The sequence below is a fragment of the Mustela erminea genome, chromosome 1 (assembly GCF_009829155.1).
Source record: "Mustela erminea isolate mMusErm1 chromosome 1, mMusErm1.Pri, whole genome shotgun sequence".
In the NCBI taxonomy this organism is placed as follows: domain Eukaryota; kingdom Metazoa; phylum Chordata; class Mammalia; order Carnivora; family Mustelidae; genus Mustela; species Mustela erminea.
Window position 1 is genome coordinate 211,692,419 of NC_045614.1, and position 124,634 is coordinate 211,817,052.

Sequence of the window (124,634 nt, forward strand, 5' to 3'; positions counted from 1 at the left end):
GGAGTGGGTGGGAAAAATGGGTTAACTCGGTTTTGGGTTTTTTTTTTTTCTTTAGTTAAAAACATTCAATGAATGAAAAACAAGTGTTGGAGACCCGACATGTGCTTATACCTCCCCAAAATCAGGACAAAGAGATAAAAGGAAAAACTAAAAGCGAAAAACCTAAATGGTTTAAAGAACCCTGTCCACCCTTTGTTTACCTACAGCGTGTTAGAGCCCTAGCCTCCCTCGTTTCTAGATCCTACTCCCGCAGCCCAAGCCCCGGCGCAAAGTCGACAGCGCGTCAGTGTGCACGAGCGAAAGGCTCTCTTCACCAGGCCGAGGGCTGGGAACCTCCAGGGCAAACCCCAAGCGCACCACGTCTCCGTCTCGTTAACACGGCTTCAAATCACACGGACCCAGGCGGGGCCCGGACGGCTTCTTTCAGCGCAGTGCACGTGCAGCCGCGTCAGGCGCCTCGAGCTCGCCTCGCCCGGCCCCAGCGCACAAGGTCACCTACCCCTCTGGGCCCCAGCGGTCGGCGTGACAGACCCCAAACTCCGGACCCTCAACTTCCCAGGCCCAGTTAGGCCGTCCGCGTCCCTTTCGCGCCCGCCACTCTCACGCATGCGCCCTTTCCCTAGCGGGGCCCAGCGCTTCGAGCCCAGTTCCCCACGGCTTCAACCAACCTGGCGGTTCACTTGCCCCACACTCTTACAACTGCGCCTGAGGCGGAAGTGGGCGGGCGGGGCAGCCGCGCGCCCCGCCCCGGAAGTGGGCGGGCCTCAGCGGGCTCCACAGTCGTCCCGGCCGCCTCCCAGTCGGGTTGCGGCCGAGGCCGGTCCTGGCTTTGTAGCTCGCTCAAGATGGCGGCGCAGCCACCCAGCGGGATCCGCCTCAGCGCGGTGAGCAGCCGCGAGGGGTGGAGCGGGCCGTGTCCCAGGAGGGCGGGCAGGCGGGCAAGCGAGGGGGGGCCGGCAGTGGGCGGTGGCGACTCGTCGGCGCGGCGGCTGGGGCCGCGGCGGGGCCGGGGGAGGGGGCGGCCATCTCGCTCCCGTCGGCGGAGCGACTCGGCGGCGGACAGGGCCGGGCGGTGCGGGCCCGGCTGCGTTCCGTTTCCTCGGCGCTGGGTTTCTGTTTTGCCCCCCGCGGCTTTGGGGCGGGCCGGGGCCGCGGCCCCTCCTCCCGGCTCTCTCCTGGCAGCCTAGCAGCTGTCGTTCGAGGGCGAGGCCTCAGTGGCCGCACCACCCGTCTCTCGGACCGCGGGGGCCCCTGACCCTTCCCAGCCCGCGGGCCGGCGGGGCGCCCCGGGGCGGGAGGGGGAGGGAACGGGAGCGGCAGTCCGCGACCAGAAATGCCAGGCGGCCTTGACCTCTAGGCGATGGGACGGGGTGAAGCGAGCCGGGACGGGTCTTCCTGATTCGTTCACATTCCTGCCGCTTCCTTCCAGTTAAGCCTTCGGGCCCAGATCACCAAGTCACTGGGTTCTCCCGTTTTCTCTGGCCTCTCCGTCGTGTCTGTTTCGGGGCGTTCTTGGAAACCCTCCAGCGTTTCTTGTATCTGTGAGTCCTGAGTCGTAGGGAGCGGTCACACACAAGAATGAAATTTCACCTCCTAAAATGTGGGCGTGGCTTTCCTGATGATCCTCCGAAAGTTGGTGTTGTGCAGAAGTGTACCTCCTCTTTTGAGGTTGGTGACTCTTGCCAGAGAATGGCTACCGTAGTCTCGTTAAATTTAACGATCGAGTGGTAATACTATTGCTTTAAAATTGGTGCATTGCCCTCTGACTTCTTCGTTTAATCATTCTTACCCACACCTGGTATCCTTGGACTTGAACAGTTTTTCGGTATGATGAATGTAAAGTGTGTTTGGGTTTATTTTGCATTTCCTTAAAAGTTATTCACATTTAGCTTATTAAAAAAAACACCTATTGTATCCTTTGCCCATTTTTGTATTTTCTCTTAAAGAGATTTTTATTGATCGTTAAGTGTTCTTTACCTATACTGAATAAAGGTCCTTTGGTTACATAACTGGCCTGTTGAATGAGATAATATTTAGTAGTTTGAATATAGAGAGCAACTTTATTCTTTCTTAGCACTGGGTTTAAGTATTGTTTGCCTGTCTTCGACGCTTGGGTGAATCTGGGCATATGTAAGTAAGGCTTTCCAGTTAGCCTCAGGTATTGTAAAGTCTGTCCTCATGTGATTTAAAATATCTTATTCAGTTTAATGCCCAGACCTTCCCCCTCTCAGATTGGGCCACGTTCTGTACCAGAATCCTGTCGTGGGGAAAAGGAGTGAAGTGGTTTTGTCCTCTTTCTGCAAGAGGATTTTCTTCTCATTTCCCTGGCTTCTCCAGTGTTGCTGTCTTAAGTTCTCAAGACTGAGGTGATAAAGGGAGCAAACGCAAGAGTCAAAACAGTGTTAAGAGACCGGTATTGTTAGCTGGCTTTCTGGGTGAAGCAGCTGTCCATGTGCTAAATATTCCTTTTGTGGGTAATATGGGCTGTTTGGAACCTCACTGACGGAATCTCCCATCTGCAGCTTCTGGACTGTATCTCCACCCATCTTTTTGCTTTAGGGCAGGAATTGGCAAACTACGGCTTATGGGCCAAATCCAGCCTGCCACCTGTTTTTGTATGGCCCATAAACTAAGAAGGTTTTTTTGTTTTTTTTTTTAAGATTTTATTTATTTGACAGAGATCACAAGTAGGCAGAGAGGTAGGCAGAGAGAGAGAGAGGAGGCTCCCCATGGAGCAGAGAGCCTGATGTGGGGCCCCGATCCCAGAACCCTGGGATCATGACCTGGGCTGAAGGCAGCGGCTTTCACCCACTGAACCACCCAAGCATCCCAAGTGTGATTCTTAAACATGACTCTTAAGCAGTTGGAAAAAATCAAAAGAGTATTTTGCAACATAGGAAAATTATGTGACATACACATTTCAGTTTCCATAAATTTCATTTGACTACAGCTATGCTCACTGTTTGGGTGTAGCTGTCAGATGCTTTCATTAGGAGTCTAGGAATTAATGAGTCTATGCATTTGTCAAAAGTCATAGATCCTAAGACATAAGGGGTGAACCATAATCATGTATGCATATTTTAATTTAGGAGGGCAGGAGATCCAAGGACAGAATGCAGAATGACAGAAACATTTAAATTTTTGCTTTTTGCTTTCCTATCTCTAAGTTAAAATGCTGCTACCGTTTTGTTGTTTTCTGGTAGTTCTGCTGTGGATTTAACTGACCTGTGCGTACTCTTTTCACATCCTCCCATCCTTCCAATGCATTTATCTTTTTTGTGGAATTGCTGTATGATTTATCACTCTTATCATTATTCACAAGTGAGCCAACCAGAACTATGATTGCATTTTCTTTGTTGTACAGCGTTTTGTCTTTCTGAGGTTAATAATTGTATTTTGTTTGCTTAGATTTGCTCTTTTATCCAAACTTTCACAGAACTGGAAAATCTTTTCCAGATGTGCTCAAGCACACCCAATGTTTTGTCAGTTCTGTTGGCTTACTTGTGTTTTGGGGACTTCCCTTTATCATCTTTCTGGAAATTTCCTTCCCCTTTCGTTGTGCCTCCATCCCACATATTCCTCTTTTGGAGCTTACTCCCTTGGCAGGTGCAGTAGACAAGTGACAGAGCATGGGCTCTGGAGCCCACCTGCCTGGGTTCAAATCCTGACTGACGAATGGATAAGTAACCTTGGCAAATTATTTACTTTCTTTGTGCCTGAGTTTCTAATCTGAAGGATGGGCGGGCACCTCAAAGGGTGGTTTTAAACATTAAAGGAGCAAATACATATAACAGGTTTGTGCATGCAGTAAGTGCCCAGGAAATATTTGCTGTTTTTGTTCCTGGTAGTGGTGGAGCGCATCCATCCTTCCAAAAACAGGTATAGCTTCTGAGAGCAGAGTACATGGGAAGAAAAAAATTTTGTGTCATTTCTTGGAGATATATTGTTTCTTGCCCTTTATATATCATTTAGCTGGATTTGTCATTCTAAATTAAGAATGATATATCTTAGAAATTTAAAAGTATGCTTTATTGTAGTAGAGTCCTATGTATTGTATTGGACACTTAGGCTGGAAATTCAAGTTCTTAATAATCTGGAAAATTTTCTCATTTATTTGACATATTTCTTCCCTCTGTTTCTCAGTTTTCTTTTGTCTCCTGTTTTCCTACTTGTTTCTTTTCTGTGAGATTTCCTCCATTTGTTCTCCTTTCTCTTATTATTTATTTAACCATTATTATTAATAACCATCATTATTAATATTAACCATATTATTAATAATTATATTAATAAATAACAATAATATCTTTTTTAAAAGATCTATTTATTTATTTGAGAGAGAGCGAGCGTGTGCACACAGCAGGGAGAAGGGGGAGAGGGAGAGAGAGAGTCTGAAACAGACTCAGAAATTAGGACTTGACTGGAATCCAAGAGTCAGACACTTAACCATCTGCACCAGCCGGGTGCCCCCTGAATGTCTTTTTAAAATCTTCCTTGGACAGGGGTGTCTGGCTGACCGAGTCAATGGAGTGTGTGACTATTGATCTCAGGATCGTGAGTTAAAGCCCCACACTGGGTATGGAGCCTACTTATTATATATATATATATACATACACACACACACACTCTCTCTCTCTCTCTCTCGATCAAGCAGTCATCTCCCCTAGACAAAATATTTGTTATCACTGAGCATATTGATCACAGCATTTTTGAAGTTTTCTTTTGCTTGCTGCATGCCGGTGCTTTCTTTGTTCCTTTTTCTTTGTGCTTCTGTCTTACAATTTTGTAGTCTCAAATGTCTGGAGATGGTTAACCTGCTTACATTTCCAAGTAAGATGCACAGCTGACTGGACATATATGAGTAGAGCTCTTTTGGAGGGCTTCAGTGTTGGGTGATGAGAAAGATAGTAATCAGTTATGTTTTGTTGGGGGCACTCTATGTCAGTATTTGTAAGAGCCTAAAGAATGGAAGCATGGAAGTATTTGAAAATAAAATAGGCTTGTTTAAAGTTAGGTAAAAATTTGTGATGAGCACTGGATGTTGTGTGGAAGTGTTGAATCACTGTATTGTGCACCTGAAAATAATATTACCCAGTATGCTTACTAATTGGAATTTAAAAGCTTCAAAAAATAACTTTAAAAAATTTTTTTTTTTTAAAGATTTTATTTATTTATCAGAGAGAGAGGGGAGAGAGCGAGCACAGGCAGACAGAATGGCAGGCAGAGGCAGAGGGAGAAGCAGGCTCCCCGCCGAGCAAGGAGCCCGATGTGGGACTCGATCCCAGGACGCTGGGATCACGACCTGAGCCGAAGGCAGCTGCTTAACCAACTGAGCCACCCAGGCGTCCCACTTTAAAATTTTTTAAAGTAATTCTTAAAAAGTGGGATCAACAAAAATAAGATGCTATCCAGAAAGGCCTGGCATAACTGTAAAAGGAGCAGATGGAACTTTTGGAAATCATTCGGTTTTCCAGAGAGGAATTCTACATCTAGTCTCTTGCCATGGCATATATAATTCTGGCTGCTAGCTCTCCTGAAAGCTCAGCTGGGAAAAGGAAATGGGAGTATCACGTTGTTCAGTTTGCTGACTTGGTATTTATCTCTTTGTTATTGTAGTAAAATACACTTAACATAAAATTTACCATCTTGACCATTTTTAAGTATTTAACTCAGTACTATTAGATACATTCACTTTGTTGTACAGTCTGCAGAACTCTTTTCATCTTGCAAAACTAAAACTCTGTATCTATTAACAAATAATTCTCCATTCTCCCTTCACATAGCCCCTAGCAGCCACCATTCTACTCTCTGTGAATTTGACCACTGTAGGTATGTCATGTAAGTGTAATCATGAATTATTTGTCATTTTGTGACTGGCTTATTTCACTTAGCATAATGTTCTCAGGTGGTTCATCCAGTTGTAGCATATGTCAAGGGATCTTTTCCTTCCAAGGCGGAATACTATTCCCTTGTATGAATATACCACATTTTGTTTTCCCATTCATTGATGGGTATTTATGTGGCTTCCACCTTTTGGGTATTGTGCATAATGGTCCTATGAACAGGGGTGTACAAATAATCTCTTCAAGATCCTGCTTCCATTTCTTCTAAGTATGTACCCAGCAGTGGAATTGCTGGATCATATGACAGTTCTATGTTTAATTTTATAGTACCATGCTAGTAAGTATGAGGTGGTATCTCATTGTGGTTTTGTTTGTATATCCCTAGTGATTAATGATGTTGATCATCTTGTGTTAGTGGCCATTTGTATAGAGTCCTTGGAGAAATAGCCAAGTCCTTTGCCTACTATTTAATTAGGTTTTTAGTCTTTTTGTTGATGTGTGTAGGAGTTCTTCATGTGTTCTGGATATTAACCTCTTATCTGATACTTGATTTGCAGATTTTTTTTTTTCCATTCTGTAGATTGCTTTTTTTTTTTTTTTAATTTTATTTATTTATTTGACAGAGAGAGATCACAAGCAGGCAGAGAGGCAGGCAGAGAGAGAGAAGGAAGCAGGCTCCCCGCTGAGTGGAGAGCCCGATGCGGGGCTCGATCCTAGGACCCCGAGATCATGACCCGAGCCGAAGACAGAGGCTTTAACCCACTGAGCCACCCAGGCGCCCCTGTAGATTGCTTTTTCATTCTGTTGATTGTATCCTTATTTTTTAAAAAGATTGTATTTGTTTATTCATTTATTTATTCGAGAGAGAGTGAGGAGTAGGGTGGGGGTGGGCAGAGAGGAGGAGAAACAGACTCTGCACTGAGCAGGGAATCTCGTTCTGACTCATGACATGATCCAGGGATCCTGGGATCATGACCTGAGCCAAAAGCAGATGACCAACTGACTGAGCCACCCAGGCATCCCAGTTGTATCCTTTAATGTGTAGAAGTTTTAAATTTTGATGCAGTACAATTGATCTTGTTTTGTTTCCTGTACTTTTGGTGTCATATCCAAGAAATAATTGCCAAATCCAGTGTATGAAACTTTCCCCCTATGCTTTCTTCTAAGAGTTTTAAAAATTTTAATTTTTGATGTTAGATCTTTGATCCATTTTAAGGTGTCCTTTTTTTTTTCCCCCCCCTCTATATGGTGTGGGGCAAGAGTACAACTTGAGTCTTTTACATATGGATATCATGGATATCTAGCTTTCCCAGCACTATTTATTGAAGAGACTGTCTTTTTCTTATTGAATGGTCTTGACACCCTTGTGGAAAATCATTTGGCCATATATGTGAGGGTTTATTTCCGGACTGTTTGCTGACTTGCTTTTAACCCATCTGTTTTCGTCGTTCCTGAGCCTGCCACCATCACTTTCTCCCAAGAACAGACCCTCCAGTTTTCTGCCTGCTTGCTTAGAGTAGTTGCAGGGTGAAAGAAAAAACTGGGGAGGAGGGGGGAATCTTTCTTGCTTCTTTAAGGACTTTGAAGCTATCTTGTTTTCATACAACCTCTAGAACCTTTGACTTTGGAGGCACAAAAATCTAATTCCTAAGGTTTTGTGGAGTTCTGCCAAGGTTCCTGGTCTGCTGCTTGTTGTTTCTCATCTCTTCATAGTTTTCAGACTCAGCTCTTTACAGGCTGTTGAATGAGTTTGAAATGCCCGAATTCCGAACCCCCCCCCCCCCCCCCACCAAAGACGACCACCAGAGTCCACAGTCAAAGCCAAACAGCAAGGTTCGTTTATTAGGAGTTCGAACCCGGACCTCCGCGCACTCGTTATCGGTGACGCTAAGAGGTCCCGAGCTCGGGATCACAACACCTTTTATACACTATTTTTGGGGAGGCAGGGACTTAGCATACATCATAGTATCTTGTAATAGATCGCCACATACCGCCAGAAAATCATAAAGCAACTCTATAATATGACTGGCGCGCTACAGAGCTGGAAAAGGCTGGGACCAGATTATTGGTTAGATCAAAGGGCTGTCATTCTTCATACTGCTTAGTTGGCGCTGCTAGGGTATGTGTCACCTCAGGATTGGCCGGGGTCTCCCTGTCAAGCTGCGGGGTGCCAGATGGTTATTATCTCTTGCACCAGAGCTGGGTAGGGGGTCTGGGAGCAGTCATTCTGTCACGTCCAATTCTGGGTGGGGGTTTCTCTGCCACCAAATGACTGTTATCTCTTGGCCCAGACCTGGGTGGGGGGTCCGGAGCGGCCATTCTGTCAGGTTCAATTCTGGGCGGGGGATGTGTGGTTACAGAGTGTCCATGGAAAGTCTGCTGGTATTTTTCCATCTCCTCATGGGTTAGCAAGCGAAGGTACAGAAGCAGAAATGGCGGTAATGGTCATAATTTTATTCCCTAAGCTTCTCAAGTTGTCATATCTGTGCTTTCCAGTTTCCAAACTACTGACTACCTTATCTACTATTATCCATCACTTCTCTGATTGCTTTTGTTCTGATTTATTCTCCCCCAGCCCTGCCCCCCCCCCCCCCGCCCCCATTAAAAAGCAGTTTCAGGCGGGAGCACAGGTAAACACTCCCATATGTTCAGGCTTCCGAAAAAGTTTTATATTTATCTGGTTTTTTAAATGTGTGACTATTGATTCTAAAAGTTATATTCTTTTTAAAAAATATATTATTTATTTATTTGGCAGACAGAGATTACAAGTAGGCAGAGAGGCAGGCGGGGGGGGGGGGGGTAGTGGGAAGCAGGCTCCCCGCTGGGCAGAGAGCTCAATGTGGGGCTCCATCCCTGGACCCTGGGATCATGACCTGAGCCTAAGGCAGAAGCTCAACCCACTGAGCCACCCAAGTGCCCCTAAAAGTTGTATTAATTCTTTAAAAAATCTGTGTGTAGTCTTCAGAGCATCTCATTTTTGTGTGTGTTTCCTAAATTTTGGCGGTGGGAAGTGACGCCTAATACTACTGAATCTTGTTTGCTAACATTTTCTCCTGGTGGATTGTTCCCTTAAATGATTTTTCCCTTAGTTTAGATTTTGTGCTCAAATCGCCCAAATAATGACTTAAGGGAATCCTCTGCGGTCTGGTTGAGGCTGTGATCTCCATAGTGTTTCTGCAAGTAATATAAATTGATACAACTTCACCCAAGTGAAGGCATGCCCTTTTTTACAGAGCTGCTTGTTACACCTTTTTTTTTTAAAGCATCTAGACCAAAACAGACTAACTTCCCGTTAGACAGGTTCCTGGTGCCCCCAGCTTCTTATTGAGGGTGAGGCGGGGTAGTTACTTCCAAATCTCCTATCCCTGAGTCACCATTAAAACCAAAACCTTTTAAAAACAAAACAAAACAACAGCAGCAAAACAAACCTTTGTACTCCATTTAAGCACCTCACCCATTGTCCTTTATCTTCAAATCTAGTTTTTGTAGTTAATTCTTTCTTTACTCAAAGCCCTTAAAGATTTTCCTTTTTAAAAAAATTTTTTTTAAGATTACTTTTTTATTTGGCGGGGGGAAAGAAAGCACACAGGACTGGGGTGAGGGGCAGAGAGGGAGAAGCAGACTCCCTGCTGAGCAGGGAGACTGTTGCTGCTCCTTTCTGGAACTCTGGGTTCATAATCTGAGCTGAAGGCAGATGCCCAACTGACTGAGCCACCCAGGCCTCCCCTTCCTTAATTTTTATTTTTTTTATGAGCTCAGTTGTGCCTTTAAGGAATACTAAAAAGCACACACACACAGTGCTTATTATGTTCTGGTTGGTCTTCTAAGCATTTACAAATATTAACTCTTTTAATATTCTTAATACCCTGGTAAGCTGATAGGCTTATCATCCTCATTTTTATAGATGACAGAACTTGAGGCACTGAGATTAAGCTTCTTGCTCAAGGTCACACACTTGGTTAAACATACTGTGCTTCGCATGTATGTGTTTGTGTGTCTATCTGTCTGTGTTATGTGTATATGTGTCTATGTATTACTGCTTTGACCAGTCAAGGGTGTTTCCCTCCACAGCTAGTGGTGTGTTCTAAAGATGAGAATTCAGAATAGTCGAAAAAGCCACGGTTTACCATTCAGTTATTTCTTACTGATGCCTTCTTTGCTTTGCTCTCCCTGGGTTCTTACTCAAGAACAGTGTGTACCATGTCAATTTGGAATTGATATACAGGATGAAGACATTAAATGAAAATTGATATTCCCATTACCACATTCTGCCAATACATCTAAAATTCAAAATACCCCATTCCAGTTCCAGATTTCACAGCTAACAGAAATGCATAAAATAGAGCAAAGACAGATATTCTAAGAGTGTCTTCTTTGGTAGCCAGAAGTTTCACACTCCAAAGCCATGCCTCCATTGTAAAATTTGTAACAGGTGAGGAGTATGCCATTCTATAAATGGTAGCGTGATAATTATGCAGAGGCAGGCAGCTGGGACATAAAGAACCTCCCGATGGCTGACCCCTGGCACCGTCACAGGTAGATTAATTTTGAGAAAAGCCTCTTGTGCAAGATGAAGATCTGGAAATTGGTTTTTATTTAAAAACTTTGTAACATATGCTGTAGAAAGGCTGAATTACTTCCTATTTATTACACGAACGTGTGCCATACTCCAGTTTGAAGACTGCTTTTCTATGAATTTCATTTCTCACATGTGCCTTTCAGTCTAATGGTGAATGAATGCTTGGGAATTGTCTAAAACCAAATGTGTACAGAGAAAAAAACAGACCTCTTTCTGACACCTTGTGGCAGCAACAGAGCACTACAAACACAGTTGGTTTCATTTGTGATCTCATCACATACCAGGGCTTGTCACATTAAATACTTAAAAGTGCCTCCTTTCTTTTTTTCCTTAAATATAAGATAATCTGTTAAAAATGAACACAAAATCCCCATTGCATGGAAATTGTCTTTAATGGAAATTTTCAAGCCTCAGCCTTTGAAGGCCACTTGGACGTTTTTATGCATTTGATATCTATACTCAGAAATTTAGGGAGTTCCCTATAGAATGAAGTTGATTGGCATAGTCATTCATACTGTATAACTGTGAATAAAATCAGACCTAAAATCCTTGGGTTTAAACTTTTATTTGACATTGTGTAATGGGTTGATAGACATCTATTACTCTATTGCGAAGGTTTAATTATAATGCACTGGGAGTAAATAATATAAAAAATATCAAATACTGACGTTCCATGAGACCACTAGAAAAGCCTTTTGATTAATAAGTGAAGCTACGTTTATTAAGCCTAATGCACTCAGGAAAAAACACCCCCTTGGCAAAAATCTTAGTTGTGTCTCACAGTAATTTTGAGGTAGGCCTTGCAGGCTGGGTAACTTTCTGACTGGGTAGTTTGTAATATGGCTTTGGATTGGTGGACCCAAGGAGGCAAGGTTTTGAAGCAGGTGTTGATGAGTAAACTATTTAGTTGATTAGCACAGCCTTCTAAGAACCTTACCTTCGAGGTTGTTTCTTCCCGGTATATCCTGAAGCAAGCAGCTATTATTTTTGCTTGGTCTCAGTGTTGTTTATTTTATTTTTTACTATTTTTATTTCTTTTAAAGATTTTAAAATAATGTCCACACCCAACGTGGGGCTTAAACTCACAACCCCGAGATCAAGAGTCACAGGCTCTACCGACTGAGCCAGCCAGCCAGGTGCCCTGGTGTTGTTTATTTAATACAGGAACAGAAAATTATACTGGTTTCAGTTCTTAAAAGTAAGACTTGAATTAATTTATGTGAATCATTGGTTTGTTTCAGCTTTGCCCGAAGTTTTTACATACAAATTCTACTAGTCACACTTGGCCATTCAGTGCAGTTGCTGAATTAATAGGTATGTAAAATTGACATTTCATGTATAATCTGTTGCTTGCAGTTGAAGTTTTAAAAAACTTTTCATTGAAAAATAATATGCATATGAGCTGTTTAATAAAACATGTATTTTGAATGATACCATCGGTAAGGTTTATCTAGCATAACAGCTATTCAAGTAGATGTCAAATTAATTATGCTCAACCTTCTCTCTACTATTATTTTGCCAAATTCATAAAACATTTATATTGAAAAGTTTTATTCTGATTATAAAAGAAACTGATCTATTGTAAAAATAGGAGTTGTGTTTTGTTTTGTTTTGTTTTTAAAGATTTTATTTATTTGACAGACAGAGATCACAAATAGGCAGAGAGGCAGGCGGGGGCGGGGGGGTGGGTGGGGGGGTGGGGTAGGAGGGGTAGCAGGCTCCCTGCCAAGCAGAGAGCCCAGTGCAGGGCTCCGTCCCAGGACCCTGAGATCATGACCCAAGCTGAAGGCAGAGGCTATAACCCACTGAGCCACTCAGGCGCCCAGGAATTGTTTTTTTTAATAGTTGAAAAGTACATATAACAGACTTTTTTTTCCCCTGAGGTTAGCAAGTAAGGAGGTTAATGTTACATTAGATTTGTGATAATACATTTTTGTTTCCTCTGATAAAATGATTAGATATAGAATTGTGTTTTAATAGTGTTTCAGTGAACATGAGAAGAGGCAGAGTTGTGATCAGATTTGCATAATGGGCCATGATTTTTTCCCCTCTGGCATGTGATTTTTTTTTTAATAAAGATTTAGCTTATTTGAGAGAGAGCTGGGGGAGGGGCAGAGTGAGAGGAAGTGTACTCCCCACTGAGGGTCAAGCCAGAGGTGGATTTGAAGGCCAGGACTCAAGATCTTGACCCGAGCCAAGAGTCAGTCTCTTAACTGACTGAGGCGCCCAAGCACCCCTGATTTTTTTTTTTAAGCGTGTGTTTGAGAAACACGTAATAAAGGAAAGTATATTCTTGGGAATTCTTAGAAATACTTTAGATTCTTTGTCAAGAAAGGGTTCTCTATCTTAGAACCCTTAGAAGAGAAAAAAAAGAAAAAACTTTTGAGCACCCTTCTTTTCTTTGGCATAGTTAGATTTTCCAAAGTCTCCCAGCTAATACGTGCTGTTCAGCTGGTTTTTTAAAAACCCATAAGTGGATATAACACTGCAGCTCTTCAGAGCCCTTCTTTTTTTATGACAACCCAGAGGACCCACCCAAGCTGGGACTATTCATTCAGGTCTAGTGATTGTCTGGCTTTGGGGTAGAGCAGCTGAAAGTCATGGTGCTCTTTGTGCTTTATCAAATATAAGTGAAACATCACTTTTCCAGATGATTTTAATTCTAGACTGCTTTATGGAAGATGATTTTAATTCTAAAAAGATTTAGTTTCTAAACTAAAAGATTCTAAAAAGATGATTTTAATTCTAGACTGCCTTATGGAAGGATAGTTTGAGAACCGTTGTTTATGTTTAATCATAAAGACTTCAAAATATACCTCAGCAAGTATTTTTAGTCAATTAAGGATATTCAAGTAGAACTTAATTCACAAGCTGATGTTATTTGCTGCTTCTGTTGACATTTTTTTCATTTTTTGTAGTTTTTTTTAATGTGTTCCTTCCTACTTACCTATTCTGAGACAAACAAGGAAGCTAAGCAAGAGTGTTACATGGGGATCTGTACAGAGATCATAGAAATGTAAAAGCCACCAGAAACTTTGGTTAGATTGGAAAGGGCCACAATTTGAAGAACTGTGTAGAAGGTAAACCTTCATGTGTGTATCCAGCTTAGCAGAGAACAGGACTGCTTTCTCATTTATTCAGTGACTGCATTGCATGCCCTCAGTGTCAGCTTGTGCGTAGTGCTAGTTGACGCTCAGTTCCCAGTTTCTCTCTCTCCATAGCCAGGCCGGTTCTTTGGGCAGAAGAAAACCTCCCTGTCTTGATCTTCTCCTTGGTACAGTCACTCTTCTTGTTTGTAGTTTTTCAGTGTAGTGGGCACCAGTGTAACAAATGGAGCTTTGGAAAGGGCTAATTCTGTAACGATCAGTGAATGATGTATATAGCAAGATACAGTTTAGTTTCAGGTTTTCAAGTCTTAGGGTTTCCTAAACATGTCATTTTTTAAAAAATATGTTGCTTGTTAAAGGATTGTACTGAACTAATTAACTCTTTAAAATGCAAAATCAAAATTTCTCAAAACTTTTGTTTCCCAGATAATGCTTATGATCCTGATGTGAATGCTAAACAGATATGGATTGACAAAACAGTGATAAATGACCATATATGCTTGACATTCACTGATAATGGGAATGGTATGACTTCAGATAAGTTACATAAAATGCTAAGGTATGTAGAAGTGTCACATTTCTTTCTTTTTCTTTTTCTTTTTTCTTTTCTTTTTTTAATTTTATTTGAGAGAGAGAGAGCCTGAGCAGGGTGAAGGACAGAGGGAGAGGGAGAGGCAGGCTTCCCACTGAGCAGGGAGCCCTACATAGGGCTCAGACCTGAGTCAAAGGCAGCTGCTTAACTGACTGAGCCTCCTAGGTGCCCCTGAAGTGTCACATTTTTTTTTCTTTTCTTTCTTTCTTAATTTTTTTTTTTTAAGGTTTTGTTTATTATTTGACAGAGAGAAATAGTGAGAGAGGAAACACAAGCAGGGGGAGTGGGAGAGGGAGAAGCAGGCTTCCTGCTGAGCAGGGAGCCGGATGCAGGACTGGATCCCAGGACTCTGGGATCATGACCTGAGCCAAAGGCAGAGGCTTAATGACTGAGCCACCCAGGTGCCCAAAAGTGTCACATTTCTTAAAAACATTGCTTTTACCCAGTTCAGGGGTTTCATGTGTCATACTTATTGCCCATACTTTCTGTGTTTTCAACATGATATGCCATACCCAAAACCCACTCTGTTCCCTTCCTTAAGTCTTCCCCATTTCCTACTGCTATGTGATTATTAGACAATCCCTGCCATTCTCACCCCCTCCTGTGTGACTTACCTAAAATTCCACCATTCCTTTAGAGTCTTAGTGCACTGGTAGTGGTTATTTATACCGTAGTGTTAATTGGTTCTAACCAGTATCTCCAGTAAAATGCCACTTTTGGTGGGGAGTCATTTTAGAGGGATTCAGAGGTTAAGGAAGGAAGCAAGATAAAACAGTCATAAAGCCTCTAATGTCACAGAATAGGATGTCAGTATGAAGCCAAATGTGCCTGAAAAGGAAACCAAGGTACCTAGTGTAGATATAGGGTAGAGAAAATGTGGCAGCAGAGTCCTTTGTACTTTCCCTTAAATACTTGTTATTCTGCCAGAAACTTGATGCCGTTAATAATCATACTATAATAGGCTTGCTGAGATCGAGGGAGTTGTTCACATGTAGAAGAAATTTCATGGGTGAAATCTCAAGAGTCCCAGGATCCCAAATGAGAACTTAGTCGTTTGGCAGTGCGTGCCAGACAATGAGCTCCTGTTCTAGTGTGTCATTCTCATACCCTACAATGCAGATTTAGTTTTCATTTCAGAAATGGAGAAACACGTCAAAATAGGTTAAAAGTGATATGCCTAAGATTATGTAACTAGAGAAGATGAAGCTAACATTTATACCCAGGCTTTTTACTTGATATTATAATTTTGGAATTTAAAAAAAATGAAGAATATATATATTTTAAAAATCTCTCTCTCTCTTTTTTTTTTTCCTTTTTAGCTTTGGCTTCAGTGACAAAGTCACCATGAATGGTCATGTCCCAGTTGGATTGTATGGGAATGGCTTCAAGTCAGGTTCTATGCGTTTGGGTAGAGATGCAATCGTGTTTACCAAAAATGGAGAAAGCATGAGTGTGGGCTTCTTGTCTCAGACCTACTTGGAAGTCATAAAAGCAGAACATGTTGTTGTCCCAATAGTGGCGTTCAACAAACACCATATCCTTTTGATTTGCAAATAGAAACTGGGGAGAAACTCTGAAGAAATACTCTGAACCATTCCTTCCTTTTGTGCTCCTCCAGATTCTCGTTTTTTAATCAGTTTCCGTGATAGCTCTTGTTCCTACCCATTGTCTCTTACATTTCTGGCTAAGCCTTTTTCCCTTTCTTCTGTTGGAATTGTGCCATGGAAACCCTTAAGGTAAGGTAGTTGCTTTTTGTGTTCAGCTCCCTGTAGCTCTCCCCTTTATTTCAGTCATACTATGTCTAAAAACGTGTGGTCTGCTTCGAAATTTTTCCTAAGCCTGTGAAAAGCAAGGTATCTTTAGGAAAACAGTTTCTGTGTTTTTTTATAAACACATTCAGATATAAGGAACCATTAAATTAGGAATCATAATAAACTTACTTATACTTCATCTTCCTTGGTGTTTATCTGAAATCAAACTGCAGTTTTAAGATTTTTTATTTATTTATTTGACAGACAGAGACCACAAGTAGGCAGAGAGAGAGGAGGAAGCAGGCTCCCTGCTTGAGCAGAGAGCCCGATGCGGGGCTCAATCCCAGGACCCTGGGATCATGACCTGAGCCGAAGGCAGAGGCTTTAACCCACTGAGCCACCCAGACGCCCCAAACTGCAGTTTTAAAACTAAAATTAATTTAGGAAAAAGTTATCTGTTACTGTTTAAGTTTCCATATTGCAATCATAAGAAGTATGTTGTTGGTCTAAGTCTTTAACTTAAGATATACGACAGATGATAAATTTAGCAGAATCAAAAGCAAGCCTTGCAGCAATTCTGGAACATTCTCTGTTTTCTACGGAACAGAAATTACTGGCGGAACTTGATGCTATTATGGGTAAGAAGGGGACGAGGATCATCATTTGGAACCTTAGAAGGTAAATGTGGAACTCAGCGAGTGGTTTCTCATTTGGGAAGGAAATTGCTTGTGCAGGAATGGTCTTATTACATTTATCCATTGTCACAAGGAGTAGAAATACACTGGAAGGTACTCAATTTTTGGCATAGGTAACAATTTGTCTTTTCCAAGAGTGTTTTATCGATGCCACTTTGGCTTCAGTTCGAGATAATTTCATATTATTAAAACTAAATTTCCTAGCTCTGCCATTCAGTATCTGTAGAGCTTAATTCTCACTTTCTGTTATTCTACCCCTCCTCAAAAAGAAAAGGGAAGAAAATATCCCAGCTAATAAGCCCTAACTTGTGTAAGTTAGGAAGAGAAATCTTTATTGGTTACTTAAAGCTAAGCATAATTTAACAACTAGTGAGAAAAGTAAAGTAGATGAGACCTCTGTATTGCATAAGATTGCAGTCCTTTATCCTTGTGAAGATAAAATCATTTGCAAATAAGGTTTTTTAAAAACTTAGGATAAATGTATAATACTGAGATATTTAGACACAAAGAATGATAGGAATACAGCACAAGTTGAGTGGTAAGCCTTAAATACTAAAAATCTTTTCTGATCTATTTTCCCTTTTTTCCCTTGCTTTGCTGCCATGCCCCTCCCATCCTCACTCCCCTCTTTTTTAAATTTACATATTTTATTTTGAGATATCTGTAGATTTATAGGCACAAATCTCATGCATTGTTTATCCAATTTCCCCCAGTGGCAGCATCTTGCGAAACTGTAGTACAGTGGTGTTGATACCGACATTGACAGAGTCAAGAGACAGGACATTTTCATCACCCGTGATCCCTCATGTTGGCCTTTTATATCCATACCTCCTCCTTCCTAATCCCGACCACCTCTAACATCATCTCCATTTCTATAACTTCAGCATTTTAAGAATGTTATATGAATAGAATCCTACAGTGTGAAAGCTTTTGGGATTGGCTTTTTTCATTCATCGTATTTCTCTGGAGATTCATCTGGGTTCCTCTGTGTGTCAGCAGTTTGCTTCCTTGTCCTTGCTGAGGACTGTAAGGATGGGTGCACCATCGTGTGTTTAACCGTTCACCAGTTAAAGCGCATCTTTATGCTTTTTTTTTTTTATCATTTTGGATTTTTATCATTTTGAGTTACTGCAAATGAAGCTGTAAATATTTGTGTACAGGTTTTTCTGGAAATAAAATCTTCTCTTTTTCTAAGATAAATGCCCAAGAGTGTAATTGCTGGGTCATATGGTAGTTGCCTGTTTGGTTTTTTAAGAATGTTTTTCACAGTGGCTCTACCATTTGACTTCCCGCCAGCAGTGTGTGAATGTATACAGTTTTTCTGCATCTTCCTGGGTTTTTCTTTTGTTTTTCCCTTCCTTGCTTTTGTCTCTCCCATCCCCCAACCAGAATGGGTAAGTGTTTAGTTTTGTTAATGATTTGCTTATCTTCTGTGAAGTTATAATTTCGCTCTTTCAAAAAATTGTTTTTATAGCTACAAAAATGCAACAGAATTTGATTTTGATAAGGATAAATATGACATCAGAATTCCTGAAGATTTAGATGAGACAACAGGGAAGAAAGGGTACAAGAAGCAAGAGAGGATGGACCAGATTGCTCCTGAGAGTGACTATTCCCTAAGGGTATGTGTCAGCTCTCTTTCTGGACACAAGAATATCATCAAACAATGGAAATTTTGTTACCCATTTGTGTTATAAATGCTGTAAGTGATCTCTGAGTAAAAGTATCGCAGACAGGAACCAATTTATTTAACTTTACATGAGCACACTGATGGTTTTATTTGCTCAGAAAACAGTTTTTTTAATTGTAAATTCATCAGGTCTAACAGCACTTGTAGTTTTTCACTGTGTGGTTAGATTATTTGCATTAGGAATACTAGAATCAGTATGTCTTACAGTAGCCATATTGATTAATTCAGGAAGAAACACCAAAATCAGTGTTTCTCTTCTTTTTTTAATTTAAATATTTTAGAACACAACATCTTAATTTACATCCTAAAGCAAATAAATTATAGACTAGAAATCACATTAATACAGTTTTGTGATAAATATCTCTGACATTTAACCTTAGAAATAAATGTTTTCAAGAGCAAGGAAATGAATACTGTTTAAAATGTTGATAGGATAATAAGAATATTGTTTCTTAGTCACTATGATAAGACATATAATACTAACTTCCCTTTATTTTTTGTGCTGAGATGATTCCATAACCCCAGGCTGAGGATACTTTTGACATTTACACATTTACAACTTTCTAAGACCCTAGCAGTTATATACCCCAAAACATTATTGAAGTATGTTCCTAGTTGTTAAGAAAAATCTTGCTCAATTATGAAACAGTCCAGGTGTGGTCAGAGCAGGTGGTGTGGATTTCATATACTGTGAAATAAAATGTTTTAGGGGCACCTGGATGGCTCAGTGGGTTAAAGCCTCTGCTTTCGGCTCAGGTCATGATCCCAGGGTCCTGGGATCAAGCCAGCATCGGGCTCCCTGCTCAGCAGGGGGCCTGCTTCCCTTCCTCTCTCTCCACCTGCCTCTTTGCCTACTTGTGATCTCTGTCTTTCAAATAAATAAATAAAATCTTAAAAAAAAAAAAAAGAAAATGTTTTAAAATATCGTTAACAAATTTTATAAGTGATGAAACACCACTAATTTTGAAATCAGGAATCAGGAAATAAAGAGAAATGGTTCAGTTTCAGTTTTGTGTTGAACCTTTCATCTGTCCTTGTGTTACTCAATTCATTTCTTTATAGGATGGCTTGGAGGCAGGCATAGAACTACATTTTTTTTTTTTTAAGATTTTATTTATTTATTTATTTGACAGAGCGAGAGATCACAAGTAGGCAGAGAGTCAGGCATAGAGAGAGAGGGAAGCAGGCTCCCTGCCAAGCAGAGAGCCTGATGGGAGACTCCATCCCAGGACTGAGACCATGACCTGAGCCGAAGACAGAGGCTTAACCCACTGAGCCACCCAGGCGCCCCAAACTGCATATTTTTTTTTTTATTTAAAGATTTTATTTATTTATTTGACAGAGAGAGATCACAAGTAGGCAGAGAGGCAGGCAGAGAGAGGGGGAAACAGGCTCCCTGCTGAGCAGAGAGCCCGATGCGGGACTCGATCCCAGAACCCTGAGATCATGACCTGAGCCGAAGGCAGCGGCTTAACCCACTGAGCCACCCAGGCGCCCAATTAACATGTTCTAGGATACAGACTTTGGTCAAGATTGTAAAGTATCTAAACTTTCTTTTTTCTTTTTTTAAAGATTTATTTATTTTAGGGGGCACATCTGTGAGCAGGGGGAAAGGCAGAGGGAGAGAGGGAAGAGGAAAAGAGGAGGGTGGAAATCTCAAGCAGACTCCCTTTGAGAACAGAGATGATATAGGCCTCAGTTCCAGGACCGTGAGATTATGATAAGCCGAAATCAAGACAGCTGCTTAATTGACTAAGCTACCCAGGCATTCCTGTATTTAAACGTTCATACTAAGAATTGAAAACACAGGGATGTCTGGGTGGCTCAGTGGGTTAAGCTTCTGCCTTTGATTCAGGTCATGATCTCAGGGTCCTGGGATCGAGCCCTGCGTTGGGCTCTCTGCTCAGCGGGGAGCCTGCTTCTCCCTCTCTCTCTGTCAAATAAATAAATAAAATGTTAAAAAGAAAAAAAGAATTGAAAACACATTTAGATTAGTGCTGACTATTACAGTTCGATTTTTCAAAAATTCTAAGTTGATATACTTGGCTTAAGTGTTGGTGTATTATGTATGATATTTTCCTTTTCAGGTGTACAGTAGACCTTTTTGTCTATTTTTTATTTTGCTTGTTATTTTTACCTAAATAAAATTTATCATTACTTTTAAACTGTGAGAGTAATATATTTACTTGACAGAAGAGTTAGAAAATACGGTCTTGTTTTGTACATATGTACATTTTTAAAAAATTAAAATGAGAGTGCTCGCTTTGGCAGCATATATACTAAAAAATGGTAAAATGAGATATCACATATGCTGTTCTGTAAATTTTTTAAAAAGTTTTATTTGTAATATATTTATATAGGTCAATAGATTGTTTTCTGCAAACCATTTTTCTAGCTGTAGTATATTGAGTTTATTTTTAAAGAAAGCAAATGTTAACTAATTACAGCTTTTTTTTTTTTTTTTAAGATTTTATTTATTTATTTGTCAGACAGAGAGCGAGCGAAAGCGAGCACAGGCAGACAGAGTGGAAGGCAGAGTCAGAGGGAGAAGCAGGCTCCCTGCGGAGCAAGGAGCCCGATGTGGGACTCGATCCCAGGATGCTGGGATCATGACCTGAGCCGAAGGCAGCTGCTTAACCAACTGAGCCACCCAGGCGTCCCCAATTACAGCTTTTTAATAGTCTATATTTTTGAAGAGTTCATGGGTCCTTTATCAAAGCAAAGTGGCAGGTTTCTTTTTAAATACAGTTATCAGTAATATTGAACAAATACGTAGGTAATTATTTGAAAAGGACAGATATCATTTTGTGTCTTTACAGGCTTACTGCAGTATATTATACCTAAAGCCAAGAATGCAGATCATCTTACGTGGACAGAAAGTGAAGACACAGCTGGTCTCAAAGAGTCTTGCCTACATTGAACGTGATGTTTATCGACCCAAATTTTTAGTATCCTTTCTTTTTTTAAAGATTTATTTATTTATTTATTTATTTAGTATCCTTTCTTTTCTTTTTTTAAAGATTAATTAATTAATTAATTAATTAGTCTGGTACAGGGTGGGAGGGGGGGTAGACATGAACAGGAGGAGAAGCAGGCAGAGGGATAGGCTCCCTGCTGAGCAAGCTGCCCAATGCAGGACTTGATCCCAGGACCCTGGGATCATGACCTAAGCTGAAGGCCGATGCTTAACCAACTGAGCCACCCAGGTGTCCTTTATTTTCCTTTTTATGATGCTGTATGAAGATATTCTCTTCCCCCGTTCTCCTTCTATCCTGATATGGAGTCTAGTCCTCTCCAGCATTGTCCTTTTTGTACACTTTTAGATTCATTAAAAAATGACTTGGAAAGGATGATTTGAGGGGAGTGAGGTAGTGTGTTCAGAATTTTCCTTAATATTTAAGACTAAAACAGTGAGAATTACTTTTGGATTCAACTGCAGAAATAAAGACCATTATGGGATAATGATGTATCACAGAAATAGACTCATCAAAGCTTATGAAAAAGTTGGATGTCAGTTAAGGGTAAGCTTTATATCTGAAGTGTCTCTTTTACAAAAGTTAAAATATCATGTTGTTGGCTCAAACGTGAAATGCCAGTGTGTTTAATAATGTTGGTATGGTACTTGAACTTAAAGAACTTTTATATTAATTTCCCATTTGGTCCAGATAATCTTATGAGGGGGACAGAATATTTTATCTCTGTTATACAGAGGAAGGAGATGGAGGATAAGAAGTTAAGTAACTTACTCTAGACCTAAAATGAGTATGGTTCTTAGATCCAGATGCAGACCATTTGACTGCATTTGGATATGGATCCGTTGTTATTTCTGGGATGAAACTGGTTAGTTTTATTTAGTCCTGGCTCAATAGCCAGAAAAACAGGATCATATAGGTGATTTACTGCTTTGGAGTTAATTCCTAAATAAATTAGAGCCTTCCTCGTCAACCGCTTCCATTGTCATAGAATTCAGTTTAGGATGATGAACATTGCCCACTATGCTAGTCTTTATCCTTTACGCGTTTTCACAGAAAGAATTTTTTTGGAGTATATGTGTTAAGAATTAAGTGATAAATTCTGAAAATTAAGTTTGTTAAACGTAGTAAGCCTAATCATATCTTGTTTTCCAAAGTTACGGTTTTCATTTTCTATTAATCTTATTTCATTCTAAGTTCTTTCTAGAATGATGTGAGCTCTACACAGTATGCTAGTGTGGGTTTATCTTGAACATTACTCAATAGGGGTTGTAACTCTTAGAATTTAACATGACATGAGCCCAGAATATAGCATTTTCGCAAAAGTAAGCAAACTTTGTTGGGCTTTTTTAGTAACCACAAATTTCAGTAAACAGCTAAAATACAGAAATTTGGCAACCATGATATGAGGTGTCAATAACTTTTATTTAAAAATGCTAATTTTCATTTATAATTGGACTAATAATTTTCATCAGAAATACTCTTATTAAAGTTATGGGGAATTTCATCAGTAACTGGAAATGCATTTTTGATAATAAGGCTTACTTCTCAAGTGATTTGGGATTCAAAAGAAACAATGTATCTGCAACAGAATGTAAAATATTTTTTTTCTTTTATCCTTTATGATTCTGACTTAAGATACACAGCCATTTTTCCAACCCAGTTAAATTTGCATTGTATATACTTTATGGTTAAGGTTGACCTTGTAAAAAATAGGCTTTTACAGCCAACTGTTACATTGTTTTTCTTTACCAGGTGACGGATTGGGCATAGTATTTGCGTTCTGTAGATTCAAAATCTTTTTTTTTTTTCTTAAAGATTTTATTTATTTATTTGACAGAGATCACAAGTAAGCAGAGAGGCAGGCAGAGAGAGGGGGGAGGAAGCAGGCTCCCTGCCCAGCAGAGAGCCCGATGCAGGACTCGATCCCAGGATCCTGAGATCATGACCTGAGCCGAAGGCAGAGGCTTAACCCACTGAGCCACCCAGGCGCCCTGCAGTCTGTAGATTCAATAAGCAGTTACTAAATAAGTCTCAGGTATCTGGTGTGATTTGCTCAGAATAAGAAGATGATAAGATACAGAGCATGCTGTCAGAGCTCTGGTGAGGGGAAAATGTGGTACAAGTTGAAAGCATCAGAAAAAGCTTCTTGGAGGCAGTGGTGATGGCGATGAGTCTTAGTTGATGTTACTGTGTTGAAAAGTCTGGCAAGGGTTTTCCAGGCAGAGGAAATATCTCTGCAAAGGAAGGGAAAGAGGCTTCAGAGATTGTGACATCATTAAGGCAGTAGCTAACTTTGCTGGGGCATATGCATAGAGAGACAAGATGAGGTTTGAAAGAAGGTGAGGCAGAACTACGAATTGGGAGGGTATCGTGGTTTATTAATGGTATGAGATGAGGAACACTGATGGTTTTTAATAGTGGGATTAGATCTGCATGGTTTCAGCTGTATTTCTGAAAAATTTCACTTTAGTATTCTTTTACTTCTTCCTTTTGTAGTCTCAGCTATAATTGTGAACAAAATATTTTTGAACTTAATACTTGTTAATCATATATAGATAATCGAATATATGACTCATATACTTTGAGTTCAGTATTTTAGCTAGCAGCGGTTTTTTTTTGTTTGTTTGTTGGTTTTTAAGATGTTATTTATTTATGAGAGAGAGAAAGGCAGAGGCAGACTCCCTGTGGAGCAGGGATCCCAATGTGGGACTCGATCCCAGGATCCCAGGGTCCTGGGAAAAAGGAAAGGAAAAAGAAAAGGAAAATGAAAAGGATCATGACCTGAGCTGAAAGCAGATGCTTAACCGACTGAGCCACCCAGGTGCTCGCTAGGAGCATTTTTAAAAAAATAACTTGAATTGAACTGTCCTAGGTTTTTACTTCATCTCTGATATCAACCGGATGTATAACTTTGGACAAATGATTTTAATTTTAATCTGGCACACTTTGTTGCTACGGTCTTTGTTAAATACTGTGGATATAGAAAGGAGTTAGTTGTAGTTTCCACTGTCTAAGAAAGGCATCCCAATAGAGGTGGTCTTTTTTGTATTAAATTAGGGATGCTAATACTTGTCTAAATGGATATTTGACAACAGTGGAAGTAGTTTTGGAGGAAGGCTCTAATATATTTAGGAATTAACTTCTAGAAAAATAAAATAAACCTACCAGACACTATTTTTCAATTTAAATTTCTTAAGAATAGGGATATAAAATGTAAGAAATGTTTCATACAAATTATAAGTCTTTGTGGAAGGTAATTATTTTGAGCATTGTGTCTTATGCTTAAAACACTGATTTCATTTTCTTTTTCAGGCGAACAATATGGGTGTTGGAGTAGTAGGAATTATAGAGTGTAACTTCCTAAAGCCAACTCATAATAAACAAGATTTTGACTATACTAATGAGTACAGGTATGTTACCTGTTAAAGTCACTGACTTTTTACAGTTTATTTTGGGAATACTTTCATCTCTTTTCCTAAGCTGAATTTTTTTTTTTCTGTCTTGTGGATGTTTTTATCTTACAGAACTTTAAGAAAATTGGTAGGTGAGAGGCTTGCTTAGAAAACACCTTTAGCCTTCTTCTCCCAACCTAGGAATTAATCTAGCCCATCACCAGTAGAAATATGTTCTTCCCATCTTTTTTTTTTTTTTTTTTTTTTAAGATTTTATTTATTTATCAGAGAGAGAGGGAGAGAGAGCGAGCACAGGCAGACAGAATGGCAGGCAGAGGCAGAGGGAGAAGCAGGCTCCCTGCTGAGCAAGGAGCCGGATGTGGGACTCGATCCCAGGATGCTGGGATCATGACCTGAGCCGAAGGCAGCTGCCTAACCAACTGAGCCACCCAGGTGTCCCTGTTCTCCCCATCTTTATTGATGAAGTATTTCTGAGATTTATAGTAGAAATAGAGGATGTTCCTGCTCTATTGGTGTCAACATTTATTGTGTAATATCATGAAACTTTGTGCTTATAGATGGGAATTTGAAGGTGATTTAGTCCTGTGTACTTTAGACAGAAATACTATGATCTTTTAAGAGTGGTTAGAAGTCACAGAATGAATATGACCATTAGTTTTACTTGTAGATTTAGGCAGCAGACTTTCCCTAATGAGCACATATGATGAAGTAGAATGCAAATGTCATGTGAACATTGCTGATAAAGATAAAGATAATGTCACAGGCCCTTTTTTCAAATAAAGAAAAAATACAAAGAAAATAATAAAGAGCAAAACTGATGAATTAGGAAACACATATAATACAGAAAATTAGTATACACTCAAGAGTTGACTCCTGGGGCAGAGGCTACTCCTGTTAGTTGAACAGGGATAATTTCTCTCTCTCTTTTTTTTTTTTTTAATATTTTATTTAATTATTTGACAGACAGATCACAAGTAGGGAGAGAGAGGAGGAAGCAGGCTCCCCACTGAGCAGAGAGCCCGATGCGGGGCTCAATCCCAGGACCCTGAGATCATGACCTGAGCTGAAGGCAGAGGCTTTAACCCACTGAGCCACCCGGGTGCCCCGAACAGGGTTAATTTAATACAAGGAATTATTTACTAGAATAGTAGAGGGTGATTACTAGAAGGGGTAAAAGAAGACAGTAGGTTCCCAGAACCAACAGATACAGAAGACTGACTATTCCCTCAAGGTTGAGAAAAAAGACTAGGAACTAGGAGAGGGCCCCCTGCCCCTCAAGTCAAGAGATTCAGATCTTCTTGTAGCAGTCATGACAACATAGGAACAAACTGCCTGCAAGTTTCTTGCCAGAAAAAGAAGGCCTGGCCAGTGCTGGACTGTAGATGTGACCTGCTATTGCCAGAGGCTGTGGGTGAGCTGGAGCTATTCTATAGAGGAGATCGGTCTTTGCCCGAGGATATGGACACACGGGGACTGGTCTCTTGATGGAGGTAGTGGGCTGCCGGAGGACAGAGCATTGCTAGAGAGCACAGCTGGCGCTCCTCTATTATTTGGCTCCAGCCAGATAATAATACATACATACATACATACATACATACATACCAGGACCTGAAAGACACTTGCGTTGCTGTCCCCATTCATCTGTTAATCCAGTTCAGCATTCCTCGGACTGCCAAATGATAAATGTTTATATGACCAAGTGTCAAAAAAAATCACAAAACTGAGCAAAGAAGATTGAATTTGGAGCCGAGAGACAATAAATTCATAACTGACAAAATCAAAAAGCCTGAAGTTTGTTCTTTGATAAGATTAGTAAAAGGACAATGTTGGGGGTGGGGTAGAAAGCAGAAATCCTCAATATCAAAAACGAAAAGGAGACATACCCAAGAACATCAAAGGAATAGCATGAACAATTTTTACCATCTTAGATGATATGTGCATGTTCCTTTAAAATTGAATCAATTTTTAGAAGACGTCCCACATATTAAATTCAAATATTTTGAGAAGGAAGTAGCACCAGTCTTACACTATCTTTAATTAAAGGTTTTATGAGGGCATGTAACTCTGGTAGTGAACTTGTGAATACTTCTTACAAGAGGGAATTTATGTTTCTCATGATCAAGATCCAAAAAATTTTAAAATATAGCAAATGCCATCTAGTAATATGTAAAAAGGATAATTAATACATTAAAACCAATTAGATTATATTCCAAGGTGACGTGGTTTTAATATTCAAAAATCAATGTAGTTCATCACATTGATGTTAGAAAGGAAAAATCTTACAGTTATTTTCATACAGAGGTACAGAAAAAGCACTTGATAAATCACAACACCCACTTGTAATTGTTTTTATTTGAGAGAAAGCACATGTACAAGTGAGTGGGGCAGGGGTGGGATTAGGTAGGTTGGGTCAGAGGGACAGGGAGAGAATATTAAGCAGGCTCCGAGAGGCTTGATCCCAGGACCCTGAGATGGTGACCTGAGCCAAAGTCTGAGCAAATTCGGCACCTGACCCATTTGTAATTTAGAAGAAAAAAAAAGGAACGCTTACAAAATCATGAATAGAAGGGCATATTAGCAATGCAGAGCATTTACAAAAACAACGAAGTGGATTCCTTACGGATGAAAATGAGATAAGGATTTCCACTATACACCGTTGTTCCTGAGGAAATAACCATATAATAAAGAAAAAGAAGTAAAAGTTATAAGGGTTAGAAAGGAAGAAATAAAACATTTCTGTATAAGATAGTATTAAGTATAGGGTAAGTCCAAAATAATATGCAAATTTAGAATTAATAAGGAACAAGTTAAGTGGTATGTATTCTAGGATTGTTGGATGAGAAGTATTCAGAAATCAATAGTATTTCTGTTTACCAACAACAAGAAACTAGAACATGAAATTTTTAAAAAGTCATGAAGTGTCAAAAAAAATCAGGTACTTTGGAGTAAATAAAATATGCAGCATGTACACTAAAAACTATGAAATATTGTGGAGTGAAATTTAAGCCCCAAGTAGTAGGCATACCAGGTTCAAGAATTGGGAGGCTGAATATTACAAAATGTCAGTTTTTCTCTAAAATAATTAAATACAATTCCAATTTAAGAAAAAAATCCCTCCCAGCTTTTGTGGGTATTGATACTATTAATAGGCTTACTCTAAACTTTATGTTGAAAGTCAGAAGACCCAAGGTAATTAAGATAATTAAGAACAACAAAGCAAGAAAACTTAACCTACTTATACCAGTACTTACAAAGCTACAGTCCCTAAGTGTGGTATTAAAGGATAAGCTATCTAGTGAAATAGAGAAGCCAGAAATAACCCCCCACTTTATATATTTGATGACCTGATTTATGACAAAGATTACATCATAGAATAGTGGGAAAATGATCATCTTTCTAAAAATGTTGGGTCAATTGGCCATTTGTATAGATAATATGACTGACTCTTGCTTCAAATGAAGCAAATTGATACAGGATGGATTTTAGGCCTATGTAAGATAAAAACAAAGTAGGAACAAGAATATTTTCAAAACCTTAGTTAAGCATATTTTGAAACAAGATGCAAAAAATACTGATCATTAATGGGCAAAATGAAAAATTATTTAAAATGAGTAAGAGAATGTTGGCAAGATAGAGCATTTGGAGCCCTGGCACATGGCTGGTGGGTATAAAATCAATAAAAATCAACTGTTAGTTTATTGAGTAAAACCACCCCTGTAACCCTGCAGTTTCACTCTTCGGTATATTCCCAGAATAAATGGGTGCAGTCTTTTGGACTGAGGAATAGTGGTGATGAGAGGCGATGAAGAGAACTTGGAAAAGGGAGGATGCGTTTGGAAGGGAAGATTGGTTCTGATTTGGACACTTAAATGTTATGTGATAGTGACGAAAAAATTAGTTGGAGGTAATAGGTGGGGATAGAAATGTCTGATTAATCTGCCAGTGTAGGATTTGAAGTCTTGATGATTGAAAGCTTTATTTTAAATTGAGACTGTTACACTGACTATACCTTGTATGTGCATAGTTCTGTCACAGTAGGTGCTTAACTCGAATAATTGCTTAAGTGTGGCCTTAGATCCCACTGATCAGCTTTTTATTAATATCTTATTGAGGAAGGAGTGATAGTCTTAATTGTGGGACAGAAGCTATTTTAAAATACACTTGCCGGTGTTGATTGCATTCTTTTATTTATTTATTTATTTATTTATTTATTTATTTTTAAAGATTTATTTATTTATTTGACAGACAGAAATCACAAGGAGGCAGAGAGACAGGCAGAGAGAGAGGAGGAAGCAGGCTCCCGGCTGAGCAGAGAGCCCGATGCTGGGCTTGATCCCAGGACCCTGGGATCATGACCCGAGCCGAAGGCAGAGGGTTTAACCCACTGAGCCACCCAGGCGCCCCGATTGCATTCTTTTATAAACTAAAAGTCTGATTTCTAATTTGAATTGAAGCTTATAGGTTTGTCAGTTGGAGTTGGAATTTAGAATGCCTATGGTTCTTCCACTAATTGGTCTGCAACATACTTTCTCAACAGAGGACACAAAATATTACTGTTTATATCTTCAAAGACAATCTTGGCTCTGCTCTGAGAACTTAAAAGTGTCCTTGTAGAAAATTGCCATTAGAGCATTCTTTACTAACTATACCTTTGGGAGTCATCAATCTCCTTTACCCTGTAGTGTCTACATGATCCTTAATAAGTTATTTGTGCTTTCTCTGTGTTTGACAAAGGTTTGAACTTTTATCTTTTTTTTTTCTTAAATTGATTTTAATTTACTTTTTTAGGCTGACAATAGCAGCATTAGGAGAAAAGCTGAATGATTACTGGAATGAAATGAAAGTGAAAAAAAATGCAGAATATCCTCTAAATTTGCCAGTTGAAGATATTCAGTAAGTACATTAAAAAATATCAACCCACTCTAATATCAAGACATGATATTGGAGGGTATAGTGATGGAACACAAACTTTGAACTAAGCCAGAATAAGAATTGTATAACTCAGCACACCATGAAATGACCCAGTGAATGTACACATTAATACACACACACAAAAGATTCACGAAGCAGTATTTATCCATACGTTGCATGCTGATACTTATTTCATTTAAAAAATGCAAGTCTTGACCCATTAAATTGATTTCGTGATCCACTAATGGATTGTATCTCATAGTTTGAAAAACTCTGGTCTTAGGGTCATGACTTTATTTATTTATTTATTTTTTAAAGATTTTATTTATTTATTTGACAGAGAGAGATCACAGTAGGAGAGAGGAAGGGAAGAGATCACAGAGAGAGAGGAAGGGAAGCAGGCCCCCTGCCGAGCAGAGAGCCCGATGTGGGACTCGATCCCAGGACCCTGAGATCATGACCCGAGCCGAAGGCAGCGGCTTAACCCACTGAGCCACCCACGTGCCCAGGGTCATGACTTTAAATCCAGAACTGAATTTAGATTCTAATTTTGCTTTAATAATGATGTGACACTGAACATGTTACTTGGCCTTTTATAAACTTCCCTTTTTTTTTTTTAACTTGTAAAATGGGAACATTAGGAGCACTCACTTCCTCGAGTTAGAAGACAAAGAATATGCCTTACGAGCAGTCAATAACTTGATAGCACACAGTGCCAGTTCTGTGAATGAATGAATAATAACTGTGTACTGATGGAAAGATGACCAAGATGTATAATTAGGAACAAAAAAGATGCAATTCAGTGTATTAATTTCCTGTGCAATTCAGTGTATTAATTTCCTATTTTTTTAAGTGTCCATGTACACATGCATTAATTCTGCAAGCATAGGAAATTCTACCAGGGTTTTAAAACATGAACAGTGGTAAGCTCCTAAAACAGGGATTTGTATTTACTTTATAAATTTCTGGAGCACATGGGTGGCTCAGTGGACTGACCATCTGACTCTTGATTTCGGCCCAGGTCATGATCTCAGGGTTGTGAGATTGAGCCCTGTGTCTTACTCTGCACTGCGTGTGGAGCTTGCTTGGGGTTCTTTCTTTTCCTCTCCTTCTGCCCCTACCCCCTCTCTAAAAATGAATAAATAAACAAATTTCTGGATTGTTTAAAATTTATGTAACCATGTAAATGCATTTTTAAAAATTTATATTTAAAAAATTTATATTAAAATTTATATTTAAAATTTGTTTTTAAAAGTTTATATTTAAAACATTTATATTTAAAATAAAAAATTATATTTGTTCATTAAGATGAAGTCTTATAGTCAATGAAATGTTAAATGAATACCCAAGTTCTTCATAGGATCATTGTGATTTTCAAATGATAAAACCAAAAAGCACTAAAAGAATATATAAATAATTTTAAGGGCACCTGGGTGGCTTAGTGGGTTAAGCCTCTGCCTTCGGCTCAGGTCATGATCTCAGGGTCCTGGGATCGAGCCCCGCATCGGGCTCTCTCCTCAGGGAGAGAGTAGAGGCTCTCCTCTAGTAGAGGCTAAAAATGTAATAGAATTATTAAAAATGCTTAAATTATAGTAATAACAGCTTGCCTGTTTTCTGTATGTGAGTGTTTTATTGTGCTAATATACTAGATTGGACATTGCAAATGCTAACTTAATATAAATTTCAAAGCAAAGCTTTTGGAATCTTAAGTTGCGCTTTTTTTTTTTGTAATTCTATTTTATTATTTATTTATTTTTTTCTTTAAGTTGCTTTTCTTATTACCAGAAAACAAAATTGAATAGTATGCTGTTAAAACATTTAAGTCTCTTTGTTTAAATTGGCCTGTTGGCTTTAACCTTTTGAAGGTAACCAGAACTGTTGTTTTTAAAAAATTTAACTTGCTGCACAACAATAATTATGTTGCAGGCATTTCAGGAACAGAATTAAATAATAAAGGCATTTTGCGGTAAAAATGATATAGAAGATCTAATGACGTGTACTTTGCATCCATGTTTTCATACTAATATTACATCATTTTGTTCCAGGAAACGTCCTGATCAGACATGGGTTCAATGTGATTCCTGTCTAAAGTGGCGAAAATTACCAGATGGAATAGATCAACTTCCAGAAAAATGGTATTGCTCCAATAACCCTGACCCACAGTTCAGGTACCATATAGTTGGTAGTACCCTTTTTGGAAAGGCAGAAAGTACTGTTCAAGATGTATGAACAGGCGCTGGTGACGTGTTATTCCCATATGATTTTTCTGACTAGAAATTGTGATGTTCCAGAAGAACCTGAAGATGAGGATTTGGTGCATCCAACTTACGAAAAAACCTACAAAAAGAAGTGAGTGTTGTATTAATGTTTGGTGGGGAAATAATGCCTGTATTGTTAATGCTGGTGGGTGTACAGCGTTAGTTCATGCTTCTCCAAGATCAAGCTAGTACAACCCAGAAAAGATTATGACCCCAAAGAAGATTTTGATGTGGATACATAATACTGGGAGTTTTTTGTTTTTTGGTTTTTTTACTTTATACCGTGGATACCTGCTCTTTTTCCACCTGCCATTTACGCTGTCCTGTCTACACAGGATAGTTTGCATACAGAATAGTTTGTCTTTTGGGCCACACACAGATGAATCATAAATGAGTACTGCCTCATACGAGCTTATAGTCTTAACAGGGAAGGTAAGACATGTGCATTAAGTTGACAGATACCATCGAAGGCAGGATCCATTCTGTTGGGAAGCCCATAAGGAGAGATGACTTCTCTCTGGGGATGGGAAGAGAAATCTGGATCAGGAAAACTCATGAGGCATATTTGTGTAATAGGCTTTAGAGGATGGGTTAGATGCAAATGTACAGGAAACAGATTCGTTCTGCTTTAGAGCAAATACATGAATGGGCATAATGGAGAATAGAGGAGGGAGGGGGAAGTTGGCTAATGAAGGGTAGTCAGCCCTGGTGAACTGTAGGTTAGTGTCCGCTCACAGAAGCCGGGTGCATGGGGAACTTTTGGGTGGTTTTGATTTAGAGTGCCTGGTTTTTGAAGATAAATCCAGCAACAGGACCGTGAGTAAAGAGACCAGTTAGAAGCCTGTGTGATGTTCTTGCTCAGAGGTCTGAGAATAATGCTGGTCAGGGTAGAAAGCTTAAGGCAAATGTTGGGCATTACTGAGGTAAGAGGTAGAAAGTATTTCCCTGCCTGTGGGCTTAACACCGATGATAATGAAATTGAAGCAAAGTTCAGTATACATATTAGTGAAATGGCAAGTTTATCATTGGAAAACATTGAAAAATAATAATCAAATTTAAGTATGTTCACTTTTCATCTTTTTCTTTTTCTTTTTTCTTTTAGAGATAAGGAGAAATTCAGGATCAGACAACCGGAAATGATCCCTCGGGTAACTGATGAAACCTTGCGTTTTATAGCTGTGTATTATATTGGGTGGTGGCTAGCTTAACAAATAGCTTTAAAGCTTAGGAGTTACATAACAAATAGAGTGATTTTGTTCATTCAGTCCACATACTCCTTTTCTTATACCCCTTCTTGCCTTCCTTCCTAGCCCGGCAACTTCACTCACTGTTCAGTTTACTATTTAGTCGGGCATCATCTGAGAAAAGCCAGGCATTAAGAATCTTAACACCCAGGCACCTGGGTGGCCCATTCAGTTAAGCGTCTAACTCTTGATTTTGGCTCAGGTGATGATTGCAGTGTTCTGAGATGGAGCCCCATGTCAGGCTCTCTGCTAGGCATGGAGCCTGCTTGGAATTCTCTTTCCCCATCTCTCTCTCCCTCTGCCCCACCCTCCCTTATAAAAAAAAAAAAAAGAGAGAGAGAGAAAGAAAATGAATCTTATTGTCACATAGGCAGTTAAGGAAAAATTCACAGAGGAGAGCCATGGGGAGTTACATGGGACCAAAGCTACCGTGTTTTTCTTTCTCTTTGTTGAGCACTTTCTTAGTGCTTAATGGTGTTAAGGCACTTTTTCTGGGTATCTGGGTAGACAGTTGTACTTCTTGTATAAGGAAGTTGTGGTCTGCTGCAGATGTGTGTGTTTGCTTTTAGTTAACACTGAAATGTTTTCTTAACGGCAAAGACTGAGGGTTTGGAGGTGAGAACAGAACTGGGTGAGAAAGAAAAGTGGGCTTACTCTAAAACAGTATTGTTGACTTTATTTTCTGTTTCTTTTAGAAAAACAAGTTTTTAATTGTATTTCAGTAAGTCCTGTACAGTATAGGGTCAGTAAATTTTGCCATAAAAGACCAGATAGTTTGTATTTTAGACTTTGTGGGCCACATGCAGTCTCTGTTGTGTATTCTTGGTTTTGTTGTTTTGTTTACATCTTTAAAAATGCAAAAACATCCTTCCACTTACTTGCAGGTTGGAGTTGGCTTACTGGCCTGTTAGTGGCTCTCCTCTGGTATAGCCTAAAGAATTTACATGGTTAGAATCGCTCTCATTGTTTTCTGGGATATGGGGCAAAGGGAAAATAATACCTTGTGTTTTGGGGCATGGCACATTAAAAAAAGTCCTTTAAGCTTGATTTTCTTTTCTTCCAACAGATTAATGCTGAACTTTTGTTTCGGACACCCCCCGGATCAGGTCAAAGCTTTTCTCCTGTGAAGGAAAGCGTTCCAAGAGGACATCTTTCAGAAGTGGCAAATACTTATGCAACAAGACTCATAAATAATCATCGAGGTTCACCCCAGTCTGAACCTGAGAGCAACAAGTCAGTGGCTAAAATGTGTTTTTCCAGTGGGGAATGAATATTAAGCTCAGCCTTTACTTGACACTTCTATGGCAGTATTATACTTCTAAGTTTATATGCATGTAAAAAGTCTGAAGGATAAGTTAATTTACTTTTATTATCTAAACTTACCCAGCCCACTCATGCCACCCATTTAAGTCAGTTTTTAAGATATCAGTTGTATTCATTGTGGAATTTTTACCCTTTGAAATTCTGTATAGTATGAAAATTCTATAATTCTAAATTTAAATTCTATAATTTTAAAATTACCACTATCTTAAGAAAAACATAAAGCAACTAATAATACAACACCGTAATGTCAGGTGTGACCCATGAGTTCTTAGCTTGTTGTAGGCTGTGTTTTGGATGAGTGGATGGAGAAGGAGGGGAGCAAGAAAGGGATGAGTAATTGAACAGTTCGGTCTTTTGACTGGAATGGTCAGGGAAGGTTTGGGATGACGTAGTACTTGCTTTGGTTCCTGAAACTCTGAAAGCAATGCTCTGTGCAGGTGGCTCCTTCAGAGGGAATAGAATGAATACAGGTGAAGACGAAAGCATGATGGGGCGCCTGGGTGGCTCAGTTGGTTAAGCTGCTGCCTTCAGCTCAGGTCGTGATCCTAGGGTTCTGGGATCGAGTCCCACATCGGGCTCCTTGCTCAGCAGAGAGCCTGCTTCTCTCTCTGTCTCTGCCTGCTGCTCTGCCTGCTTGTGTTCTCCCTCTCTCTTTCTCTCTGACAAATAAATAAGTAAAATCTTCAAAAAAAAAAAAAAAAAAAAAAAGAAAGCATGATGTCAGTAACTAGGGGATCAGATTGACTACACTTGGTCTTTTTTGTTGAAAGACAAACATTGAAAACTGTTTGCTGAGATAGTAAGATGAGATTTTCTGAGAGGTTTTGTAGGCTTCATTAAATTCTCAGAGGAATTTTTGACTTCCAAAAGGATTAGAAATAACTGCATTTATGCATATATATATATATATATATATATATATATATATATATATATATATATCAAGAGGACATGTTCTAAAATATTTTGCTGTTTGTAGCCTACATTTTAGGGGCATGTTTTGGGGCTGGATTGCTACTTAACTAAGAACTGTGAATTTTTTTTTTTTAATAGTCTCCTTAATTCTCTTGGCTTTTCTTCTTAAAGATGGATCCAAACAAAGTAAGAAAAAGTAAAACCGGGCGCCTGGGTGGCTCAGTGGGTTAAGCCGCTGCCTTCGGCTCAGGTCATGATCTCAGGGTCCTGGGATCGAGTCCCGCATTGGGTTCTCTGCTCCGCGGGGAGCCTGCTTCCTCCTCTCTCTCTCTCTGCCTGCCTCTCTGCCTACTTGTGATCTCTCTGTGTCAAATGAATAAATAAAATCTTTTAAAAAAAAAAGAAAAGAAAAAGTAAAACCTGTAAAGTTTACAGATAGAAAATAATGGAATTTCTTCTTTTTTTTTTTTTAAAGGGGGGTACAGAGTGAGAGGGGGAGAGAGAGAAAATGTGAAATAGGCTCCACACCGAGCATGAGCCCAGCAGCGGGGCTCAGTCTCACAACCCTGAGATTATGACCTGATCTGAAATCCAGAGTCCTGCATTTCACCAGCTGAGCCACCTAAGGTGCCCCTGGAATTTATTCTTTAAAGTGATTTATTCCATCCAAGTGAAATAAGAAAATAGAAAAATTTTTCATTAATTTTTAAAGCCTAAAGATTTTGAAATTTGAATTTGAGAAAAATACAAGTTTTTTTTTGTAATAATATATATGTTTTAAAAATAAATAAATAAATAAATAAATAAAAATAAAACCAAACACTGTGGAAAGGTAGTACCTAAACTAAGTCTTGAGAAAGACATATAGGAATTAGCCTCATAAGAAAAATAACAGGGCGGTTCCCAGTTAAGTGATTAACTCCATGGAACCCTTGCATGCACCAAACTCACAATCATTGGGTACTTCTTTTTTTTTTTTTTTTAAAGGTTTTATTTATTAATTTGACAGAGAGAAATCACAAGTAGATGGAGAGGCAGCCAGAGAGAGAGAGATAGGGAAGCAGGCTCCCTGCTGAGCTGAAAGCCCGATACGGGACTCGATCCCAGGACCCTGAGATCATGACCTGAGCCGAAGGCAGCGGCTTAACTTACTGAGCCACCCAGGCACCCCACAATCATTGGGTACTTATTTTTTTTTTGGAGGATTTTATTTATTTATTTGACAGAGAGATCACAAGCAGGCGGAGAGTCAGGCAGAGAGAGAGAGAAGCAAGCTCCCCGCTGAGCAAAGAGCCCCATGCGGGGCTCGATCCCAGGACACTGAGATCATGACCCGAGCCGAAGGCAGTGGCTTAATCCACTGAGCCACCCAGGTGCTCATTGGGTACTTCTTTTTTTTTTAAATTTTATTTATTTGACAGAGAGAAATCACAAGTAGATGGAGAGGCAGGCAGAGAGAGAGAGAGAGGGAAGCATGCTCCCTGCTGAGCAGAGAGCCCGATGCGGGACTCGATCCCAGGACCCTGAGATCATGACCTGAGCCGAAGGCAGCGGCTTAACCCACTGAGCCGCCCAGGTGTCCCTCATTGGGTACTTCTTAAGGCGGAAAACAGGAGGCTTGTTTGAGAGTTTAAGGAAGAGTAGTTCTCTAGACCTCTTCATAACCTGCCAAATCTGGTGACGTGGCTTCTCCTCTGTCAAGAATGTAGGATGTTTTCCTTCTGGAGCAGTTTCACATTTCACATGCTGAAGATGTGGGTGAGCCACTGTTTTGAAAGAGGAGGTGTAAGGGAAAGTGAGTACGAAATGATGAGGAATCCCCCCTCCACTTTCCCTCATTGGGCCCCCAGGGGAAAAGCCTTGGGTGGTGCTGATGGTTTGAGCACCACATGGCCAGCCCTCACTGCTTCTAGTCGGTCTCACCCTGAAACATAAAGACAGACAGAGATCACTAGGTGTACAAACTGAAACAAAGGCAGTAGAGGAAACCCTGTGGAATTTACTGGGAGGCGGGCAGGTGTGGAACAAACACATTTCTTAGAAGAGATAAGCAGGTAGAGGGTAGAAAAAGGAAAAGACAAGGTACAGGAGGGTCAACATCTGAAGAAGGGAGTTTCAGAATGGGAGATCAGAGAAAACAAAGGGGAGGGAATAGTATGACTTAAAATACACAGCAAAAATATGTGGGAAAAGATCCATTCTAAGAAACATGAAATTTTCGTACACCAGGGAAAATTTTTTCAGGGAGGGAAAACACAAGTTAGCCTTCAAAAAGGTCAGGAATTAGAATGGCAGGAACAGCGAATGGTACATACCAGTGGAATGATGCTTCTAAAGTTTGGAGAAAGTAATTTTCAACCTTGAAGTCTATAAAACCAAGCCAACAATAAAACTGAGATGTGAATAAAGATCTTTCATCATGTAACCTTGCACATTTTTTACATTCTGTGTACTGTTTCTCAAGATTCTGTTGGAGATTGCACCCCCTTGGTAATGAGGGAGTAAAGCCAAGAAACAGAAGAACTGATGGAAGAAATGGGGAGGGCTCTCACCTAGGCCCAAACAACAAACCAGTACAGATAACCCACTGCCGGGGGGCAGAAAGTACCAATTGGTGGTAAATTCACAGAAAACTCAGTCGATGATGACAATGAGGCGGTTTTTAATGCCAGGAAAATGGAAGGATAGGGCATGCTGATTTAGTCTGTGGCTCACCTCTGATCACTGAGCATTGATAAAAATGATGATGAGCAAATGGAAATGGCAGAGCCCTTCACTGGGCGCTGGAACACAAGGAGCAGACCTGGGCTGGGGTCGGGGGGTCATTCTCATTTGGCCATGTGTACCTTGAGGTGCCCAGAGGCCATCTAGTGAAAGGGAGTTCGGCAGTATGTAGAGCTGCTGCTTTACAGCAAGCTAAGTAGTCTAATTGTTTCCTCAGCTGTACAGGAGAAAATCCTCTCTACTTCATTAAATCATTGAGCAGTACTGTGTAATCATTTTTTAAAATGAGCGTGGACATTTCTTAAAATTTCAAAATTGATTACTTCGGGGTCATCTATTTTGTTCATTTCTATATTTTATGGTCTTATATTTTGTATATCAAATTTTTTCCAGCCTGAAACGGAGACTTTCTACTCGTTCATCCATTTTGAATGCAAAGACACGGAGACTGAGTAATCAAGCATTTGAAAATTCAACTTACAAAGATGATGATGATGAAGACGTCATCATTTTAGAAGAGAACAGTACTCCCAAACCTGCCGTAGATCATGACATTGAAGTGAAATCAGAGCAGGGTCACATCGAGCAAAGTGGTCATCAGGTCGAGCCTGTGGCTGATAAGGAACCTTGTGCCCAGACTGGTTCATCGGGCATCTCATCATCCAGGTGTGATCAGGGAACTACTGCAGCCACCCAGACAGAAGCCCCGAGTGTAGTTGTTAAAAAGGAAGAAGCACTCGAAGATGAGATAGACGCACGAAATGACGCGGCTATGCCGCCAGCCTGTGTGGAGACTGAAGGGAAGACACAAGAAACCCAGGAAACCTTTGATAAATCTGCAGGTGATGCTAGTTGCCAGTTAAATGAACTGAGAAATGAACTGCTTCTAGTTACCCAAGAAAAAGAAAATTATAGAAGACAGTGTAATGTGTTTACTGACCAAATCAAAGTGTTACAACAGAGGATACTGGAAATGAATGACAAATACGTGAAGAAGGAAACTTGTCATCAATCTACCGAAACCGATGCTGTATTTTTGCTTGAAAGTATTAATGGCAAATCTGAAAGTCCGGACCATGTGGTATCTCAGTATCGGCAAGCTTTGGAGGAAATAGAAAGGCTGAAAAAACAGTGTAGTGCTTTGCAACACGTGAAGGCTGAATGCAGTCAGTGTGCCAGTAGTGAGAGCAGAAGTGAAGTGGATGAAATGGTGGTGCAGCTTGATGACGTGTTTAGACAGCTGGACAAGTGCACTGTGGAGAGGGACCAGTACAAAAGTGAGGTATGTATCATTCCACATAATGGAAGTCCTGGGAGTCCCAGGGAGTCTTTAAACCACAAAGAATAGTCAGTTGCTAGATTGGAATAAATTACTTAATATTTCCATGTACTGACTGTTGCCCAGTGGCTTCTTGGCTAGGGAGTGGTCCTCCTGGGGGCGCATGGAAATGTGTATTGAGGAGAGGCATTGCTAGAACTTACTGGGTGATGACCAGGTATGGTCATTTCCTGTAGCGTACTGGAAATTGCTGTGTAATGAAGGATTGTCCTGCTCAAAATACTGTTCTCATTCCCATTGAGCCAGTCGGTTGCTAAATATAGGGAATGTCGCATCCATTATTAATAGGCCTTGCAATAATCATACAAGATAGGGGATGATGTCCTCATTTTATAGTTTAGTTTACAGTTCAGTTACGATTCAGTTATGATTAGGACTGTTGACAGATGACCGAAAACATCATAGGACTGTGGCAATTCCACAGGTAACTCAGACAACAAGCATCTACTTTGTTGCTTCGCTTCTCAGCATGCCGTTACGATCAGAGGTGGCCTCCGGGTCCAGTCCTCATATATCTGTGTTCTGAGCAGCAGGAAAGAGGAGGGGTGCGTTTCCTAGAAGTTGCTGACATTCTGCCTGTCAGAACTTAGTCACCTGGCTGACGGGCGCTTTGGAAGTACGGTCTTTATTCAGGGGTTCTTCTGAGGAAGGAGGAGAAAAATGGTAGATGTCAGGAGCCTCTGCATGTACCCTCCATTCAGATCTGGAGAGTTCCTTTAAGAAGCATATATTTTATGTATCGTATGAATGTCGTGTTTGAAAGAAGGATTTTCTGCTAAAGAATTTGAAAATGATAGGCTGGTGCTGTACTGCCCCTTCTTCCTGGAAGCTCATTCAAACATCTTGGTGTATTGGCTTAGAGTTAGATGACCAAATATGCAAAAATCGATAGGCGCTTTCAGTTCTAACTTAGAGCTGGTGAGTGTGCAAGAAATGAAAGTCACTTTGATGTTGACATAATTCAGGCATTTTTATCTTGGTTTTCCAGTTTTTAGGTACCATTTGTTTTCAGTCAAGTGGTAATTAACATTTTGTATTCTCTAAATGTGACAAGAGGTGGAGATGAAACTCAAATGAAGCTTTGTTTATAGAAAGCTATTGTGGGTGGGTTTTTTGCCCTTTTTTGATGGTGATTTTCATCTAGCTACATTTCCTAGCTTAAATTTGTACTTCGGCATTAGTATTTTTAAGTTTAATTTTAGCATTGGTATTTTTAAGTTTTACTTTTATTAGTATTTTTAAGTTTCAAGTTTAATTTTACAGTTACGAATTTTTTTTGTCAGGTTGAATTATTGGAAATGGAAAAATCACAAATCCGTTCACAATGTGAAGAACTGAAAACTGAAATTGAACAATTAAAATCTACAAATCAACAGTTAGGAGCAGATGTTTCAACTTCAAGTAACATTGAGGAGTCTGTAAATTACACTGATGGGGAAAGGTAATATTACATGAGGCACGACCCTGGGGCTACCTTCTGGTTAGCGTGATGCTTACTAGCACACCTCAGACAGTTACCGTTCTATCAAAAGAACACGATCCTTCTCTTCAAGGAATGAACAGTGTAGGTTCAACTTAAGTGAAGTAGGAATTTGGAAAGAATGAAGCATTTGATCAGTTAGAGCGGTTTGGAATGCTGTTTGGGAAAAGTGGAAATTGAGTTAGATATCAAAGAAGGTGTTGAATTTGGCCATGACTAGAAGATAAGGGACTATTTCATGAAACTTACATTTTCACTTGGATTTCTTTTACTTGTGTACTTGCCATTTCTTCATGGGTTTCTGTTCTCATTTTACTACATGCCATCCCCAATGTTAACTTTTAGGTAATCAGAAAATTACTAGAAATTGCCATTGTACAGGTGATTACTAGGAAGAAGTTCTTCTGTGAAAGTAAGAAAATTATTTCCCTATCTCAGGAAGATAGAAAATGGGCTTGGGGTGTTGCTTCAGTTTGAAGTGTCAAGAGAGGCAGACGTTCAGGTGGGAGGCCATGATGGTGCTCGTGGTGTGTTGATGACTTAGCATCGGAAAGCAGTCATTAAAGGCCAAACCTGGACAACTCTTCCTGCTCATACAGTATGACTTCCGACCTAAAAGGCACTGTTGTTGAGGAAATAATCTCCTACCATCCTCACTTGACATCAATTATATTATTATCTTGTTTTTTAAGTGAAGTTTTTGAAGGATTTCAATGAATTTCTTCATGGAAATGGGGTAGATCAGTATGTAAAAGCCTAGAGGGCAAATGTCAGAAGAAAATCCCAAATGGTTTTTCTCAAAATGGGAACCACAAGCATCTGTGTTGCTTGTAGAAACGCAAATCCTTGGCCTACACTGCAGCTTATTAAATCGGAAATTTAAACAGTCTCAGATAATTCTCTTGCCACACCGACCTTTGGGTAACCGATGATTATTTATTTATTTATTTACTTACTTTAACTAATCTTTCAAACTTGTGCTTTCCAAAATAGTACAGGAATATGTGGCTTAGTGACCCTTGAAATCTAGCTAGTCTGAATTGAGATGTGCTTTAAATATAAAAAATAATAATTTTGAAGCCTAAGGAAGAAAAAGAATGTGTAGAATACCTCACATTAATAATGTATTTTGAGGGACGCCTGGGTGGCTCAGTTGGTTAAGCAGCTGCCTTCGGCTCAGGTCATGATCCCAGCGTCCTGGGATCGAGTCCCACATCGGGCTCCTTGCTCCGCAGGGAGCCTGCTTCTCCCTCTGCCTCTGCCTTCCACTCTGTCTGCCTGTGAATGCTCTCACTCTCTCTCTGACAAATAAATAAATAAAATCTTTAAAAAAAAATGTATTTTGATTTTGCGATAAAATATTTTAGTTACATTGGGTTAAATATATAACTGCAATTAAATTTATAGCTGTATTTTGCTTTTTACTCTAGCTCTGTGAACATTTTAAATTGCGTATGGAACTCCCAGTATTTTTTTTAAAGGTTTTATTTATTTATTTGACACACAGAGCAAGATCACAAGTAGGCAGAGAGGCAGGCAGAGAGAGAGGGGGAAGCAGGCTCCCCACTGAGCAGAGAGCCTGATGCAGGGCTTGATCCCAGGACCCTGAGATCTGACCTGAGCTGAAGGCAGAGGCTTTAACCCACAGAGCCACCCAGGCACCCACTCGCAGTATTTCTCTTGGACAGTGCTGTTCTGTACATTAAAAAGAATCTGTGGTAGGTTCAGTAGATAGGAGAAATTAGCCAGGGACAATCAGAAGACTTAAAGGAAAGGATATGTAAGAGGATTATTGGGTCATACTAGTCTTTTGTGTACTTTTAATATAGATAGCAGGTTGTGGTTACAACAAAAGGGGTGTTCTTGGTAAGGATATAGGATGGGTAACAACTTCTGGAAAGCAAAGCAGAGAAATGTTTGAACCATGGGCCTCTGGTCAAAGATGAATGAGGAAGCTTGGACAAAAAATGGCTGGAGTGGGAATGATGTAAAACTTGATCCAGAGGCCAGTGCAGTCTTAACCATCCAGGCTCACGGAACATATCACGTTACTGTGCATTGTCGACTTAGGGATGAGCATCTTGCTTCTTCAGACATTTTTGCCTTAAATCAGTACTAAGCTAAATGTGGGCTGCTTATATTTGGGAGAGGGGCAGAATAAGAGCAACTAACATGCAGTTTCCATGTTTCACTCAATCTTTGAGGCAAAGGCTACTGAATAATTGTAGGCCTTCAAAAAGTCTAGGGTGTTTGGGGTGCCTGGGTGGTTCAGTTGGTTGAACATCCAACTTTTGATCTCAGCTCTGGTCTTGATCTCAGGGTTGAGAGTTTGGGTCCCAACTAGCTTAGCGTGGAGCCCATTTAAAAAAAAAAAAAATAAAGTCTAGGATGTTGATCTATTCAGTACATGTATATAAATTTGGAAGGAATGATAATGATCACATCTAATCCAGGGATTCCCAGTGTTTTCAGTAAAGCATCATTCCCTATAAATGCATAGTAAAATGGATCATCAGTGAACTTTAGCATATGAAAGGTTCAGAGAAGACTTTTTTTTTAAAGGTTTTTATTTATTTGACCGAAAGAGCACAAGTAGGCAGAGCGACAGGCAGAGGGAGAAGCAAGCTTTCTGCTGAGCAGGGAGCCCCATATGGGGCCTGATGCCGGGACCCTGGGATCATGACCTGAGCTGAAGGCACTCACTTAACTGACTGGGCAACCCAGGTGTCCCAGAAGGATCAGAGAAGTCTTGATTTTAAAAAACTGTTTAATGTTATTTAGCCCAAAATTTTGTAAGTTTAGTTGATCACAGAACCATTTCTCTTTTACACAAGGGTGGCTATCTCATAGAACATGTTTTAGAGAACGATTCAGTTTTTATTTTCCTAAAAAGCTGAAATATGGGGAGATGCATTCTTGTTCTGAGACCAGTGATCTCACTACTATATCACTGCTGTTTTCCAGGTGACAATATTTTGTATTACAAATAACACCTTGTAATTATATGTATTTTACCGTCCATGGTTTCTCTAATAGCAAGTTAAAATTGTATTAGTTAGAACCAAACAGAGCCACTAGTTTTATCTACTTACCAAGGTATTAATGGATTATTAAAGTAAGTGAATTCATGTTTCACTTAAAATTTAGGCCCCACCTGAATTGTTAAACTGTGTTATAATGTTCATCTAATAGACGTAATATTTGTATTTGCAGCCTCAAACTTCGATCTCTTCGAGTTAACGTAGGACAGCTGTTGGCCATGATTGTACCTGATCTCGATCTTCAGCAAGTGAATTATGACGTTGATGTGGTTGATGAAATTTTAGGACAAGTTGTCGAACAAATGAGTGAAATCAGTAGTACTTAAAGTCTACTTGATGTGAGACAATAAATATATTTGCTCAATCCTGTGGTTGTATAGCTTTCAGAGTGGAAACACTTTTGTTTTATAGATACGACAGGTGACAGACGGAAGAACCATGATCTTTACTGTATCCTATGCATTCAGGTGTGCTCACAAGTACTGTGGGCACACTTACCACACCTTTTGAAATGCCTGAGAATCATTCTTACAGAACGGCTGAACAGCTCACTCATGATTCTGTTTTGAAGTGTAAATACTTGTAATTAAGTCTGCACATATTTTTTTATTACCCTAGAGGACTTAAGTGTTTTCCACCGAGAGCTTTTCAGGTTGCCCCTAACCTTTGTGCAATTTTTTCTGGTTCCCAAAGTGTATTTTTCTCTGAAGTGAGGGCCGTGCCATAATACAAATGGAAATGTTACCTTTGATTTTCCTACAGAAAAGTTTAAACAGGATTTTTAAAAAATGGAATTACGCTCCTGATAAGGTGTAAGTGAATTGAACATTAATGTTTCTTTTCTATAAATTCTTATCTCCTGAAATATTTTATTCATGGAAATAAGGTAAGCAGAAACTGTCCATCCATTTTGTCAGGATTTTCCTTGTGCTGAGATTGCCAATCATGGTCAAATGCAGTGTTTTTATAGAACAAAAACAATCTTTAGTATAAAAAAGCATCAAAAATATTAAATGTCCCACCACATTTACTTTGAGGCCCATTTTTGGCTGCTTAGTCAGCATGGAGTGGGCACAGTAATTGTTTAATATTTCTTTTTGTGAAATTTCCTGTACAGCCTTTTGTAGGATTACTACAGGTTAATGAGAGTTGAGGAAGACAGTCTTTCTCACACAGTACAGCATACCTTTCATTGTATTACAGAGCTAAGTGTTTTATGTCCTGGAGGTAAGCAGCAAACTGCCCTAGGATTATAGTATTACATGCCATAAAAATTATGCTTTATTGGTCCCTTGTTTGTGCAATTTTAAAGAGATGGCTTTCTATTAAGTATAACTATGTATATATAACTAAGAATCGTATTTTCCACAACTGAAATGTGCATTATTTTTTTTTCAAAGTTTTATCATTGCTTATTTATTTTTACTTTTGTTTCTGAACATTCAGTACATGTTTCTTTTATATGTATGCTTAATTACATGTCTTTCATATACAATATTAAATTTTTACTGTATATTAACTTCTAGAAAAGGCAAATAAATGAAGGTTGTTTTTATTTGCTTGATAAAATAATTGAAAGTGTATTTTTGGTATGAAGCTGGTTTTCTGTCCTGATTGTATCTGCTCAAATTTTAAAATATCTTGTAATAAAATAAAAATATATATAATGGCTAATTCTTCAGATACTACTTTTAAAGAATTCTATATTCAGATTATATTTTGGAAACAAACTGTCCTTTGAAGACCCTCAAGTTGAGCTCATTTTAAAATCTATATTAATTACATGTTCTATTAGGAGACCAAGAGTGTTACCATTAACACTCTAAAAACTGAGCTCATCTTGAGAGAGTGCGTGCGTGTGTACATGTATTTTACGTTCAAGAAGAGACTCTTTCTGTAAATCGTTTAGCCTAAAGAAACCTTGCTTAAATGATAGCAGCAATGTAGAGCATGTCTAAGTTTGTGAATATTTATGTAGCAGTTCTTTCTGGAATTTGCTATTTTCCCCTTCTTTGGGTCAGCTATATTCTTGCAAAAATCTATATTTTATATGGCTATTATCTTGCTTTTAATGGGAAAGTCATAGGATTAGTAAGTTTGCTTGCTAAATTGATTCTTTGAAAGTACTTACATATTTTTCACCCTTTAAGAAAATATTGCCAAGATGTAATTCTTTGAAAATGTAACTAACAAAATTTAACAGAACAACAACATGAGCTTTCATGTATATATCATATTTAGGTAGCGATATCTATATTTTGTTGTTAAGTTAAATTTGTAAAACACTAGTGGGAGGACAGTGGTGTTTAAAGTCAGTATGAGGAAGTAAACCAGCATCATCCACAATCCCTGCAAACAGAACGCAGGAGTGGTGTGTGGCATATTATTGTGTCTTTTTGGAGGGGCCTCAAATTCCTAATGTGGGCAGGTACTGCTGGGGATTCTGCCCATGGTCTCAGACACTTAATTCTTGTGATCAACAGCCCATTAGTTCATTATTTGTCATCGAAGGATAATTAAAGTGATAATCTGGTGGTTTTCACCCCTGGCTGCCTATTAGAATCACCTGGGGGAGTTTTTAGGCTTCCCATGCAAGGATGCATCCCATACTAATTAAGTTAATTAAGTTAAGAGTTGGGCCTAGATACTAAGTATTTTTTTAAAAGCCTCCCAGTGAGCCATCAGAGCTGAGAACCATTGATCTTTACCTTCCTGGGATGAGTGTTTACAACTGTTGAACTAGGTTCCTGAAACAAACTCGGGATTTGCACAGCCGATTTCTCACTGAGGTGAGCAAGGAGAGGAAAAAGGAAACATAGTTGGTGTCCAAGTTAGAAGTGTAAATGGGTCAGAATGGTATACAGTGAAGAGTTACCCAATGCTTCCCTAAGGTTAACCACTATTGCTTTTCGTATGTCCTTCCAGAAAATATTAGCTGCATACGTATGCACACGTTCGTATATATGCATTCAGTTTATATTCGATTTTATATCTTTATATTTGATTATATATTTGTATCTCAAGTTTTCACAAAGATGGTACACCATATAATTGGTTATCTTGACATTTCCATGTTACTTCTTTGAACAGGTTTAGCAACATTCTATGATCTGCATATACTCCTAACACTCAGTGATTTCTCATGTTTTTGACATTACAAAATACGCTACCATGAAAATTAATACATACCACACACACTTTTACAAGTATACCCAGAGTGTAAATTCTTTGCAGTGAATATTGCTAGTTCAAAGAGTGTATGCTATGTAACTTCTAATAAATGTTACCATGCAAAAATGAATTTAAACTCCTATGAAAAATAAAATACGTATGAGTGTTTTTTTCCTCTATCTCTCCATCAAATTTACTAATCTGACATACAAAAAAAAAATGACAGCCTGCATTCTTTGTCTCGGCTGAACATGCTTGCTTTCATGTTTTATTGACCATTGTAATTTCTCTTTTCTGTGTACTGTATCATACTGTTTGTCTGTTCTTTTCTATTGGGTTCTTTGTTTTAACTGCTTTAAAGGAACTAAAAGCCTGTGCCAACATAGCTACAAACACCATCCACACAACTAGCTTTCAGAGAATTCACAGTATGTTAAATCTTACTGTGTACACTGTCTTCATAAATACTGGAGAGGAGTGAGACCCACTGGGTTCATGTTTTTCCATACATTTGTCTTTCAGATTGGACACTGACCACACTAAAGAACAGGAATGCTAGTATATCTATATATATGATACTTAGAATTAAGTTTTGTGATCACAGAGTTAATTTCCGTCTGGCCTATAGGGAGGAAGTCAAGACCAGAGGAGAGTCTTGGTAAATCAAGCCACTGGGACACAGGTGGTTATTACATGAGTGAAGTCCCAGAGAATGAATTAGCTCTTCTAAAACTGAAGTAGAAGTCGCAACTCCAGTAAGTTTTGTACACATTCTAATAATGAGTTGTGAGTAAATGTAATTTCCTAGTTCACACATGTACAAGTTGAACCCCAGGCTTCCTTGTTAATTTTGTGCAAAGTGATCAGGACTCAGTATCCTGGTAATAATACATAGAACAGGTTTAAATTTGACTCAAAATAACTTTTATCCCAACCTAATATTTAGGTTATGAATATCTTTGCTACGCAGCTATCCAGAATTTGGCTGTAATCCTCCTAACAAAATGCTTTATATTCATAAAGTCTGTGAGTCAACAGCCTTCCTAATCTCCCATGGGTTTCCTGGTAAATGCTGTTAACAGTTGTGGCCAGTGTTTTGAAAGTCAGTACTGTGATCTAAACCAAGGTGGACTTAAAGCAGTTTGTGTGTATAACGTGGAGCTCACGGAGGCAGTGAGCTACTGCAGCTCAGTTCGCTCAGTACAGTCAGTTCGCTGTACGGCAGCTCATTCCCAGGGAGAGGTGCTCGTAGACTTGCAGTAGGACCCGGAGTTCCAGGGCTGTGAACTGACTGAGCAGCCAACAGCAAGAGAAGTGACACAGTCACGTAGACACCTGTTATCTCTTTTCCTGGTAGGGAAATACAGGGGTCTAGCACAATAACTTATTATATATTATTTAGTAGTAGTAATAGTAGTTAAATAATTATATAAAATATGTAATCCTAGTAGTATATACTGTTCAGTATAATCACTCTTAACCAGTAGTTTCTCACTACTCACTAATTTACTGTGTTCTTAAATTGATTTTTTTCTGTCTCATATTTTAAACTCTGTTATGGGAATTTCCAAATGTATACAGCAATAGAGAAACTCAGGTGCCTGGGTGGCTCAGTCGGTTAAGACTCTGCCTTTGGCTCAGGTCATGATCTCAGCGGCCTGGGAACAAGCCCCATGTCAGCCCCATGCTCAGCGGGACTCTGCTTCTCCCAGTCATGCTTACCCTGCTCATGCTCATGCTCTCTCTCTCTCTCAAATCTTGAACGAAAGAAAGAGAGAGAGAGAGAAAGAAAGAAGAGAAAAGAAAAGAAAAAGAAAAGAAACTATTTTAATGAACTCCCATATACCCATACATGGTCAGTCTTGTAATTACCTATACTCCCATTTACTTAAACCCCTTTCATGATATTTCTCGTGTGTGTTACAAATATTAACTCATTAATTTTTTTTATTGCAGAAAAAGAAAAAATTTCCTAGTTAACTGTTGAGGATGAGTTGCATTAAGTACATTCACATTGTTATGCACCATCGCCACTATCCATTTCCAGAACTTTTTTTTTTTTAATTTTATTTATTTATTTGACAGAGATCACAAGTAGGCCGAGAGGCCGGCAGAGAGGGAGGAAGGGAAGCAGGCTTCCTGCTGAGCAGAGAGCCCGATGCAGGGCTCGATCCCAGGACCCCAGGATCATGACCTGAGCCGAAGGCAGAGGCTTAACCCACTGAGCTACCCAGGCGCCCCCAGAACTTTCTCATCCTAATCAAACTGTATCCAGGAAACAATAACTCTCCATTCCTCCCTGTCCCTGGTAACCTCTCTTTTTGGTGCATGAATTTGCTTATTCTAGGTACTTCATAACAGTGGAATCAAGGATATTTGTCTTTTTGTGTCCAGCTTATTTCACTTTCCATAACATTTTTAAGGTTCATCCATTTTGCATGTATCAATTTCATTCCTTTTTAAGGCTGAATATTTCATTGTATGTGTGTACCACGTTTTGATACTCATTTTTTTGTCCATGAATATTTGGGGTGCTTTCACCTACTTACTATTAAGGATAATGCTGCTATGAACATTGTTGCTTAAGTATCTGAGTCTTTGTTTTTAATCCTTTGGGTAACATCCCTAGGAGTGGAATCGCTGAATTATGTGATAACTCTTTATGTAAGTGTTTGAAGAATAACCACACTATTTTCCACAAAGATACACCATTTTACATGCCCACCAGCAATGCAGAAAGTGTTTCAGTTTTTCCACATCCTCTCCAACTCTGATTTTTCTGGGTTTTCTGTTTGTTTCTGTTTTTAACATTAGCCATGTAATGAGTGTGAAGGGTTACCATTATGGCTTTGATTTGCATTTCTCTAATGGCTAGTGATGTTACACTTCTTTTTGTGTGTCTGCTGGCCATTTGTATATGTTTGTAGAAATGACTGCAGGTTCTTTGCCCATTTTTGGCTTGCTTGTTTATTTTTTGCTGTTGATTTGCAGGATATGATTTTGTAAAAATATATATTCTGGATATTAGTCCCTTATGAGATAAATGATTTGCAAATATTTTCTTCCATTCTGTGGCTTGTCTTTCCATGCTTGAGTTTTAATTTTGGTGAATTTGAACTTAATTATTTTGTTACCTGTGCTTTTGGCATCAGATCCAAGAGAAATCCTTGATCAATCCAATGTCATAAAGATTTTTTTCCGTTTTCATCTGAAAATTTCATAGTTTTAGCTTTTATATATAGGTCCTAACCCATTTTGAATTAGTTTTTGCATATGGTGTAAGATTTCAACTTCATTTTTGTGTACATGGAATCCAGTTTTCCCAGCAACATCTTTTGAAAAAAACTCTTCCCCCATTGAAAAATAATCTCATCCTTCTAAAAAATTGACCACATAAGTGAGGGTTTATTTCTGGGCTCTGTATCCCACTGGTCTGTATGTTCTTAGACTAGTACCACACCATTGTGATTACTGTATCTTTCTGGTTAAGTTTTGTCATGAAGTGTGAGTCCTCCAAATTTGTCCTTCTTGAAGATTGTTTTGGACATTAAGGGTCCCTTAAAATTTCATATGAATTTTAGGACAAGTTTTTGTATTTCTACAAAACATGCCATTGGGATTCTGATAGGGGTTATACTGAATCTATAGATTATTTGGGGTACCACTGACATCTTAACAATATTAAGTCTTCCAATCCATGAACATGGGATGTCTTTCCATTTATTTATGTCTTCTTTAATTTCAGCAATTTTTTAAAAAGATTTTATTTATTTATTTGAGAGACAGAGATCACCAGTAGGCAGAGAGAGAGGAGGAAGCAGGCTCCCTGTGGAGCAGAGAGCCGGATGTGGGGCTCGATCCCAGACCCTGGGATCACGACCTGAGCCGAAGGCAGAGGCTTTAACCCACTGAGCCACCCAGGCGCCCCAATTTCAGCAATTTTTAAAAAAGGTTTTATTATTTGACAGAGCATAAACAGTTAGAGTAGAAGGCAGAGGGAGAGGGAGAAGAGGGCTCCCCACTGACAGCCAAACGCAGGGTTTGGTCCCAGGATCATGACCTGAGTCAAAGGCAGATGCTTAACCGAGGAGACACCCAGGTGCCCCTCAGCAATGTTTTGCTGTTTTTATTATACAAGTCTCTCATTTCCTTGATTAAGTTTATTTCCAAACATTTTATTCCTTCTGATGCTTTTATAAATGGAATTGTTTTCTCAATTTCCTCTTTCTGAATGATCATTGTTACAGTTTAGAAAAGCACCTGATTTTTGTGATTTTTTTTTATCCCACAACTTTGCTAAATTTATTTGTTAATCCAAACGTGTGTGTGTGTGTGTGTGTGTGTGTGTGTGTGTGTGTGTGTGTGGTATACTCCAGGATTTTCTACATATAAGATCATGTTATCTGCACAAAGGTAATTCGACTTCTGCCTTTCCAACTTAGCTTTTATTTCTTTTTCTTGCTTAGTTGCTCTGGCTGAAACTGTTAATACCATCTCAACTAGAAGTGGTAAAATTGAACATTCTTGTCTTATTCCTGATCTCAGGGAAAGCTTTCTTTCCATCACCACTGAGATTGGCATTAGCTATGACTTTTCTTTTTTTTTTTTTTTAAAGATTTTATTTATTTACTTGAGAGAGAGACAGTGAGAGAGAGCATTAACGAGGAGAAGGTCAGAGAGAGAAGCAGACTCCCCATGGAGCTGGGAGCCTGATGCGGGACTCGATCCCAGGACTCCAGGATCATGACCTGAGCCGAAGGCAGTCGTCCAACCAACTGAGCCACCCAGGCGTCCCTAGCTATGACTTTTCATATATTACATGTCTCACATTGAGGAAGTTTCCTTCTATTCCCCAGTTTATTGCTGTTTATTATTTTTAATCATGAAAGTATTTGAATTTTGTCAAATGCATTTTCTGCAGCAAGCGAAATGATCATGTGGTTTTGTTCCTTTTCATTCTCTAATGTGGATTACATTGATTTTTGCATGTGGAGCCATTCCAGCATTCCAGGAATAAATCTCATTTGGTCATGATGTATAATCCTTTCAGTATGTTGCTGAATTTGTTGTTGGTAGCATTTTGTTTAGATTGTTTTGCATCAATATTCGTCTTGGTCTATTTTTTTCTTTTCTTGTAGTGTTTGGCTTTGGTATCAGGGTATTTATGGCCTTATAGGATGAGTTAGTAAGTGTTTCCTTCTCAATTTTTTGGGAAAGTTTGAGAAGGATTAATGTTAATTTTTCTGTAAATCGGTAGAATCCACTAGTGAACCCATCTGTCCATGGCTTTTCTTTGTTGGAGGTTTTTGATTACTGATTCAGTTTTCTTACTAATTTTTAGTATTCAGATTTTCTACTTCTTCATGATTCAGTTTTGGTAAACTGTGTGTTTCTAGGAATTTGACCATTCATATAGGTTAGCCAGTTTGCTGGAAAACAGTTGTTCATAGTATTCTGTTTTTGTTCCACAAAATAATCCTTTTTAATTTTCATAACATCAGTAATAATGTCCCTTTTCTGATTTTAGTAATTTGAATATTCTTTATTTTCTTGTCAGTCTAGCTAAAGGTTTGTCACTTTTGTTGATTTGGTTTTAAGGCTTGTTTGTTTGAGAGAGAGTGTGAGAGAACGCGCGTGCGTGTGCACATATGTGAGCAGGGAGGGGGCAGAGGGAGAGCGAGATTCTCAAGCAGACTCAAGCATGACTCAAGCATGGAGCCCAACACGGGGCTCCATCTCATGACTCTCAGATCATTACCTGAGCCGAAATCAATAGTTAGTTGGATGTTTAAACCACTGAGCCGGGGCACCTGGGTGGCTCAGTGGGTTGAGCCTCTGCCTTCGGCTCAGGTCATGATCTTAGGGTCCTGGGATCGAGTCCCGCATCGGGCTCTCTGCTCAGTAGGAAGCCTGCTTCCTCCTCTCTCTCTCTCTCTCTGCCTACTTGTGATCTCTCTCTGTGTCAAATAAAAAAAAAAAAAAAAAAACAAAATAAAACCACTGAGCCACGCAGGTGCCCCAGTTTTGTTGATCTTTGTAAAGGACTGACTTTTAATTTTGATTTTCTCTATTGTTTTTCTTTTCTTTATTGACCCAAATTTAAAACAAATTCTTAACATATCATCTATAAATAATTCAGTATTATTTTTAAAATATGAAATTTAAAATTTTCAATTTTAGATTTTAAATATGAGAATTTTAAACCACAAAGTAACACTATTATTATGCCTTAAATTTTAATATATTTTTAAATTTTATTTATTTGACAGGGTGAGAGAGCACAAGCAGGGGGAGCCTCAGGAGAGGGAGGGGAGGGCAGGGAGTCTGATGTGGGGCCTGATCCTATGACTCTGGGATCATGAGCAGAAACCAACTGAGCCACCCAGGCACCCCTTAGTAACTTTAATATCAAATCTAGTCTGCATTCAAAGGTCTTTGGTCATTTCATAGTTATTTTTCCAAGTGGTTTGTTTAAGTTGGAATCCAAACAATCCACAAGTTGCTTTTGGTTGGTATGTCTCTGAGACTTCTTTCTTTATTTTTTATTTTTTAAGATTTTACTTATTTGACACAGAGAGAGGATCACAAGTCGGCAGAGAACCTGATGTGGGGCTTGATCCCAGGACCCTGAGATATGACCTGAGCTGGAGACAGAGGCTTAACCCACTGAGCCACCCAGGCACCAATCTGAGGTTTCTTTAAATCTGTAGGTTCTTCTTCCTCTGTTTTACTACTTTTTAGTTGTTGGAGAAATCAGAACAGTTTTGAGAATTTTCCTGTTTTTGATACCATTGAATTTTTAGGAAAATCTTTCTTGTATTCCTATAAGCTGGTGGATGTACAGGGTTAATCAGATTCAAGTTCTTTTGTTTTACTTTGCTTTGTTCAGGAGAATCCTTCTTAGGTGGTACTATTCTTTGTGTTGCATCACACGAAGAGGTACATTTTAGATAGATACCCCATTTTGTTATAGTAAGATTAATTATTTCAGTTCAGGTGTTGTCATCTTGAATGATCCTTTATGAAGTTCCCTATCAGTCTTCACTGAATGATTTTAGTTTAGCATCCATTAATAATTGCTTCTGAATCTATTATTTTTTTTTTAAAGATTTATTTATTTATTTGACAGAGAGAAATAACAAGTAGATGGAGAGGCAAGCAGAGAAACAGAGAGGGAAGCAGGCTCCCTGCTGAGCAGAGAGCCCGATGCGGGCCTCGATCCCAGGACCCTGAGATCATGACCTGAGCCGAAGGCAGCGGCTTAACCCACTGAGCCACCCAGGCGCCCCATGAATCTATTATTTTATTAGGAGTTATGAAATGGTAGTAGTTATAGTTTATCATTCCTTCTGAATTGTGGGACGTCTAAAAAGAAAACCTATTTAGTTATCCCAAGGCATATAGTTCATATAGAACCGGCAGGATAAATGTTTGGCTCATGCCTTGTTTCCCAAAGGTAACCAATGAGGCTTTTTGGTGCTGTTAATATCATTATGTATGAATAAATTTTAACATCTAATGTGTTTCAATCCACTGTGGCAATTTTTCAATGTTAAATTGTCTCACTGGCTACAGGTCTTCAAATTGGTTCCTATGTCCTTATTCTATAATCCTCATAGTCTTTGATAATTTTCTTGCTTTCTGGTATAATAAAGTATTTCAGGCTGGTCTAATACATTTCCTGTCTAGACCTGGAAACAGCCATTCATTCCTCCACGGAGCTGTGGTTCTTTTCAGGGGAAATGCTATTTAGAGACCATAACTGAGGCACAGACTTATTACGTCTGTTTTTAACAAGTGTTTATGACCACATCTGCTTATTGCAGTATAATGTATAACGTAAGCAATCCAGGTATAGAATGACCCCATAGTTTTGTACTCTCCAAAATGTTCTAAAAGCCAATATATATGTAAAAAAACAAAACAAAACCCAAAATTCTAAATTTTTGTTTGCAAAAGGAAGAAACCTGGTTAGGTTCAAGTGCAATGATATCCTGGGAGGGATGCAGAGGGAGAGGGAGAAAGAAGAGGAGAAAGTTGGGGAGTGGGAGAGCCACCTGGAGGGGGCCGGCAGGCTCTCTTCTGCAAGGTTGCACAGGGCAGCACTCATTTTTCAAAGTCCCTTGGTCTTGAAGACCCAAAAACCTGCTGTTAGTCAGCACAAGGAGATGTCCGTCTGTCCTCTCATCTCAGCCGAGCTCCCAGACTAATATATGCGAGATTCCGGTTAATAAAGAATGAGAAAACTGCCTTTGAGACACACATGTCCATATGACCTCATTCACGTCTAAATACTTCTGGGTTTTTGCCCCATCCAGCTTTTCCCATCACCAGTCCCACTGTTGCCTCTTTGTGCCCCTGTTGTAAACTGTGAGTGGCTTAAATGCCCAATTCCCAGAGACACTCATCCAAAACTCTATCACCTGAAGGCCATTTTATTATTTTATTTTTAAAATTATTTTTATTGACATATAATGTGTTATTTCCCCCAGGAGTACAGGTCTGTGAATCGTCAGGTTTACACACTTCACAGCACTCATCATATCACATACCCTCCCCAATGTCCATAACCCAACCACCCTCTCCCTACCCCCGTCGACCCCCAACCCTGTTTGTTTTGTGAGATTAAGTCTTTTTTTTTTTTTAAGATTTTATTTATTTATTTGACAGAGAGAAATCACAGGTAAGCAGAGAGGCAGGCAGAGAGAGGAGGAAGCAGGCTTCTCGCGGAGCAGAGAGCCCGATGCGGGGCTCGATCCCAGGACCCTGGGATCATGACCTGAGCCGAAGGCAGAGGCTTAACCCACTGAGCCGCCCAGGCGCCCCGAGATTAAGTCTCTTATCATTTGTCTCCCTCCCGATCCCATCTTGTTTCCTTATATCCTTCTCTACCCCCAACCCTCCCACCCTGTCTCAAATTCCTCATATCAGAGAAATCATACGATAATTGTCTTTCTCTGACGTACTTCTCTCAGCATAATACCCTCTAGTTCCATCCACATTGTGGCAAATGGCAAGATTTCATTTCATCTGAAGCCCATGTTAAATGCCCTCTTCTCTTCAATCTTCCTTTGAGCCTTCAAATCCCAAAATAATCACGGCCTCAGAACTGTAAGAGCACATTGTTCCTTACACATTTTTTCCACAGTCCTTTTTAAAATAATTGTTTGCATACATGACTACAGATGGTTGGAGAAGAGTTTTTGTTTCACTGATGCTTGAAGCTCCAGAGACGGAGAGGAGGCCAGATGCAGGTTACAGCTCTCAAACACTCGCTGTGAAAAAGACCAGTGACAGACGGGGTGCTTTCGGGTGGCCCTCGGAGTTACAGCCTCCCCACCTGTCAACCAGACCCCTCTTTTCCTCTTCCTGGACGGTCAACTCCCTGAGGGCCAGTCAGTGGGAGTTTCTCTCTCCACTGCTCGTCCAGCGCCAGCATAGGGTCCAGCACCTAGCAGATGCTCAGGCAATGTTTGCTACAAGAGTTAAGAAGGGAAGAAAGAATTGAATGAGACGATGAACTCATCTGTTCTTCCACCGAGGCGTGGGTTGCGCACGTCATTAGTGAACTGGCGGGAACAGCCGGGGATTTCGAGGACTCAGCACCTCTGGACCCCTCCCCCCGGAGGAGGGGCGGAGCGCCACGCAAATCCCGCCCACACGAAGGCGGGACGAACAGAGAGTTCCACCCGCAATGAGGCGGGGCGTCGCGGGCAGTCCCGCCCCTCGGGAGGCGGGGCCTGCGGCGCGCGGGAAGAAGCGCAAGCGGTGGCGGGAGCTGGCGGAGCGGTGGACTGACCGTGTTCCTGCAGGTACTGCTTCCCCGGCGCTGGCTCCCGCGTCCCCACTGTCTCCCTGCAGGGCGGGACGGGGGCGCAAGGATCTCGCTGAGGGCGGGCCGCGGGGTCCCGGCATAGCCCCGGAATGGCGTGCATTCGGGCGGCCGGTCCCCGCGCCGACCCCGTGCGGCCTCCTCCCGGCCGGGCCCGGTTTCGGCTTCCCGGCCGAGCGCCCCGTCCCTTGCGGCCTGGGAACGGGGGCGGGTCCCCTCTGGCCCCCTGGCCTTGGTTCCCTCCTTCGGGCGACCCCGTCCTCCTGGTGGCCCCGCCTCTGGGAGGTGGTTATCCCCCCTCCCGCGCGGCCCCCTTTCCCCAATAGGTCCCCTCCCCCAGGCGGCCTCCCCCGGGCGGCCCCTTGCCCCGGACAGCCCCTCGCCCGAGCTACCCCGGCCCCCGGCTCTCCGGGAGCGCCCCCCAACCCCCACTAAGCGGGGGCGGTCGCGCAGCGGGGCCCGGCCCCTTGATTTCCTCTGCCCGGGTGTTCCATTTTGCTTTTCCGGACACAGCGGTGAAAGAAGCCTAGCGGCCTCGGCTCAGGGAAGCATTTTAGGGGCCCTTGCAGGGTGTTTCGAGAGAGGTCAGCATGGACATCCTTTCCCGGTACAGCGTGCATCTTTCAGGAGCAGGACTCCTGGCTCCTGATGAGCGTTCAGGACACCTTGCCTGCTCTGATACTCAGTTCATTACCAACGATTTTCAGCTTTCCTCTGTCTTTGGGAAAAGAGCGGCGCCGGAGGAATTTGTTTTGCTCCTTCAAGACTCAGGAGGATGAAAGTCATTACTTGCGAAATAGCCTGGCACAACAAGGAGCCGGTGTACAGCCTGGACTTCCAGCCCGGCGCGGCGGGCAGGATCCACAGACTGGCGTCGGCGGGCGTGGACACCGCGGTCAGGGTAAACGGGGCGGGGGCGCAGAGACGGGCTGCGGGGGCCGCCTTCTCCAGTCTTTCCTGGAAGACCAGTGTCCGCACACTCAGACTGTTGGGTCATCTCGCCCCGAGACAGAGCTTCTCAGGGCCTTGACTGAACCATAAAAGTAAAAGAAAGCTTTGCTCCTGGGGTGTGTTTCCTACTTTGATTGGCTCCATGCTCCTTATTTTATTTTATTTATTTATTTATTTATTTATTTTAAAGATTATATTTGTTTAGGGGCGCCTAGGTGGCTCAGTGGGTTAAAGCCTCTGCCTTCGGCTCAGGTCATGATCCCAGGGTCCTGGGATCGAGCCCCGCATCGGGCTCTCTGCTCAGCAGGGAGCCTGCTTCCTCCTCTCTCTCTGCCTGCCTCTCTGCCTACTTGTGATCTCTGTCTGTCAAATAAATAAATAAAAAAAATAAAGATTATATTTGTTTATTTGACAGACAGAGATCACAAGTAGGCAGAGAGGCAGGCAGAGAGAGAGGAGGAAGCAGGCTCCCTGCTGAGCAGAGAGCCCGATGTGGGACTCGATCCGAGGACCCTGAGATCATGACCTGAGCCGAAGGCAGCGGCTTAACCCACTGAGCCACCCAGGGGCCCCGATGCTCCTTATTTTAAAACTGCCAGTCTGTTGGGGAACAGTTTGCCCTAGAAAGAGGTAGGAGGGAGGGCCGCAGGCAATGGGACTGTTAGTTTGTTTCAGAAAGAAGTTCATTTGATGTATCAAGAGAAAAACCATTTTCTTCCTGATAATTAGCCTAGTCTTGTGTTTAGGAAGCACAGTATGGTAGGTGCTCGTTTGTATGTTTCCCTGAACAAATGTGTTGGTTACCGTCAGATCTGGAAGGTGGCGAAAGGACCCGATGGAAAGGCCATTGTTGAATTTTTGTCCAACCTCACTCGCCATACCAAAGCGGTCAATGTTGTGCGGTTTTCTCCAAATGGGGAAATTTTAGCATCAGGAGGAGACGGTGAGTATGAGTATTATCCTTCAAAATTCCTTAGAAACCAGATACCTTTGTGTCTCATGTTCGTGAGCTCTGAGCTAGGGATGCTTTTCTATTTTAGAGGTCACTTGACCTCTCAATCCGTCATTTAGATAGTTTATATAAAACCTTCTGAGGAGCATGAGGGGATGGGGGATAGCAAGCTTAAACTGAGAAGAATTGGTTGTAAATGCACCCCTTTCCCCAGCGACACCCCCTCACCCTTTTCCATTGGTAGAGACGAGTAGGAAGGCGCTTACCTTTTTACCGCGTTCCAGTGTAGCTGTCCCGGCCTTGTTTGATTGCTGGTTTAGTATCCGAGTGATCACATTCTCTCCCACGTCGCTTATAATTAATTAATTCACTTGGGGGAGTAGTGTCTGAATGGCCCTCTAAATTATGTTTGCTTGGTGAAAGCAGATTGATTCCTATTTTCTGCTTGTACTTAAATAGCGTAAAACTGCTACAAAAAAAGTAAATCTCTTTACCATGCTTTGACACCAGAAGAGTCTAGGAATTACTAGGAAATATAAAACACATTGCAGGTTTTATTTGCCGAAGGAGCAAAGAGATCGGGTGAAGTTCAGTGCCGTGATGTCCAGGGCGTGTGTGCGCAGAGGGAAAGGTGGAAAGTAGGGAGCGCCCCCGGGGAGGCCGGCAGGCCGTCTGCTGGGAGGTTGCACAGGGCAGCCCTTGTTTTGCCCAGTCCTTTCACCTTGGAGGCCCAGAAGCCTGCTGTTGGCAGTAGAGAGTGTCCACCTGCCAGTGTCAAGGCCGATCTCGCCCTCCGGCTCCCAGAATTCCTCACTTGTGCCCATACTGCCGGCTCAGTGACTGGCACTCAGAGGGAAGGCGAGTGGTGCTCAGATTTGTGCGGTGAGTTGGGGGCAGAGCTCAGGGAGTCAGAGCACCCAGACAATGGATGACCTCGCGCTGAGGTATCTGATGCCCGTATGAGTAGCTCATGTGTCCACTTGTCCCCGCGGGCTAGGCATTGTGTTCTAAGTGTTTTTCTGCGTATTAACTCATTTAATCCCCGAGACAGCCCTAGGAGGTAGGTATGCTGTTACCCCATTTTGCAGGTGAGGTAACTGAGGAGTCAGGACGCTAAGTCCGCTGAAGCTTACGCAGCTGGGAGCAATTTGCCGATCCTCGCTTGGTGGTTCTTTGTTTTTCCTTATTCGGCCATTCCTAGGCAGTGCCTTAGGATTTGTTAACCTAGTCGGCTGCTTTGCAGTGTTTTCCTGGCCTGGGGACCCTTCTGTTGCACATGACGTTGGATAGCTCTGACCTGGTAGGAGTTTGATTTTGGAGCTTTAGATCAGAAGGCAAACCTGTTTTTCCTATCCAGAGTCTTAGAAGGCGCTCGCGGTGACCGTAGTAGCTATTGAACAACGTAAATAGGGTTTAATGTCCTGAAAGCCCCGCACTGAAGGAGCACGCCTGAAGCGCGGCTTGTCTCACCCGGACCGCTCGCCGCACAGGTGCTGTCATTCTGCTGTGGAAGGTGAGCGACAACAAGGAGCCGGAGCAGCTCGCCTTTCAGGACGAGGACGAGGCTCAGCTGAATAAGGAGAACTGGACTGTCGTGAAAACCCTCCGGTAACCGGGCTGCGGGGGCGCCCCCCGGAGTGGTTTACCCAACTGCTCCGAATGCATTTACCTCACATGCATTTTTTTTTTTTTTAATTAAAAATTTTTTTTTTCTTAAGTGGGCTCTGTGCCCATCATGGGGCTTGAACTCCCAACTCTGAGATCAAGAGTTGCATGCTTGACTGAGCCGTCAGGGGCCCAGCATTTTGACTTAGAAACATGATTAAAATGGATCTTTCTTTCTTTCTTTCTTACGAGAGGGTTGGCAGGGAGAGGGCAGAGGAAGAGAGAATTTCAAGCAGGCTCCACAACGGCCGTGGAGCCAGCGCGGAGCCCCATCTCACAACCCTGAGGTCGTGACCTGAGCCCAAACCAAGAGTTGGACGCTTCACTGACTGGGTCACTCAGGCCCCCCCCACATGGGCTTTATTTCTGCTCTAAAATATTCATTAGTCATACTGAACCAGTTACAAAGCTGTAACTACCCCTGAAGATAGCAGACCCTAGCTGCAGCTGATCTAGTTCCAGTGGAAATTTCTAAAATCCTAATGCATGGTCTGTGAGTGTGCCTGTAAATTTTTGATGGTCTTTCTCTCATTGAGATTTGCCTTTTCCCTTCCTTTTCCTCTTTGGACTCCAGGGGCCACTTAGAAGATGTGTACGATATCTGCTGGGCAGCCGACGGGAATTTGATGGCTTCTGCCTCTGTGGATAACACGGCCATCATATGGGACGTCGGTAAAGGTAGTGGACGCGTTTCTGTTATTGTCAGGGGAAGGAATCTTGTAAGTGGCTAAAAGGTCTAATCTGCTTTATCTGTTTTTATTATTATTATTTTTTAAAGATTTTATTTGTTTGAGAGAAAGAAGGCATGGGGGCAGAGGCAGACAGAGAAGCAGACTCCCTGCTGAGCTGTGAGTCCAGTGTAGGGTTCGATCCCAGGACCCCAGGATCGAGATCTGAGCCCAAGGCAGACGCTTAACCGACTGAGCCACCCTGGCGCCCATAACCTGCTTGATCTTAAAGGCAAGAGTTGAGTTTCTGAGTGAACTAAAATGGGTGGCTGGCTCAGCAGGATGGGCACCTGTGTCATGAACCCAACTTAGTTTCAGGGTCCCCGTCCAAGTGTAGGAGGCCTGGCCGTGGTGCCAGAGCGAGGTCTGTCCCACATGCGTGGGGTTATGGACGTGTTGGGGGCAGGGCTCACCTTCGTGGAACTCAGGGTCTTGGGCAGTGTAGCCCGTCGTCGCCATCGATGGGCACTGAAGCTGCCATGTTGGGAAGGGTAGGACCAAGTGTCTGTCTGAGAGCGAGGACAGCCGAGGACACCTCGCTCATTTATGGAACCTGTTCTCTAGTTGGGGAGATGGTAGACGTGTGAGAAGTTACAAAATTGGCCAAAAGTGAGTTGCCAGAAGCCAGTTAGTGCCTAACACATGACCGTTTTTGCCTTCTGCAGACGGTTACTCAAACTTGATGTTTCCTTGCTGCCTCGTACTGTGCTCCCGGCTGGTGCTCCCGCAGCTGCGAGCACTGGGAGGGAGTCAGGCTGGAGAAGGCGCCCCCTGGGCCTCTGGATTATCCACTCTGTGACAGTCTGTCTGTTGGAGGCCTGCCGGCCAGCCAGACCCCTCTGTCTTGCCCCACCTCTGTCATGTTCCTACTCAGTCCCCGACCTCGGCAACATGGACGGCCAGTGTCCCCGTCGTCTTCTCTTCCCCACACCAGGCCACTGATGCGGATAATTTCAGCGTCTGTGCGGACAGTCCATCCAGCAACCCCCTGAAGCCGCTTGTAATGACCTTGGACGTGTTTTTGTTTTTGCTTTGAATGGCCAGGGTTTGTGCCTTCCTCCTCCTTTTATCCGGGTAGCCCCTGCGCACTGCTGGTTTAATCTCTTTCCACAGAGTCCCTTTCCCATCCCTGCTTTTTGCTCAGGCCCTCGCCTCCGGCCTGCTGTCACCTCCTAACTAGGGTACAGCCAGTGTTCTCTGTGAACCTCGGTTTCGTCTTTATCGTGCACGTTACTTCCCAGCTGAGTGTTCTCTCGGCCGCATCTTGAATTTGCAGAACCTTTTCTTTCCTTGCCCGTAAGGGTTGCAGTCACATACCTCCTGTCCTCCCTGTGTTGCCATCTTGGCCATGGACATGACCCTCTAGCATTCTCCCTTACTTATTAATAGCTCCATGTGCCTAAGCGGCCCTCCCCTCCCGCCGTGGTTCTGCTCACAGTAGCTGCTCCTTCAGGAACCGCCCCCTTGTCGTGCCCGACCTGGACAGCTGAACTTGGCTTGTCCCCTTCTTGACCCTTGCTGCTGCCCCAGCTGCTGTCCCTCTGTGTCCCATGCGGCCCATCAATGGGTGTGTCTCTCCCCCAAAGCTGCGGGCTCCTTGGGAGTGTGGGCTGTGTGAGGTCCTCTTTGTCTCCCCAGAGGTGACACAGCGCGGGGGCTGAGGTCGTCCGGAACCACCCGTGGGATGATGGAGTGAGAGGAAGGGCGTCGTGCTTAAACTGTAGCTGACTCCGCTTGTGCGCGAGTACGTTTCCGTAATGCTGTTGTGTGCCTTTATGCAGGACAAAAGATCTCCATCTTTAATGAACATAAAAGTTACGTCCAAGGGGTAACCTGGGACCCCTTGGGTCAGTATGTTGCTACCCTGAGCTGTGACAGGTACGTTCATGTGTGGCAAGTTGTCTTCTTTGTTGACTTAAATTTTCCGCAGTGTTTTCATCCCCACTTACTCAATAATAAGGCAGAGTCAAGGTTTGGTTCATCCATCCATGTTCTTGATTTCTTATAAAGCATTTGGTTTTAATGTTATTCTTAAACCATAACAAGACATTGGAAACTAATTAGGGTCAGTGCCTTATACATAGTGCTTAGTAACTCTTTATCGAATGGGTGAATGAATGCATAGAGAGCTTTGAATTACATATGAATTTCATGAGCAACTTTTAAAGAAAAAGTGTTTTATGTAAATATGATATGCAAGAAGGGGTACCTAATGATGGGGTTCAACGTTTCTTCTTTTCTTTTTTTAAGATTTTATCTTTAAGTAATCTCTACACCCCCCACAGGTCTCAAACTCACAGTCCCCAAGATCAAGTCATGTGCTCCACCGACTGAGCCAGCCAGACACCCCTGTTTCATTTTCTGATTATAGTTTACTGCAGTGATTTTATTTTATTTATTTATTTTTTTAAAAGATTTTATTTATTTGTTTGACAGAGAGATCACAAGTAGGCAGAGAGGCAGGCAGAGAGAGAGAGAGAGAGAGAGAGAAAGGAGGAAGCAGGCTCCCTGCTGAGCAGAGAGCCCGACATGGGACTTGATCCCAGGACCTTGAGATCATGACCTGAGCCGAAGGCAGCAGCTTAACCCACTGAGCCACCCAGGCGCCCCTACTGCAGTGATTTTAATGACTCCACTTAAATTAATGGAAACATAGAATATTTTGTCTTTTTTGAAAGGAGGTTTTGTTGCTATGTTTACTGGTGTCCTGCATTTAGTTGTGTTCTTGGAACAAAGAACATCCGAGGTGCTGGATATATTACTCCTTGGTCAAGATAGCCCTTTTGAGTTTTTATCCAACTACTTTTATTTGTTTTATTTATTTTCTATTTTTTAATTAACATATAGTGTATTATTAGTGCCAGGGGTATAGGTACCCAACTACTTTTAATCATAACACCTTTGATTCCAGATGGCCCAGCAATGTGGAAGAGTTAGGAGAGGCTAGGAAAAGGAAACACTTTGATATTATATGTGCATTTATTTTCTGATCTTGGTGTTTTATTCATTATGGGAATAATATGGATTAGCAACAACCAAATTTATATGCTGGTGTTTCCCTCACTCGTGCAAATCCCTGAGGGCAAGACTGTTTGAAACAAATGTCACTGTAGTCCCACAAATCGTTACTGGGCCGAGTGTCCGAAGCCTGAAGGGGCCAGGCCTAAAATACATCTTACTTGACCAAGTTGAAACATTCGATAAAAAAAGTTATGACCTAGTTCCTTACCGCATTCGTGACCAGCCTCAGGGGGTTCGCTTCCGCCACAGTGAGTTAATGTGTGACAGTGTGACGACTGGTGCTGTAGGTGGTCTTGCAGACTGACGTTTAACTGGCCTTCAGTTTTGACACTGGATTGCTTCTATGCCAAACACGTCCTTCGCTAGAAGAGATCAGTCAGAATCTTCTTCTTTCTTCAGGATCCTGAGGGTATACAGCACCCAGAAGAAACGTGTGGCTTTTAATGTCTCAAAAATGCTGTCTGGAATAGGGGCAGAAGGCGAGGTACAATCTGTTCGTCCTACCTGAGCGGGGCTTCAGTTGGGGTTGGGGTTCCCGAGTTCCTCCGCGTCTTACGGCTAAACCACTGGTCTCGGGCCCCCGACGCTTGAACTGCCTTGTACTTTCTCGGATCTGGTCAAGGCTCAGTTAGGCCACTGGGCTGGACTGCATGGAACTGGGGACATCCGGGGACCGGGGGAGAGCTGCCGATGATCGACAGAGGTGTTCAACCCTGGCTCAGTGTGGAGTCACCTGGAAGCATTAAGAAATAATGGGTGCCCGTCCCCCTCCCCCAGATGTGATTCGCTTGGCTTGAGGTTGGCAGGGCCCCTATGGGATCCTGAGGTGTAGTGAGGGTCAAGAACTCTTGACCTAGGGGGACCCTGCACTATGCACTATGCAACAGGAAGGCAGGGGTGTCAAGTGTCTGTCTGGTAGGGGGGGCCATATGCCGTCCTGGCCAGTATGGAGAGAGTATTGCTGGGGGACAGTGGTCCTGTGAGCCAGTGGTCCTGGAGGAATAAGACTACAGACGCAGGCACTTCAGGCAAAAGGGAGCAGGTGGGTCACTGGAACAAAACAGGGACGTGGTATGAATCCTGTCCTCAGGCAGCCGACTAAGGCCGGATGAGCCATGACTGGTGACACAGGAGAGCTCCCCTACAGTGAGGAGGGACATACTGGGTCTTTGGGTCCTAGAGACCCAAATGCTTAGTGTTTATCAAGTGTCAGTGAGTCCGAGCAAAAACCGACCCACAGGTGTTCGAGACACATTTGGAAAGATAGGTTACCAGTGTAGCGGCTGGCGATTTTCTCCATACGAAGTGTTCATTAAGTTGGAAATTCTGAGTGGGCACACACAGAGAACAGAGGGCCCCTGGTTGTCGTCTTGCATTCCTCCCTCCCCCTTCTCATTCTCCAAACCACTGCTGACCGTGTGCTGTGTTCTCAGAGAGGCTTTTAAAACAACAACTGTGGAGCTGCACGCACGCGCGCGCACACGCACGCACGCTCATCCACGCACATGTAGACCCATGTACACACAGATTTCCTTTTTTTTTTAAGATTTTATTTATTTGAGGGGGGAGGGGCAGACAGAGGGGGGAAGCAGGCTCCCTGCTGAACAGAGAGCCCCACGCAGGATTCGATCCCAGGACTCTGAGATCGTGACCTGAGCTGAAGGCAGATACTTAACTGGCTGAGCCATCCAGGCGCCCTGACACACACAGCTCTCCCTGATGCAAATGCGTGGTTAGTGTTCACAAGACCCTTGCAGTTTGTTTTTTTATTTTTTTAAGATTTATTTATTTTAGAGAGAGAGAGTGGGGGTGGGGGCAGAGGGAGAGAATCTCAAACAGACTTGCTGCTCACTGCGGAGCCTGATGATGGGGCTCGATCCCCGACCCCTGAGATCATGATTTGAGCCAAAATCAAAAGTTGGACACTTAACTGACTGAGCCACCCAGGGGCCCCTACTGCTGTAGTCTTGAGTGGTTATTTGATTTGTAATACATTTCATCTTTTATTATGTGACTAATAAATGATACTATATAAAATTAAGAAGAAAAAAAACACCTGATAAGCCTTTTTTGTGAATGTAAGACTTGGATTAGTGTTTCAACTTGTGTGCCACAGGCGAGAAGTTACCGGATGTTTCATGATGACAGCATGAAGTCATTCTTTCGTCGACTGAGTTTTACTCCTGATGGATCTTTGCTCCTCACGCCAGGTGGGTTTCACAAGCTTTTTTTTGGTTTGTTTTTAAAGATTTTATTTAGCTATTTAGAGAGAGCATGAGTGGGGGAAAGGGCAGAGGGAGAGAGAGAGTCCCAAGCAGACTCTGCCTTGAGTACGGAGCCTGTCACAGGCTCAATGTCGTGATCCTGAGATCATTACCTGAACCAAAGTCGAGTCGGACACTTAACTGACTGAGCCACAGTTTTAGAAGTATGAAAAATAATAGTACTTGAGCAGGTGTTTGCCTGACTGAAGTCCCGCATCGGGCTCCCTGCTCAGCGGGAAGCCTGCTTCTCCCTCTCCCACTCCCCCTGCTTGTGTTCCCACTCGCTGTGTCTCTCTCTGTCAATTAAATAAAATCTTAAAAAAAATAAAATAAAAGGTGAACTTGTAGGAGAACATTCTAGGAATTGGGACGGTTTTGATGGCACTTGGACTGGGCAACCTTTGTACAGCAAAGACCCTGTAAGCAAATCAGTCGACAAATAACAGAACTGGAAGATTCTGTTTGCAGTCAGGAAAGAGCTTATGTACATCACATACAATGGCTCTTTCAAATTGAGAAAAAAGAAAAACCCAAAAGAAAGAAAATGAGTGAAAGATACAAAAAGGCCGATTTATGCATTCAGCACACACAAGATCATGTTCAGACGCTCAGTGACAGAAAAACAGAAATTAAAGTGACACACAGCTAGGTATCTCTTTATTATTTTCAGACTAGAAAAAAGTGAAAATACCTGCTGCTAATGGGCAAGCAGAACGTGGGTATTGCTGGTGGGACTGTGAATGGTCACAGCCCTTTCAGGAAACAGTCTGGTCGCCGTCACATGCGTGTCCTCGTCAGCCCGTCTGCCCCTCGTCTTAGCCTCAGTCTGTAAGAAATGAAACCTAGTATGACAGAGTCTATTTTCGACCGTGTCTATTGTTTCTATCTCTGGACCAACTGTACTGATTAACGAGACGGGTGAATGAGCTACGGTGTTCTCACCGCCGTGAATGTCAGGCAGCTAGTAAAAAGGTGCCTGACCCCGGGTTAGTGCTGGCGAGTGGTCGGCGGAGCAGAGCAGCGGCAGGTTAGGAGGAGACAAGACCCCGATTCTGTGAGCTGCACTGAAAACCCCAGCGGGGGAAGAGAAAGACAGTTGAGTCGTAACTGGTGGTCGTGGTTGCGCGAGCGTGGAGGGAAGGCGGAAAAGCTCCACGGCTGGTTCAGATGGGCTGGGCGGGGAGGGCGGGACCAGGGCTGGCAGGGCCTCTGCCCGCACCGTGGGGATGGAGTGGTCGCAGGTGAGATGTCTTGTGTGGGGTATCAAGAAGGAGGTGTCCAAGGGCAGCTGTGGTCAGTGGTCCTCGCTGCCTGGGGCTGGCCTTGTCTTAAGGACATCCTGGGGTGCGTGTGGAAGAGCTCCAGCGTGGGCTGTCCCCAGAGCAAGGTCAGCTGCTACAGGGGGCCGAGGCTGTAGCAGAGGCCTGGATCCCCCGGCAGCCTCCTGGCCCCCCCAGGCAGGTGGGAAGGAGCAGAGCAGAAACAGGCCGCCAGGCTCAAACCCGGGGACAGAGCTGGGGGGATCTCGAGAGAGCGCTTCTCCGGGAGGAAGTGGCCGGTCTCCCTGCGGGACATCTTCATAGCCAGGGGCCCCTGCTCTGCCCTTCCTGCCCAGGACTGAAGCCGGTCCTCGCTGCCTGGGGCTGGCCTTGTCTTAAGGACATCCTGGGGTGCGTGTGGAAGAGCTCCAGCGTGGGCTGTCCCCAGAGCAAGGTCAGCTGCTACAGGGGGCCGAGGCTGTAGCAGAGGCCTGGATCCCCCGGCAGCCTCCTGGCCCCCCCAGGCAGGTGGGAAGGAGCAGAGCAGAAACAGGCCGCCAGGCTCAAACCCGGGGACAGAGCTGGGGGGATCTCGAGAGAGCGCTTCTCCGGGAGGAAGTGGCCGGTCTCCCTGCGGGACATCTTCATAGCCAGGGGCCCCGGCTCTGCCCTTCCTGCCCAGGACTGAAGCCGCCCTGGCTGGGTGGGCCGCTCACGGAAGGGGACAGGCGGGTAGAGCCTGGAGTAAGCGCCGAGCCCAGACTGGGACTGTTCGTATTTGTCCTCAGTCACAGAAGCATTGTCCAGGGCAGACAGCTTTAGCTGGGGCAAATATTTCACAAGCCAGGGATGGATGCTCCCGAGTTTCTGTGCTTCGGTCTAATAAAACCTCGCCTCTTCTACCTCCCTGCTTCCCCAGCTGGATGTGTGGAGTCTGGCGAGAACGTAACAAATACGACTTATGTTTTCTCCAGGAAAAATCTTAAAAGGTACGCAGTTGAAGATATTGTTGACATGTTGACCCTTTCTTTTTGCTCTTGGTGAGTAACGGTGCCCTTTCTAAAAAGGTCATGACCCACTTTCCAGGCCTATCGCGCATCTTCCGTGTCCTGGCAAAGCGACGCTTGCTGTCCGCTGCTGTCCCGTCTACTTTGAGCTGAGGCCCGTGGCGGAACAAGGTATGCTAGAGGCACAGCGGTAGTGTTATGGGTCGTGATTTTTTTCTTTTCTTAAAGATTTTATTTATTTATTTGACAGCGAGAGACACAGCGAGGAGGGAACACAAGTGGCGGGAGTGGGAGAGGGAGAAGCAGGCTTCCCGTTGAGCAGGGAGCCCGATGCGGGACTCGATCCCAGGACCCTGGGATCATGACCTGAGGTGAAGGCAGAGGCTTAACGACTGAGCCACGCAGGCGCCCTGTGATTTGGCTTTATCTTGTGGGGAAACGTACGTGGGTTTGATTCAGTCTGGTGACTCGGGGGGACTGGAGCAAAGCCCAGTGTTCTCAGAACGTGTGTCCGTTTTTTGCATCGTCCCGAATACGCTCTCTTCACTTAAACATGAAGGGAAGAAGCGTACTCGTATTTTTCTGCTGAAGCAGTCGAATGTCGTTCCTCCGTTTCCTATGCAGTGAGATTATGTTTGAACTGGAGTTTTGTGGCTTTTTTTAAGTTTTTTTTTCCCCTCCGTGTACACATAGAAATCTTGTCCATGGCTGTAACCAGTCAGATCACAATGGGCCTCGGTGTGGTTATCCGCAGGTTTCTCGTGCTGGGGGTTCCTTGAGCTCTTAGATCTGTGGGTTTGTAGTTTTCACCAAGTTTGAGGAATTTCAACCACGTTTTTCTGTCCTGCCCTGCCCTGTCCTCTCCACTGGGCTCCATCTACACGTGCGTTAGGTCAGACTGCCTGGGGGTCAGGCTGCCTCTTTTTCTCCCTCTCGGCGTCACCATTTTCTGTGTCACACACCCCACGTCTCTACTTAGCGGGCTCCATCTTTCCTCCTCTTCTCGAACACGCAGAATACGGTGTCCGTAGTGACTCTAGTGACTCTCAGTGTCTTTGCGTACAGAGGATCGGCTTTGATTTCCCCCTTCGTTATGGGTCATACTTTCTTCTTTGTGGGCCTGGTAATTCTGTATTAGACGTCAGACATTGTGAACTGTACCTTCGTGGATGCCGGATGTATTTTTACAAATATTCTTGAGCTTTATCCTGGGATGCGGTGAAGTTACTTGGAAACATTGAGCTGCTTCTCTTCGTTAGACCAGACCCCAGTGGCCTTTGGTCTACAGCTAATTGCCCCACGACTGGCCTGACATGTGCTCACCAGAGCCCCATGAGCTAGGTTTTCCACCCTGGCTGGAGGGGGCTCTGGGAATGGCTTTCCTGTGGTTCTTGCTCGGTCCTGGGGTGGTTTCCTCAGATGCTCACGCCCATCCGTGCTTGGCTGGAGACAGAGAAGGCCCCTGCGAGCTCCGGCCGCCCAGGTCTCCCACTCCCAGCTCCCACCTGTCAGCTCAGGCTGGCTGCTGTGGGCTGCTTCTCTCTACCTTTTCTGGGACCAGAAGCTCCAGGTGGTAAACTGAGGCAGATGGCGGCCTTCCTCTTCACTTCCCGTCCCTCTGGGATCAGTGTCCTTCAGTGCCTGGCGGTTGGGGTCTGGAAGGCGGTCATGTGGTATAATCCGCCTGGTGTTGGTTGCTCCAGGTTGGGGGGTAAATCAGGTCCCTGTTGCCCCCGGCCAGAAGCGGCTGTTTTTAACTCCTCAATCTTGATGTGAATGCATGTAACGAACTGAAGGACCATTCACAGGATGTTTCTCGGTGACCCTTATTTTTCCTTCTCCAAAAGCAGGCCCTCAGCCTGCCCTGTTTCATTCCCACATCTGGTCCTGGCCTTTCGAACCTCCTTTGGGGCCCCCGACTCTCGGGTCAGGACATGGTGTCCTTGCCGGTTCCTGTGTGGTTCTCTTCAGACCTGGGCTTCAGTGAAATGGCGCTGTTAATGTCCCTGGAGAGAGGGCTTTGGAGGAATGCGTTTGCATTTGCTCCTTGTTTCCTGTCCTTTGTCCCCCACCCCCACCCTCGGCAGACGGACCCTCGCAGGAGCCGGGCGTGGAGCTGGTGCGCCTGCCTTACCGCTTGGTGTTCGCTGTGGCTTCGGAGGACTCAGTGCTCTTGTACGACACCCAGCAGCCCTTCCCATTCGGCTACGTGTCTAACATACATTATCACACCCTGAGCGACGTATCCTGGTGAGTGGCCGGTGGGGAGGAGGTGTGCAGTGTGGTGCCCTGGAGTGGACCCTGGGGTCGGGAGCATTTCAGCACTTAGCTGGCTTTTTGGGCCCGTATTTACCAATTTCTTCTTTTTAAGATTTTATTTATTTGAAGGCCGCCTGGGGTGGCTCAGATAGTTGAGCATCAGCCTTTGGCTCAGGTCATGATCTCGGGGTCCTGGGATTGAGTCCCAATTCCTGGCTCAGTGGGGAGTCTGCTTCTCCCTCTCCCTCTGCTGCTCCCCCTGCTTGCTCTGTCTCTCTCTCTCAAATAGCATCTTTAAAAATAAAAATTTAAAATTAAGATTTGAGGGAGAGATTGTGTGCATGCACAAGCAGATGGGAAAGAGAGAGAGAATCTCCAGCAGGTTCCCAGCTGAGCACAGAGCCCAATAGGGGGCGCGATCCCAGGATCCCGATATCATGCCCTGAGCTGGAACCAAGAGTTAACTGACTCTTAGTTAGCTTGTTAACTTAGTTAACTGACTAAGCCACCCAGGCACCCCTACCAATACCTTTTAAAAGGAATCAACATTAAAAGGAAAGCCATTTCTACTTTGCTATAATACCATTTCCTAGTGTAACAGTAACATCTGAATGAAGCCATTCCGATGCGTTGGGGATTCCTCTAATTCTCAAACTGAGGGGAGGCCCCGTGGGGTCCCTGGTTGTTGGGGACTTGCCAGGCCCCCCTGGCAGGAAGCCTGCACCTGTGAGCTCCTGTCCCCCAGAACCGTGGTTATCCGTGCTGTCACTCTGCCTTCCGCTGAGGTCCTCTGCACCCCCAGGTTCCCTGGTTTACCCCCAACACCTGCTCATGCCGGCTCTGCCGGGCCTGCCCTCCACCATCTCCTTCTTGCTCTTTATAACCTTTTTCCTTCTTTTCCTTCTTGGGTGGGGGTGGAGAAAGTTCCCTGCACCTTCCTTTGGGTGATTCTGGTGACAGTCCCGAGGTGTCGCAGTGCCTGAGAAAGTTGAGCTGGGCGGGAGGGCAGGGTGGGCGTGAGGCGCACACAAACCCTCTCCGCTCACACGAAGCCTGTGAGTCCGTGAACTTGCATTTTCTAGTGATTAAAGAGAGCCTTGAGAGGGGCGCCTGGACTTTGGTACAGTTTCTAACCTTTTCTCCTGCTCGGGCAACCAAGGTCCAGCGACGGGGCCTTCCTGGCCATCTCCTCCACGGACGGCTACTGCTCCTTCGTGACGTTTGAGAAGGATGAACTGGGAATACCTTTGAAAGAGAAGCCGGTTCTAAGCGTGAGAACTCCCGACACAGCAAAGAAATCGAAAAGCCAGGGGTCTTCGCCAGGACCCAGGCTGGCCGAGGGGACCCCCACGGGCAGAATCCAAGACCCCAGCAGTCCCGGCACACCCCCGCCTCAGGCGAGACCATCTCCAGCCCCGGCGGCGCCTTCGGAGGAGAAGAAGGGCCTGCAGCCCAGCACTCAAAACCCGAGAGCGCCCCCGTCCCGGAGGATCACTGTGAACACGCTGCAGGCCTGGAGTAAGACGACACCCCGGTAAGAGCTTCTGGCGGGGGACCAACTTGTCATGGCGGCCGAAAAACAAAATAGAAACCAGAAATGGGGACATCCCGTAAGGGCTTCCGATGCGGCCAGAGAGACTTCAGAACCGACCTGAGTGCCGCCCCCCTGCTTCCAGACCTCTGTCGTGTCCCCATTCCCACCTGTGAGGGGCTGCCCAGAGCTGGGTGCGCGACACACGGGCCGACTTGGCCGCAGCCCACCGCCCAGTTTTGGAACTTTCCCTAGTAGAAACCATGTCCGCTGGCCTTCCATACGCTGTGTGCATGGGTGTTCGTCATACCACTGGAGTGGGACAAAATCACAGGTTCTGAGACTTTTATTTTTTAAAAAAGATTTTGGGCGCCTGGGTGGCTCAGTGGGTTAAGCCACTGCCTTCGGCTCAGGTCATGATCTCAGTCAGGGTCCTGGGATCGAGTCCCGCATCGGGTTCTCTGCTCCGCGGGGAGCCTGCTTCCTCCTCTCTCTCTCTCTGCCTGCCTCTCTGCCTACTTGTGATCTCTCTGTGTCAAATGAATAAATAAAATCTTTAAAAAAAAAAATAAATAAAAAAAAATAAAAAAGATTTTATTTATTTATTTATTTATTTGACAGGCAGAGATCACAAGTAGGCAGAGAGGCAGGCAGAGAGAGGGAGAAGCAGGCTCCCTGGTGAGCAGAGAGCCCGATGCGGGGCTCGATCCCAGGACCCTGAGACCATGACCTGAGCCAAAGGCAGAGGCTTAACCCACTGAGCCACCCAGGCACCTCAGGTTCTGAGACTTTTAGATGACAGTTACGGTTGGACTGTTGTCAATGTGATGATTGAACTTAGGAACGGAACACAGTCCTTAGTTACTCGATACATGGGCACATCAGCTTTTAGTGCCTTGTGTCATCTGGTCAGCTGGAAGTTTTAAATGTTTCCTTCAGGTAGTTTTGAGATTTGTTGTCACAAATGATTCCTGGGACACTAATGAGCCGTGTGTCCCTTTACTGTTTTTTTAATCAAGGAGGATAAATTTAATACCCTTAAAGACAGATACTCCACCGCATTCTGCACCAGCCAGTGTAATTTCCAGCCCTTCCACAGAGGACATTCAGTCAGGTGAGTGTTACTGTGACTGGTTTAATGTAATTAAAGATCGAATACCTGCTTTTGTTCTCTTGGAAATGAACCACGTAGTTTAAGTCCTGAGAAAGCGGAGATGCCTCTTACCAGACCCGTCGTTCAGATGCCCTGGCTGCCTTGTCACACTCAGCAGGGCGCCCCCCTTCCCGCGCAGCCACTCCCGGGAAATGAGCAGATGGAGGGTTTGGGGGGCGCTAACCTGCTGGGCTGGAGAATTCTTTGGTGTGGGGTCATCCTCTGACTGTAGGCAGGCGGCACCCCTGGATGCCTGTACCCAGCCCCCTCCAACCCCCACCAACTTGGGACGTTCGTAAAGGTCACCAGACACTGCTCGCTGTTCCCTGAGAGGCAAGGTTGCCCCCCACTGAGAACCACTGGATCCTTCTCTTATATCCATATAGGCCCTTGCCAGGCAGTTCAGTTCTTGTCCAGGCACAAAATTTATTTTGTAAACATCACTTTTTTTTCCCCTAAGATTTAGTTATTTGAGAGAGAGCGTGAGCAAGTGTGTGGGGAGGGGTAGAGGGAGAGGGACCCTAAAGCAGACCCCCCCCTGAATGCGGGGCTCGATCTCAGGACCCTGGGCTCACAGCCTGAACTGAAACCACGAGTCAGACCCTTGACCGACTGCGCCACCTGGGGGCTCTGTCCACATCAGCCGTCATTTTAAACAAGCGTTCACTTACTTGTCAACTTGTTGTTTGTTAACATTCCAGAGATGCCCGGAGACCCTCAGGGCACCCCTCCGGACCTCAAGCGACCTCGCCTTGGTGAGCGCGAAGGAAGTCCCCAGGGTCTGGACCCTTGATGAGACCTGCCTGGTGCTTGAGGCCTGCCAGGTCCGGGGGCCCCCGTGTGCACAGCGCGGGTGGCCGGACTGGAGACACCGGAGACCAGCGGCATTAGGCGGAGCCTGACGGACACCCGGGAACTGACTTGTGTAACAGAAGGTACACAGAGACCAATTTTCCCGCAGAACTGTTTGCTCTTGTATTCAAGATACATTTTTACCTCGGCGTTGGGAACATTTTAATAGACTAAATCCTCTTTTTGATAAGTTTCTGAAGCTGGAACAGTTCACGTTATCTAGCGTGAAACCGTGAATCCTCCCTTGAAAATATGTGAAAGATGAGACACGACACGGGCAGACTCCTCCTGACGCCGGAATGAGAAAGAGGAGAAAGGTGTTTGAGAGGGTTTGTTCCGTCGAGCTGACCTGTGTAGTCGATTTCTCGGAGGGAGTTTGCTAGTTTGCTTGCTGATTCTCGAGGTGGACTTGTTCTGGAAAGTTAGGAAGTGAGAATCAAGTAGGGAAACTGGGTCAGAGCTGGGATTCCGTGACCATCAGAAGGAACCTGGTTGCTGTTCCAGCATATTTATTTCCTTGCCCTTTTTTCCCTTAGGGAGAGAACTGAGATTTCACTTTAGCTACAGCTTGGTATCCAAATAGACTGACTTTTCACATGGATTTTTCAGAGTAAAAGAACTTAGCAATTTATGCCTCTGCCTTTGCTTTCCCCACCCGAGGGCCGTGGGTGTGTTCTCCGTTTCTGTGGGGAGTAAACCAGGGTTGTGGGCTGGGGGTGGGGGGGCGCAGGGCTAGGGGGCGTGCAGGAGGCGCTGCCGACGCATCTCATGGTCAAAATCTCAAAAGGACAGACATGCCAAAATGCCCATCATTTTGGCGGAATGGCCACCGTGAGTCGTGTAGGTGGGGCTCCCCCACCCCAGATTCCTTTCCAGTCCGGGAGAGCTCGCAGGGAGCACCCAGATCAGGTCTGACGGGAAGTGGCTGAAGAGCGGATCAATGTGGCCCCTTTGAACTCAGATCAGCAGCAGCAAAGGAAAGAATTGGAAAAAAGGATCAATCTGGTGCTTAATCCATAACCTAGTTAAGCAGAGAAAGAGCTTGCCTCCCTTTCAGAAGGGGAAGTGGCTCACGAGGGAAAAGGTACAGCGTAGAGAGCTAGAAGGTGGCTCTGTGGAGAAGAACTAGAAGGTTCAAGCTGCCCACAGATTCTAAGCTGTGAGGACACGTTAAAATGTCAGGTGGTCTCTGTTCTCACCAGTGATTCTTTTTTTTTTTTTTTTTTTAAAGATTTTGTTTATTTATTTGACAGAGAGAGATCACAAGTAGGCAGAGAGGCAGGCAGAGAGAGAGGAAGGGAAGCAGGCCCCCTGCTGAGCAGAGAGCCCGATGTGGGACTCGATCCCAGGACCCTGAGATCATGACCTGAGCCGAAGACAGTGGCTTAACCCACTGAGCCACCCAGGCGCCCTCAGCCTAAGTGATTCTTAACCTTTGCTGCGCACTGAAATTGCCCGAAGAATTGACTAGAGTATTGAGGCCTGGGTACTCCCTGCACGGGGGTGGCCTAACAGGACGGGGGCACCGTGAGCGGTCTTGAAAGCTCCAGGTCATTCGGGGCCGCAGCCAAGACTGGGAAATCCTAAGGGAAAAGCTCTCCCCGGGTCTGGTCTCTTCTGGTTAAACCGTTTCCACCGACAGCTTTCTCTTGCTTATTCTCTGCGTCATCGCTGCTGGGTAGACTGAGACGTTCATGGGTGGGAGGTGCCCTCAGCTCTTCAGAGAAGAAAGATGTTACCTTTCCTGCGGCCGGAGTGAGGGGTTCTGTGGTCACCGGTCCGTGGGCAGAGGCGTGATCGTGGGTCCCGCGTTCTCGATGCCTGAACCTGCTTTCCTGGCCACGCTCCAGACTTGGCTGCACGTCTGTCTCTTGTGCAGCAACCAGGGGGGAGCAAGGGCACCTTCAGCCCGAAGAGTGCGTGTCTGGGCAGAACTAGTCTGTCAGCGGTCACTGAATATCAATTCCAGAATCGTCCATAAAAGCTGTTGGATCCGTGTCCCGAGCCAAAACAGTCTGCTTTCAGCCGAGCACTTACTGGGGACCCTTCTGCAACAGGAGCCCGGGGGGAGGGTCCGGCGGGGTCCCTTCACACAATGTCACCATGAGCACGGCTCCCCAGCAGGGGGTCTGCCACCCGATGGGGTGCCTGTTCCTTGTGGCCCACAGCGGCGACCCAGCCCACACCCTCGTGTCCGAAGCCACCCCAAGCGGGCTGTCCACCAGGGCAAAGAGACAAAGAGAGAACAAGCGCTGTCACCAGGGGCAGAGCGGTTGTCCCATCCTGTCCCCTTACTCGTTTTCGTCCCTCGCCGGGAGCACTCCCACCTGCGGGTTCACGGTGCTGAGGACCCTTCTGAGCAAAACAGCTGTCAGCGTCCACTTTAGCAAGTAGGTCCCGAGCCCTCGGCTCTGGTGGGGGGAGGACACCGGCCGAGCCTTCGCACCTGGGGCTTGAGAGCCGGCAAGTTCCCCTTGTCACCCTACTGTGGTTCAGCGCGTGGCCTGCCACCTGCTGTGCGCACGCATCTCGGGGAGGCAGGCCTCGGACGACGACTTCACCAAAAGCAGTTTCTTGACGGCTTACAAGCTTTCACTTTGCCCCCTGTGGCAGGGACCAGGGTGAAGAGAAGGCAGGACAACAGAGATGAGAAATCAAACAGGGTAAACAGGGTCTCATGGTGTCCCACATGTGGAAGGAACAGGTCCCTGCACTCCCACACGAGCTCTGGGGGCTGCCGGGGGTCACTGTCTCCGCTGTCCCCTCGAAGGCTCTCCCAGCCATGCGGCCCCAACCCCTCCAGGGTGGTGGTCCCAGTCCTCGGAGCGGGCTTGGCCAGAGTGGCCCTGGACGTTGGTTTCAGCCCCGGGTGGCTTGTCCTAGAGGAGCGTGGCTCAGCAGATTGGGGCGGGAGCCGGTGAAGAACGTAACGTGAGGCTCCATGTCTCCGTCCGTCCGATCATTCTAGAAATGTTTATCCAACACCCGGGTACCAGAGCACACATTAGGGAACAAGAGAGAACCCTCCTCCTGGAGCTTATGTTCTGGCTGGAGGAGACCAGCAATGAAACAGGTCAGCCGTGTTAGGACTATGGGAAGAGGGAGAGGCAGGCGTTGGGAGGGCTGGGTGCGGCGCTTGCCACGTGCGGCAGGACCGGCGCCTCTGAGGGGGGAGCAGCAAGCGGGTCAGGCGTCCCCGCTCTCCCAGGAGCAAGATCACCTCATCTCAGGGACAGGCTGGGCGCTTCGGGCTCCCCTGCACGCAGGCTCCTCCTGAGCGATGGGGACATGGCTCGGGTGACCCAGCTCGGGTCCATGAGGACCACTGCCCCGTCGTCATTGGGGTCGGGAAGGCGCCTGCCACATTCCAGTGGCCACGAAAGCTTCCTCAGTCGTAACGCGGTCTCTTCCTTCAGCTCAAAGCCAGAGGCATACCTCACACAGCCTTGTCTTCCACGTCCTGCTTTTAAGCAAATCCTGGAAGGTTTCGACCTCTGAGTTGTCAGAGGCGGTGGCCGCAGAAGGCATTTCCTTCAGCTCAGCCTCTGCACCCGAAGTCTTGCCTTCCTCAGCACAAACGAGCAGCTTGCAGAACAAAGTGCTTTAACTTGGGTCCCCACAGTAATCCTGGTTTATTCCCTTGCATTTTAGCTCAGAGACTGCCCCGTCCAAAGCTGTGGTAACAGGTGCTTAGCGGTTGTGTGGGGTTCAGGACCTGGCCTCGTTTCTTAATACCCCAGGTGACTTGATGTCTCCTTCTGTCACTGCGCGTTAGCTGGGAAAGGCATTTCGAGGGTAACAACAAGACTTTGGAACATCTTGGGGTCTCCCTGCTCTGGGTCAGTGCCCCTGGCAGGTCCCTGGAGAAACGCATGCCTGGGAGAAGGCGGTGCTGTCACCAGTCCCCCTAGACATTCTTTCCCGCACACATGCCTCTTCTGTCCCTGTCCCCACCTACCTGCCAAGGACAAGGAGCACCACTCCTTCCTGTCCCTGTGCCAGGTCACCTGTGGGGCTTTACAGACAAAACAAAACCCACTCAAATCTAGGCTCTGCCTAGACCCTGGAATTGGCTTCCGTGGGTGGGAAGACACCCAGCAAGACACCCCTACATTTTTTTTTTTGAAGATTTTATTTATTTACCTAACACAGAGAGAGATCACAAGTAGGCAGAGCTAGGCAGAGGAGGGTGGGAAGCAGGCTCCCTGCTGAGCAGAGAGCCCGATGCGGAGCTTGATCTCAGGACCCTGAGATCATAACCCAAGCTGAAGGCAGAGGCTTAACCCACTGAGCCACCCAGGTGCCCCTAAAAGCTGTCTGAGAGATTCAACAGCCAGTCTGCCTGAGAAGTCCCCCTCAGAGGGCTGTGAGATCTGCAAGACACACGGGGAAGGGCAGTTAAATTCTTCGAACTTATTGATTATATAAAGAAATGACATGTTCAGCTACTCAAGAGGAGGCTGGAGCTTGAAGAAATGAGCAGATGCTGTGTTACTGAAGCCGCCCCCAAGCTAGCCACCCGCAGTGGCTACCAGCCTGGTTTTGAGCTGGGCTTCAGGGAATTTGGGTTCCTAATGAATGAGTACCCGAATAGGCCACGGGGGGGCGATATTGCTAGCCTTCACTCCACTGTCACATTTACCAAGGAATGTACTTTTAATGGAAGGATTTTTAGTCCCATTGTTATGGAAGTAGTATATTATCTATTTTATTTTTTTTCATCTTGGTTACTTTCTGTATAATTATGTGCTATTTTGTTGTTCCAAAGAGTTCTATAAATCCACGTCGTCTCCTGAATAGGAGCCCTCTGTGAGAACTTCACATTAAAAAATAGCTAAATATTTAAAAGGTGTTTAGGTTAAACGTAGTCAAAGGTACAATGAGTTTGAAGAAGCTAACCTTAAAAGGTTCTTTTCAAAATTTTTTAAGCCAAAAAAAAAAATTGTCTTGGTGACATTTCTATACATTAGCAACAAACACATTATCCACTGTGCCTTATAAATATACAAGGACATAGGCGCACAGAGTGGTTGCAGTATTTTGAGATGGAAAACAAGACTGGAGACCCTCTAAGCGTCTATCAACAGGAGATCCATTAATTGCAGGGCGACCGTATGGTGGCAGGTGATGGAGCTCCGAGCCGCAGCTGTGTGGTCTGCTGTGGGGAAGGTTCAAGGACAAGAGCAAGGAGCAGGGGAAGCCTGGAGTGTGTAGATATCCTCCTCTTGCCTGTGAGGCACCAGAGAACAGAACAGAACAGGGTTGTGCAGGCACCGTGCTGTGAGAGGAGGGTTTAGGGCTCCTGGACCTTAGCATCAGAACTGGGGGTTGGGGGGCAGGGGGGACTAGCAGGCCATTCAAGGCCCTTCCAGTTTTAGATCACGGCCAGCACGTAATATTAATATGAGGCCTTGGGTCACATGCCGGTGTGCATGGAAAACCAGAGAGGATGTTGTCCTTGATGGTGGCGGGGAACTTAGGCCAAGAAGCTGATGATTGTAGGGGGGATGGTGTGAAGTGGGGTGTAGCGGTGGGAGAGTCACCAGGGAGGTGGGAAAGGCTTGGAGTCGGAAAGGGTGGGGTTTTAATTCTGCCGCAGATGCTAGGTTGCTCTGTGACTCTGAGCATCCTGCATCCCTTCCTAGGCCTCAGTCTCCCCATCTGTAAAATAGGGGTCTGCTTCATTTGGTGGTTGAAAGGACTGAGTGAGGTACAGACCTTCCTCTTTAGCTGAGTGCTCCACCTTCTCATGGGAGAAATTCTGTGATTCTGTGATTCCTGGGGAGGTATTTGACCACTGTTTAGCTTTCTCCAGTGACAACAAACCAAGAGAACTATATATAAAATATATAAATTAATAAATATATATATATATACACATAAGTATACTTATGTATAAATATATATAAATATAATATGTCTATTAGATATAAATATTAATTAATTATCAAGAATTGGTTCACTGCGTGATGGAGGCTGGCAAGTCCAAAATCCACAGGGTGGGCTGACAGCTTGGAGAGCCGGGGAAGGTGATGCTACAGCTCCATTTCAAAGGCCCTCAGGTAGAGACCTAGGGGAACTGATGGTGCAGATGAGACCGGGAGGCACGTTGCTGCAGAATTCCTGTGTGCTTGGGGAGACTGGTCTTTTTGTGCTTTTCAAGTCGCCAACTGATTGGACAAGGCCCACCCCCATTATGGAGGGCAATCTGTTCACTGAAAGTTTACTGATTTCAGTGTTAATTTCATCCAAAAGCACCTTACAAATTGACACATAAAATTAACCATCCCAAGCACCTGAAGCCAAACTTGGGAATTGAGAACACAGGTGTCCTGGCAAACTGACCAACAACTGCACTCTGAGTCTGGATCCCTAATCCACGGCTAATCTGATCTACTAGACATTTCGTAGGAAGCCCACCCTCTACCAGAACATCCTAATCTATAGAATGAGAACACGCAGTACTCTGAGGACCTCTAAGAGAGCAATTCGGGAACTGCCAAAGCAGCACCAAAGGGCTTTCCTGTGAGCAGGAACAACCACGGTCACCTGTGAGTTCATGTGTTGCAGCTGAACCCAGCAGAACGCAGGTTCTCAACAATCATAGCGTTTCAAGGTCCCGGGTTCTAGGGGCAGCCAGCTCGGGCTTGAATCCTGGCTCTGCCACTTGCTGTGTGGCCAAGCGTTGGTTGCTTAACCTTTCTGAGCCTTGTCTTTTTCATTTGTAATATGAGAGGACAGCCCCTGCCTGAAGGACTTGCAGTGTGGGTTAAATGAGAGACCCTGGGTGGGATGCATGGTGCAGGGTCCCCCCCGCACAGTGAGCCTCAAAACACATCAGCCATTACTCTTCCATTCCCCTCACCAGCGAACAAGACCCGATAGGGGTATGGATCCAAAACCAAAGCTTTGGGGCCCCTCCTAGTTGACCTTCGAGATGCCAGAAGCTATAAAATTAACAGCTCAAATAGCTTTCTTGATAACTGGATACTTTGCCATGGGAAGTACTTGTCAACAGAACTCACACTAAACTGAGGAGGGAGTTCGCCTTCTGGGATGGAGGGCTTCAAACTGATCACCAAGAAAGGAGCACCTGCCCTGAAGGACAGCCTGGGTCCTGGGTGCTGTGGGGGAGAAGGAGATGAACTCATTCTTGAGCTATAGTCATTGCTCCCTGGGACATGGGCTTTAGGGATACCTGCTAAGGAAGGCCAAGCCAAGCTGAAGTGGCTGATGGCCAGAGAAGTCAACCTTGGACCAGCCATACGAGCTGTGAATGAGCCTGTGCCAGCTGTAGAGCTTCAAATGACAAAGTCATTCACTTCTTGCAGGCTAACAAGGCTCCTACCTGTGACACTGTTTCTAGAGCTATGACAAGATGCTGAGCGAGGTATGCACATGCTCTCTCTCTCTCTCTCTCTCACACACACGCACGCGCGCCTTTGCCAACAAGCACTTAAGACAGCCAGAAGTTTCTTGCTAGACACATCTCCAAAGGCAAGAGAAACAAAAGCAAAAATGAATTACAGGGACTTCATCAAGATAAAAAAGCTTTTGCACATCAAAGAACACAGTCAACAAAACTAAAAGGCAGCCTATGGAATAGGAAAAGATATTTGCAAATGACATATTAGATAAAGGGCTAGTCTCCAAAATCTATAAATAAAAAAATAAAAAATCCAGTCAAGAAATAAGCAGAAGACACGAACAGATATTTCTCCAAAGATGACATATAAATGGTAAACAGACACATGAAAAAAAGAAGTGTTCACCATCACTTGGCATCAGGGAAATATAAATCAAAACTACCATGAGGTATCATCTCACGTCAGTCGGAACAGCGAAAATTAACAACTCAGGAAACAACAGATGTGGTGAGGATGTGGAGAAGGGGAGACCCTCTTAAATGGTTCGTGGGAATGCAAACTGGTGCAGCCACTCTGGAAAACAGTATGGAAGTACCTCAAGTTAAAAACAGAGCTACCCTAGCAATTATACTACTAAGATACAAACATAGTGATTCAAAGGAGGCACATGCAGCCCAGTGTTTATAGCAGCAATGTCCACAATATCCAAACTGTAGAAAGAGCCCAGATGCCCACAGACAGACGAATGGATCAAGAAGGTGTAGTATATATGTGATGGAATATTACTCAGCCATCAAAAAGAATGAAGTGTTGCCATTCGCATTGACGTAGATGGAACATGAGAATATTATGCTAAGAAAAATAAGTCAGTCCGAGAAAGACAAATACCGTATAATTTCACTCTTTGTAGAATTTAAGAAACAAAACAGATGAACATAGGGGAAGGGAAGGAAAAATAAAAAATAAGATGAAAGTAGGGAGGCAAACCATGTATGATGCTGAACTCTAGGAAACAAATCGCAGGTTGGTGGAGGGAAGGTGGGTGCGGGGTGGGGTAACGGGGTATTAGGCATTAAGGAGGGCACGGGTTACAATGAGCACTGGGTGTTGTATGCAACTGATGAACCACTAAATTCTACCCCCGAAACTAATAATACAGTCTATGTTAACTGAATTGAATTTAAACAATTAAAAATAAAACGGCCAAACACCAAACTCTCCTACTAGGTCTAGGCGGTGTGCAGAAACAGGCAGAGAGGGCAAGACCCTTGCTCAGGGCTTGAAAGCACAGCTAGTAACTGGTGAGTAGCCATTTGGCTCTCAAGTTTGTGCCTGGAGCCACTGACTACGCTGTCAGGGATTCCGTCTTTACATAAAGAACGTGGCCACATACTATCGCCAGAACCTGGGTTATTTGGGCAAAGAAGAAACTCCAGGAGGTCAAGGGCGGTTCATCCATCAACACTGGCTTCCCTTTCACTAGTAAAAGAATGAAAGTCTCTCCCCCTGGCAAGCCAGTCCGTATGGCGGGCTCGGCTCCCAGCTTAGCTTTTCTGAGCCTCAGCTGTGTAAGGAGAGTGGACCAGGGTCATGTCTAACCCACGGGGATGATGCAGACAGACCAGGAGACGTACCTAAAGTAGAAAGGAGGGTGAGGGATGTGTGGCCGAGGTCTAAAGTGCGCGAAAGATTTCTTGGCTTGACCTTGGTTCCTGCCCCATGGAGGGGGTCTTGGGGCAGCAGTGGAGAAAAACAGGGTCGGAGCAAAGGGAAGGAAGACGTTGTTTCCCAAGTGTGTTCACCTAGGCTGACGTGAGGGATGCTACTGAGGCAAGAGTTGAAATATGAGGGAGGGTGGGATGTGCATTGCAGCGGTGGGGGGGTCCCCTGGAGGGGCTCTGAGGCGGGAAGCCCCGACCCACTTGAGGAGTAGACAGACAGACAGACGCTCATGTGGCTGGCGCTTCGTGGGCCAGTGGGCAGATCGTATGCGAAGGGGACCGTGGAAAGGAGTCTAGATGCATCCGTAGTGCAGAGGGGCTGCTTTGCAGGGACTTGTCCCCCGTGTTCCAGGACCAGCCCTCTGCATGCCACATGGAGAACGGATTGGGGAGGAAGCTGCAGTCAGGAGACTACTGCAGGCATCGGAAGTGGGCCTGGACCAGAACGCTGACACGTGGCGAGCAAAGGGGCAAGCCCACTTGAACAGGTTGGAGGTAAATCAAGAGGCTCGAAAGGAAGATATTTCTAGTTTTAGATAGGCAAGTCCTGGGATCGTAATCTATGGCATTGTGACTACAGTTCACAGCACTGTATTGTCTATTTCAAAGTTACTAAGAGAGCACTTCTTAAAAGTTCTCATCACAAGAAAAAAGCATTTGCAACTATGTGTGATGATGGATGTTAATGAAACTTATTGTGGTAATCATTCCATGCTAGGTGCCTATATCAGATCCTTATGTTTTATACCTGTAAGTAATACAGTATTTGGTGGTGGCGGGGGCGACTGCAGTGACTCCTTCTCTAATTACTATAGATAGTGAGGATAGAAATTCTAGAAGTCCATTGCTGGGGAGCCTCAGGGATTTGAGTTTCAGAGCTGGAAGCAGCCAGTCTGGTAGGCTTGCTCCTAGCTGCCCAATTTCCCTTTACCTTTCCTGCAGAAGGAGGGACTGAGGCCTGGGGAGGGTAGGAGCCTATACGAAGGGTAGATGCCAAATTTTGCTTCCGGGAAAATAGAGCCCCAGGTCCAGGCCTTTTACCATCAACTCCAGTTCTGCTTATGTAATTCACCCTCTGCCTCATGCAGGGATACCGTGCATTGCTGCTTCATCTCACTCACCCTCAGCTTGAATGCTTCCAGCACTGGGGAGCTCACCACTCTGTGGGAAGTCTGCCCCATTTCCACATTTCCAGCTGGCCTCAGCCCCAGCTCTGGTTATGTTCTGTGAGCCACAGAGTATAGCCTATTCCCTCTTCCCAGAATTTCAGAATTTCCACCTGCCCATTTGGAGCCTTCTTTTCCAGGCTACACATACTTCCTGCACAGCAGGACCTCCCAAGCTGTAAGTTGCCAAACCACCCCGCTGCCCGGGCGTTGGAAGCTGCTGCTGCGGCGGAGGTAAAGACAGCTTCAGAGAGCAGCCTGGCTCCAGTGACAAAACCGGGTCTGTCTGGTATGGGCTCCAGCTGGGAGTCACCCACGATCCTTATTTCAAAGCCAGCACCTTGGCTTAATCGGGAGCTCCAGTTTCCTGGCTGATGAAGCAGATGGAAGAAACACGAGCTGGCCATCTAGAGGTCTGTGCAAAATGCAAGACCAGGCTGAGTGAGAGTCACCTCCATGCCTCTCATGTGTCCGGGTCCACACTTGGCATTTGCCTTGGTCTTCTGGTGGCTTTCTTGTGCTTATCTCATCAGTATGGTGGGAAACCGTGCAACCAGTTTTATTTTCTGATGCAATGTGGGGTTGTCATATTGTACTTAACTAAATGAGATCATTGAAAACAGAGCCTTGGTTGAGACACTCCCAAACACTTTGGTGTCCCTGGGCATTTCCTTTTGGTCTGTCTCCAGGGCTCAGCTCCGGTGATGCTGGAGGAGTTAGGATTGGCCCTTCTTCACACATCTGCATCAGAACTTAGAGCTGGTGGAATGTCACGTGGAGGACCTGGGGTGAGCTCTGTGGAGCCCAGAATGTTCTGTGGAGGGTCTTGAACATAGTGGGTGTCAAGTGGGAGACTGAACTTACCACCCAGCCCCCTGCCTGGTTTGGCCAAAGGCCCCTACCGCCAGCTTCTGTGTTGGATCTTCTGGGTTTCCACTGCCAGAAAGAAGGCAGCTGTGGGCCCAGAGAGGTAGACCGGAGTCCTAGCCCCACCACTGAATGACGTGGCATTGGACAAATGATGTGGCCTCCTGTGCCTCAGTTTCTCTTGGGAAAGCTGAGAGGACTGGTAACTCTTATCTCCTCAGTTCTGTGAGGACGGAATGAGACACCACAGAGCTTTCTGTATACTAGGCACTCAGTGAATGTCAGTTTTGCTTTTAAATTTGGAAACCATTGATAGGAAATTTAAGATTTGGGGATTGTCCAAGATGGTGACATAGGAAGACCCTGAACTCACCTCCTCCCATGGACACACTGAATCTACACCTATGTATAGAGCAAATCCTCCTGAAGAAAAACTGAGACCTGATTGAACAACTCCTGCTCAACGGAGGACAGAGGGACCTCAGAGAATGGCAGCAGGAGAGACAGAGAACAGTAACAGTGGGAATGCCAGCCCTGATGCTGAGAAGTACAGGGGGCAGGGATAGCCCTGAGGGATCTAGCTGCAGATCTGTGTGCCCTGGGATGCGGGGGAAGGAAGGGGCAGCTTAAAGGGAGATGAAACTAGATAAGTGAAGGACACTCACTCACTCACTCACTCTAGGGCGTCCACTGAGTGGGGCAGCTGCTAGAACTCTCTCTGGGTCAGAGGTGCTTGCAAGTGCCATTGTTTACACCCCCTCTACATTCATAGCACAGACAGGAGCAGGGTCTGGGCCCTCCAGCTGGCCTGTTGCTTCAGTGAGGCTCGGGCCCCTAGCCCACACCAGCTTTAGCTCCTCCTCCACCGCCCCCCCATACCTGCCCAAGCTTGAGCCATCCCACCAATGCAGCAGACCCAACATGGTACACTCTGGAACACCTTCCACCAGTGCCTGCTTCAGCTCCAGCCACCCCAGCAGGGGGTCCCCTATACAGAACACCTTGGGACTGGCCTGCACCTGCTTCAGTTTCAGCCATATCACCACAGTGGCCGCAGTGTGGAGTGCTCCAGGACCCCCAGCTATGTCTGCTCTCGCTTCAGCCAGCCAGGCAAAGTCAGCTGGTACATGCAGTCTACGCAGGTGACGTTCCTACATAAGACCAATTCCTTCAAGATAGGAAGAGGTAGTTATTTTACCTAATTCATAGAAACAAACACAGGAAGTCCAACAATGAGGAGACAGAGGAATATTCTCCAAACAAAGTGAGACAAACTCCGGAAAATGAACTAAATGAAACAGAGGTAAGCAGGGGCGCCTGGGTGGCTCAGTTGGTTAAGTGTCTGCCTTCAGCTCAGGTCATGATCCCAGCGTCCTGGGATTGAGTCCTGCCTTGGTCTCCCTGCTGAGTGGGGAGGCTGCTTCTCCCTCTCCCTCTGCCTCTCCCACACCTGCTTATGCCCCCTCTCTCAAATACATAAAAATCTTTTTAGAAAAATAGAGGTAAGCAACGTACCTAGTAAAGAGCTCAAAGTCATGGTTATAGATGCTCACCAGACTGAGAAAAGAGAGAAAAGTGGAAGAACTGAACGAGAACTTCAAAAACGGGATGGAAATATGCAAAAGGGCCATCAGAGTTGAAGAACAATAACTGAAATGAGAAAGTACACAAGGAATCAGCAGTGGATTAGAGGATGCCCAAGAGTGAATCAGCAATCTGGAAGACAGGGTCATAGGAAACACCCAAGCTGAACAGCAAAAAGAAAACAAAATTTAAATTTAAACAATGAACGTAGGGCACTTCTAGGGACTACATCAAGTACACCAACGTTCACACTATAGGGATCTTGGAGTGCGGGTGGGGTGGGGTGGCAAAAACTTATTTGAAGGAATAAAAGCTAAAAAATTCCCTAATTTGGGGAAGAAAACAGACCTCCAGGTCCAGGAAACACAGATAGCCTCAAATAAGAACCCAAAAAGCTCTATATCAAGACACATAAGAATTAAAATGTCAAAGAACAAACGTAAAGAGAGAATCTTAAAAGCAGCAAGAAAAAAACACAGCTAGTTACCATCAGGGAAGCCCCATAAGGATATAAGCTGATTTTTTAGCAAAAACTTTAAATATAATTATGCTACTCCTTTCTGGCCACTAAAGTTTGTGCTGAAAGGAAAAAAACCCAATAACCAAAAATACTCTACCCAGCAAGGTTATCATTCAGAATTGAAGGAGAAATAAAGAGTTTTCCAGACAAACAAAAACTGGAAGGAGTTCATCACCATTAAGTTGGCCATACATGAAATATTAAAGGGATTTTTAATTTTTTAATTTTTAATTTTAATTTTTTTTTCTCCTTCCCTTCTGGACCCCCTAAAGGGATTTTTAAAAAGTAAGCTCCATGCCCAGTGTAGAGCCCCATGCAGGGCTTGAACTCATGACTAGGAGATCGAGACCTGAGCTGAGATCAAGAGTCAGACGCATGGGCGCCTGGGTGGCTCAGTTGGTTAAGCAACTGCCTTTGGCTCAGGTCACGGTCCCAGAGTCCCAGGATCTAGTCCCGCATCAGGCTCCCAGCTCCATGGGGAGTCTGCTTCTCCCTCTGACCTTCTCGCCTCTATGCTCTTTCTCACTGTCTCTCTCTCAAATAAATAAATAAAATCTTAAAAAAAAAAAAAAAAAAGAGTCAGACGCTTAACCCACTGAGCCACCCAGGCACCCCTAAAGGGACTTCTTTAAGTGAAATAGAAAAGGCCATGACTAGAAGAATTATGAAAGGAAGAAATTTCAGATAAAAAGCAAACCCATACTAAAGGTAGTAAGTCAATCACTTATAAAACTACTATGAAGGGTGCCTGGGTGGCTCAGTTGGTTAAGCGGCTGCCTCTGGCTCAGGACATGATCTTAGGGTCCTGGGCTGGAGTCCCACATCAAGCTCCCTGCTCAGCGGGGAGCCTGCTTCTCCCTCTCCCTCTGCTTGCCACTGTGCCTACTTGTGCTCTCCCTCTGTCAAATAAATAAATAAAATCTTAAAAAAAAAAAGCTAGTATGAAGGTTAAAAAACAAAAGAAATAAAGTCAATTATGTGTTAGTTAAGGGATCCACCAAATAGGAAGATATAAAATATGACATTGCATACATAAAACATTGCAGGGAGAAGAAAAATATAGTGTTTTTAGAATGTGTTTGAATTTAAGTGACCAATGACTTAATATAGACTACTGTATACTTAGAACTTTATATAAGAGCTTCACGGTAATCACAAACCAAAATCTATAATAAATACACAAAAAAGAGAAAGAAAAGAATCTAAGCATAATGCTAAAGTCATTGATCACAAGGAAAGAGAGCAAGAGAAGAAGAGAGAAAACATACTAAGACAACCAGAAAACAATTAACAAAATGACAATAAGTACAGACTAGCAATAATTACTTTAAATGTAAATGATCTAAATGCTCCAATTAAAAGACACAGCATTACAGTGTGGAGGCCAAGAAAAATTAAGGCCATCTCACCTCAGGTTTAGCCTTAGCATAAGTACAGCCATCTCAGACCCCTGTGCCCAAGGGCTGAACTTTCCCCTACTGTATTTTAGTTGCAGGAAGCCCCACCCTGTGTTAGTAAGCCCCACCCTGCTTTAGTTCCAGAGACCCCCACTCTGCTTTAGTAACAGGAACCCATAAATACCCTGCCTTAACTAAGCTCAAGGTCCAAGTCCCTATTCCACTGTGCTGGGTGTACTTGGGCCCAAGCTTAAGCTTGTCAAATAAACCCTTGTGTGATTGCATCGGTGCTTGGCTCCTTGGTGGTCTCTCAGATGGGAAAACTCAGGCATAACAACAGAATGGATGAAAAAACAAGACCCATCTGGGGAGTTCTGATCCAAGATGGACTTGTAGGAAGATACTGACCTCACCTCTTCCATGGACACACCAAATCTATACTGATCTATACAGCAATTCCTCTGAGAAAGAACTGAGGGCTGACTGAACACTTTCTGCAGGACAAAAGATAGACCACGTAGAGAACAGAGATATGGTAAGAAGGGAAACCCCACCCCTGTCTGTGGACCGCAGTGGGGGAGGGATAGTACAGAGTGAGCTCGAGGAGCTTCATCTGCCCTCAGGCACAGAAACAAACAAACAAACAAACCATGGCTTAAAACTGCAACTAGAATAAAGAGGAACCAACCCTAGAACTCTGCCAGATGGCAGGGGAGCTGCTGGAACTTTCTCTGGATCAGAGGGACTGGTGGCCACGATGGCTTATTTTCCCTCCAACTTAATAGCATGGATGGGAGCAGAGTCTGGGTTCCCTAGCCAGGCTTCAGTGAGCCCTGGGCCCCCACCCCATATCAGTCCTAACCATTGCACCAAGGTCCCAGTGGGGACAGCCAAGGTCAGCACTCACTATTGCTCCAGCCATTTTGCCAAGGTGACATAGGTGCAAAGCACCCCAGAACACTCTAGGCCCACACTGCTTTGGCTCCAGAAAGCATGCTAGGGCACCCTTGGCACAGAGTGCAACAGTACCTCCCAGCTCATGTCTGCTTTGGCTTCTGTCACCACAGCAGGATGTACCCTGCATTGAGTGCCTGGGATCCCCTGACATGTGCATAGCTTTAGCCACCCCACCAGAGCACCTTCTATGAAGAGAGCCTTGTAACCCTTTGGCTTCAACTTCAGCTGCTCTGCCAGGGTGCCTGCTGCACCAAGAGCCCCAGGTCCACCCTGGGCCAAGCCCACTTCAGCTGGGCCATCCCTGGTCAGGCATGCATGGCTTGTGCCAGACCCCCATGCAAGCCACAGCTCTAACCAGCCAGACAGTCACCAGGCACATGCAGTCTACACAGGGAAAGACCACACACAAGACCATTCCTTAAGGATAGATAGGAAAACTAGTTGTTCTACCAAATTCACAGGAATGAACACAGAACGTCAAACAAAATGAGGAGAGGAATATGCTAAAAATGAAAGAACAAGACAAAACCTCAGAAAAAGAACGAAATTAAATGAAGAAAAACAATATTCTTGCTAGAGAATTCAAACTAATGATAACTAAGATGCTCATCAGACTGGAGGGAAGAGTGGAAGAACTCAGCGAGAATTTCAATGAAGAGACAGAAAATATGAAAAATAACCACCAGAGTTGAAGAATACAATAATTAAAATGAAAAATTCCTTGTAACGTATTAACAGTAGATTAGAGGACGCAGAAGAATGAATCAGCAATCTGGAAGACAGGGTAATGGGAAGCACCCAAGCTGAACAATAAAAACAAAAACCTCCAAAACATTAAAACTTGAGAGTTTTGCATCACAGCACATAATAATTAAGATGTCAAAGTTTAAAGATAAAGAGAATTGTAAAAGCAGCAAGAGAGAAGCAAAATGTTATGTACAAAGGAAAACCTATAAGGCTATCTGCTGATTTTTTCAGCGGAAACTTTGAATATTTCATCCCACTTCCTTCTGGCCTGCAAAGTACTAAAAGGAAAAAAAAACCTAACAGCCAAGAATATACTACTTAGCACGGTTATAATTCAGAAAGGAGAGAGAAAATTTCTCAATCAACCAAGAAATCAAAGAAATAAAAAGTTACATGGAAAAAAAATGAAAATGAAAACACAATGATCTAAAATCTTTGGGATACAGCAAAAGTGGTTCTAAGAGAAATTTATAACAATACAGGTCTTCCTCAAGAAAGAAGAAAAATCTTTTTTTCTTTAAAGATTTTATTTATTTATTTGACAGACAGAGATCACAAGTAGGCAGAGAGGCAGGCAGAGAGAGAGGGGAAAGCAGGCTCCCCGCCTAGCACAGAGCCCGATTCAGGGCTCGATCCTAGGACCCTGGGATCATGACCTGAGCTAAAGGCAGAAGCTTTAACCCACTGAGCCACCCAGGCGCCCCAAGAAGCAAGAAAAATCTTAAACAACCTAACCTTACACCTAAAGGAGGTAGAAAAAGAACAAAACCCAAACTCCACAAAAGCAAAGAAATAAAACAGATTAGAGCACAAATAAGTGATATAGAAACTGAAAAACAATAAAACAGATGGATGAAACCAGGAGATAGTTCTTTGAAAAGATTAACAATATTGATAAACCTCTAGCCAGACTTGTCAAAAGAGAGACAAAGGATCCAAATGAACAAAATCACTAATGAAAGAGAAGTAATCACCAACACCACAGAAATACAAACAATTATAAAAGAATATTATGAAAACCTATATGCCAATAAATTCAACAACTTAGAAGAAATGGATAAATTCCAAGAAGCATATAATCTAATAAAACTTTTGTTTGTTGGGAGTTTTTTTAAGTCCTCTCTACACCCAATGTGGGACTCAAACTCATGGCCCTGGGATCAAGGGTCACATGCTCTACCACCTGAGCCAGCCAGGTGCCCCTCTTTGTTGGTAGTTTTTTGATGACTGATTCAATTTTACTGCTGGTAATTGGCATGTTAAAATTTTCTATTTCCTCCTGTTTTCATTTTATTAGATGAATCTAAGGAGGGGGGTGCCTGGGTGGCTCAGTTGTTGGGCATCTGCCTTCAGCTCAGGTCATGATCCCAGGATTCTGGGATCGAGCCCCACATCCAACACTTCACTTGGCAGGGAGCCTGCCTCTCCTTCTCCCTCTCCTTGCTGCTCCTCTTGCTTGTGCTCACTCGCTCTCTGTCAAAAAAAAAAAAAAAAAAAAAAATCCTAAAAAAAAAAAAAAAAGATGAACCTAAGGGGTTCACACCACAGCACATAATAATTAAGATGTCAAATTTAAAGATAAAGAGAGACTATTAGGAACTACAAGAGAGAAACAAAAAGTTATCTGCAAGGGAGAACTATAAGACCATGAGCTGATTTGTCAGCAGAAACTTTACAGATCAGAAGAGAGTGGCATGATATATTCAAAACGTTGAAAGAAAGAAACTTATAGTGAAGAATACTCTCTCCAGAAAGATTATCATTCAGATATGAAAGTAAGATAAAAAGTTTTCCAGACAAACAAAAGATGCTAGAGTGGGGAAACCAGCTGCAGAGATGAAGTCAAGGAGTGGGCGCTCATCTCAGGGTTACCTTAAACTGATCTGTGGCACAGTCAAGGCACTATTCTTTGAACAGGGACCCCATAAGTGGCAGAGGGGCATGGGAGCATGCTGCAGGAATCTGGGGTTTGGGGACTTCAAATGGGCTATGCACCAGAGATAGAAATGCTGGTCACAGGCTGGGTGAGCACAGAGTGAGGCTGGAGACCAGGGAGATGGGAGGAACTGACTGCTTTTCTCTGAGGGCACATTGAGGAGTGGGCTCCTGAGTTCTCAGCTCCTCTGACCAGAGATTGGGAGACTGCCATTTCATTGCCATTTCATTGTCATCCTCCAAATCTGTATGGAGAGCATTCAGGGAGCGCTACAAAAGCTACTGAAAGCAAACTGGAGCAGATTGCTTACCCTAGTCCCTGGCAAGGGTGGTGCAATTCTACCTTGGGCAAAGACACTTGAGAATCACTGCAACAGGCCCCTCTCCCAGAAGATCAGCAAGAATATCCAGCCGAGACCAAGTTTACTGATCAAAGAGAACTGAAAAACACCAGTGCTGGGGGAATAAAGCACATAGAATTCATGGCTTTTCCTCTATGATTCTTCAATCTTTCAAAGTCAGATTTTTAAATTTTTTGTTATTCTTTTTTTTTTCCATTTTTCTTTTAAAATGTTTCCTCTTTCCTACTTTAACCTATTTTAACTATTTTATCTTATCAATACCTTTTTAAAAGTCTTTTAAATTTTTCATTTTTATACTCACATTCTATCCTTTTGCTGTATTTAACCTTATTTTTGGTATACATATAAGTTTGTTATAGCAGACCAAAATATACCCTAAATCTAGAATATGGCTTTGTTCTAGTTTCTAGCATGATCACATACTTTCCTTTTTTTAAGATCAACTCCTTATCTTATCAATTCCTTTTTAAAAATATTTAAAATTTTTATCTTTACAGTTGTATTACATCCTTTCATTGTGTTTACCCATGTGTGCGCACACACACACACGTTTTTCTTTCTTTAAAATTTTGGGAGGCAGCTTCTTCTAACAGACCAAAATATATCCAAAATCAAGTGAATGGCTCTGTTCTATTCACCAGATTAATCAAAAATTTTTTCTCTCCCCCCGGTTTTGGGTCTCTTCTGATTTGATTAGTGTATATTTTTTCTGGGATCATTGTTACCATTTTAGCATTTTGTTCTCTCATTCATCTCTTCTTCTCTGGACAAAATAACAAGGTGGAAAAACTCACCACAAAAAAGGAACAAGAGGCAGTAATGACTTTTGGGGACCTAATCAATACAGACATTAGTAAGATGTCAGAACTAGAGTTCAGAATGACAATTGTAAAGATGCTGGGCTGGAAAAAAATATAGTGGAGAATCCCTTTCTGGAGAAATGTCTTTCTGGAGAAATGAAAGAACTAAAATCTAACCAAGTTGAAATCAAAAAAGGTATTAATGAGGTGCAATAAAAAATGGAGGCTCTTACTGCTAGGATAAGTGAGGCAGAAGAGAGAATTAGTGATATAGACCAAATGATGGAGAATAAAGAATCCAAGAAAAGGAGAGATAAATAACTACTGGATCATGAGTGGAGAATTCAAGAGATAGGTGATACCAAAAAACGAAACAATATTAGAATAATTGGGATCCCAGGAAAAGATGGAAGAGAGAGAAGGGCGGAAAGTATATTGGAGCAAATTAAAGCAGAGAACTTCCCTAATTTCAGGAAGGAAGCAGGCATCAAAATCCAGGAGGCACAGAGAATCCATCTCAAAATCAATAAAAATAGGTCCATAACCCATCGTCTAATAGTAAAACTTAAAAGTCTCACTGACAAAGAGAAATCCTGAAAGCAGCTTGGGACAAGAGGTCTGTAGCCTACAATGGTAGAAATATTAGATTGGCAGCAGACCTATCCACAGAGACCTGGCAGACCAGAAAGGACTGGAATGATATATTCAGAGCACCAGATGAGAAAAATATGCAGCAAAGAATACTATATCTAGCTAGGCTGTCATTAAAAATAGAAGGAGAAATAAAAAACTTCCTGGACAAACAAAAACTAAAAGAATTTGCAAATACCAAACCAGCCCTACAGGAAATATTGAGAGGGTTCCTCTCTAAAAGTAACAGACCAGAGAGGAACAGAGACAATGTACAGTAACAGTCACCTTACAGGCAATACAATGGCACTAAATTTATATATTTGAATAGTTACCCTGAATGTAAATGGGCTAAGTGGTCCAATCAAAAGGTGCAGGGTATCAGAATGGATAAAAAAAGAAGACCCATTGATATGCTGTCATCAAGAAACTCATTTTAGACCCAAAGACACCTCCAGATTTAAAGTGAGGGGGTGGAAAACAATTTACCATGCTAATGGACATCAAAAGAAAGCTGGGGTGGCAATCCTTATATAAGGTAAATTAGATTTTAACTCAAAGACTGTAATAAGAGATGAGGAAGGATATATATGACACTTAAAGTGTTTGTCCAACAAGAAGATCTAAAAATTTTTAAATATCTATGTCCCTAACATGATAGTTAGAGCAGTCAAATATATAAACCAATTAATAACAAAATCAAAGAAACACACTGACAATAATACAATAATAGTAAGGAACTTTAGCACCCCCTCACTGAAATGGACAGATCATCTAAGCAAAAGATCAACAAAGAAATAATGGTTTTAAATGACACACTGGACCAGATGGACATCACAAATATATTCAGAACATTTCATCCCAAAGCAACATAGAATGCACATTCTTCTCTAGTGCACATGGAACATTCTCCAGAATAGATCACATTCTGGGTCACAAATCATGTCTCAACTGGTACCAAAAATACTAGCCAATAGGTTCCTACAGTACATTAAAAGGATTATTCACCACGACCAAGTGGGATTTACTCCTGGGCTGCAAGGTTGGTTCAACATCTGCAAATTAATCAATGTGATAGAATACATTAATACAAGAAATAACAAGAACCATATGATACTCTCAATAGAGGATAGAGGCTGAAAAAACATTTGACAAACCACAGCATCCCTTTTTTAAAAAATTTTATTTGTTTATTTGACAGAGATCATAAGTAGGCAGAGAGATAGGCGGGGGGAGGGGGAAGCAGGCCCCCTGCTGAGCAGAGATCCAAATGTGGGGCTCCATCCCAGGACACTGGGATCATGACCTGAGCCGAAGGTAAAGGCTTTAACCTACTGAGGCACCCAGGTACCCCTACAGCATCCCTTCTTGATCAAAACTCTTCACAGTGTAGGGATAGAGGGTACATACCTCAATATCATCAACGCCATCTATGAAAAACACACAGCGAATATCATTCTCAATGGGGAAAAATAGACAGCTTTTCCCCTAAGGTCAGGAACATGGCAGGGATGTCCACTATCACCACTGCTATTCAAGATAGTACTAAAAGTCCTAGCCTCAGCAATCAGACAACAAAAAGAGATTAAAGGCATCTGAATCAGCAAAGAAGTCAAACTCTCACTCTTTGCAGATGATTGATACTTTATGTGGAAAATCTAAGAGACCCCACTCCAAAACTGCTAGAACGCTACAGGAATTCAGTAAAGTGTCAGGATATAAAATCAATGCACAGAAATCAGTTGCATTTCTATACACCAACAACAAGACAGAAGAAAGAGAAATTAAGGAGTCTATCACATTTACAATTGTACTAAAAACCATAAGATACCTAGGAATAAATCTAACCAAAGAGGTAAAAAATCTGTACTCAGAAAACTATAGGGTACTCATGAAAGAAATTGAGGAAGACACAAAGTAGTGGAAAAATGTTCATGCTCATGGATTGGAAGAACAAATATTGTATAAATGTCTATGATACCTAGAGCAATCTACACATTTAGTTCTATCCCTATCAAAATACCACCTAATTTTTTTCAAAGAAATGGAACAAATAATCTTAAAATTTATATGGAACCAGTAAAGATCCCAAATAACCAGAGGAATGTTGAAAAAGAAAACCAAGTTGGCAGCATCACAATTTCAGACTTCAAGCTCTATTACAAAGCTGCCATCATCAAGACAGTATGGTACTGGCACAAAAACAGAAAAACAGATCAATGGAACAGAATAGAGAGCCCAGAAATAGACCTTCAACTCTATGGTTAATCTGTCTTCAACAAAGCAGGAAAGAAGGTCCAATGGGAAAAAGACAGTCTCTTCAACAAATTGTGTTTGGAAAATTGGACAGCCACATGCAGAGGAATGAAACTGGACCATTTCCTTATACCACACACAAACACAGACTCAAAATAGATGAAAGACCTCAACGTGAGACAGAAGAAATCCTTTAGGAGAACAGAGGCAGCAACCTCTTCAGCCTCAGCCACAGTAACTTCTTTCTAGAAACATTGCTAATGGCAAAGGAGGCAAGGGCAAAGATGAACTATTGGGACTTCATCAAGATAAAAAGATTTTGCACAGCAAAGGAAACAGTCAACAAAACCAAGACAACTGACAGAATGGGGGAAGATATTTGTAAATGACATATCAGATAAAGGGCTAGTAATCAAAATATATAAAGAACTTACCAAACTCCACACCCAAAGAACAAATAATTCAATCAAGAAATGGGCAGAAGACATGAACAGACATTTCTGCAAAGAAGACATTCAGATGGTCAACAGACACATTAAAAAGTGCTCAACATCACTTGGCATCAGAGAAATACAAATCAAAACCACAGTGACATACCACTTCACACCAGTCAGAATGGCTAACATTAACAATTCAGGAAACAACAGGTTTTGGTGAAGATGCAGAGAAAGGGGAACCCTCCTATAGTGTTGGGAATGCAAGCTCGTGCAGGCATTCTGGAAAACAGTATGGATGTTCCTCAAAATGTTGAAAATAGAGCTACCCTATGATCAAGCAATTTCACTACTGGGTATTTACCCTAAAAATAAAAACGTAGTGATCTGAAAGGGCATGTGCACCCTAATGTTTATAGCAGCAATGTCCACAATAGCCAAACTATGGAAAGAGCCTAGATGTCCATGAACAGATGAGTGGATAAAGAATATGTGGTATATATACAATGGACTACTATGCAGCCATCAAAAAGATCCCTGAAATCTTGCCATTTATAATGACATGGATGGAACTAGAGAGTATTATGCTAAGTGGAATAAATCAATCAGAGAAAGACAGTTATCATATGATCTCAATGATATGAGGAATTTGAGAAACAAGATGGAGGATCATAGGGTAAGGGAGGGAAAAATGAAACAAAGTGAAACCAGACTGGAGATAAACCATAAGAGACTCAATCTCAGGAAACAAACTGAGGGTTGCTAAAGGGGAAGGGGGTCAGAGGGTGGAGTGGCTGAGTGATGGACATTGGGTAGGGTATGTGCTATGGTGAGTGCTGTGAATTGTGTAAAGCTGGTGAATCACAGACCTGTATCCCTGAAAAAAAATACATTATATGTTAATTTAAAAAAAGAAAAGAAACAATGTCTCTAAATGATACATTGCACCAGATAGAAATAACAGATATATACGAAATATTCCATCCAAAAACCAAAAGACTAAGTATTCTTTTCAAGTGCAGATGGAACATTGTCCAGAATAGATCATATATTAGGCCATAAAACAAGCTTCAATAAATTTAAGAAGATTGAAATCAGGGGTGACTGGGTGGCTCAGATGACTAAGTGTCTGTCTTTCTCAATAGAGAAAATCAATGAAACCAAGAGCTGGCTCTTTGAAAAGGTAAACAAAATTGACAAGCACTTAGCCATAGTCATTGAGAGAGAGACAGAGAGAGAAGCCAAATAAATAAAATCAGAATGAGAGTAAACGACTGACACCACAGAAATACAAATGAGTAGAAGAAAATATTATGAAAAATTACATGCCAACAAACTGGACAACTTAGAAGAAATAGCGAACTCCTAGAAACATATAATCTTCCAAAACTGAACCAGGAAAGAATAGAAAATTTGAACAGACTGATTATGAGTTACAAAATTCAATCAGTGATCAAAAAACTGTGAAAAACCAAACCAAACCAAACCAAACAAACAAACTCCAGGACCAGATCAATTCACAGGGCAAGTCTACCAGGAATTTAAAGAAGAGTTAATATCTATTCTCCTTAAATCATTCCAAAATATGAAAGAGGAAGGAAAGCTTCCAAATACCTTCAACGAGGCCAGCATTACCCTGATACCAAAACCAGATAAAGACACCAAAGAAAAAGAGAACTACAGGCCAATATCACTGATGAATATAGATGCAAAAATCCTCCACAAAATGTTAGCAAACTGCATACAACAATAAAAAGATCATTCATCACAATTAAGTGGGATTTATTTCCAGCATGCAAGGATGGTCCAATATTCACCAATCAATATCATGTACCACATCAACAAAATGATGAATAAAAATCACACGGCCATCTCACTAAATGCAGAAAAGACATTTGGCAAGATTCAATATCTATTCATGAGAAAAGCTGTCAACAAAGTGGGGTTAGAGTGAACATACTTCAACATGATAAAGGCCATATATGAAATGTCCACAGGTAACATCATACTCAATGGTGAAAAACTGAGAGCTTTCCATCTAAGGTCAGGAACAAGACAAGAAAGTCCACTGTTAGCACTTTTATTCAACATGGCACTGGAAGTCCTAGCCACAGCAATCAGACAAGAAAAAGAAATGAGAAGTATCCAATATTGGTAAAGAAGTTAAACTGTCATTATTTGCAGATGACATGAAACTATTCATAGGTAATCCTAAGAACTCCAACAAAAAATAACTTAATTGTGCAATCCAGTGACATTAATTATATTTGTTGTATTGTACAATCTTCGCCACTATCCATCTCCAGATTTTTAACACCCCTGACAGAAACCCTGTACCCATTAAGCATTAAATTCTTATTTCTCCTCCCTTTGTTCCTGGTGGCTTCTATTTTCTGTCACTCTGAATTTGCCTATTCCAGATATTTTGTAAAACTGGAATCATACAATTTCTGTCCTTTTGTGGTTGGCTTAGTTCACTGAGTGTAACCGTTTTGAAGTTCTTCTACATCACAGCATGTATTAGAGCTTTATACCATGAATAGCGATGTTTGGACACACCACGTTTTGTTTATCCATTCATTTATTGATAACATTTGGGTTGTTTCCACTTTTTGCATATCATGACTAATGCTACTATGAAGGTTGGTGTACAGTATCTGTTTGAGTCCTTGTTTTCAATTCTTTGAGGGTATATCCCTGGAAGCACAACTCCTGGGTCTTAATTGTAAAATGGGTTGGATTGTATTCTCTGGAAAAGATAATGTCCAAGTCCTAACCCCCAGTATCTCAACATGGAATTTTACTTGGAAATAGGTTTTTTTATAGAAATAAGTAAAAATGAGGTCATTAATATGGGTTCTAATCTAACATGACTACGTCCTTATTTTTAAAAAGTGGGGAGGGTAATTTGGTCACAGGATGTACACAGAAGGAAGATTATGTGTACACAGAAGGAAGAAAGAAGACATGGGCAATGCCATCCATAAGCCAAGGAGTGCCCTAGGTCTCCAGAGATGGGGAGAAGAATGGAACAAATTCTTCCTCACAGCTCTCAACACCGCAATCTTAGACTTTTGGCCTCCAGAACCACAAGACAATAAATGTCTTTTGTCTAAGCCCTCAGTCTGTGGTACTTGGTTATGGCAGCCCTAAGAAATGATTACATATAGTGATTCTGTGTTTAGCTTTTGAGAAAATACAAAGCTGTTTTTCCTCAGAGCCTGTACTATCTTATATTCTCACCAACAACATACGAAGGTTCCAATGTCTCCATATCATCACCAACACTTGTTTTGTTTTTCAAAAAAAAAAAAAAAAAAAAAAAAAAAGTTAGCCATTCCAGTAGGTAGGAAGAGGTATCTCACTGGGGTCTCAACTTGCATTTCCCTAATGACTCATGGTGGTGAGCATCTTTTCATGTGCTTATTGGCCATCTGTATTCCTTCTTCATTTTTAAATTCCCCGACTGGCTCTTTGTTGGCCTTCAGGCTATAGCTTCATTCTCTCCTCAGGTCGGCTCTGCTGACCTCTCTTTCTAGTGGGGAACTTTCTGCCCTTCTCCTTCACCGCTCCATGCTCATTGTCTTCATAGCATTTGTCAGTTTATGATTATAAATTCATTTGCTTGCATGCTTTTGTCTGCTTTCCCTAGATTGTAAGCATTTCCCTTTTATTAAAAAAAAAATAGAACTGACATGTTGCATGGTGCCTGACGAAAGCTAGCTACCAAACATAGCTGTTGAATGAGTGAATTATCCATTAAGGTAAGACAAGCACTGTGTGTGACTGTACAAATGGCAGCCGGGAAAGGGTAAAACTTGGCTGAAGATCCACATTCTGCAAAGAGTGAGCTCCACAAGCTGGAAAACATTAAACCCACAAGGAACACTTGTCTCTGGCACTGCTCTGGAGCCAGAGAGTTTGTTGGAATCGCTATAAATCATCGCTAAGCATTGGTCATTTCTCTCTAATAGCAATTGTGAAAATGGCCTCTTATAGTAGCCTCTCCCTCATCTACCTGCCACCATTCACCTGCCTGCCTCCCATCCAACATCCATCCACCTAGGTACCATCTACCTGCCTATAAGCACCGCTCCCCCCCCCATTCATCTACCTCTCCTCTTCCACTCAGTTACCAGCAACCTACCTGCCCACCCTTCACCTGCCATGCATCTCTCTATCCCCCTTACACACCCATCCGTGCTGCTTGGGCACGGTCTTACAACCTCTACTGGTTCCCCCTACCACCTGTCCAGTTTGTTTAACACAGTTCCCATTTGATGCATCCTAAGGTGAAAGTTACATGCATTCCAAACAGTGAGGTTTCTGAGGTTTCCTTCCAAACCTCACTGATTTGGGGATGCAGGAAGGCCCAGACCCAGCTGTAGGTTTGGTTCTTCCACTGATCCACCTGTGGGTCTGTCTGGACCCAGTAATTCTGTACCTGAAAATCTTTCACCCACGGACAGAAATGCAGGGCATCTTAAAGGGCCCCTGGAACTGTTCCCTGAACTGCATCCTCTTCTGTTTTTTTTTTTCCCTCCTTGCCCCCAGCCATGGAATGTGGACTTCAGACCTGCTGGTGGAGTCTCATTTACAAGGAGGAACTGAACACCTTCCCCACCCCCGGCATCTTAATGCTCATCTGAGCCGGGGGCTACCATTCCCAGCATCTAGCTTGAAACACTGCCAAGCAGACGAGACAGGACTCTGCTGCCGGTGGGCCTTCCATTTCCCTACCACCACACTCCAGCTAGAAGAGTACCATGCATTCGTGCCCTGTGGTTGGGAGAAAACAGGGCTATTGTCTTTGTGTCTTAAACACAAGGATGGTGACATCTGTTGAACAAATCACATTGATGCCATCTGTGGTTTTAACTTGTGCTGGCTTATGGTATCCCTGGGTAGTCCCTTTTGGAAGTGTCCACATCAAATGGGAGCCAAAGTCCTGGTTCAGGAGAGAGAGATTTCCAAGAATTAGCCAGGTGGTAAGGGCCTGTCAAGTCCCAGTAATAGAGAGTGAAATACAGCCACCGGCTCTCCCCGCCTGCAGCACTCAGCGTATCACTAACACCTTCTAGGCTGTCCTGCTGAGACTGTGTTTGCATCAAAGCATCCTGCAGAATGTTACTCCTCTTGCCAGACAAACTTGAGCTGTTTCCCAAACTCAAAATCACACCTCAGAAGAGATTGCTTTATCAATTCCCTGGCAAGTACATTTCCTCTGCTGCCAACATGTCCCCCATATCCTGCTATGGATTTGGCCTTTTGCAGACCTATTTAGCCCATTTAGAAAAAAAAAATGTACCTTGGAGTTAAAAAGTAGGTTAAAGAGAGGAAATGACCATGGAAATGCAAAAAACTAAAAGGCAGAATCGGCATGTTAAAAGTCAATAAAATGCCATTTGAAAGGTTCTTTCTCATACTCCCTTGTAACAAGTCCAAGGGATTAACTGAGACCCCCACCTCCCCCCCGGCAGTGCTAATGCTCAGTGGAAAGAGTGTTTTTACAAGTGGACTCCATTTGCAATGACATCTGAAACATGAAACACTGCAGCCGATTTCACCGGTCACCTGGGCGTGCATATTTATGAGTTTCTGAACTAGGTTTCTCCTGCATATGTCTGTTATTGGCTCCCCATTTTCCAGCCTGAAGATCAGAGGTGATGTCAACTGTTGGACAGTTGGGACAGCTCTTAGATTTATGAATTTTCTTTTTTCCTTTTAAAAATCACTCTGCGGCAGACCAGCATCCAGGAAGATGAAGGAAACAGGAGAAGATCCCATGGTTTACTGAGCTTTGGGGACATCTATAAGTCTGTTTGCAGCTAATTTCCAATTTAGGGGGAGCCAGAAGCCAGACCTGGAATGCAGTAATATGATGACAGCTAATATTGGTCTTCTGGACAAATGACAACTGATCATGGAAACTTTTCAAAATGTGGGTTTAAAAAAGACACCTCATTATATATATCAAAGTGAATAGCAGATAGTTGGACGGAAGATTTAAACCAAAAACTCAGCCACTTCTTGTATGATGCCTCATGGTGACAAGGTGGCTGCCCACCTTCAGCATCACATCTGTCATCTGTGCTTGAGGCATTGATAAAAGGCTGCTAAAATGACTTCCTGGAGGCTGTAGAAACTTCCACTTACATTTGATTGGTCTACATCTAGATGTGACAGATGCTGGGACCATTGCTAGTCCCAAACAAAACTGGAACTCTCTGTTAGTAAGAACGAATGGTAGAAAGGATAACAGGTCCACAACTAGTAGCACCTTCCCTGTGTCTTACTCATTGTTTAAGAAGATGGAAATAAGAATGGCACTTAGGTTCTAGGACTGAGGGACTGAGAGGCTGAGGACATCATTTATAGGAAAGAGGGAAACATAGAACTGGGAGAAATCAACACTTCTCTTTTCACCGTGTCGCTTGAGACACCCAGGAGACTTCGGAGTAGAGAAATTGAGGCAGTGGAATGTGCATACCTAGAGCTCATGGAGTTACAGCTTTGAGAGAAAGCAGCATATGAATGAAAGGTTCAAATCATGGACGGGATGAAATCACCTGACTAGGAAGGGAAGAAAGAGCGAAGAGACTGCGCGAGAGGAAGCAGCCGTGGGAGGAGACAAGGTGATCTAGTGTCCACAGGCCCGAGAAAGAGGGCTCTGGGCGGAGGGAGTGATCCAGCATGGGACATGGCTGCTGAGACAGTTAAGAGGAAGACAGAAAGCTGACCAACGGTTTTGGCTAAGTAGAGCCGTGTGGGACCCTAAGAAAAACTTAATAGCTGCCTGGTGGATTTAGCATGCTTTACTTAACCATTCCCCTCTTGAGTCATTCTCTTTTTCCTTTTCTGTTTTGCTAATGAAAACATACTGCAGTGAATGTCTTGTGCTATGTTCTTACTCACAAGTGACAGCTTCTTTTGGATAAGGCCTAGAAACCATTGAGCCAAAAGGCATGCATATGTTTAATCAGTCCATATTGTCAAATGTCTGCTAAACGGTCATACTGTCTACATGCCAATTTTTTTAAAGGTTTTATTTATTTATTTGACAGACAGAAATCACAAGTAGGCAGAGAGGCAGGCGGGGAGGGGGGGCGGGAGCAGGCTCCCCGCTGAGCAGAGAGCCTGATGCAGGGCTCGATCCCAGGACCCTGAGATCATGACTTGAGCTGAAGTCAGAGGCTTTGACCCACTGAGCCACTCCTGTGCATGCCAATTTAACACAAGTTAAATCTTTGGTAAGCTGGTAGTTGAAAAATACCTTGTTTTCATTTGAATTTCATTAATTTCTTTTTTATTAGTCATTTGTATTCATAGCTTTCCCATTTTTCTTTTCTCTTTTTTTCTTGTTGATTTATCAGAGCTCCTTTACATATGTATTTTTTTTCCAGTTTGTGGTTTTCCTTGACTTTTTTAAGCTTTTTTTTCCCTTAACTGTATAATAAATGTGGAATTCAAAGTTAGCTAAGTTTGTTTGTTTTCCTTTCTGCTTAGAAAGGCTTTTGTCACCCTAAGATTATTAAAAAGATTCACTCATTTCCCTCTAGGTTTTACGATGTTTTGTTGTTGTTGTTGTTGTTTTCTTAAAGAGTAAATCTTTGATCTATATGAGATTTATTTTGGTATCAGAAATGAGGGTGATGAGCACTGGGTGTTATATTCAACTAATGAATCATTGAGCACTACATCAAAAACTAATGTACTATACAGTGGCTAACTGAACATAATAAAAAAATAATATATGGAAGAAAAAAGAAGTGAGAGTGAAAGCCAAGCTTTATTTTCCAAATAAAATGTTCGCCCAGCTCGTTCAGTATCATTGCTCAAGTAAGTAATTTGTCTTTCCCCAATTAATGTGAAATCATTTTTATTACATATTTCCATATATTGGTCTTTTTCTGTTCTCTCTTGTCCCATGAAGCCATCTGTGAATTTGTCTACTGCTGGGCCAGTACCATACTGTTTTTACTATTAGAGCATTATATATTAGGATGTGTTTCTGTTGCCAGTGATGGATTTTCCATTAAACTGGTTTACAGGACACAGATATATGTTGATTTCGGTAACTGTAAAAGACAAGGGAGTGCTACAGTTTCCAAGATGTTTCCTTTTTCTATCACTGGACTTTGTTCTCAGTCTGGTCAGTGACATCAGGCTCGTGACTCTCAGGTCCTAGTCCACCATGCCCCTCTCTCGCTGCAACATAAGCCATGTTGCCCCCGTTGGCATTGACGGGGTCATGTGCTTATCCCTGGCAAGGCAGGAGTCCATGCAGGGGTGGAATCAACTTCACTCAAAGGACTTGGGTAGAGATGGGGACCCTGGTTGCATAAAGGTAAAGTGGACGGTGTCACCAGAAGAGACAGAAGAAGTGAGTGGATGTTGGATGACAAGAACAAGAGGTATCTGCTCTATGTTAAGATACTTTTAATATCTTGTACACCATGAACCCCTTGTTTCTCTTCAGAAGTCCCCTGTCTATTCCCAAGTGTTAATTCTTACAGGTGAATTTAAAAACATGTTTTTTCAATTTCTAAAAAAATTATAAAGCTTTTATTAGATTGAGTTAAATTTATAGCTCATCTTAGGGAAAAGGACATCCTTACCATATTGAGTCATCCTTCCCCCAAAACATGAGGTAATTCTCTGTTTACTCAATTTTTCATTAATTTCTCTCAGGAAAGCTGAAAAATTTTCATATGGGTCCTGTATATTTCTTGTTTATGCCTTGAGATTTAAAAAAAATTAATAGTCTTTTTCCCCCAGCAATTTTAGATTAGCAGAAAAATTGTGCAGAAAGTACAGAAAGTTCTGGTATGCCCCCTTCAGCCTTTCCCCTCTGCTCCCTGGCTAGATCCCCCTATTATCAATATCTTCCATTAGTGAAGTACATTTGTGACAACTGATGAACAATATTGATACATTATTATTAACTAAAGTCTATAGTTTACATTAGGGTTCACTCTCTGTGGCACCTTCTCTGTCATACAGAGTGGTTTCACTGCCCTAAAATTCCCCTGTGTTCCATCAACTCAACCCTCTGCCCCTCCGCACCAGCTCCTGGCAGCCACTGATGGTTTTCCTACCTGTGTGGTTTTGTCTTTTTCAGAATGCCGTATACTTGGAATCCTATAGTATGTAGACTTTTAAGACTGGCTTCTTTGACTTAGCAATATTTAAGCTTTCTTTGTGTGTTTTGTGGCTTGAGAGCTCAGTTATTTTTTATCATTGAATAATAATTCCATTGTATAGATGTACTACAGGTTATCCATTCCTTGGGATTTTTTCATCTATTTTTATGATGGCATTAGACGTGAAAGTTTTCAATAATAACTTCAAAGTTTCTCTGCCGGTTATTCACAGTTGTGTCCTAACTCCAAAGTTGCTTCTAGAGCTTTGTGATGATGGGGCTGGGAGTCTGGAAACTCTTTCTTGGATATATTTATATGTTATTATAGGATTGCTTATTGTAGTGGTACTTAGCGCCTCTATCACATTACATAAATATTGGGGTTTTTAAAAGTAAGTAGGTTAAGTTCTAGTCCCTTCGCAAGTAGGTTAGGTTCTAGTCCCCTAGTTGATTGTAATGCAATATTGTTGCCTATGTTCGCTGTACTGTGCATTATATCTCTAGGGCTTATTCTACCTCTAGGGCTTACAAGTTACTACTTGTAACTTTATACCTTTAAACAATATTTGTCGTATCCTTCCCTCTGGGTAACCGCCGTTTGATTCTGTTTTTATAAGTGTAGTTTTTAAAAATTCCACATATAAGTTATATATCATAAGTACTCATCTTTTTCTATCTGGCTTAGGTCACTTATATAATGTGTTCAAGATCGGTCCATGTTGTTGCAAATGGTAGGATGTCCTCCTTTCTCACAGCTGAATAATATTCCATGGTATACATGTACATTGTAAAAGTCCATTCATCCACTGATAACACTTAGGTTGTTTTCGTATCTTGGCTACTGTAAACAATGCTACAATGAACATGCTGGTGCATAGATATTTGAGTGAGTGTTTTCATTTTCTTTGAATACCCAGAAGTAAAACTGCTGGATCTTAGGATAGCTCTAGTTTTAATCTTTTGAGGGTTTGCTATACTGTTTCCACAGGGGTTGCATCAATTTACATTTCTACTAACAGAACACAAGAGTTCCCTTTTCTTCACATTCTTACTTGCACTTGTTATTTCTTGTCTTTTAGATAGGAGGTAATATCTTGCTGTGGTTTTGATTTGCATTTCCTTGGTTAATGATGCAGAACATCTTTCCATGTACCTTTTGGCCATTTGGGGGTCTTTTTTTTTTTTTAATGCCTATTCAGTTCTTTTCCCCATTTTAAAGTGAATTGTTATTGGGTTGTAGGAATTCTTCATAGATTTTGGATATCAATCCCTTATCTAATATATGGCTTGTAAAAATTCTCCCATTCTATAGGTTACCTTTCCATTTTGTTTTTTCTTTTGCTGTGCAGAAGTTTTTAAGTTTGATGTATCCCATTTGTTGATTTTTTCTCTTCTTTATGCTTAATGTCAGTTCTGAAAAAATCATTGCCAAGACCAATGCCAAGAAACTCCTTCCTTCATTTTCTTTTAGGAGTTTTATTAAATCAGGTCCTATGTTTCAGTCTTTGATCCATTTCTTTTTTTTTTTTTTTTTTTTTTTTTTTAAAGATTTTATTTATTTTTCAGAGACAGAGGGAGAGAGCGCGAGCGAGCACAGGCAGACAGAGAGGCAGGCAGAGGCAGAGGGAGAAGCAGGCTCCCTGCCGAGCAAGGAGCCCGATGTGGGACTCGATCCCAGGACCCTGAGATCATGACCTGAGCTGAAGGCAGCTGCTTAACCAACTGAGCCACCCAGGCGTCCCTCTTTGATCCATTTCAAATTAATTTTTGTGAGTAGTATAAGACCTGGGTCCAATTTTATTGTTCTTCCTGTATTCATCCAGTTTTCCTAACACCATTTTTTTTTAAAGATTTTATTTATTTATTTGTCAGAGAGAGAGCGAGGGAGAGCGAGCACAGGCAGACAGAGTGGAAGGCAGAGTCAGAGGGAGAAGCAGGCTCCCTGCGGAGCAAGGAGCCCGATGTGGGACTCGATCCCAGGACGCTGGGATCATGACCTGAGCCGAAGGCAGCTGCTTAACCAACTGAGCCACCCAGGCGTCCCTCCTAACACCATTTTTAAAAAAAGATTTTATTTGTGTGAGAGAGGGAGCACACAAGCAGAGGAAGCAGCAGGCAGAGGGAGAAGCAGACTCCCCACTGAGCAAGGAACCCAGTGTGGTACTTGATCCCGGGACTCTGGGATCATGACCTGAGACGAAGGCAGCCACTTAACCAACTGAGCCACCCAGGCGTCCCCTAACACCATTTGTTGAAGAGACTATACTCTCCCCGTTGGGTGCTCTTGGCTCCTTTGTCAAATACTAATTGACTGTATAAGTAAAGGTTTAATGGGCTCTCTGGGTTCTATTCTATTGGTCTATGAGTCAATTTTTGTGCCAGTACCACCCTCTCTTCACTGTAACTTTGTAGTATAATTTTAAATCAGGCAGTGTGAAACCTCTGGCTTTGTTCTTTATCCTGAAGATGGCTTTTTGGCCCTCCAGGGTATTTTGTGGTTCCATACAAATTTAGGATTGTTTTCTTCTATTTGTGAAGATTGCCATTGGTATTTTGATGGGGATTGCATTGAATCTATACAGGGCTTTGGGTAATATGAACATTTTAACAATATTAATTCTTCTGGTCTGTGATGAGAGGTCCTTCCCTTTGTTGATGTTTATTTTGGCAAAGTCTTGTAGTTTTCTTATATAGATTTTTCACTTCCTTGTTTAAGTTTATTTTGTTTTTGATGCTATTGTGATTTGAATAGTTTTTATTTCTTTTTCAGATTATTCACCCTAAGCATATAGAAATGTAACCGATTTCTGTATGTATTTTGTATCCTGCAACTTTACTGAAATCATTGCTCAGTTTCAACAGTTTTTTGGTTGAGTCTTTGAGATTTTCTACATACAGAGTCATATGATCTGCCACTATAGTGAGTTTTACTTCTTCCTTCTCAGTTTGGATGACTTTTATTTGTTTGCCTTGCCGAATCATTCTAGCTAGGACTTCTAGGGCTATATTGAGTAGCTGTAATAAGAGAACTGTGGTGAGCAAAGAGACTGAATCAGTAATCAAAAACCTCTCAGCACAGAAAACCCCAGGAACCCCAGGACTAGAGGGCCTCGCTGGCTAATTCTACCAAACATTCAAAGAAGAATTAATGTCAATCCTTCTCAAACTCTTCCAAAAAAATTAAGGAGGAAATACTTCTAAGCTTGTGCTATGAGGCCAGCATTATCAAAGCCAGATAAGGGCACCAGAAGAAAGTTTTAGACTAATATTCCTGATGAACACAGGTGTAAAAATGCTCAAGAAAACATTAGCAAACTGAATTCAAGAACACATGAAAAAGGTTATACACCATTGCCCAAGAGTCCATAAGGATGGTTCAACAGATGCAAATCAATAAACGTATATACATCACTTTAATAAAATGCAAGATAAAAATCACACAATCATCTGAATAGAGGCAGGAAAAGCATTTGACAAAATAGAACATCTGTTCATTATAAAAACTCGCAGCAGTTTGGATAAAGGAGCAAAACTAAAGTCCACATATGGCAAACCAACAACTAATGTACTGAGTGGAGAAAGATGGAAAGCTTCTCCTCAAGATCAGAAACAAGGCACGGATGCTCACTCTTGCATTTCTGCTTTGAAAGCTGACTGTGTATTAGTTTCTGCTGGCCGTGGTGCAGTGGGAGACTGTGAGCCTGGAGGAGCGCACACTTGTACCTTCCTTGGCTTGCTCTCCTGGTGGCATTGCCTTGCAGGGCCCTCAACCTCTCAGAGTGCTTGGTGCTGGACTGCACTGTCTGAGCCAGCCCCGGCAGGCCCCTCCAAGGGGCGAGAATACTGGCTCCAGCCCCAGAGGTCTGAGCCCAGCTCTGCAGACCTGTCCTCTGAGCTTCCAGACCTACAGGGGACAGTGGCTTCCTGTAATTACTTTCTCTGGGTTAACCCAGTGTCCCCATATCGATTTCCCATGGCTGCTGTAACAAATGATCAGAAACATCTGGCTTAAAACAACACAAAGATGTTACCTTACAGTTCTGGAGGTTAGAAGCCCAATGCCTGTCTCCCTGGGCTAAAATCAAGGTGTTGGTAGACGGGGTTTCTTCTGGAGGCTCTGGGGAGAATCCATTTACTTTCCTTTTCCAGATCAAGGGGCCGCCCACATTCTTGAGTTCATGGTCCTTCGTTCCTTTTCAAAGCAGCAGCAACAGTGGACGGAGTCTTTCTCATGCTGTTGTCTCTCTAGTTCTCCCCTCCGACCTCCTCCCCCACTTCTAATGCACTTGTGATTACATTGGGCCCACCTGGGTGCTCCAAGCTAGTCTCCGTATCTTACCTTCGGCTGATAAACAGCCCAAACTCCATCCACAGCCTCCATCCCCGCATGCCAGGGAACCCAACGGCGTACAAGCTCTGGGTAGAAGGGGGTGGACCCAGTGGGGGCTTTCCTTTTCCTACCATATCCCATCCCCTGTTGCCCAATGCCCGTTTAGCCAATTCCTGATATGAACTACTCTCTCCTATAATAATGGGGCAGTTTCTGTGTTCCTAACTGGATCCTGCCTGAACTTGATACTTAATGGTTATTGCTTATTATGTGAAAGCTTTTCATCTATCTATTATCTATCCATCCATTTGTCATCTACTTTGGGTATTGGATCTGAACGGCCAAGGGGCCCTAGTCCTGGTATCCGGAGGACCACAGAGGGTAGTTTCCACCACAGAGACTGTAGGTGAGTAACGAACACCTCAAGAATCGGGAGGTTTTCCTTCTTCCTCCGGCCTCGGAACGGCTTCAGTAGCCTCGAAAGCGTGTGTTCTGTCCAAGTTAAAAAAAAAAAGAAATTGCCATCCAATCATTTGAGTATGAGCCCTTTGTTGGGGGGGAATAATTCACTGGTAGCTTTTTACAATTTTTACCCAAATTATTGAGGTAGCTTTTCCATCTTTTCCTCAGACCAGTATTATTGAGATATAGTTCCCTAGAAGAGAATTAACTGGCATAGAGTTACCTGAAATATTGTTTATAATTACTTCCCTACTGAGTTTTGATTTTACGTATTTGTGCTCTCCAAGCCCTGTCTTTTTTTTTTTTTTTAAAGTAATCAAACTACTCTGTGGTTTTTCTACTTTGTTTTTTGAAGTATGATCAGTTCTCTTGGCTTTTTTGACCCCTATGTTTTCTTTAAGTTTCGTATTAATTTTTCTAGTTTTTTTTTTCCTCCCAGAAAGCTTGATTAATTTTCATGTGACGTGTTTAAGGATATGATTATTACTTTGCCTTTAGCTTTGACCTTTTCCTATGGGACTTGATATATAATATCCTTATTATTGTAATTTCCTAGTTATGCTGTAGTTCTAGTTCGATTTCCTCTTCGAAACAAGGAAAAACAGACTTTTTATAAAAACATTTCTGATAGGCTGGGTATTAATATTTTTTATTCAACTTTATTATTTTTAGTTTTATTGGCTTGAGAATGTGGTTTCTGTTTCACTTCTTGGAATTTGTTGAGGTTTCTTTGTAATCCAATATATTGTAAAATTGTGTGAGTCTTTTTTTTTTTTAAGATTTTATATATTTATTTGACAGAGAGAGTGTGTGTGCATTTGTGTGTGTGTGTGTGTGTGTGTGTGTGTGCAAGTCTGGGGAAGGACAGAGGGACAAGTAGACTCTGCACTGAGTGTGGAGCCTGACACAGGACGGGATCTCAGCACCCTGAGATCTTGACCTGAGCAGAATCAAGAGACAGACGCTCATTCAACTGAGTCACCCAGGTGCCCCTGTCTTCTGATGATTCTTCTTCTGCTGCTGCTTCTTGTTTTTCTTCTTCTTTTTTTAAAGACACTCTACTGTATTTTCTTTTTCTTTTCAGGACACAGAGTAGGTATGTATGTACAAGATCAACCTTGTTCATACTATTATTCAGACCATCTATAGCTGTTTGTTTGTTTGTTTTACTTAATAGGGACCAAAGGAAGTGAATTAAAATATCTAACGATTTATGTGTTTCTGCCATTTTTCCCCAGTTCATGAGAGATATCTTTTCACTGTGGATTATAAAACCCATCATGATGAAGTGACTTCTATGGGACACTTAATGAGGTTTCCTTCAATTCAAATTTCTCTGATATTAATATTATACAACTTACCCTGCTTCCTTTGATTTCCCTTCATTTTGCCGATTATTTATTCATCAGTTTCCCTATCGTTTCACTTGTAATTTTACTTTCAGCTTTTCTGAGTCACTTTGTTTTTTTTTTTTTTTTTTTAGATTTTATTTATTTATTTGAGAGAGAGACAGGGAGAGAGAGCATGAGTGAGGAGAAGGGCAGAGAGAGAAGCAGACTCCCCGTGGAGCTGGGAGCCCGATGCGGGACTCGATCCCGGGACTCCGAGATCATGACCTGAGCCGAAGGCAGTTGTCCAACCAACTGAGCCACCCAGGTGTCCCTGAGTCACTTTGTTTTATTATATTAGCATATAGTTAGATTTTATTTTTATTTTTTTTTAAGATTTTATTTATTTATCAGAGAGAGAGGGCGAGAGAGCAAGCACAGGCAGACAGAATGGCAGGCAGAGGCAGAGGGAGAAGCAGGCTCCCTGCAGAGCAAAGAGCCCAATGCGGGACTCGATCCCAGGACGCTGGGATCATGACCTGAGCCGAAGGCAGCTGCTTAACCCACTGAGCCACCCAGGCAACCCTAGATTTTATTTTTTTAATCAGGTATGAGTTTTTTTGTATCTTTTTATTAAATCCACTTGATTATACTATAATTGATTACATTTATCTGAAAAAAATTTTTTAAGATGGGGGAGAGATTGTGTGGGTGGGGAAGGGGCAGAGGAGGAGGGAGAGAGAGAATCTTAAGCATATAGTGTATTATTAGTTTCAGGGGTAGAGTTTAGTGAATCATCAGTTGCATGTAACTCCTAGTGCTCATTCCATCATATGCCTTCCTTAATGTCCATCACCCACTTATCCCATCCCCCCCTCCTCCCCTCCAGCAACCCTGTTTGTTCTGTACAGTGAAGAATGTCTATGGCTTGCCTCCCTCTCTGTTTTCATCTTATTTTATTTTTCCTTCACTTCCTCTATGTTCATCTGTTTTGTTTCTTAAGTTGAGTGAAATCATGTGGTATTTGTCTTTCTCTTACTGACTTATTTGACTTAACATAATACCTTCTAGTTCCAACCACATCATTGTAAATGTCAAGATTTCATTCTTTTTGATGGCTGAGTAATATTCCTGTGTGTGTGTGTGTGTGTGTGTGTGTGTGTGTGTGTGTGTACACCACCTCTTCTTTATCCATTCATCTGTCAATGGACATTTGGGGTCTTTCCATATATATATATTTTTTAAAGATTTTATTTATTCATTTGACACAGAGAGATCACAAGTAGGCAGAGAGGCAGGCAGAGAGAGAGAGAGGAGGAAGCAGGCTCCCCGCGGAGCAGAGAACCCGATGCGGGACTCGATCCCAGGACCCTGAGATCATGACCTGAGCCGAAGGCAGTGGCTTAACCCACTGAGCCACCCAGGCGCCCGGGTCTTTCCATATTTTGGTGAATTGTGGACATTACTATAAACACTGGGGTGCATGTGCCTGATCAAATCACTACATTTGTATCCTTTGGATAAATACCTAGTAGTGCAATTGTTGTGGACTCATCCTTACTCTTGTGATGATGCAAGATGATAAAATGCCTCCTGATGAAATGAAATGAGGTAAGTGACATAGACAAGTGACCTTGCCTTAGGCTGCTGTTAATCTGACAATACTTCAGAAGGAGGATCATCTGCTTCCAGACCCTGGTTGACTGGAGATAATTGGAATCATGGGCAGTGAAATCTTAAATATAGGGGATCCAGTGTCTTCTTGGATTCTCTTCCCCAGTTTTATCTTCTTGTTTTGGAAGTTTTGTACTTTATATTATTATCAATTAGAAATAATTAAATAGACCCCTTTTCCCCAGGAATTGAAATAATTATGTTCTTGTTATTAGAATTTCTGCATTATTTGGGTGTAATTTATTTTTAATAGATTCAATGATCAATGCTTTTTTTAATCCTATGACTTCCCTACTTCTGTGTTATTTATTTTTCTCTCTAAAATAGATTATATCTTTATGTATTTCTAAAAGTTTTACTGAGGTATTATTAGAGTAAATTGACATATACAAATTATAAACTAAAAAAGTAAAAAAAAAAAGTATACAATTTTATCAGTTTATGAACACACACATCTGTGAAACCATTACTGCCATCAAAGTAACATTTGTAAAAAACACATATGGAAAAAAAGATAACACACATTTCTATCTGAGGAAAAGCAATGGTCAATATGGAAGAGAGACAACCCAAATATCCAATATTTGGTTAATTTTGTATACCTAAAAAAATTAGAGTAATTAAACAGAAAAACAATTAGAAGATATAATAAAAACCAGAATTTTCTGAAAGGAAGGAAGACCTGAATTTGTACATCAAAAGAGTCCTTTATTTTGAGGGACAAAAATAATAAAGAGCTATGAACTCTGAGTGAAATTATTGAAAGATAAGGTTGAAGGAAATATGACAAAAATAAAGTTGTTTACTAAAGAAAAATTAGTCTAACTTCAGATTTCTCCTTAGCAATTTCAAATGAAAGGATAAAATGGAACAGTGTCCATTGAAAGTTTTGTTTGAAGGACTATTTGACCCAATTTTCCATACCCAGCCAAGGTATCATTTGTCTAATAAAGCAACAGATACATGCTCTCAATCGGTTGGGAATTTGTGAAATATATCATTCACACAGACATCTCTGAAATATATTTGGCTAAGCTAACAACACACCAAATGGTGAAAGACTGAGTTGTTTTCCCCAAGTTTGGGAATAAGTCAAGGATATGCATTTTGAACACTTCTATTGAATATTGTTTTGAAGATTACAGACATTGCAAAAAAGTAAGATGAAGAAATAAAAGGCATGAAGATAAGAAATGATACAGTATATTTATCACTGTTTGAATTTTCTTGAGTTTTATATAAATGGAGCCACACAGTAGTTACCTGGGTATGGGGGTACAGATGGAGATGCTAAGGGTCACAGCTAAACTTTTGGAGATGATGGAAATGTTTGTTGTCTTGATTGCTCAAAAATAATATAGGTGGGATTTTTCCTTTCATGTGTTTCTGAGCACTATTTCAGTCCTCTTAGCATTTATTCTGAAAGTTTGGAGGTTAATAATTTATGCTCTCTGTTCAGATCTTCACTTGCTTGAGAGTTTAGGAGGACGACCAAGGTTGTGAGCAGATGGATTCTGGAAGCTCTTTTCCTAAATATGTTGAATCCATGGGAAACTGGGTTGATGTCTTATTTTGTTTTGTGCATGTGGGATCACCCTTAGATTTTGGTTTGTTCCTCTGCACTGGTGTGAGAAGATGAGTAGGAGCGATGCCTGGCAGCCTGGATCTCAGCCAGAAATCTCAGAGCTCGAGAGAACGTGATTCTCTTAGTTGAGAGCCTTTTAAGTCTTATGTGCCTGCCAATCTGCAGGGAGACTGTTCTAAGTGAGGGCTTTTCTGTCCTTCCCCAGACCACACATGTCTTCAGCTCTTTCACATGAGGGGATGTTTTGGGGAGGGAGAGATTCTTTCAGAATTGCCTTTCTTTCCTCTGAAAGCACTCATTGTGTTCACAACCTGGGTGTTCCTGTGTACGTTCTTGATAAGTCATGTCTCAGTGGTCTTTGAAGTTGAGAAGTGGTTGGGGCCTTCATAATTTCAGCCCAAATGGAGTTTTCTTTCTCATGGAACCCAAATATCAATTGTCCTGTGTCTTTTTGCTCCCGAATTCACATGTACCATGTGTGTTCCCTGCTGTGCCATCCCAGGCAAGGAACTTCTTCAGTGGCCCTCCAAACATTCCCAGTTGCCCAAAAGCATTTGTGATTTTGCAGATTTTACTGAACGTATAGTAGGGGAGACAGAGGAGAGAGTTATAGCTTGTATTTCATTGCAAACCCTGAGAAACCATCGTTAGATGTTTTGTTCTTTAGGTCTCTCTTGAGTGAGGGCCAACACATGGAGGTTTCTGTCTATGGGTGGTCAGAGCAGAGCAGCAGGGCTGTCACTGTCCCTTTCTCCTTGCTGGGCTGCAGCCTCAGGCTTTGAGATCCCCCTTTCCTTCCTAGTAACAGCCATGGAGAACCATCTACTATAACATTTCTTTTAAATGTTTTAAATTTCTTTTAAAGAGTTTATTTATTTATTTCAGGGAGAGAAAGCCCATGACAGAGCATAAACAGAGGGGAGGGGAAAGAGGGAGAGGGAGAAGCAGACTCCCTGCTGAGCATGGAGCCCAATGCAGGGCTTGATCCTGGGACTCAGATCATGACCTAAGCTGAAGGCAGATGCTAACCAACTGAGCCACCTAGGTAGTCCTCTATTATAACATTTTTAAAAAAAAAATTGAGGTAAAATTTATGTAACATAAAGTCAGCCATTTTAAAAATCACAGTAAAATAAAGTCAACCATTTAAAAATGTACAATTCAGTGTCATTTAGTACTTTCACAGTTTTGTGCAACTACTACCCCTATGTAGTCTCAAAACATTGTGATCAACTCCAAAGAAAACCTGATACTTGTTAAGCCATCACTCCCTGTTCTTCTCCCTCACCCTAGTCCCTGGGAACCAGCAATCTGACTGGGCTGGTCCAGCAGGGAACACACAGCACTTGTAGTCTAACCATATGAGGGAATATTATTCGGTCGTAAAGAGGGATGAAGTTCTGACATATGCCACATGGATAGATCCTGAAGATGTTATGAAATTTCACATAAATGCAGTCCTACAATATGTAACCTTTTGTGTCTGTTTTCTTCATTTAGCATGCTTTCTTTGATGTTCATTCACCTTAAAGCATGTATTCAGAACCTTATTCCTCTTTCTGGCTGAGTAATAGTCCATTGTATGAATAGACTACATTTTGTTTATGCAGTCGTCTGTTGATGGGCATTTGGAATTGTTTCCACCTTTTGTCTATCGTGAAGGTGCTGCTATAAACATTCATGTACAAGCATGTGTCTGAGTATCTGTCTTCAATCATTCTGGGTATATGTTTAGGAGTGGAGTTTCTGGGCTACCATTACATTGTAATTAGGATTCTCTACTCTTCAAGATGTGCTGAAGTCATTTTCTGGGACTTCCTTTAAGACGCCCATCCATCCTACCACACGCTTTCAATTCTTCAGTCTCGCCTACTGGAAATGCTTCTACATCTGGACTCCGAGCTGTGTGTTGTTAGGGTTTCTTAATTCTGTAAGACCTGGGCCCTCACACACTGCTCTGGATTTGCAGTTTGGTACTTCAGGAGTGGAAAAAGGAGGTGCCAAAATGGAATAAGTGCATAAACGAGGAGGGCTGCTCTGCCAGCGTGGCCTGGCCAACGTGGAAGGGCCAGAGCTCCCGAAGGAAGCTGATTTCTTGGGCTCCCACTCGAGCCTCAGCTGCCACCGAGGGAGAGCGACTTCTGGAGACCAGTGACCCAGAACACCACACGGAAGGGAGGATCAGCGGTAAGACCTGTGGTCCTGGGGCTCCCGCAGGGGGTCTGACCAGAGTGTCTTTTCCTCACAGAGCCTCATCATGCCTGAGAAGCACGATGGAGTCTGGACACACAGGACGGTCTGAGGATCCAGCTGCTGCTCCTGGGGTTCCCAGAGTTTCCTCCTCGTGCTGCTGCCCTCCCCATCCGTGCTCCAACCTCCGCTACTCCAGACTTTATGCCCCAGCAAACCAGGCTCACTGTGGAGTGCATTTAACCCAAACTTCAAAGACATCTTCTGGGCTGAGGCCTCTCCAAAGAATGTTCTTTACTTGTGTAGGCTGCCAGGTGGTACGGGACCCAAGTCAGTCTTGGTGTTCTGGTTTCCCCTTTTTGTGCCCTTTGCCCTTCATTCTCAGGCACTTGGACTTGGGGAGACGTCAGTCGCACCGTTGTGTGAGTCAAAGCTGCTTTGCTGGGATTGCAAGGAGGAATTCATGCTTCTTGGCTTCTCTGCTTCAAAGGGAACTCCCATTAAATCACAGACCTATTTTTAACCCAGAGCTATGCGAGGTCTTTCACAACCAACACTGATTGACGTTGACAAAATCCCTGCTCCGATTTTTAGACCTGGAGTCTAATGGAGGAGTCAGAAAAAAAAATGTAGCAAGGGATAATTACTCACTCTGAGAAGGGCTGAGGGAGTGAACATTGTGCTGAGATGGGGTTTAACAGGGATGTGGGAACTGCCGCGGATGAGAAGGAACCACTTATTCTTTCAATATGATCTGGGTTTTTTTTTTTCCTCTATGGAAGTTTTTTTTTTTTTTTTTAAGATTTTATTTATTTATTTGTCAGAGAGAGAGAGGGAGAGAGAGCGAGCACAGGCAGACAGAATGGCAGGCAGAGGCAGAGGGAGAAGCAGCCTCCCTGCCGAGCAAGGAGCCCGATGTGGGACTCGATCCTAGGATGCCGGGTTTATGACCTGAGCCGAAGGCAGCTGCTTAACCAACTAAGCCATCCAGGCATCCCACTATGGAAGTTTTTTAAACATCTTTTTTTTATGTTCGGAAATTTCATGAGGCTGTATCTTTCTTATTTGTGTAAGTCTCTATTCAGTCTACTTAATACTTGTTAAGCCCCTTCTATTTGGAAATTCATGTCTTCCCTCAGGTATGGGAAAATTTTTTTTTCAGTTTTTCAGATAATTTCTACGTGTCCATCTCTTTTATAATTTTTAAAAAAGATTTTATTTATTTATTTGATAGACAGATTACAAGTAGCCAGAGAGGCAGGCAGAGCAAGAGGAGGAAGCAGGCTCCCTGCTACATCTCTTTTATAGTTTTTAAGAGCTCCTATTTGTCAGATGTGTGATCTCCTACAGGGATGCTCTATGCCTTTCATCGTCTAGTCTGTGGTCCCTTATTATTATAATTTTTTAAAGTAATCTCTACACCCAATGTGGGGCTCGAACCCTCAACCCCAAGATCAAGAGTCACATGCTCTACCAACTGAGCCAGCCAGGCACCTTATTTTAATCTTTGTTATGCTCCGAAATATTTTCTCTACTTTATGTTTCAATTCATCTATTTAATTTTTTTTTTTAAAGATTTTATTTATTTACTTGAGAGAGAGACAGTGAGAGAGAGCATTAACGAGGAGAAGGTCAGAGAGAGAAGCAGACTCCCCATGGAGCTGGGAGCCTGATGCGGGACTTGATCCCAGGACTCCAGGATCATGACCTGAGCCGAAGGCAGTCGTCCAACCAACTGAGCCACCCAGGCGTCCCAAATTCATCTATTTAATTTTTTAAATGTATTTTTTTATATAAAGCTTTTTTTTTTAAAAAAAATTAACTATTTATTTGACACAGAGAGAGAGATCACAAGTAGGCAGAGAAGCAGGCAGAGAGATGGGGGGAAGCAGTCTTCCTGCTGAGCAGAGAGCCCAATGCAGGACTCATCCCAGGACCCTGAGATCAGGACCTGAGCCGAAGGTAGAGGCTTAACCCACTGACCCACGGAGGCACCCCTTATATAAAGCTTTTAACTATTCTATTAAAATTTTTAACTTAAGAGCCTTTTCCATTTTCTATTTTTTTTTTCATTGCATTCTCTTTGTATGGAAGAAATAAGATCTTGAATTTCTGTAATAAGAGAACAGAATAGAGATTTTAAAACATTCTCTTTTCTTCCCTGAACTACGGGTTTCTTCTGGTGTCTGTCTTTTTCATGCCGCCGGCTTTCCTCAAATGTCTGATGCTTCCTGGAAGCATGAGGCAATGCAGAAGCTAACAGGGAGTGTGGTTTATGCAAGCAGGACTTGCCAAAAGGAAGGCTTCCCTCGTGCCAGAGGGAGCAGGAAGCAGGAAGCCGGACTTCGGGCGGACTTCCGCAGTGCCGGAAGTAGAGGGCTTCATGGTGACGTGCAGACACCTGTGCTCCTTGCTCCATGACTCTGTGGCCAGAACATGTGTTCTGCCACGTTAGCTCTTAGACAGATCCTTTGTGTGTGTGGTAGGGGTGAGGAGAAGCAGTAAATGGAGTAATCCCCTGGCATTTGCATTTTCAATCCTTTCCCGCTCAGCTTTCTTGTTGGATTCCCCCAGGAGCTCCCCTAGCTCAGCTCTGTTGCCCCAGCTGCAGACCCTCCAGGTGCCCTCCTTGTCCTGCCTCTCACTACTCTGTTTGAAGTTCGTATTTTCACATCAGCTTTTTGTTTTCAAGCATTTAAAAAAAAAAATTAAAGAAAACCCAACGGTCCTTCTTCCATTCTCTTTGTTGTGCACTTCATTCTCTTATTATTTACTGTTTTTTATTAACATATAATGCATCATTTGCTTCAGGGGTACAGGTCTGTGATTTATCAGTCTTACACAATTCATAGCACTACCATAGCACACAACCTCCCCAATGTCCATCACCCAGCCACCCCTACCCTATATCACCCCACTTGCCTCCAGCAACCCTCAGTTTGTTTCCTGGGATTAAGAGTCTATGATGTTTTGTCTCCCTCTCCAGTCCCATCTTGTTTCGTTTTTTCCCTTGCTACCCATCTCGACCCTCTGCCCTACCTCTCAAATTCCTCATATCAGAGAGATCATATGATATTTTTCTTTCTCTGATTGGCTTATTTCGCTTAATGTAATACCCTCTAGTTCCACCCAAGACATTGCAAATGGCAAAATTTCATTTTTGATGGCTTCATAGTATTCCATTGTGTGTGTGTGTATTTATATATTCCATTATTATATATATACACCACATGTATATCACATAATATTCCATTATATATATATATAATATATTCTATTTCACACACACACACACACACACACATATCTCACATGTTCTTTATCCATTCATCTGTCAATGGACATCTGGACTCTTTCCATAGTTGGGCTATTGTGGACATTGCTGCTATAAACATTCGGGTTCACGTGCCCCTTCGGATCACTACATTTGTATCTTTAAGGTAAATACCCAGTAGTGCAATTGCTGGGTCGTAGGGTAGCTCTATTTTCAACTTTTAATAGGATCCAAAGAGGGTAGGCCTTTAAATGCATAAGCTTAGTCTGCAGTCTTGAACTGGAGGTTCCCAATTTAAAAGGATAACTGACAATGCTGTGAGAAGAAAGCCTAAGAGTGAATAGGATCCCAGAATTGTCCAGGATTCTCACGACCCCTTCATCTTTACAAAATGAACTTCTATATCCCTTTTAATACTCTTTGCCCTGGAATCTACTTTGTCTGATATTATAACCACTCCACCTTTTTTTCTTTAAATCAATGTTAACATTGTATATTTTTCCATCCTTTTACTTTTAGCTTATTCTGCCCTTATTTTTAAAGTAGATTTCTATGCAGGCATCATAGAGTTGGGTCTAGCTTTTTTATCCAATTCGACAATCTCTATTTTTAAAACTGAGGCAATTAGTCCATGTATATTTAATGTGATTATTGATATGGTTATGCTTATATCAAAAGAACATAATTCTAATTTTGAAAGACCCCCTTCCTCCTTGGTAAGGTTTGTTTTAGCAACCTATTGTCCCCATAGCCTGATGGCAACACACTGTCTGTGGTCACCCGGTCTGTCAAAAGGAGAGACAAATGAGAAATGAAATGTACCGGGACTTTCCAGAGTGCTGCCCCAAGGAACCGCCAGAACGCCCTGACCCCAACGCCCAATCATGCCTGAATCAAATTGATCAATTAGACTCCTGTAACCATGCATATCTGCTTCTGTAGGATCGCTTCCCGCCACCGCCTCCCGCCAGAACAAACCATTATGTCCTTGCCTTGAACACAGTGCCTAACAATGCTTGATTTAAGTTAACCAATCAGACCCCTGTAACCAAGCATCTGCTTCTGTAAACTCGCTTCCCGCCACCCCAACCTTGCCCTATATAATCTGTTCCCCAACCTAGCCCGGGGCACTCAGCCCACAAAGGCGGATGCGTCCGCAGGCGCCTGTGTAACCAATAAACCTCTTGCAACTTGCATCCAGTGGAGGCTTGGTGTCTGCTTCTTGGGTGCGGATCGAGGGTCTTTCATTTGGAGGTTCCACCGAGATCTCTTGGAATCCCACCCAAGACCCCGGCCAATCCCCACTGGGAGGTAAACTGGCCAGCATCTGTGTCTCTGTCTTTCTGTTTGTCTGTTTTTATGTTCTTGTGCCGCAACCTTTCAGCAACTACGTAGTTGATCTGTGTTTGTGGGCAGCTGGAGAAGGAGTTGACGAACTCGGACTTCTCCCCTGCCACCCCGGGGGACGCCTCGAGGGTCTATGAGTTAGGAGGAAGCCTCTGTGCTCCTCCTGACCGTCTGTGAGTCAGGAAGGAGCCTCTGTGCTCCTCCTGACCGTCTGTGAGTCAGGAAGGAGACTCTGTGCTCCTCCTGACCGTCTGTGAGTCAGGAAGGAGACTCTGTGCTCCTCCTGACCGTCTGTGAGTCAGGAAGGAGACTCTGTGCTCCTCCTGACCGTCTGTGAGTCAGGAAGGATCCTCCTGACCGTCCGAATCAGTTAGCTGTTTTTGTCTCCTATGTCTAATGTCTAAATTGTCCTATTAATGTCTTTAAATGTGGTTATATGTTCCTTACACTGGTCATAAAGGTTACATTTTGTTTAAAGGGAGGGTGTCTAACCTGTTTGAATCTGAGGAATGCCTGACTGTATGAATGTTTGTGTGGCTCCACCGCCTTCGGCTACGGAGTCTGAGTGGGCTGCACCCTGAGTCTCGCGGAGCGTCATATGGCATAACGGTCATCTACTCCATGGAGTAGCCTGGTCCGGGGTTTATACGGATAGACCTTAGCTAAGACGCTCCTAAGTTCCCGCGAGGGACGTGAGCAGGACAGCACCTGAAAGGTCCCCCTCCCCTTGTCTGCAACATCATACATATTGGGAGGGAATATAAATATATATATATATATCTGGGGGCGGATATTAAAAGTTTTGTCTCCTATGACTAGATTGTCCTATTAAAACCTTAACTGTCTATAATTGATTTTTTTCTTTCCAAAGTTATAAAATGGGGCAAATTATTACCACCCCCTTGAGTCTCACGTTAGATCACTGGAGAGACGTTCAGATCCGAGCTAATAATCTGTCAGTGGAGATCAAAAGAAAAAAATGGCAGACCCTCTGTATCTCTGAATGGCCCACCTTTAATGTTGGATGGCCCAGAGATGGGACCTTTAACATCTCTATTATCTTACAGGTCAAGGAGCAAGTCTTCAGTCGGGGACCCCAGGGCCATCCGGACCAAGTCCCTTACATAGTAGTCTGGGAAAATCTAGTTGAGGACCCCCCTCCCTGGGTTTCTCCTTTTGCTTATCCAAAGCCTAAGCCCCTTCCAGACTCTATCCCTTCCCCAACGCCTTCCGCTCCTTCTGTTCCCCTATGCCCTGCTAACCCTCCCAAACCTCCTATTCCTTCCAATTTATATCCTGTAATAGGTGATTCCACCTCTTCCCGGCGTCCTAAGCCAAAGAATATCCTTCCTCCTGATGACTCCCCCTTAATAGGCCTCTTAACTGAGGACCCCCCTCCCTACCAGCACCCCCCTCCACCGGCACAGATACCAAATTCCTCAGAATCTGAGGAAGAACTGGGTGATCTGCCGGAGGAATGCCGCCCCTCACCATCCTCAATGGCGGGAAGACTTAGGGGTCGCAAGGAACCTACACAGGAGAAATCTTCCAAACTTTTTCCCTTGCGCCAAGGGGGGAATTCAGGCAATCAACTTCAATACTGGCCCTTCTCAGCCTCAGATTTATATAACTGGAAGTCCCATAACCCTTCCTTCTCACAGGACCCCATAGCTTTGACCGCTTTAATCGAGTCCATTCTAATCACACATCAACCCACTTGGGATGATTGCCAACAGCTCTTGCAGACTCTTCTTACTACAGAGGAGAGACAAAAAGTTTTTCTGGAATCATACTTTCCCCCCTACCACCTGTTCCTCTTCTCCTAGCCACATGTTAACTCTCCCTGAAGTAACGGGTCAAGGACTATGTTTAGGCAAAATACCAAACTCCCAGAAGACACTATGCAATATGACAACTACCATCACTCCCGGTAACTACTATTTAGAGGCCCCCAACGGAACCTATTGGGCTTGTAACACCGGCTTAACTCCCTGTATCTCTGCCCAGCTCCTAAATGCCACCGCAGACTACTGTGTA

The 124,634-nt window shown here is 42.9% G+C and overlaps 2 protein-coding genes across 4 annotated transcripts; both read left to right on the forward strand.

The window, feature by feature from the left end:
* The first annotated feature begins 748 nt into the window (after positions 1–748).
* MORC3 (MORC family CW-type zinc finger 3) lies at positions 749–45,565 on the forward strand. 2 transcript variants are annotated; one of them, XM_032354678.1, is made up of 17 exons: positions 749–884; positions 11,661–11,733; positions 13,953–14,085; positions 15,438–15,652; positions 16,400–16,547; positions 18,039–18,186; positions 21,074–21,202; positions 21,656–21,775; positions 24,542–24,639; positions 29,431–29,535; positions 31,599–31,721; positions 31,828–31,902; positions 32,914–32,959; positions 34,122–34,288; positions 38,411–39,299; positions 40,640–40,797; positions 44,050–45,565. In XM_032354678.1, the coding sequence occupies exons 1-17, from the start codon at positions 846–848 to the stop codon at positions 44,201–44,203; spliced, it is 2,820 nt and encodes a 939-aa protein (XP_032210569.1). In that variant the 5' UTR covers positions 749–845; the 3' UTR covers positions 44,204–45,565. The 2 variants fall into 2 exon arrangements, with proteins under 2 accessions (XP_032210569.1, XP_032210561.1); XM_032354670.1 differs by lacking the exon at positions 749–884 and adding an exon at positions 1,028–1,668.
* Positions 45,566–56,762: 11,197 nt separating this feature from the next.
* On the forward strand, positions 56,763–75,153 carry CHAF1B (chromatin assembly factor 1 subunit B). Of its 2 annotated transcripts, none has more exons than XM_032354686.1 (14): positions 56,763–56,860; positions 57,588–57,781; positions 58,642–58,774; positions 60,274–60,391; positions 61,023–61,126; positions 62,958–63,054; positions 64,597–64,681; positions 66,314–66,407; positions 68,640–68,709; positions 68,807–68,898; positions 70,812–70,977; positions 72,146–72,520; positions 73,537–73,631; positions 74,372–75,153. In XM_032354686.1, exons 2-14 carry the CDS (start codon positions 57,656–57,658, stop codon positions 74,461–74,463), a joined length of 1,647 nt encoding a protein of 548 aa, XP_032210577.1. In that variant the 5' UTR covers positions 56,763–56,860; positions 57,588–57,655; the 3' UTR covers positions 74,464–75,153. The 2 variants fall into 2 exon arrangements, with proteins under 2 accessions (XP_032210577.1, XP_032210586.1); XM_032354695.1 differs by having other exon boundaries at positions 70,815–70,977.
* Positions 75,154–124,634: the final 49,481 nt, after the last annotated feature.

What these genes read in the sequence shown, in the direction of transcription:
- MORC3 (XM_032354670.1), top strand. Translation starts at nt 1,579, where the DNA reads ATGAAATTTCACCTCCTAAAATGTGGGCGTGGCTTTCCTGATGATCCT. An exon ending in TTGCCAGTTGAAGATATTCA is followed by an intron (nt 29,536 to 31,598) that starts GTAAGTACATTA and finishes ATTTTGTTCCAG; the next exon opens with GAAACGTCCTGATCAGACAT. An exon ending in AATTACACTGATGGGGAAAG is followed by an intron (nt 40,798 to 44,049) that starts GTAATATTACAT and finishes TTGTATTTGCAG; the next exon opens with CCTCAAACTTCGATCTCTTC.
- CHAF1B (XM_032354686.1), top strand. Translation starts at nt 57,656, where the DNA reads ATGAAAGTCATTACTTGCGAAATAGCCTGGCACAACAAGGAGCCGGTG. An exon ending in TCCAGGAAAAATCTTAAAAG is followed by an intron (nt 68,710 to 68,806) that starts GTACGCAGTTGA and finishes CCCACTTTCCAG; the next exon opens with GCCTATCGCGCATCTTCCGT. An exon ending in GAGGCCCGTGGCGGAACAAG is followed by an intron (nt 68,899 to 70,811) that starts GTATGCTAGAGG and finishes CCCCACCCTCGG; the next exon opens with CAGACGGACCCTCGCAGGAG.